The 133710-nt window shown below is 57.2% G+C and overlaps 8 protein-coding genes across 24 annotated transcripts in view; 6 read left to right on the top strand and 2 right to left on the bottom strand.

Moving 5' to 3' along the window:
• Positions 1-18810, bottom strand: part of DGKK (diacylglycerol kinase kappa) — a 30004-nt gene extending 11194 nt beyond the window's left edge. For 3 of the 5 annotated variants that reach the window (XM_064518016.1, XM_064518018.1, XM_064518020.1), the window contains exons 1-9: positions 18721-18809; positions 17337-17581; positions 4762-4872; positions 4092-4172; positions 3678-3782; positions 3079-3211; positions 2720-2826; positions 2157-2282; positions 1606-1708 (exon numbers count right to left, since the gene is read on the bottom strand). In XM_064518016.1, the coding sequence (XP_064374086.1) occupies positions 1606-1708; positions 2157-2282; positions 2720-2826; positions 3079-3211; positions 3678-3782; positions 4092-4172; positions 4762-4872; positions 17337-17534 (964 nt within the window). In that variant the 5' untranslated portion in view covers positions 17535-17581; positions 18721-18809. Of the gene's footprint in view, positions 1-1605; positions 1709-2156; positions 2283-2719; positions 2827-3078; positions 3212-3677; positions 3783-4091; positions 4173-4761; positions 4873-17336; positions 17582-18561; positions 18645-18720 lie in introns of those variants that run through there. The other 2 variants (XM_064518019.1, XM_064518017.1) reach the window with 2 other exon arrangements.
• Positions 18811-20405: 1595 nt separating this feature from the next.
• SHROOM4 (shroom family member 4) lies at positions 20406-32459 on the bottom strand. 3 transcript variants are annotated; one of them, XM_064518015.1, is made up of 11 exons: positions 32226-32459; positions 28746-28897; positions 26886-27017; positions 24503-26543; positions 24290-24351; positions 23549-24142; positions 23317-23432; positions 22979-23231; positions 22662-22842; positions 22218-22490; positions 20406-22113 (listed from the first exon to the last, which is right to left on the bottom strand). In XM_064518015.1, exons 1-11 carry the CDS (start codon positions 32349-32351, stop codon positions 21844-21846), a joined length of 4200 nt encoding a protein of 1399 aa, XP_064374085.1. In that variant the 5' UTR covers positions 32352-32459; the 3' UTR covers positions 20406-21843. The 3 variants fall into 3 exon arrangements, with proteins under 3 accessions (XP_064374085.1, XP_064374083.1, XP_064374084.1); XM_064518013.1 differs by having other exon boundaries at positions 24503-26588; positions 32226-32458; XM_064518014.1 differs by having other exon boundaries at positions 24503-26585; positions 32226-32458.
• Positions 32460-34636: 2177 nt separating this feature from the next.
• BMP15 (bone morphogenetic protein 15) lies at positions 34637-36804 on the top strand. The gene is made up of 2 exons (XM_026107780.2): positions 34637-34943; positions 35026-36804. Exons 1-2 carry the CDS (start codon positions 34637-34639, stop codon positions 35778-35780), a joined length of 1062 nt encoding a protein of 353 aa, XP_025963565.2. The 3' UTR covers positions 35781-36804.
• Positions 36805-38815: 2011 nt separating this feature from the next.
• LOC112987750 (liver-expressed antimicrobial peptide 2-like) lies at positions 38816-40593 on the top strand. Its single transcript, XM_026107779.2, has 3 exons — positions 38816-39012; positions 39160-39323; positions 40256-40593. The coding sequence occupies exons 1-3, from the start codon at positions 38896-38898 to the stop codon at positions 40290-40292; spliced, it is 318 nt and encodes a 105-aa protein (XP_025963564.1). The 5' UTR covers positions 38816-38895; the 3' UTR covers positions 40293-40593.
• Positions 40594-41399: 806 nt separating this feature from the next.
• Positions 41400-66927, top strand: PHKA1 (phosphorylase kinase regulatory subunit alpha 1). Of its 6 annotated transcripts, XR_010390962.1 has the most exons (34): positions 41401-41560; positions 42414-42572; positions 43115-43162; positions 43754-43922; positions 44416-44498; positions 44833-44913; positions 45458-45556; positions 46006-46152; positions 46535-46588; positions 48232-48354; positions 48471-48566; positions 49300-49407; positions 49640-49718; positions 50290-50424; positions 51551-51660; positions 52587-52731; positions 53707-53785; positions 54265-54440; positions 56908-57084; positions 58532-58626; positions 58857-58996; positions 59394-59550; positions 59761-59840; positions 60111-60189; positions 60289-60418; positions 60810-60911; positions 61369-61484; positions 61823-61861; positions 62952-62996; positions 63560-63730; positions 64337-64390; positions 64525-64725; positions 65006-66187; positions 66233-66927. XR_010390962.1 is itself a non-coding variant. In XM_064518010.1 (33 exons), exons 1-33 carry the CDS (start codon positions 41483-41485, stop codon positions 65177-65179), a joined length of 3633 nt encoding a protein of 1210 aa, XP_064374080.1. In that variant the 5' UTR covers positions 41401-41482; the 3' UTR covers positions 65180-66927. The 6 variants fall into 6 exon arrangements, 5 of the variants coding, with proteins under 5 accessions (XP_064374081.1, XP_064374082.1, XP_064374080.1 ...); XM_064518010.1 differs by having other exon boundaries at positions 54265-54344; positions 65006-66927; XM_064518007.1 differs by having other exon boundaries at positions 65006-66927.
• A 320-nt stretch (positions 66928-67247) lies between these two features.
• On the top strand, positions 67248-120526 carry HDAC8 (histone deacetylase 8). Of its 6 annotated transcripts, none has more exons than XM_064518001.1 (12): positions 67248-67436; positions 68200-68252; positions 69641-69771; positions 71402-71502; positions 72670-72725; positions 80833-80945; positions 82037-82114; positions 82978-83086; positions 92332-92504; positions 94151-94245; positions 111603-111708; positions 113051-113990. In XM_064518001.1, the coding sequence occupies exons 1-12, from the start codon at positions 67353-67355 to the stop codon at positions 113098-113100; spliced, it is 1149 nt and encodes a 382-aa protein (XP_064374071.1). In that variant the 5' UTR covers positions 67248-67352; the 3' UTR covers positions 113101-113990. The 6 variants fall into 6 exon arrangements, with proteins under 6 accessions (XP_064374071.1, XP_064374074.1, XP_064374073.1 ...); XM_064518004.1 differs by lacking the exon at positions 113051-113990 and adding an exon at positions 112192-113041; XM_064518003.1 differs by lacking the exon at positions 113051-113990 and adding an exon at positions 119940-120526 and having other exon boundaries at positions 67249-67436.
• A 3455-nt stretch (positions 120527-123981) lies between these two features.
• Positions 123982-125123, top strand: CITED1 (Cbp/p300 interacting transactivator with Glu/Asp rich carboxy-terminal domain 1). Its single transcript, XM_064517930.1, has 2 exons — positions 123982-124133; positions 124282-125123. Exon 2 carries the CDS (start codon positions 124291-124293, stop codon positions 124777-124779), a length of 489 nt encoding a protein of 162 aa, XP_064374000.1. The 5' UTR covers positions 123982-124133; positions 124282-124290; the 3' UTR covers positions 124780-125123.
• Positions 125124-126601: 1478 nt separating this feature from the next.
• Positions 126602-132100, top strand: RPS4X (ribosomal protein S4 X-linked). Its single transcript, XM_064518000.1, has 7 exons — positions 126602-126738; positions 126959-127036; positions 127663-127843; positions 128517-128614; positions 130477-130648; positions 131145-131302; positions 131937-132100. Exons 1-7 carry the CDS (start codon positions 126736-126738, stop codon positions 132036-132038), a joined length of 792 nt encoding a protein of 263 aa, XP_064374070.1. The 5' UTR covers positions 126602-126735; the 3' UTR covers positions 132039-132100.
• Positions 132101-133710: the final 1610 nt, after the last annotated feature.

Here is a 133710-nt window from a genome sequence, read left to right as displayed (position 1 = left end):
GGCGCCTTCAGCAGGACGTCGCAGTCCTGCTGCACTGAAACCCCCTCGCTGCCACCATCGCACGCGGACCACCCGGGAGCGCCCAGCGAGGGGTGGTTGGAAGACCCGGTGCTTGCAGGAGCCCCGGTGCAGCCACCCCACCGCGAGCCGGGAGGCTTTCCGGGGCGGCCGAGGGAGCTCCCGGTAGGAGCGGGCGCGTGCGGAGCGGCATCGCCGTGGTCCAGCTGGTGCCTCCGCCGGGCCCAGGCATCACTCGGTATCTGCTGCCGCCCGGGAACAACCGGAGCGGATCTGAGAACCAAAACACCGGGGGCTGCTGAGTCAGTGTGTGGGCTGGGAGCGGAAGAGCCGGCTGCCGATCGCACATGTACAGCGGGGGAGAAATCACGGCGGGGAGGAGGAGGGGGAGCGCCGCAGCCCCGCAGGGCTATCCGCCACCGCGGGAGAGCCGGCCGGGGTCCGCCAGCAACTGCCCGCCGGAGATGGGCTGCGGCCCCAGGGGCTCGGCTGCTGCAGCCACTGCCGGCCCCACGTAGCCGGGCTGCCGCGGGAGGCACAGAGCAGCGATGCTAATAGGGGCCCAGCCACAAGGAGCCATGGCTCTTACGGCTGAAAAGAAGCCGCGTGATGGTTACCCTGACAGCATCCTGATGAGTAACGAGAAGCAGATGAGCCACCGGCTGAGGGAAGCGGCGAAAATCATTAAAGAACAAGGAAAGAAATATCTGGAGGAGAAGAACAGATTTTGCTCAGTGGAGGCCAGCTGGACCCCTCCGGAGAGGGGGAGGGAGAAGGGGGAGGGAGTCTCCCTGGCCAGGTATCGCTTCTCCCCATCGCCGTGAGGCTGGGGCATGGAGAGCACTTCTCCCGACATCTCACAGCCACCCAGACCCACCGGGGAGGCTGTGCTCTGTGTTACAGAAAAGCCAGCAAAGGTTCAGAAATAGAGAAATAACCCAGGCAAGGCTCCTGCTTTGCTCTGCAAGGAGATGAACAGCTGAGCAGCCATCGATCTGGGGCAACCACCACGATTAGAGATGGGGCTTGGGGCAGGCACCTGGAGCTGCATCGTCGACCACGGCCCGGGGATAAGCCAGGCCATGGAGCGCAAAGGCACCCGCACCCCTGTGGAGCCCGTGGCGAAGGAGACAGGCAAAGACACCCATCTAGACAACTATCCCGGGGGGAAGGGGTGGGAAACCGCATAGATAAGCCTGGAGGATAGAGAGGACTGAGCAAGGGTGGGCATGGACCATGACCAGGGCCACCGCGAGAGACAGGCCTGGCAGAAGCCACTAAAGCAACACCTGGGGAAGAAGTGTCACCCCAAAGCATGGCACTGCTGCAGCCCTGGGTCAGAGCATATTGCAACAAGCAGAGTTCAGCCGAGGGTGCTGCAGGGAGGGACATTGACTCTGGAACCTACTGACCATGGTGCTGCTGGTACCACACAGGAAAGCAGGCACAGTGCCACGATAGCCCAGTCAAAGTCTGCTGAGGAGGAGCTGGAGCTCACGGGACTCAAGAGACCTTGTCCCAAACAGCCCAAGAGAGGTGCCTGTCCTCCACATCCACAGACCAGCCATTCCCCCCTCCAGGACTCACCGTCTGAATCGATGCTGTTCAAAGCGGTTGGTGGGATGATGGAAACTTTGTACTGTCCCAGGGGGCATCTCTTCCCAAAGAGCTCCTTGCAGGCGCTGTGAACCTGGGGGTAGGGGGACATGTGCTGAGCTGTGGCAGAAGCAAGGGGACCCAGCACCAACCCTGGCTTTGTTGATCATTTCCCACCAAGCCTCAGTTTCCCCAGGGATGCAGCCAGAAGGAGCATTAATTTCTTAGCAGCTGATTTTTTAGTGACTGATGAGCGCTGTGGCTGGGAGGAGAAGGCCAGACCCAATCTCAACCCCAGCTCTTTGGGTGCCTGACACACAGCTCGCATTGGGGCCATCCTTCCCAAAGCCCTGCCAAGTGCTTGCTCAGCCAACAGCCCATGAGAGGTCCAGTGGCCTCAGACAGGGACCCCAACCAGCCTGCAGCCCGCAACTGTGCCTGGGATTGCCATGGGCCAGGGTGCACAAAGCTGCACAAGGCAGAGAAGCAACAGGGGCAGATCTGCTACCAGGGTGCGAGGCACTGGTGGGGTACGTCCTTACGATGGCCTTGCACCAGAGACACCGCCAGTCCTGCAGCCTCCGGACGCTCCCGCAGGTTCGGTCACACACGGCACAGCGCGCACTGACGGGCAGGTTCCCCTCCAGCCACTGGTGGGGCATGGCCACCTGTGAAGAAAGGCAGTCGGCCACCAATGACCCATGCCAGTTCCTTGTGTGCTCAAGGAACAGAGAGCATGGGTGACCCCCTTCCCCCAGGCACTGGGGAGAGGAGGGCAGGGAATGCCCCAAACCAGTACTGGAAGGCCTCGTGCCTCCTCTCACCCTTTGCTACCTAGCCCCTGCAGATGCCAGTGCCTGAGGCAGAGCAAGAGAGTCACCGGCAAACATTTGGAGATGGTTCTCCTTGGAAAATGGTGTCCCCTCCATAGTGCCCTGGGCCATGTCTCCCCAGTGCCAGGCCCAGAGGCCACGGAGGGCAGGGGCTATCCCTGCTCCTCATTCGGGCAGTAAAAGGCCACTTCTGCCAGGTGCTCCAACACTGGCTGTTCTGTCCTGCCGGGATTCACTGCAGTGGCGTGCCTGCACGGAGCGGAGGTGCTTACCCCGTCCTCATCCTCGATGATTTCTGTACCGATGGAGGCCAGGGTGGTCCACTTGCAGTTGTTGGTGGCTCTCACTGCACAGCGCTTGTGGGCCTTGAACTTGCAGACTGGGATGAAGAGTGGGTGAGGAGCAGGGATGGTCCCCCAGGGGATGTGCACCCCTGGGCCCCAAGCCCCTGAGGCTGGAAACAGCTCCATCCCAGCAAATCTGGCCATGGACATCACCCTGCATCACTCCCGGTCCAAGCGAGCCTCCAGCCCCCTGCGCTGCCCACTAGCTGGAGAGGGCCAGCCCCGCACTAGTCCCAGCCCACCCCACAGCGGGCCCCGACTCCCACCAGCCGGCTGGTGGTGCCTACCTTCACAGGAGAGGCCGTGGGAGGTGACCCCTGAGAGGGCTTCGCGGCACACATTGCAGAAGGTGGGCCGGGCGTGGGAGCAGGCGTACCAGTTGTGCATGCCCGAGAAGTGCTCCATGTTGAACTGGGTGGCCTGCCGGGGCAGAGCTCTGGCCCATCAGTCCTGGGCCCATGGCTGCGGCACAGGGCGGGTGCTGCAGGACCCCCAGCCAGCCCCATGCGGGCACCCTTTCCATTCTTGCCCCCTGGCTCAAAGACCTCCCTAAGGACTGGCCAGAAATGAGTGGGCTTAGCCCTGTCCCAACTCCCCTGAATGTTCCCAGTCCGACTCCCATCTCTTCTCCCTGCAGGTCTGGGCCTGAGGGCAGGATGTCCAAGCCCCAGGAGGGGAGCAGACAGAGCCCAGGAGGCCAGAGAGTTGGACATGCTGGTGGAGCCCACCCTGATCTGGTGCATCAGTTCCTTGGGGCTATTTGCCTGGGCACCCTGGCCACATGGCTTGGTCCTGTCTATCCAGGTAACCCTGCATCCCTTGAGCAGCTTCCTGCCCCATGGACCACCACTGATACAGCCACCCATGTGCTCGCAGCCTCCTTCACCTCATGGATTTCCCACTTCTGGACAGACTTCAGGGCACCGATCCAGTCTTCCATCTCCTTGCGGTTCTCTGCACATAAGATGAGCTTCCGGAAAGGCGTGATCACCTAGAAAAGCCAGGCCCCTGTGTCCCCTTGCAAAGCCACCACACAATGAGTCGGGCCCCCACACAGCCCCCCAGCAAAGCCCATGGGTGTAGCACTGTCATGCACCAGCATCCCATGGCTCATGCTACCTCCAGCTTCACTGCCCCTCCAGTAGCACAGGAGATGAGGGCCATGCCACCACACTGGAGGGCTGCCCCACAGGCCATGGCTCTACGCCTGGAGCTGCAGAGCCTCTCCGTGGGCCAGGTGCTGCAGCCGAGGTGGAGCGGCACGGCAGGCAGTGGGACGGGTGCCCTGCGCCACCCTCACCGTGAAGCTGTTGTTGATGTTCTTGGTGCTGGTCTCCGCCACACTGGCATCAGATAGGTCCACCTCATCGAAGATCAGAGACTGCAGGGGAGAAATCAGAGCCCTGCTCTCAGCCTCAGAGACAGTGGCAGGTCCCAGAGTCCAAAATTATGGGCAGCAAAGCTTCCTTTCCCACAGCACTGGGGCAGAGATGGGCACCAGAGCTGTCCGTAGGGAGACATGCCTGGGCAGAGGGGCTACAACCAGATCACCTGGCTGCCCAGGGACAGCCGCAGCCTCCTCACTGGCCACATTCTTGCTCTCCCGACACGGGCATCCAGCCACTGCCACCAGTGCAGCCCAACACCTTGTTCTCGCACCCCTACCATGTGTGGGAGGTCAGAGATCAGGGATATGAGCTCTTTTCCTCTCTCTCACCAGCTGCATCACTGCGCAACTGCTTGCGTGGGGACACTCACACTGGGAGAAGTGCTCGTTCATCCTGGACCTCTGCTCTGCAAGCTGGGATTTTCAAGGCCATCCCTGGACCTTCAGGGTCAAGCCCTCCTGCTCAGCATCCTGGAAGTGTGAGGCTCAGTGCCCCTCCCGGTGGCTGCTGCACCATCCCCAACCCCCAGGGATGAGCCCTGGCAGCGTCCAGTGCTCAGCACACAGAGGGCGGCCAGCCTACCTTGGAGTCCTTGGCATAATACAGCGTCCTGCCCCGCAGCTTGAAGTATCGCCTCTTCCACCTCTGGAAGGAGCTCGTCTGCTTCAGCAACAGCCCCTCCTTCACGCTTTTCTGCACAGAGACCACAGAAACACGTGAGCTCCTGCAGCGCAGCCCGTCCCTGAGCCCCAGGGAGCCCCCAGCCCTGGCAAAGACCCTCCAGCGACGCTGTCCCCTACAGTCCCGTGCCCAGGAGTAAAGCACTGCCCAGAGCATAGGTGGGACATTTGGGGGATCTGTCCAGGGATGCTGAATTTGGCATCATGCCCAGCATGTGGCACACAGAAGGGCCATAAATCCAGCATAGCCTCCACATAGGGGGCTGCCCAGGACCCCTAGCCTTCACCCCCTCGCTTGACAGCAGTGCCCATCTCCCAGCTTCCCTGCAGCATGTTTGGCCAGCTGCATGCCCACGCACAGACTTTCCCTCTGCAGCCTGTGTGGGTGCAGAAGTGCTGTCCACAACTTCTGCCTGGGCAGGCGCATCCGGAGCCCCGGCACCTCTGGCACTGGCTCAAGTGCTCAGAACCGGGGCTGCCCCGTGTCCAGATGGGTCTCACCAGTGCCAAACAGTGACAGCAATGATGTCCCTTGCCTGTTGGCTGCACCGTGGGCACTGGCTATTTTTTGCATCACCCCAGGAGAGTCCAACCCTAGGACAGCCCTGCTTCCCTCCCGGATGCTATGAAGATGATGCCTCTTGCTCCCTGGAGGGGGCTCCCCAGCCCCACTCCTCTTGCATTAAGAGCAGCCCCACAGAGGGAGCACGAATGAACCCTGGAAGAGTTGGCAGGAGCCAAACAAAGTCCCGTTTAGTGGCACGCTGGAAGGACAGGCCCTGGGGAGGTGGTGCATTGGGCACCTCACCAGGCAGGGCCAGGGAGGGAGGAGAGCCCACTCTGCTCAAACAGTCCTCCAGGACTGACCAGAGCCAGGGCCCATAAGAGTCTGGACACCGGACATGTGCAACAATTGCACATGGGTCATACTTTCAAACCTGTCCCTGTAATTAGTCCCTCTGTCATGGGACTCCACGAGCTGGTGCTTTGAGGGGACACTGCCAGACATTACAGGAACTGGTGATGGGAGGTTTCCAGCAATGCAAAACCACCACTTCTTGCCACCTCTGCCAGACTTCCTCTTCCTGGTGCCCAGGAGCAGCACCCAGGGGAGCCTCGACCCGCTGCAGCTCCCTAGGCATGGAGGGGAGAGCAGGGCAGAGCATGGAGCTGGAGGCCAGAAGAGCTCCCCGGGAGGGGACAGCAGTGCCCCAGAGCCACCGGGACCAGCAGGACTGCTTGTTAGTGCTGGCATTACCCTGGAACAGCAGTTCCGTCCCCTTTGCACTTGGGCTGCCTCAACTCCAGACCACACCATCCCCTCCTCCTCAGCAGAGGCTGTCTGCCACTCTGCAGTTTCTGCATGACACAGATGATGGACAAACCCAGGGTCGTGCCATCAAGCTGCCTGCCCTGGTGAGCAGAGGGCAGCCATGTCCCTGCCTGTCCTGCAACTCCCCTCCGCAGATGGCTGGCACTGCTGGGGAGCAGGGATGTCCCCACGGCCACCCATCCTCACCCGGAGCAATAAGCTGACCTGCCCTCTCTCACAAAGCAAGAAGCCAAAGAGAGCTGCCAGGGTTCAACAGGCAGGCATGAAGATGGTCTCACCATCAAGACCAGCACTAGCATCCCTAAGGACAACCATGCAATGGGGACCAGCAGCAATGGGCAGAGCAAGGGGGCCCCTGTAGCAGGATGCACCCCGTGCCACCCTGGTAGTTTCGGCTCCACAGCCCGGCCTTCAATCCCAGCATTGCTCTTCCCTCCCAGAACAGCACCTGCCAATATTTACCCTCCTCACAGCAGTGTTTACAAGGCTCAATTAATTAGTGTTTGCAATGCAGCCATGAGCCTTCACTGAGTGGGGTGGCAGAGATGCTCTGGCACTGCCTAATCTTTGATTGTATCTTCTTTAAACATCGCCGGCAGCCCTATTCAGATGCTCCTCTGCAATTAGCCGGAACAGCGGTTGTATCAGATCCCAGCACACAATTAAATGTGCATTTAACGGTGAACTACCACCGGGCACCAAGGGCATCATAAGAGAACTGTGGCCTCGAGGCGCCACATTATGAACCCTTATGCCACCAGCGCATTCCCCAGCTTGCGTCCTGCAAGAGATGGTACCACAGTCCCGACCAGCCTGCGATTGCATCCTCACTGCTGAGAGACCCCTCCACCCTGGGAATTTGCATCCCTCATGAGCAACTCACTCGCTTTCTGTGCGGTCCGCGATGCTCCAGCCATGCACCACAGTGCCAACAGGGCCTCCGGATGTGGCCATGCTGCAAGGTACGCAGCAACCTTTCGTCGGAGGGGCCCTCGGCACTGGAGATCTGGGCACGCTGTCTGGTCTCAGCAGACCGCAGGACTCGCACAACAGCCCTTACGGCTGGGAGGAAGCTGCATTTCACCGGCCCGGTGATTGAGCCGACGCGGAGGAACTGCGTGCCCCTCACACCTTCCCTCGCCCAAACGCAGCCAGGCTCGCCTAGTGCCCTGGCGCCTGGGTTTCCTGGTGCTGGGATGTCCCAGACTATCTTCCGAGAAGCCACTGCCAACCCCATGCGAGCCGGGGCATGCCCAGCCCCAGCAGGAAGAGCAGGAGAGGGAAGCGAAAGGGAGCAGCAGCACGAGCATTTGAGAACCAGGAAACAGAAAGTTCCCTGAAACGCTCTCAATTCGTCACCCGCCCACACCAGGGCTGTGGAGGCTCTGGCTCCACTTGGGGAGGGTCGTTGCGAGCCCCCATCACCCCCTGCCATGGCTTTTCCTCCCCGGGACAGGCACAGGGCTGGGCTGCGGTCGGCCCCAAGGCACTCGAGGCTGCCGGGCAGGATTCAAACAGCCCTTGTGCTCCCGGGCGCCGGACTCTGCGCACCCACTAGGGCACCCTACCCGGCTTCTTGGCTGGCAGAGCTGCAGTGGGTCTCCCCATGGGTGCAAGAGCACACAGAGGAGGTGGTGAGCCTGAAACAGCCTTGAGCCCAGATCCAGCACAGCCACCAAGGGACGCACAGCTCTCCAGGGAGTCCCAAGTCCGTGCACAGGCGCCTCTGCAAGGCCAGCATCCCCCCCAGCCCCATGGCAGAGCAGGACAGGGCAGTGTCTGGCTACGGTAGTCTGGGATCCAACTGCAAATGCCACTTCCACAAAATCCATTTTCCCGCAGTGGACACAGGCACAAACTCCATTTTTGCAATCTTTTTTGCAATCATTTTTGCAACTCCATTTGTTGCAATCACTGGTTTGTGCCACTAAGGACAAACAGCATGTGTGGGTGAGGCGTGAGGGAATGCAGAGGGCCCATGACGGAGGGGAGCAGAGGGATGCGGAGGGTTCATGGCAGCGGCTCTGGGCTAGCACAGCAGGGTCTGGAGCCAGCGCTGCAGCGGGGCTTGGCGCAGGCGCTCAGCTCCTGCCTGGCTCCAGGACCACGCGGCTGGCAGGATACTGGCTGGCAGGCTCCAGCTCCGCAGCCTGGCATCTTGCGCTGCGCCCTCATCTAACTCAGAGGGCGCTCAGCTGCACGGGAGCAGAAGGCGCCCCGCAAGCCGGCGTCCTCTCGCTGTGAGGGGGCCGAGGGATGCAGCGTTCCCAGGGCGCAGCTGCGGCCGTGACAGTGACTCTCCTGGCAGCCAGCGGCGATGAAGCAAGCAGGCATTGCCCGGACCCTGGCAGCATGCCACAGCGCACTGTGCTCTCCTGGCACAGCCCTGTCCCCGTGTCATTCAGCCCTGGCAGCCTCAGGGACAGCGATGTGGACACCAGCACTGCACCAGCCCTGGGCTGGACGCAGCTTCACTGCGGGATTTGGTTCAGAGCAGCAGGGCCACGGAGCAGGCTGCGAGCAGGCCAAGGGACAGAGCCTGCAAAGGCAAAGCCCATTCCAAGATCCACCACGAGACCGGGAAGATTTTGGCTGCCTGCACAAACATGTCCGGCGCAAGGGCATCCCCATGCCGGGAATGTGGATGTGCTCAGTATCCTCCCAAGCCCATGTGGAAACTCTTGTACCCGTTTCCTTGGACATTACAGAGGCGGGTAGCAAATTTCAGTGGCTGTGCGATGCTGGCTATGCAGGGCACAGCCAGACGTGGGCTAAATCCTTCGGGTACACAGAGTCCCAGAGCTTCAGGGCTGCAGAAATCATGTAGGAGCAGTTTTCTCTTTGCACCCAAAAGGACCTTGCTAACCCCAGCCCTGATCGCAGCTCCCAACCTCCACACTGCTGCGTGTGCCGCAAGGAGCCACAGCACTCCTCCTTGGGAGACCCCCTGCTCCACATCCCGTTCAGCGCACAGCGACTCCGGGGTGACGTTTTAGCAGTTTCAGTTCCAAGCAGTGCCGGGAAAGTTTCGAACACTCCCGTGACACAAGTGACACATTTCACACAAAGCACTTGGAGCTGGCATTTTTTTTTTCCACCTTAAAATTCATTTTGCCAGGAAATATAAAACCAAAAAGAAAAATAAAGGCGCATGTTTCCCCCCGCCCCCCGCTGCATAGGCCTGGCCTAGGGAATGGGGCCTACTCTGAGGAGGCATCTGCAGGTTCCCTAATCACCCAGAAGGCACCAGGTCCCTCCAACTGCATGACAAGTCCTTGCACATGAGCTTGGGTGGCATCAGCTCTTCCCTGCTCCGGGTGCCATGAGAGCCAGCTGCAGGGACGTTTGCCAGCGACTGCTCTACCACCAGCGACAACCCTGTACCCACCACGGAGCCTGACACGAGGACTAGGGCAGACCCCAGATCAGGGCAGGAGGCCCTGAAATACCCAGGCTGAGGCTCCCGGCAGGGTCCCTGCCACCGGCTACCCACGCCCAAGGTGGTCCCGCAGGTGAGACGGGCTGCACTCGGTGGGCACTTCGCCCACGGTGCCAGTGCTGCTGCTGGAGGGGGGCCCCGGCACACCAAAAGGTCCTGACCCGGCCGGGATCCCAGCCCACTGTCCTGGCACCATCACACATGTCACCCTGACACATCAGGGGTTTGTGGCTTTATTGCAATCAACGTCCTCCCCAGGCCGGGCAGGTGCCAGCGCTGGGGACAAGCCAAGCTGAGCTGAGCTGCCACTGCGCTCCTGGGCACAAAGCGTCCCTCATCCAGGAGGCCTGAGCGTCCCAGGCACGGTAGCAATGGGCATCTCCCTGCTCGCCTTGCTCCCAGAAACCTGTGGCCTTCTCCGCTCCCTCCCCGGCCCCACCAGTGTTTCCCTTCTCCTGGGGCTGCGGGGAGCGGTTGCGCTGTGCTCCCAGGAGCTTTGCAGGCGCCAGCAGCAACCCAGCAAACCCCAGAACCTGCGACTGCGAGTTCATTAGCAGCACGAGTTCATTAGCACGTTGTTTTCCCATTTCCCTACCGGCACCGCCGTAATGCCCTTCCAGCAGCACGGCGAGGCCAGGCTCGGCGTCTGCTTCGCCGGGTGCTTTAGCTTCGGGCCGTGGGAGCAGCTGGGTGGTGCGGAGCCGGGCTGCCCGTGCAGCAGGTGAGCTGTGCTGTCTCGACACAGCCCCCCACACGGCCCCCATCCCTGTCCCCACATCTATCCAAAAGACGCCGCCTCCGTCCCGCAGGACACAGTCCTGGGCCAGCCCCAAGGCGAGCGGTGACTTTGGGGCCCTGTTTGGGACGCCAGCGGCAGCAGGGGCGGCCCGGGTGGCACCGCTCCTGCCCAGAGCGCAGCACGCTGCAGCCCCCAAGCAGGGCCGCGTGGCCCCGCAGGCAGCTCTGCCCGCGCGGGGCCACCAGGCAGCACAGCACGGCGGGGAGAGGGGGCGACGCGGGAGGGCACCACGCGGCACCCCCCTCCCACGGCCCGCTGCAGCACAGCCGCACGATGGGAAGTTGCGCCGCAGCGGGCAGAAGCGAACAAGCCCGCCGTTTCCCCTCTGCACACAGGAAAGGGGTGGGGAGGGCGAGCGCCCCGGCTCCGGGTGAGCGGTGGGGCAGCGAGCACCCAGGGGCATTGCCCACACGTGGCACAAGCCAACCCGGCCCCCCGCCGCCTGCCCCACGGCACCAGTGGCGGCTCTGGGCTCACCGCGGGAAGCCTTGGGAACAAGGTTCTGCCTAGAAAGCAGCTATTATTTACCCTCCAGCTCGTGGGTCACTCCCGCCCCTCCATGTCGAACACCTCCCTTTTTAAGCGGGGTTAGTTTCAAGCCGGATCAGCAATGTGAGCAGGCTCAGGGCTGGGAGATGCCGGCCCAGCCCGGCACGCCGTGCCATGAACCACACTGCCTAGAGATGCTCACCAACGGGTCTGGCCTGGCCACCCCAGCGCTGCCGGGGCAAAGCGCTAGCTCTGGCTGCATGCACTGGGCCAACGCAGCCATACTCCTCCTCCTGCTCGCCATCGGGCCCTCCCTGCCTGCTGCTCCCCTGAGACAGGGGTGCAAATCCCCAGCTAAGATCACGCCTGGCACCCCTGGCGTCGCAGCAAGTGCCACGTGAGGAGGCACCTATGGGACACAGGGACAATGTGCACCAGCACCCTTCTTCCTCCTCCTCCTCCATAGCCCTCCACACACACGGCCATGGGGCTGCAGAGATGCTTAGGTCAGGCGCCACTTCAGCCCACCCCCGCCAGCGCTCGAGTCATCAGTGCTGCTCCTTCGAGCTCCTTCGAGCTCCGCAGCCCCCTGGCTCTGCAGCCTCCTCCGCGCGCTGCGGCACGGCTTGAGGGCTCTCCAGTCACCCCCAGCAAATGCTTGCCAGCACAAAAGCACCCAGCATCGCTGCACCGGTGGCGAACGCCCCGTCCCGCAGTGCCGCGTCCGCAGCTGGCACCCAGGTCCCGCAGGCGAAGCTGCAGAGCCGGCCGCTGCCACGCAGCAGCTCCCATCCCTCCGCCGCAGGAGCGATGCCCACGCCGGGAGCTGGTGGCCGGCACTCCAGCCCTGGCGGGCACGCGCCAGCGGAGGCCTTGCCCGGCACACGCCGGCTGCGCGGCGGTTGCTCGCCTGCCCTGCTTTCTATAAATAGCTCGCCTTCCCGGAGCGCGGCCCCGAGCGCGGGGGCGGTGAACCTCTGTCTCACCGCGTCCCCGGCAAGGGACGCTCCGCTCGCCGCCACCGCGGAGGGCTCGCACGCCCACCCACGGGGCCGCATCCGCCCTGCGGGGAGTTTGCTGCGACCCCACTTCTCCCGGTGCAATGCTGTTCTCCCTGGTGCACTGACCTCCGGGGGGGGGGGTAAATCCAGCCCTTCACCACCACTGGGGCTGAGCTCTGTGGCGACAGGCAGGGCAGCCTCGACGGGCGCGGGGTGGTCCCAGCTGGGCGCAAAGCAGGGGTCTCAGGAGCCACGCGTGGTCTTTGCAGCCCGGGGGGCTCGGCGGGGCCGCTCGGCCTCCTGCACGGCGGGGGACGCACTGGGCGCTGAGCAGCCCTGGGGATGGAGGGCGCTGGGGTGAAGTCAAGAACAAAACTATCTGGGATCTGATGAGAAACTGCCGCTTCTGACTCACCCACAGTCAGCACAGGCGAAGAGCGAGCAGCACCAGCGCTGTGGAGGGGATGCAGCTAAAAATAGCGCCAGGCGGTCGGCCGGCCACCACCAGCACATCCCGCTCGGCTGCGCGGGGCTGGGCCGGTCCCCGGTGCCCCCGGCCGTCGTGCCCATGGGTCGGCCGTGTGCCCCCGGCTGCACCCTGCGAGATGCTCCCATCCCTCCAGGGCTGCATCCCAGCTGGGGGCCTCTTCCAGGTGAGGGTGCCAACCCCAAGTTCAGCTCTTCTGGCCCCAAGGCAGAGCCCCAAGATGCCAGTTCAAATCCCCCACTCCCCCAGCTCCGCTGCCTGCACGCCCTGGGGAAGGGCCCCTCGCGCAACAACTTGTAAGGCCGGGCTTACAACTAGGACGGCAAGGCTTTTCCACGGGGTGCTGGCTTGCAAGAAAAGGAGCTGCTGGAGAAGGCCAAGTTCTTGGGGAATGCCAGCATGGACAGCTCACGGGCACCGTGCTGGGTCACAGCCCGGTTACACTTCTGCAAGGCTCTGCCCAGCCCCACGCTGACACAATGCCTTGCCCAAGGAGGAGAAGAGGAGCCCAAACACTGGTCAACGCACTAACCTGCATCACATGAGCACCATCCCTGCCTCAGTCCTTGCAGTCACCCCGCTCTGAATCCGCCAGCCCGCTGGACGCAGCGGGCACACGCTGGACACGCGCCAGGATTTGGTCAGGTCATAACCGCTGCCCCCCTGCCAACCGCACGGGTCCCCAGACGTCCGCTGAGAGCGCTGCCTCCAGGACAGTGGGATAAGCACTCGCAGCCATGCAACCAGCCCAGCTGCAGCGGGGCCACTGCACATGCTGGGCGCCCGCGGGCTGGAGTCATTTGGAAACCTTATCGTGCCTGTGGTACAACAGAGCTCTTCCGGGACCCAGGCGTCCGGGAGGCACAGAGTCCCCAGGCAGTGACAGCCCGGCAGGCTCAAATGCACCGGTGCTGTCCTCCTGCGAAGCACTGGGGGCAGGGGGAGAGCTCAAAAGGCTGCAGTTCCAGGGACTCCGCTCCCTTTCCTCGGTGGTTGGAGGAGCCCTAAACCTGGAGGTTTAGATGCCCCCACAAAACACTCGTCCTGACACGTGCCATTAAGCAGTGGAACTGCCTGCCACGTGATATCCCCCAGGCCAGAGGTTTGAAAGGCACCAAAATGGGCTAAGCAATTAACAGGGATGCCAAGGATGAGGGAAGCGGTGGCTTTGCTCCCAGGAAAATCCCCCCAGCTTTCTAGGAACGAGCTTGCGTTTCCCAGGCTGGGCCTGGATCTGCCCCGAGCCCCTTCCAGGGGATGTCCTGGAGCAGGCGGGCAGCACCACCACGCACACACGCGTGCAGGGGCACACGCTGAGCGCTCCTGCCCTGCCCAGCTATTCACAGTTGAGGCAGTTGTGCTTGCATAATGGAAAATGTGAGCGGCGAGAGGGCAGCGCGTTTGAGAAACCTCACAAACATCCGGCTGGTGTCACCGTGGCTATCTTTACACCCCAGACACGAGCTCGGCAAGCCCTGATTAACAAGAGTGAGCTCGGCCTCCCCTGCTGTGCCTGGGAGCACGTCTGGGGCCAGGGATGCTTCACCGCCGGGAGCCGACGGCCCGGCTCGCTGGTCCTTGGCAGGCCACATGCCGCGGGGCCGGGAGCGCCGGCAGGAGGACAGCAGCGCCGCCAGGCACGTAGATGGGTGCCGAGGGCCAGCTGGCCGCTGCGCTCCCTGACACCATGCACAGTAGATCGCTGCTGCGCCGTTGGCTCACTGGGTCGGCACCACTGGGGTCCCCCCGCTATTTACTGCCAACCCCGCGGTGGCAGAGGTGTCCTATGCACTGGCTGCCGCTCGGTCCCCATGGTGCTGCCCTCTGTCCCACCTTGTGTCCCGGCTGTGCCAAAGGGGTACGCGCTGCCCCAAAACTCAAGGCTTGCCCCGTAGAGCCCTTCCCTGGCCCAAGCGAATGCCCCGAGGGAGCTGGGAACATACAGCGTCATGGCACAGAGCCCCCCGGCCAAGGCTGCCTTCTCCTAGGCAGGGGATCCCAAAGCACATCAGTAAGCCTAAAGCACGCAGGGGACCCCCAAAGCACGCAGGGGACCCCAAAGCGTGCATGCAATCCCAAAGTGCACAGGGGATCCCAAAGCATGCAGGGGACCCCCAAAGCATGCAGGGGCTCTGGCAGGACTGTCACTGCAACACTGCATTCAACCCTGCAGGATCAGGGACTCGCAGCTGGCCACACGTGGGGCTGCCCACTGCAGAGCTGCCAGGCAGCATCCACCACCCCCGGGGAAAAGGCCCCCTCCTCGGTCCCGGGCACGTCCCCGGGCCACACGTGAGGGCTGCAGCACCTGGCCCGGGTGAGAGCTGGCAGGAGCAGGCAGCTGCCAGAAGCTGCCAGAACCAAGCGGCCTCCTGCAGCCTGGCTTTCAGGCGGCGACACTTCAGTTCTCATCTCAGTGCAGTCCCCGCAGCAGCGAGGAACTGGGCGCCTCCGCATCGCCGAGGCTACCCCGCAGGAAGCCCTGCCGTGGGCGACGGCCCCAATGCGGCTCTGCAGGCAGCCGGGGGCTGCAAATGGAGCTGCCGCCCTCCGCCGGCCCTCCACACCTGCCCGCCGGGTCCCTGGCAGACAAGCACGTGCCGCCTTCCCGCTTTAGGAAGGAGGTTTCCAGGCCTGGCCCCGCGGGTGCTGCCTTGCTTTCTTTTTCCCTTGGCCGGGATCCAGCCCTTCCCCACCGCAGCCGTGGAAAGGGACCCCGGCCCCGCGGAAGCACAGTGGCTCGCCCAAGAGTGGACGGGGGCTGAGCCAGCGCCCAGCCCGCGCAGGAAGGTTGCGCTCCCCGGCCAGGAGATAGCCAGTCTTGGAGCCAGGCAGCTGCCCCATCCTCCTAAAAAGCAGGAGGGAATGGGGGAGTCTCCCTTGCATCCCTGCGAGCCCCACGCTGTCCCCCTGTGCCCCATCTCCACTGCCGGCCTGGGGCATCACAGCCTGGCATGTCTCCAAGGCCAACTCCATCCCTGCTCCGAGTGGTCCAGGGTGGCCGAGTGCCCGGATGCAGCAGAGCATCCCCCCCCCCCCCGCACTGCCCCCCCCCCAAATGCGGCGCATCAGGAGCCCAAGACACCCCCCCACCGGCACAAGGCCACAGCAGCCCCCAGCCAGCGGCGAGCAGGAGGGGGTGGCAGGCAGCCCCCCTCCACCGCGGGGCCGTTCAGCCCTGCGGGGGCCGTCGGCATGGAGCACAACGTCCCCGCCGCCTCCGCGCAAAACGCCCCGTGAGGCGCCCCGGCAATTACAGCCTGGAGAAAGCAAAGCCAGAGGTGGGAAGAGACAGCAGGAGCGATGCTTGACGGCGAGATCCAGGGAGGACGGCATGGGCCAGCTGGAGCCACCTGCGCGGGGCGGGGGGGGGGACAGGGTGACATGCCCGGCACGTGGGGCAGCGCCGGGTCAGGGCAGCAGCGATGGGGCAGGATTCAGCAAAGACCGGCACATCTTGCTCTCGGGGTGCCACAACAGCCCCCTCCAGCATCCCGCATCCCACGGCGCTGCCCGAACCCCCCCACAGCCCCGCGGCAGCCCCGCTTGGGGCTCGCCTCCGCCTTGTCCCCGCGGTTCCTCTCTGCCAGCTCCGCGGGCCATTAACCCAGCGGCGTCCTTTCTGCCCGCCCATCCATCACGCCGCCTGCCTCCCCCGGCCCGCCGCGCGGCATCGCCTCCTGCATGGCTAATCGTCGGCACCGGGCGGGCAGCCGTGGGGCGATTGACGGGCCGGCGAGCCCAGCTGCCGGGCTGGGGCACCGGAGCATCCTCGCGCGCCCCACGGGCCCACCGCCCCGCTGCAGCATCGCTCCTGCCGCTGCACCTGCAGGCAAGGCCAGCTCAGCCCCCGGAGCGGAGGGAGCAGGGGGCGGCGGGCCGGCCCGGGGGTGTCACAGCGGAAATATCCTCTGCCTGCTTTTCTCGCTCACCGCTTTGGAGAAAATCCCCCCCTCCATGCGATTCCCTATGCGCCGCGGCACGGCAAAGCCCCGGCGCGGCGAACCTGCGGCACAGCAAAGCCGCGGCCCGACCAGCCAGGCACAGCACAGTCAGGGCACCGCAGGCCCCCCCTTGCTTCACCCCCTCCGCCAACACCTGCCCAAGCGGGGAGGCCGTCCTCACCCACAGACGCAACCTCTCCCTGCCTGACTCCTTCTCTATTTCCCTTATTTAGCTTATTTAACTCGCGCTGACTACCTGGGGGAGGCGGAGGAGATGCCCGCCCTGCTGCAGAGGTGGGGAAACCGAGGCACAGTCCTCGTGCAGCCACAGGGACCCCGGCATCCAGGGGGACTCGGCAAGAGCCCCCGCCACCACCTTCCCCACAAACAGCTCCTGCCGAGCAGGGAAACCCCACGGCGCCGGGCGGGAGCGTGCCACCCCCACGCGCCACCCCACGCGGGGCACACAGGCCCACCTGTTTCTGCTTGCGCAGTGGGGCTGGCACCCCACATTTTTGTAGGTCCTACCAAATCAGCTTCCTCCTTACGAGCTGCCACCGGGCCTCGCAACGTGTGGCGCCTGCCGCCGGGGAGCCGATCCCAGGGGCCCACGGCGCCGCAACGACCCATGGAGCGCCGCCGTCCTGCCGGCATGCGGGTCTCCCTCCCCGCAGTGCCCTGTCCCGCCCGGCCGAGCCATGGAGCCTAAATTTCATGCTGGGACTGTCTCGGGGGGGGGCAGAGCCTTCCTGGAAACCCCGCTTTGCCCAGGCAGGGATGAAGCGCAGCCCATTGCTAAGCCAAATATCGCAACGCCAGGGAGCCCTCAGAGGGGGGGACCCAGGCGAGGTAGAGGGGGGGCCTGGGAGAGCCCCCGTTCCCTAAAACTGGGGTCGCTGGGGTTGCAAGCAGCGCGCAGGCAGCGCCTGCCCTCGGCGGAGCCCGCGGCCCCCCCACATCAGCTGGAGCCCGCCGCGGCCCTGACCTTGCTCCTCATCTGCCCGGAGGTGGACACCTTGCGGATGAGCTTGTGGGAGCTGTCCTCCTGCTCCCCGTCGCTGTCGGACGACTCCTCTCCCCCCGCCTCCGGCGAGAGGGGCGCCAGCTTGTCCGAGTCCAGCGACGACACCGACTCCCGGGTCTTCCTCAGGAACAGGTCTCCGGCGACCAGTTTCTCAGCCATCTTGGCCACCGGCTCAGCTCAGGGCTCCACTGTGTCCTGCGACGGCCCTGGGGGAGCCAGGCAGAGCCCCAAAATGGGGGATGCGGCCTCCCACCCGCAGCACTGCTGCGGCGGGGCCGGCTGGAAACCGGGGGGGGGAGACAGCTCTTCCTCACCCCGGAAAGTCACTCGGGGAGGGTTGGGGGTCCCTCACCAACTTTTTCTTCCTTTCCTAATTTTCGGTGCCCGAACTCTTTCCCTTGGCTCCCCCTGCCCTCCCCGCGCAGCGGGTGCCGCCGTGAGCCTCGCTCTGTGCTGCGGGCAGCAGCCACCCCTCGCCCTGGCGTTGGAGCATCCCCCCCGCCCCCCCCAGCCCAGCGCCAGCCCCCACCCCTGGGTGCCCTGCAGGGAGCGTGTGGCGGGGGGGGGAGGGGGGTGAGGAAGGGGGGAGGTTTCTCCGTGAAAAGCAGCAGCAGCCGCCTGCTGCGCCGCATCTCGCTCGGGCGGCCAGGAAGCGACGGGAGCAGCTCTGCAGCGGAGCGGGCAGCGGCCCGGCGGCGGGGGGGCCCCAACAGGTGGCTGCGGGAAGGGGGGGCGGCGGGGGCGGCAGGGCTGGGGGGCGAGGGGGGGCGGCACGCTGGGGAGCCGCAGCCCCAAAGCGCAGCGCGGCGCCCCCCCAAGCGGGGGTGGGGGGCACTCACCTGCGTGGGGGGGGCTGCGCCGGGGGGGGGGGGGGCTGCGCGGCCGCCTCCGCCCGCCGCGGCCGCTCGCCGGGCTCCCGCAGCGCGCGTGTGCGCCGCTGCCCGCCGCGGGGCTGCGCGGCGCCGGGGGGGGGGCGCCCCCAGCCCTATCCCCCCGCCCCCCTCCTCGGCATCCCGGGCAGCCCCGGCCGCCGCGCTGCCCTCTCCCCGCGCAGCAACAAGCGGCTTTTTTTTTTTTTTTTTTCCCCTCTGGGGAAAGCGAGCGCCGCAGCGCTGCCTGCTCATCCCCCGCTCGGGTCGGCGCCCCCCACGTCCCCCCGCCCCCGCCCATCACCGCCACCTCCAACCTTTGGGATCGGTCGCTCCGCGAGCTGCATCGCCGCCGCGCATCTTAAAGTGAGAGGAGCGAGGCGAAGGGAGGGCGGAGGAGCAGGGCCCCCCCCGCCGCCGCCTCCCCCGCACACACACACACACACACACACACACACACACACACACACACACACCTTGCAGCACGGAGCCGCTGCCGCCGCCTGTGCACGGAGGCTCTTCCTTCCCGGCCGGGCCCGGCGGCCGCCGCCGCCCCGAGCCCTCCCGGCGCGGCAGCGGCAGCGAGGCTCGGCGGGCTGCGCCGCTGCGGGCGGCCGCGGCCCTGCCCCTGCGCGCCGCAAGCCCCAGCCTGCTCCGGCGGGGCCGCCGCGCCGCCCGCCCGGGCACGCACGAGGGGCCGCGCGCCCACGCGCCCCCGCCCGCCCGCCCGCCCGGCGGCCCCCGCCAGCCCCCCGGGGCCACGGCCGCACCTCGCTCGCTGCTTTGCCGTTCAGGCTGCAAAAAGCTGGGGAGGGCGGGAGTGGGTTCGGCCCTGGCTGGGGAGTTTTGGGGCTCCACGTTTTCCCAGGGTGTTGGTCCTCGCTGGAGCATCGTGACCCGCCTCGTACCACCCCACCGCCCTGCTGAGTCCTGGTGTCCTCAAGACCAGGGGACGAGGAGGAGATGGAGGTCTGTAAGGTGGTGAGATTGTGGTGACAGGGAGACACCAGGGCCAGAGGCGGCTGTAGCGTGTCCCACCTCTGCCTGCACTTGTGGGAGCCCAGGAGATCTGGGCACGCAGGTGGTGAGACCAGTCTGCGGGGCTGCAGCTCCCCCTGCAGGGATCCCCCACCCCGGGCCCAAACGCAACCGCGCAGGCTAATGTGGCCCCATCCAGCCCAGGCGCCGAGGGCCAGGGTGCCCGGCAGCGTGGTGGTGCCGCCCTGGGGTCTGTGATCCCACCTGGCAGCCGCAAGGACACCACGGAGGGGCAAGCAGGTCCCAGACTCGCCATGGGGCCCAGCCCCACACGTGTGTATGTGCTCACCCACGTATACCTGTGCTCACTGGTATGCGCATGCTCATGCAGACGTGCGCGTCCACACGCTCACATGTGCACCCGCACGTGCGGGAGTTCACCCGTGCGCATCTTGAGATCTTCACCCAGGTCTTCACGTCTTCACTGAGGTCAACGTGTGCTTGCTTGTGTGCGTACATTCACCCATGTGGCCACGCGCTCACACGCGTGCGTGCTTCCAAGCCACGCATGCACCTGCACACATGCGTGTGCACATGCTCACGGGGGCGTGCGCCCACGCACTCTTGCATGCATCCAGCCAGGTGTGGGCACGTGCATGCACGCCCCCGGGCGCCCGTGCCAGCTCGCACGGGCCACGTGTGCATTGCGCGTACCTGCAGCCACCCACGGGCCCACCCACCTGTGCGTGTGCTCACAAGCATGTGCACACATCCCCCCACGTGTGCGTGCGCACACCCCCTGCGTGTGCTCACCTGGGCGCATGTGCTCACACGCGTGTGCTGGTGCCATCCAGCGGCCAGCAGCCACCTTGCACCGCGGCTCCCTGGTGGCTCTGGCGGCGTCATGCATGTGCCACCGCACCGTGCGGCCCGTGGGTCGCGGGGGCACCCCCTCGCCGGTGCCACCCCAAACTTGGCCTAAGGCTCCCGGCTGGTATCGGTACCCGGTGCAGCCACGCACCCCGGCTTAACACACCCCCCGGGTGTCGCGGGAGCCAGCGATGCCACGGCGCCGCTGTGCGGGACGTCCCCTCTGGGTGCACCCGGCACGGGCCCAGGCACCGTCCCCCGCCCCAAACCAGCCTGGCGACACGCAGCGACAAACCACACGACACGGCTCGGCTGGCTGCGCAGCAACCACTGCTCCTTTTTTAGTGTGCGAGAAGCGCGGCGGCACGCGGCACGAGCTGGCAAGCAGCACCGGCCCCGGCGCTGGCACCGGCACGCTCCCTTCCGGCGAGCACCCCTGCTGCTCGGTGCCCGGCGGCAGCGCCGCGCAGCCCTCCTGCGCACCTGGACCCTGCTGGGTGCTCGTCGGGGGGGGGTCCACCCATGTGTGGGCACTCTTTGGTCCTAGCACCGGTGCTGTGCGGGCACGGGTGGCAGCGGAGATGAGGGACACAGGGGTGGGAGCAGCTCCTGCCAGGCAGCACACAACAGCCAGAGCTGGGCAGGCATCGGGGGCAGCGTCCGACGGGCCGGAGGGGAGCTGGGGGGCTCAGCACCCTCTCCCCCCGCAGGTGCCGGTTCTGGGTCACAAGTGAGGCCCAGGGTGAGGTTTAAGTGCTATTTTTGGATGCCAGGGCAGGAAGGGGCATGGGGAGAGAAGGGGGGGCATGAGCCCTCTTTGGTCTTCGCAGGGGGGTGTTGCTGTCGGGCCGGGAGGACCCCGTGCCAACACCGCCCGTGGCAGCGCTGCCCACAGCCCCACGCCGTGGCAGGGCACAGCGTCCCCCCAGGGGCACCCATCGCTGCGTCCTCTCTGGAGGGGACGGGGGCTGCCATGCCCCAGATACCTCAGTTGGGCCAACCCCCCCCAGCGAGCCCTGGGCACTGTGCCCGCCGCGGGCCGGCGGCGAGCGGGTTAAGCGCCCACTGGCCAGAGCCATTGTTCCTGACACAATGGAGAGGAAGAGGACGCTGGGGGCCGAGGGGCTGGGGCAGGTCCCCAGCACATTCCTCCCGCTCCGGCCGGGCAGATGGACAGAGCCAGAGCTGGACAGACTGACCGGACAGAGGGAGAGGACGGTTTAACCCTTGCAGGCACTGCGTGGTGACACCCCGCAGCATCACTGGGTTTTAAGGCACATAGTGTGGCACCAGGTGGAAAAGGAGGGGGGGATGCAGCCAGGGAGGGGGGCAGAGGCAAACCAGGGTGCAGGATCTGTCCCTTCAGCATCTGGGCCGACAGATGCTCCTTGCGCGGGACTGCTCCGGGGCACCAAGTCCCCTCCCCTGCCGGTGCCCACAGCTGGGCTTAAGTCCCGGTGCCCCCTCCCCTGCTTGGCAAAGTAGAAAAATAAATAATCTGCAGGGGATGGACAGACAGACAGACACAGAGAGAGCCAGCAAGGGGCTGGATCCACTTTGGTAGGGCAGCTCCCCGTGCCGCGGCCCCGGGAACCCTCTGGCTCTACTGGGGCTGGCCCGGCTGCCAGCCAGGCACAACCCCCGTTTGGGGGGCAGAGAGGTGCCCGCGGGGGCTCCTCGCCGCTACGAGGTGCTGGTGAGCCGGGAGCGCTGCCCGGGGCACAGGGAGGCTGGGCGGCCTGGGCACGGGGCTAACAGCCCACGGGGGCCTGGCCCAGACTCTCCCGGAGGCAGCGGAGCTGCTCCTGGCCCAGTTTGATCTTCTCCTCCAGCTCCCTCTGCTCGGTGATGAGGGCCGACTTCATCTTGACGAAGTGCTGGTAGTCCTGGAGGTGCTCGTCGCGCAGGTACCGTGCCACCATGGCGCCAACTGCTTTCTCCCGCCGCCCCACGTGCTCCTTCAGCTCCTTGGCGTCCTCCAGCTGCGCCGCCAGCTGCCGCTTCTTCTCCCGCAGGGCCAGCTGCGGGCGAGACGGGTGGTGTTGGAGGCCTGGCACCGGCCCCCTGGGCCACCCCAATGCCCACCCGTCCCCCCGGGTGCTCCCCAGCCCCGGCGCACGCCCACCTTGTCCTCGGCGGAGGCGCGCGGCCCCAGGCTGTTGAGGGCGTTCTCCACGCGGGCCAGGCGCCCCGAGAGGGACAGCAGCAGGTTCACCACCTTGTCCAGGTCGCCCACAAAGAGGCGGTACTTGTCGAACTCGCCGGGCGTGCAGAGGGCCTGCAGGCGGGCCGCCACGTCCTCCCCCAGCGCCCCGTTGGCACTGATGTCCTCCTGCAGCCCCCGCTGCGCCTCCTGCAGCACCGACAGCTTCCGGCTCAGGCTCTCCATCAGCTGCATCTGCGGGAGCAAAGGGGTCAGGAGGCCCCCCGGACGCCTGGGCCCATCCCCACGCCGGGAAGGTGCAGGGAGCAAGGAGCAAGGTGCACAGAGGAGCGAGGGCGGCCGGGTGCTGTGCCCCCCCACCCCAAGTCTTATCTTGTATCCCAAGTCCAGCAGCGCCCGCTTTACCTTCTTCTCCACCAGCTCATGATCCACCTCGTCGTCCTCCGAGCTGCCCTCCGCCACCTCCGGCAGCTCCTTCATCTTGTTGAGCAGCTCGGCTTTGCCCGCCGATGTGTTGTAATAGGCGGAGTAGGAGGGGGGGCTGGTGGCCCCGCCGGGGGGCGGCGAGGAGGGCTCCAGCTCCGGCCTGCGGGGAGGACAGCCTGGCTGGTGGAGCGCGGGGGCGGCGCGGTGCAAAGCGGGGCCGCGCGCTCCCGACGCTGCCGGGCCTCTGCCCGCCCCGGCGGCCCGCGGCGGGGGGCCGAGCGCCGCGCCAGCCCTACCTCTCCTGCGTGGCGGCCTCCAGGCGCCAGTCCTGCTGGAAGCGCTCCTTCCAGGCCTGCCGCTCGCCGCCAGCGAACAGCTCGCCCATGAGCTCGGCGGCGGTGACCAGGCCGGCCGGCGGCACGAGGACGCCGGCGAGGGAGCGGTCCCTGCCCGCCACGTCCCACATCAGCTCCTCCGAGTCCGTGCGGCGGGGCTGGGGCCGGCCCGCTCCCTCCGGCGCCTCTGGGCTCGCCTCCGGCACCTCGGGGGCTACGGAGAGAGAAGAAAGGCCTGATGTGGGGGGTGGCCCCGGCCAGCGCGGCCCCGGGGCTCTGGGCAGGCGGGTGACACTCACCCGCACCATGGGGGCTGGCCCAGCCCCGCTCCTGGCTCTGGCCGATCCCTTGGGGCTGCTCCTCCTTCTCCCAGGGGACTCTCGCCTTCGCCCGCTCTCCGCCAGCCTCATCGGACCTGCGGACCCAAGCCCAGCAGGGCGGCCACGTCAGGGGTGCTGGCGGGTCCCCGTGGCTCCCCCACCGGTGCCCGGCGCCGTGGCCTCGCTCCGCCCCGCGGTTGGCGCGACTTGCCTGCAAAACTCGGGCTCCGGCGTCCTCCGGAGCGCGCTGGGGCCGCAGGGGCGGGCGCCGGGGTGCTCAGGCGGGGGCCAGGCGTCGGCGGCCTGCCCACGGGGCCGGCCCGCCTGCTCGGCAGGGAGGCTCCGGGAGCGCTCCCACACCGCCTCGGCGATGCTGCGCGATGGTGCCCGCGGCTGCTCCAGCGCCGCCGCCGCCCCGCGCCCGGGGCTATCCGTCTGGAAAACCTGGTGGTGGGATGCCCGGCGTGGCCTGTACTTCTCCCAGTTGGGGGGCGGAGGCCGGGGCGGCGGCGGGCCCTTCTTCTTGGGCGGGCCGGCGGGCTCTGGCTTGGCGCGGGGAAGCTCCCGGCCATCCCTGCCCCGGGGGCTAGGGGGCTGCAGGTTGAGGTGGCTCTCGGAGAAGGCTCTGCCCCGCAGCGGGCGCTGCGGGGGCTCCGGGGGGCTCTCGGGGGAGCGGGCAGGCCGGTCGCCGTCCCACGAGAGGTCGTGCGTGGAGGCAGCCCTGTAGCACGGCGGCCACTCCTGCTCGGCGGTCTCTAAGCAGGGGCCGAACGGCAGGAAGCTCGGCGCATAGCGGGAGAGCTCGCTGCGGAGGCAAGGGGACGCACGGCGCCCCGGCGCCATCACCGACCGTGGCCACCAGATCCGTCCCGCTCCCCTCGGTGCGGTGCCCGGGAGGCCTCCCGCCGGGCGGCACGTGCCCCCCCGGCAGCCCCCCCGCGCCGGCGCTTACCTCGCGGCCTGGCTGGTTTTCCTGTTTATGGCCGGGGGCTCCCACTCGTCCAGAGGAAATTCCTAGGCGGGGGGAATCAAAAGGGAGCGTGAGCGGCCGGATCTGCCCTCCCTCCAGCGTCCGGCCCGGCTGGTCGGGGGCAGGAGACCGCCGGTGCGGCAGCCCAGAGGGAGGGCGCCCACGGGGCCCGCGCCGGGGCGATGGCTCACTCACCGGCGCGAAGGCTTGCCGGGGCGGCCAGGCGTCGCCGCGGGCCGCCGGGCAGCAGCAGTCGGAGCAGCGCGCCCAGGCGGGTGGTGGGCAGCGGTAGCCGCGGGGCAGCAGTGCGGGGCACAGCTCGCCGGGGCAGCAGCGGCAGGGCTCGCGCAGCACGGGGCCCGGGCCCCCGCAGCCATAGGGGAAGGCCCGCAGGTACTCGAACGCCCCGTGCCGCACCAGCGGCTTGTAGTAGGCGGGCTGCTCGCGGTAGCACTCGGCGTAGGGGCCGGCAGAGCCAGGGCGGGCGGGCGAGGGCGGCCCGTAGGACCGGTCGAGGGAGAGGCGCCGGGGGTCATGGCGCTCGGGGCCCAGGGGCCGGAAGGCCTCGGGCTCGCCCGCCTTGGGCCGGTAGGCGCCGGGCTGGACGTGCCGGGCAGGCAGGGGCCGGCTGCTCTCTTCAAAGAACCGGCGGCGGTCGGCGAAGGGCAGCAGCACGGCCTCATCGGTGGCCCGCGGCGGCGAGCCCGGAGCCTCCCGCCCCTCGCTGTAGCCCTCAGGCTCCTGGGGGCTCGGAGAGCGCTGCGGCCGCAGCTTGCGCTCGGGAGACCAGCGCCAGCGCCCCCCGCCCGCCGGCGCCGCCCGCCGCCTCTCGGGCGACCCCTTGGGCACAGGCGGCGGCTCGGGGGTGGCGGCGGCGGCTCGCTCGCCCACGGGAAGCCTGCCGTCCTCGCCGGGCGCGGGGCTGGGGCGCTGGGCACAGCCGGGGGCGCCAGGCTCGGCGGCCTCGTCCGCTTCCTCCACGGGCTCCTCACCGCGCGGCAGCACCGCCGAGCCCCGGCCCTTCTGCAGCTGGGCTTTCCGGCGCTGGATCTCGTTGCGCAGGTTGGTGGCAAAGCGGTCGCTGCGGCGGCGCATCTGAGCCGAGCGGTGCGGGGGGGCACCCGCTCGCCGGCCCCCCGCCCGGCCCTCCTTGCCCTCCTCCTCCGCCAGCGTCTCCATGCTGCGAGCCGGCGTCAGGCCACCGGCGGCTGGCTCGCTGCCATGCCCGCAGGCCCTCAGCGGCTCTGGGCAGCAGCGGTAGGGCGGCAGGCGACGGTACAGCTCCTGGCAGTGCGGGGGGTCTGCAGCACAGCCCTCGGGGGCCTCGGTGTTGCTGGTGCCCGGCGCGGGGCCGCCCTCCAGCCGGTGCTCCGCGTGCAGCGGCGACAGGGTCCAGCGTTGGGTGTCGCGGGCCGGTGAGGCTGGCGACGCTCGCCCGCTGCTGCCCACGTGCAGGCAGCGCAGCTGCGAGGCCAGCAGCTGCTCTGGGGCGCTGTGCCGGTGCGGCGCGGGGCAGCTCAGGGGAGCCAGCGATGGGCCGTCAGCCGCCATCTCCACAGGGTGCCCGCCGCCGTCCTCGTATGGCCGGTCCCCACACACGTGCTCCACGCTGTCCCCCGGGAGCTGCTCGGTGCTGGCCAGGCCCCGCTCCGGGTGGGAACTCAGCATGTAATACTGCTCGGAGGAGAGACGGTCCTTCGCGGGCCCGGGATACGGCCCCGGCATCTGCCCGCAGGAGCCCTGCAGGTCCTTGTCGCGCTGGCACAGGAAGGTGTCGGAGATCCACCTGCACTTGCTCTGCAGGGAGTCAGCCGGCACGGAGGCCCGGCGCCGCTCCGCGCCGCCACCCGGGGATGCCCGCAGGCTGTCTCTCCTCACGGGCGGCTGGGGCGGCGCGGGTCCCCGCCAGGCTCCCGCCGGGCTGCCGTCACGCGGGCACGGCTCAGGCTGCCGGCCGGCGCGGCCCGGCGACTCGGCGCCCGTCTGGAGGTAGCGCCCGTCTGGGTGCTTGCAGGGGGCCAGGCCCTGGAGGATGGAGTCGGTGGAGGACGTCTCCTCGGGACGGAGGGAGAGGGCACAGTCGGAGGTGTTGGAGCTGGCGGAGAAGGAGCTGTAGGCCGAGTCCCGCTTGTTGTGGTAGAGGCCCTGGTCAACGGGCGAGGGGTTCCCTTCGTAGTAGGCCTGGCTGGGTTGGTCCAGGCTCTCCATGCTCCCGATGGAGCTGCTCTTGTCCGTGCTGCAGTGCCGCGACAGCGGGTTCCACTGCAGCGACAGCTCGCTGCTGGCCGCGGGGCGCCAGCGTTAGCGGGGCCGTGGCCCCCGCACCAACCCCCCACCCCACGCCAGGCCCGTCGGGCATCGCCGCCTTCGCACCCTGGCCTGCTCCCCACGACGCAGCCAGGCACAGCAACATACCAGGGCAATGCCCACCAGCGGCGTGGGGCACCGGCAAGGAGCGAGCAAGCAAAGGACCTCAGTGCAAACCACCCCCTCTGCCCCACGCTCCCCACCCCACCGCAACAGGCCGAGTGGGCACCCCCTCGCCTTCCCATGGCCTGCAGCCGCCCCACGGGCTCACCTGACATCACATCCCGAGGGCCAGGAGAGGCTGAAGGTGTCGGCGGGGCAGTGCATGGCAGGGGCGTCGGGACGCGGCTCGGAGAGCTTGGCCACGTGCCAGGAATGGGGCCGGAGAACGGGCACGTTCCTCCTGCCAAGAGCAACAACGGGAGAGGACAAGAATGGGGAGGAAGCCGGGCCGAGGAACCGGGGCTGAAGTCACTTCCTACAGGGCTTCCTGTCCCCCCCAGGCCAGCACCCGCCCGAGGGGCGATGGCGGGGAAGAGGAGGGTCTCGCTCCAAGAGTGCCCGGCTCCGGGGGGGAGGCGGGGGCGCCCCGCCGGCCCGCTCCAGCGCTTGCCCCACTCCGCCGGGGCTCCCCGCCTGCTCCCAGCCGCGCTGGCATCCCCTGGCCCAGGCGAGGGGACGGCGCGGCACCGCCTGGGCGCCAGGAGAACCGTGGGAAGGGGAGGCCTGAGCCTCTTCCTAAAGCGTCCTCGGTGCCAGCTTCAACAAGGGACCAGGCTAAACATAGCCCCGGCTCAGCCCCAGGGGGACAACCTTCGCCCGGGCGGTGACACAGCGGGCAGGGGGCCACGGGGCATAGCGTGCCGGGCCATACAAGGAGCCCTACTGGCCACTACCTCCACTCGCTTCTCCTGCGGCCCAGCACAAACTCGAGCCCCCCCCAGAGCTCCAGCTGCTGGAGCCATGGGATGCGACCGCATCCACGGGCACCGCCAGCTTCTTGCACCTGGGAGCACGGCACAACGGGGCAAGCGGGCAGCAGGGTTGGTCTCCAGCACGGCATTACATGCTGGGGGTCCTGCAGGGCTTTGTGGTCTCCTCTCCCAGCTCCGCGTGCCCGCACCATTCCCCCGCGGCCACACCTTTGGTGGCATCACTCCAGAGGGCGACCCAGCCCGGCAAGGGTGGCCTCGGAGCAGAGAAGCCCTCCAACGGCACCTTGGAGACACCTCCACGTCCCCACCACAGGCTCGACCCAGCTCCTCATGCCTCGGCGGGCAGACGCAGGGGGGCCTTTGGTGCACATGGGGACTAGGGACCAGGTGGTCCATCCGGGGGCTCCTTCTGCCTGGGGGCTAAAAAGCCCAGAGCCCACCAGGCAGCCCCCAGGCTCGTGGGACCCTCGTCCCCCCACGCGCCCAGGCAGTGGCGTCCAGCCCCGAACGCGTGGGCAAATGCCGCCCCCCCGAATCTGAAGCGGCGCCATCCCCAGCCTCGGCATCTGCCAAGCAGGGGCGGAGGATGCCAGGGAGGAGATGCCAGGTCCTTGCGGGGCAGGAAGAACAGGCACAGCTTGGGGGGGGGCCTGGGGGCGCAGCGGTTCCTCCCTGCCCTGGGGCCCCCAAACTCACCATGGATGAGGCCGAATCCGGCCAGCCACCAGTGGCGCGAGCCCCTCTGCCGCCCCGAACTGCCCCAGCCCCTCTGTGCCCCGGCAGCGGCTGCCCGGGCACGGGAGCCGGTGATCAGCCCCGCGGTGGCCGCAGGAGTGAAGCCGGGCAGCTGGGACGGCGGCGGGGGGGGCCGCGGAGAGCAGCCCTGCCTCCCCTTCCTTCCCGGAGCGGCCGGCGCAGGGGCGGGCGCCGGGAGGCGGCAGGAAGGGAGAGGAGCAAACGAGCCCGGAGATAACGCCCCAGCGTCGCGAGGGGGACGGGCCCGTGGGCAGCCCCCCGACACGGCTCCGGCTTGGGGGGGGACGGGCAGCCGGTTGCAAACGGCCCCTGGCCACGGTGCCTAGGGCACCTCCAAGCCGGAGACGGGCACGGCGGGCACCTCGACGCAGCTCGCGCCAGCCGTGCCCGTGCTGGGCGATGCCCCCCCTGGCACCCCCACGGCCCCGGGCGCTGCCGACCTGCGGACGATCATCTTCAGGGTGCGGTAGGAGCCCTTGATGAGGATGAGGGCCTCCTGGCGCGAGCCGTACAGCGGGGTGCCGCTGATGTTCACCAGCTCGTCGCCCGGCTGCAGCTTGCCGGACAGGGCCGCCTTGCCGCCATCCTCCACCTGGGTGACGGAGACGGGCGTCAGCGGGGGGGGCACAGCCTCGGGGAGGGCACCCCCAGGGTGGGAAACGTCCCCCACCGCCGCCCCCAGCATGTTGGCACGCTTGCTGGCGTGGTGCCCCCATCCTGGCCCCCCCAAAACACCCTGTTACCCCAACGCTTTTCCCATCGCGGCAGCAGGAGCTGAGGTCCCGCGTGCCCCAGAGCCTGTGCAACACCCAAAAGCCCCCCTGCGCCGAGGTGCCCCCGCGGGCCGGCTCACCCCGCTCCGGCAGGCTGGCTGCTAGCTGCCGCGCTGCGCCGCGCCGGGCTCCCCTCCCCAGCCCGGTCACATGAATTTCTGAGCAACTACAGGACATTGGGGGAAGAAGAAAAATGTCCCTTCCCAGCAGATTCCCCCGCCGGCGCGGGCAGCACAAGGGCCCTTTGTCAGGCGCGGGTGCCAGCCCCCGGGCGGCACGCCGAGCCCCCCCGGGCACCGCCGGCACAGCCCCGGGTGCGCAGCACGGGCGAGCGGGCGTTGCGAGCGCCGGCTCAGCAGGGCGGCGAGGAGGCCGCCACGCCACACGCCCGGGGCCCTCCGCGGCCCGGCAGAGGCTGCCAGGTAGGTGCAGCCGCCGGCGGCCCTGGCACGGGGGCCGCCCCAGGGAGGGAGCGTGGGAGGACAGGCAGCCTGTTCCTGGGGCTTGACACGGGCACGCGTGCATCCGGCACCCCGGGGGCTGGCACCACCTGCGGCAGCCCCCAAGGTGTGCGTCCATGGGGGGCAGTGCCCAGGACCCCCAGGCCCCGACGTGCCAATCCAGCCGGGACCTGTGCCAGGACTCCTGCAATCGCCTCGCCTTTAGGCTACCCCGGTGCTGGCCGCCCAGTGGAGAAACGAGCTCTGCCCGCAGCGCCCGTGGCGCCCGGCACGCACCCGCCTCTCCCGGCACGGGCAGGGACAGCAGTATCCCGCGCCAGCCCCCCAAACCTCCCAGCAGTGCCGTGGCGACCGTGGGGGCGCAGAGCCTGGCGTGCCCGCCGGCACGGGCCGGGTGCCCTGCGCGGCCGGAGCCGCATGCCGCATGCCCAGGGACGGGGAGCCGCGTCCTGCCCAGGGGCGCCAGGGCCGGCTGGAGCGCTCGACTTTAACCCCCGCCATGCCAGGCCAGCTCACTGCCGAGCCACCGGCCCCAATATCCCCCGGCACGGTACCGGGGCCAAGTCGACGCGGTGTGCGGCGGCAGGGCGCAACCGGGGCCGCTGCCACGTCTGGGACGCTGCGCGCGCTGCGACAGGCGGGCAGAGCGCAGCGCTGGCATCTCCGGCCAGGAACTAAATCTGGCACAAACAGCTCCTTGTTCTGCCTCCGCCACCGATGAACTCAGCCCTGGCAGTCAAGCCTCGCTGCCTGCTGGGCCTCGCCTGGCTAGCCCTGCTCTGGGGCCTTGCCCCCAACGCCGCCCCTCGGCGTTCACACTGGGCCCTATTGGTGGTACTGCCATACCCCTTTCCGTGGGATTCCCATAGGCATCTGGCCAAGCCACATATCATGCTGCCGGGGCACAGGGGGAGCAGAACAACGGGACTCAACCTCAGCTACTGCCCTATCTCTGTCCTTTCCCCCCCCGATCCGTGGCAGTGCCAAGGGCAGGGCTGAGCACACGTGGCTGCCAGCGGGCACACCAGCCTCCTGCTCCAGGCACCAGCAGCGGGCAGAGCGGGCATCGGCAGGCCAGCAGGACTAGCTGCCTGCGCAGGGGGGGTCTTCCATGGAGGGGACGGGACAGCTTCGCCGGCGCTCGAGCCGTGCCCACCCCGCTGTGGGGCAAAGCTCCCCCCCGTGCCGCGCCAGGCCCCGGGGAGCACGCCGAGGCGCCTGCCCCGCCATGGGGCTCCGCTTGGAGGATGGCGCCCCGCTTGGAGGATGGCGCCGCAGCCGAAGCAAAGCCGAGCTCGCTCTCCGAGTGTCGGGACGCCCCCCCCCAACGTCTTTCCGGCGCAGGGCCCGGCGCTTCCCCCCCGGCCCGGCTGCGGGCGAGGGGCTGCCCCCTCCCCACGCGTGCCAGCACGCACGCCCCTGCGCGGGGCCGCCCGCCCCGGGGGGACTGTGCCCCGGCTGCACCGAGCGCTCGAACAAACCCCCTTTGTCTGCGCAGGCACACGCGGCCCGAGCGGCCCCGGCGAGGCAGCGCGGGGGGCCCGGCACCCCCCAGCCCGGCGCCCGCCCAGGCTCCGCAAGAATCGCCCCGCCGCCGGGGGGGCCGGCAGCAGCGGGGCCCGGGGGCCGTGGCGGCTGGGGGAGCCCAGGGCAGCGGCTAGCCCAGAGCAGCTTTGGGCTAGCGGGAAGGCAGAGAAATGGTGCCTGGCCCCCGCGAGCCGCCTTCCCCCCGGCCGGGGCGGCCGGGCACCCGGGCACCCCCACCACCGCCCCGACGGGGTCACCGGGGTGGGTCGTCCCAGCCGGTGCTGCCCGACGGGCGTGTGGGGGTCGCCTGGCGGAGGGCACTGCTGTCCCCAGGCACCCGGCCACTGGGCCCCACCCCGGCCCTCGCGGCGGAAGGGACCCAGGCGTCCGGGCCCAGCTCCTCCCTTCGGCCGGCACCGAGACGAACCCAGCTCCCGAGCCCCAAAGGCCCGCGCCTGGCCCGACGGATGCACCGGGGCTGTTTCCTCCTGCCAGCTCCCCGCAGCGAGGCTGCTCCCACGCCGGTGGTGACCAGAGCGGGGCGGCCCGGCAAAGTCGGGGGGCACCGTGTCACCGAGACGCCCAGCACCTCTCGGCCCGTGCCGAGGCCGGCCCCGCCAGGCTGTCAGGTGCCCCTCGCTGGACGGGCAGCCGGACCCCTGCGGCGCCCCGGCGGGCATGCTGCGAGGCGCCGGGGTGCAGGGGGGAGCAGGACCTGCGGCCAGGCACCTCGGCAGCAGCCTCGCTGCCAGAGCCCGCTGGGGGCAAGCTGGGATGGTGGGGGCCACCTTGCCCGCCCCAGGCCCCGCAACGGGCCGAGGGTCCCAGCCTCCGAAACGAGAGGGTCCCCGTGCCGGGGAGGAACCAAGAAGCGTGGGAGGCCGGCGCTGATGCCTCCCAACCCAGGCAACCCCGACGGGGAGGGGGGGCCGGCGCCGATGCCCCCCAACCCAGGCACCCCCGACGGGGAGGGGGTCCAGCGCCGATGCCCCCCAACTCAGGCACCCCCCGACGGGGGGGCCGGCGCCGATGCCCCCCCGGGCCGGCCGCGGCCCCTCCGGCCCCCCCGCCTCGCCGAACAAAGAGGGAGGGCGCCCCGTCGGGGGGGGGGCGGCCCGGCGGAGGGTGCCCCTGCAGGCTGCCCCGGCGGCCGCCCTACCTTGGAGACGATGAGGGGCTCGCCGTGCTCCAGCCCGCCGCGCAGCGTGAAGCCCCAGGGCGCGCCGCCCTGCAGCTCCACGAGCACGTCCCGCCCGGCGCCGGGCCGGCCCGCGGCCCGCTCCATGGCCGCTAGCGCCCCATCGCCGCCGGCCCGGCCGCTCGGCCCCGCGGAGGAAATGACACCCCCCGGCCGGGCGCCGCGGCGGGGCGGGGCGCGGCCGAGCGGGGCGGACCCAGGCCGGCACCGGCGCCGCCCCGGCGCGGCCCGGGGGGCGGCCCGGCCCCGCTCCGCCCGGCTCGGCCCGGCCCGGTTCGCCGAGGCCGGTTCAGTTTGGGGCTCCGGCTCTCACCGGTGGCCGGTCCCCTGCGCCGTGGTGAGGCGACGGCAGCCGGAGCTCCCCGGGGCAGCGGGGTGCCCCGGAGCACCCACACCGGCACCCCGAGCCCTGCTGTCGGGTCCCGTCTGGCCTGCCCCACTGCGGCTCCCACCCCGGTCTGGGGTCCGTGGGGCGGCGGGGAAGCGGCCTGGCCCGGCTCCCGCAGTGCTGTGTCCCCACGTCCCCGTTCCCATCCCCGCAGGGCGGCCTGGTGCCCCGGGACGTGCGGCTTTTCGCCGGCGGCGGGGGCTGCGCCGTGCCCTGCCCGCGGGAACCGCGGCCCTTGGGGATAAGGGAGGCAGGGGAAGGAAGTGGCAGCGAGGAGGAGGAGGAGGAGGATGGTTGCTCCAGGCCAGGCGGGTGAATCAGCGGCTGCTTCCCAAAGAGAGCCCGGGAGCCCTGCTCCACCCCTTCCTGCCTGCGGCCCAGCGCTCTTACTCATCTCCTTCCCAGGCTAAACAGCCGTGCCTGGAAAGCTCCCCTCCGCCCCCCGGCAAACCCCCAGCTGCCCCCCGGCACCCCCAGCTTGGCAGCTGGCTCTGGCCAGGGGCGCAAGCGTCAGCCCCCCAAACGGGGTTTCGGAGGAGCTTCTGGGGATGCTCAGTGCCTGTGCAGGAATGATTCCTGGGCTTTCACTCGGCAGCCCCTGGCCAGCTCTGGTCACAGCCGACGTTGAGGGCTTGTTGCTGCCCATCCCCGTGGCATCAGGGCATGATAGGTCCCGGGTGCAGCTGCGGATGCCAGCACAGCCCATCGTCCCAGCGCATCCCTTGGCCATGACCGCGGCGGGCACAGGCTTGCAAAGGGAGCAGCCTTCGGCCCAAGCCCGGTGCCAATCCTGCACCCACGGCAGCCACAGCAGAGCTCGCGCAGGGCTGAGACGTCCGCCAGGCGCCACGCGGTGACCGCCGGGTGCAGGATGCGCCCTGCTTGCCATGGACGCGGGCGGCGCGGGCACATCCGCTGCCTGCACCGGGCAGCCACCCCGCTGCTCAAGCGCCCGGCCCTGCCACCCCCCTCCCCACGCCGCCGGCTCCTGCCTCCACCTGGACTTTCCCCGCGTTTCGCCCGCTGCCCCGGGCGCCCTTGCCCGAATGAGTAACCAGGGCTGCCCAGCCGGGCGGGAGGGCTCGGGGCCCCGGCGCAGCGCGCGGGGGAGGCTGGGCAACACGCAGGGCAAGCCTGGCACCGCTGCGTCCCCTGGGCACGGCCCCAGCTCGAGGGGGACCTCAGCCTACCTTGTCCCCCCCTATTCCCGGCACTTGGTGCCCAGCCTGCACGTCACTTCCCGGATGGGAAAACTGAGGCACGGGGCAGCCTGGCTGTCACGGAGGCAGCACGGGAGCAGGGGAGGACTGGGGAGGAGGAGGAGGGGGGACAGGTCACCTGTGCTGCCAATGCCCAGGGCCCCCACACTCCTCCTCCAACCTGACCCCTTCCAGAGCCACGGGAGAGTTGGCATTGGGCAGGGAGGAGCTGGATGCAGCTCCCAGCCCAGCACAAGCATCCCATGGGGCTCCAAATCTGGCTTTCCCCAGGGAAGCAAGACGCTCCTGGCCCTTTAAACCCTGATTGGGACCATGCCTTTAAAATAGGCCGGGGAGGCCTGGGCTCCTTTACCCTGCTGGATCAGGCTGGCGAGGAGCAGGTGGGCTGAGCAAGCTGGTCCTCCCCACCCCACCCTCTCCCTGCCCCACAGTGCCTCCCTTCCCTCTCCCCGGTACTTTTAAGGCCCCCTTAGCCAGGCTCCTGTCCAGTTGGCTTTGCCCCTAGCCTGGGGGCTGGGTTTTAGTGCTCAGTTTGCTCCCCTTTTTGCAGAGAGAGGCCCTCCCTTTCCCTTTTTCCTCTTTTTTTGCCAAGCCAAAGGGGTTGGTATGGATGTGGTGGCCTGAGAGCGGCTGGGAGCACCCCGAGACCCCCTTTCGCTGGTGCCCACGACCAGCTCTGCCTCTCTGGGGAGGAGAAGCATGATCACAGGGATCCCCTAGATCCTGCCGCTCGCCAGCCCTCGCTCGCCCCGCTCGCCTCCGCCATGGGCTCGCTCGGCCCCCTCGCCAGCCTCCTCTTCCTCGCCGCCCTGCTTTCCCGGGAGCTGGCGGCCAAGCGGGCGCTGCCAGCGCCCGGCCCCTCGCTGCCGCTGCTGCGAGCCCTGCAGGAGCGGGCACCGGGCGGCCGGGCCCGACGGGTGCTGCCGGCCACCGGGCAGCCCCTGCGCTACATGCTGGACCTGTACCGGCGCGCTGCCGACCGCAACGGGCGGCCCCGGCGCGACCGCGTCCCTGGCGCCAACACCGTGCGCCTGGTGCAGGCGAGCTCCCCCCGGGGGCAGCCCTGGGCAGGTAAGGCGTTTGGGGGGGGTGATGTGGGGTGAGACCCCCCCCCCGGCTCTTTCCTGCCCCGCTGACCACCGCTTCCCCACAGGTCGCCGGTACGCGCAGCCCCTCACCTACCGCCTGGAGGCCCGGCCGGCGGCAGAGCGCCTGCTGCGCGCCGTGGTGGTGTACCCGCGGAGCCCAGCGCCCGGCCTCCTCTGCGCCCTGCAGCCCGCAGCGGCCGCCCGCCCGGCACCCCTGGGCCCCCCGGCCCACCGGGGCTGGGCCCAAGCGGACGTCACGCCGTACCTGGCGGCGGGGAACAGCAGCGAGGCGGTGCTGCGGCTGTGGCACGTGTGCGTCCGGGCGGGCGGCCCCAACGACACCGCTGCGCTGCCCGGCGAGCCCTTCCTCCTGCTCTACCTCAACGACACGCGGGCCGGGCCGCAGCCCGTGGGGGCCGGGCTGCCGCGGAGCCGCCGGGCCCGCGAGGCGCCCAACCTGGCCCAGGACCTGCCCGGCTACCTGCGGGAGCAGGGGGCCGAGAAGAGCGACTGCTCCCTGCGCTCCTTCCCCGTCAGCTTCGCCCAGCTGGGCTGGGACCACTGGATCATCGCGCCGCACCGCTACAACCCGCGGTACTGCAAGGGCGCCTGCCCCCGCCTGCTCCGCTACGACTACCACGCGCCCAACCACGCCGTGGTGCAGAACTTCGTCCACCAGCTGGTGGACGCCAGCGTGCCCCGGCCCTCCTGCGTCCCCTACCGCTACAGCCCCATCAGCGTCCTCATGATCGAGCCCAACGGCGGCATCCTCTACAAGGAGTACGAGAACATGATCGCAGAGTCCTGCACGTGCCGGTAATGCCCGCGGCGGTGCCGGCGTCCGGCTCTCTGCGGCCGCCCTGTCCCTTTGCGCCGACCCCGCGCGCCCGCCGGATCCTGACTTTTAGAGTTTGTCTTGCTTTTTCACGGGCTGGGCTGTCCCCCGCCCCGCGTCAGTACGGCTCTCGGCGGGCAAGTTTTACAGTAGCTTTTTATGTGAATTGTAAGTTTTTAAAGGCAGGAGCCTGCTGGGCCCTGAGCCAGGGCAGTTGCCCCATGGCATCGCCCCTTCCCGGGGCCCCACGGCTGCTGCCTGCTACGGGGAGGGCACCAGCATCGGCCGAGGGTCCCAGCCTGATGCTCTTGGAGAAGAGCTGGGTCCCAGGACCAGAGCGCGAAGCTCTCAGAGGCGGCTGGGCCTCTCCTGATGGAGCTGGAGCAGGGAGGGAGAGTTCTCTAGGTGGGCTGTGCTCTCCCATGTCCCTCCAGCACGTCCCCACGCTTGTCCTCAAGCTGATGCTGGTCATCCCCAGCACTATCTGTCCACAGTCCTTCCTGCCCTGCTGGCCATCGATGCCAGCGGTGCTCCTTCCTAGCTCACCTGTACCCTGAACTGTCTAGTCCTGGCTGCGGCCGGACCTCACTGGGCTGGAGAAGGGGCTGAGGTTGCGGGGGAGTGGGGTGTTAAAGCGCTCTTCTCCCCCGCGGTTCTGCTTTGGGGGCTGCAGAAACTGGAGGGACCTGGTGAAGATGTGACCCGAGCTGCTGGCTCTGCTCCAGGTGCTGGGGACCAGGTGGCTGCCCGTGCTGGGCTCTGCCCTCTGCTTTTTCTGCAGCCCCCTTCCTTCCCCTCTTTGGCTTGCCCTTTGTGGCAGGGCTCGGGGCTGCCCCGGCCGAGGGGCTTGGACCTTCGTCACGGCCTCCTCCTGCCTTCCCACACCTTTGCTGTCCCACGTGGGTCGGGCTCTGCTTGGCTCCAGGGCTGTCCCCATCTCTGGATATGTCTGTTCCACTTCCAGGACTCCTGCAGCCTGGCTTTCCTCTATTTATTGCTGACTTGTGTAAATAAATAAACTGATAGATTTTGCTAAAGACCATCTGGGCCTGCTCTTACTCCGTCCGTGGTGTGCGGTGGGTGCCCCCTGGCCAGACCTGGTGCGGGGCATGGCTGGTGGGGTGCTCCTGGCTGGACCTGGACTTGCCCAGCCATCCTGGGACCATGTCACTGCACAGCCAGTGCCTGCTGGTGGTGGCAGTGAACAGAGAGGCTCCTGGGGGTGTGTGGTAAGTAAATTCCTGTTGATTTTTGGGCAGGAGCATGGGCTGGGAGAAGAGGTCCCACCAGAGCAGAGATGTGCCCTGGAGAGGGGGGACCTGGGGTAGCTTTATCAGCTGCCCTGGTGCTCTTGGGCTGGGTGCAGGAGATGCCCCATGTCCCTGTGTTTTGGGGCAACCTGCTTGGGTTGTTGGGACTGAGCTGGCTCTGCTGTCCTGGAGGACCCAGGAGTCCTGGCTGTGGCCAGGACCCTTCTACATGTCTGCCGCTGAGCTTGGTGCCCATACAGCTGTGGGGATAGATGTGTGGGGCCCAGGAGCTCAGGGGTTGGTGCCAGCTCTGTGGGGGCTGCTTCTCTGCCTGGTGGCTGTGCTGGGTCTCCCTTGGCAAACTGTGGCAAAGGTGTTGACTTGGGCATTCAGCCACCAGTTATTTTGGGAAGGTGTCTGTAGAGCAAACTCATCTGTTTCCAGGCATGATGCCCCATGTTTGGAAACCTGGGGCAAAGTCCCCTTTCCCGGAGGGGGGAAGGTGGCAGCCAGGATCTGCAGGAGAGCCCCGTGCCCGGAGGCAGTCCCACCTCAGCATCCTGGCCGGGCACTGCCAGGGCTTCCAGATCCTCAGCTTATGGCTGTCTCCAGGGTCTCATCTCTTACTTGGCCTCCAGCCTGATCTGTTGTTGCCAGCTCATGCTCCAGAGACGCTTCATCACCTCTTCCCACCTTGCCAGCCCTGAGCCCTATCCAGCCCCCTCCCAGCACCCAACAACCCCAAGCTTTTCTCTCCATCCTGCCAGGTTGGCAGGGGGCTGGTGGGCTGAAAGGTTGTTGGCAGAGCTTCAGGCTCCCCTCTTGCCCCCAGCTAGCCACATCATGGCCAACCTGAGCCACAGGGCTGCAGCGAAGGACATTTCTTGTGGTTTGGTTTTTTTTTTAAAAAAAAAATCCTTGCAGAGCCCTTGGTGGTAAACAGAGCTGACCCACCTGGGAAGATTTCACTGGTCAATCATTAGTCATGTTGCGTTGACTCATCGGGGTGGGAGATGACGAAAGCGAGGCGAGCTGGGTGCGTTCCCAGCCCTGGATGCTGCTGGTCCTCCCCTGCCATGGTGGCTGCGGGAGGGTCACTGCTTGCCGCTGCCCTCCGGAGGGGAATGGGGAGGGTGATGCACCCCCTCCTGCCCTGGGGGGCACACGGGGACAGAGGGGGGCTCTGCACTGTGTATGCACCAGGCTGGTGGGCTCTTGCGCCTGCCAGGCTGCCCCCGCGCCCCAGGGGCAACAAGGCTCATGCTGCCAAAGGCGCGGAGCGAAAGAGCCGCCGTCCCGGGCCGACCCCGGCACCGCGCCAGGGCCGCCAGGCGTGGAGCTGGATGGGGGGGCGCGCGGGGGCCCAGCGCTGCGAGGGTGTGCTGAGCACGTGGGTGCTGCCTCCTCTGCGCCGGCGGGGGGGGGGGGGCAGAGGCCCCCTCCATCCCGGGGACCCCCCCAACTCAAGGATGCCGAACAGCGCGGGGAGGGTGCCTGCCCCACGCGCCCTAGCAGCACCGGGACTCAGGGCACTGTGGCAGGGCCCAATCCTGCCCCGGGGCACCCGGCTGGTGGCCCTTGCTGGGAGCAGACGGTGACGGCCAGGCTGGCGGTGGCAGAGCTGGGGGTGCTGCGGGTGACCCACCGGCGCCCCACGGGCGCCCCACAGGTGCTGGCCCTGCTCAGCACCCGGCCCGGGGGAGGGCACAGTCCCCATGCGGGGGGCAGATAAAAGGCGGTGGCCTGGGGGTGTCCCGCGGGCCAGGACCGCTCAAATATTTGTGCAGGGCCGTGACCGGGGAGGAGCAGCGCCCGGCCAGAGGTGCGGGAGGCCCTGAAGCGGCGGCACCATGACGGCTCCCATCCCCGCGGGCCCGGGCAGAGGCGGCACGGCCGGCCAGCCCCTCCGCGGCCCCCGCCTGGCTCTGCTCTTCTCCATCCTCTTGCTTCTGAGCAGCTCCGTCCAGGTGGGTCCTGGGGTGGCCCCCGGTCCCCAGCAGCGTGGCAGGACCGGGCGCCTCTCCTGCCCCCCGCGGCTCCCCGGCCGGGGGCCGGAGCCGGACGCGGGGGAGCTGGGCACGCTGTTCTCAGGTCTCCCTCTGTGGGCGGCGCAGGGCAGGCAGGAGCTCCGGGCGCTCTCCGAGGAGGCAACGGCACCTGCGGCGGGGCACCCGGCCCGCCGGCTGGCCCGCATGACGCCCTTCTGGAGGACGGTGGGCAGCAAACCGCCGGGCGCCCACTGTCAGCACAGCCTCGAGTGCATCACCAAGGCCTGCAGGTGAGCGGGCACCCGCCGCCAGCCCCCCGGGAGGCTCCCCCTCGCCAGCCTGCCTCCAGCATCCCCAGCCCTGGCACCCCGCACAGACGCCAGTCCTGCTAGCGTCCCCAGCCCGGGCACCCTGCGTGCACCCAGCCCCACCAGTTCTCCAGCCCTGACACCCTATATGCACCCAGCCCCACCAGTGTCCCCAGCCCCGGCATCCTGCATGCACCCAGCCCCACCAGCATCCCCAGGCCTGGCACCCCACATGGACCCCAATCCTCCCAGTGTCCCTAGCCCTGGCACCCTGCACAGACCCCAGTCCTCCCAGTGTCCCCAGCCCCGGCACCCTGCATGCACCCAGCCCCACCAGTGTCCCCAGCCCTGGCACCCTGCATGTACCCAGCCCCACCACTGTCCCTAGGTTGGGATCCCCCCCTCTATCCCACCCCAGTGCCCCCAGCATTCCACATGTAGCCCGACCCCACCAGTGTGCCCAGCTTGGGACCCCTCCATCCCACTCCTGCTGCCCCCAGCTTTGGGACACCTGTGCAGCCCAACCCCACCAGCGTCCCCAGTTAGGGACCCCTCCACCCCACCTCAGTGTCCACAGCTTTGGGATGCCCTGCAACTCGACCCCACCAGTGTCCCTAGTTTGGGATCCCCTATCCCATTCCCAGTGTCTGCAGCTTTGGGATGCCTGTGCAACCCGACCCCACCAGTGTCCCCAGTTTGGGACCCCCCATCCCACCCCTGGTGTCCCCAGCTTTGGGATGCCCATGCAGCCCAACTCCAGTGTCCCCAGCTTTGGGATGTCTGTGCAGCCCGACCCCACCGGCATCCCCAGTTTGGGACCGCCTCGTCCCACTCCACGCTGGTGCCCCCAGCCCAGGGGGTGCCCAGGCCCGGGTGATGCTGGTGCAGGGACTCCCGGCCACTTTGCCCCGCAGGGCCGGGCGCTGTGCCACGCCGCAGTACGAGTGCTGATGGCCACGGACACGTCAGGAACGCCAACCTCTCCCCGGCAGCACGGCGGAAAGCTGGGGCGCACCGAGCCCCTTCTGCAGGGATGAGGACTGCTCTGCAGCCCCCTGCGCCCCACGGCCAGCTGGACTGCGCCTAGAGCCGTGCCAGGCCGCGGGGGGGCCGGGGGGGGAGGGGGCTGGACTTCGGCAGAGCAATGCCGTGGCCGCCGGGGGTGTCCTTGCCCGGGACGTCAGCTGGACGGGACGGCTCGTCCGGCAATAAACCGCCCCGCGCGGCGGCGGCAGCTCTTCCGGGGCCTCTCCTTCCCGCCGGGGCAGCTGGGCGAGGCGCGGGGGCCAGCAGTGCGGGGGCACTGGGGACAACTGCTGCCCTGCCCAAGCTGCTCCCCAAACACGTGCGTCACCCAAATGCACCCCAGCACCCGAACAGGGTGTTTCCCTGCGCCTGGCCTGGGCCCAGGGGCATATGCATGTAAACGTGTGTGTATGTATGTGTATGCACATGTATGTGTATGTGCTTGTGTATCTGTGTGTGCGCTTACACGTGTGTGTGCACATGTATGTCTCTCTGTATGTGCACACGTGTACGAATGTATGTGTGTGCATGTACGCGCATATGCACGTATGCATTTGTACGTGTGTACACGTGTGTGCAGGCGCATGCCTGTGCATGTATGAATGTGTGCGTGTTTGTGTACGTGCACGCATGTGTGCATTCGCCTGCATGTACTCGTGCATGTGCACGCGTGTGCACGTGCAGGTTTGCGCACGCGCATGTGTGCGCACGTGCACGCCTGTGCCTGCGCGTGTGGGGACGCGTGCCCGTGCCTGCGCGTGCACGCGGGCCGGGGCAGCGCTGGCGCGGGCCGGCAGGGGACGCTGCCCGCCGCCCCGCGCCTCCCGGTGCCGCGGGTGCCGCCGCCGCGTCCTGCCAGCTCCGTAATCAGCGGCCGCCCGGGGCGGCGGCGCGGGGCGGCGGCAGAGCCGGGGCGCGGGCGCGGGGCGCGGGGCGGCCTCGAAGGCGGGAGCGGGCTGGGGGGGGCGAGGGGCCGCGCCGGCGGGGGGAGCCGCGGCGGGCGGGCGGGCGGGCGGCGGCGGGGGCGCTGCCAGGACCTGCGGCCGCCTGTCGGGCGGGGCGGGGCGCGCTGTCCCCGGGTCACCCCGGCCGCCGCCGCCGCCGCCGCCATCGCCATGCGCAGCCGGAGCAACTCGGGCGTGCGGCTGGACGGCTACGGCCGCCTGGTGCAGCAGACCATCCTCCGGCACCAGGTGGGCAGCGCCGCCGCGGGGAGCAGCCGGCGCTGGGCACCAGCGGGGCCGGGCGGGCGGGCTCGGTGCCTGCTTGGGGGTTGCCGGCGGCCTGGGGCCCCAGAGAGTCGGTGTGCGCCAGGCGGATGCCCTGGGGCTGGTGGGACTGGCGCCCTTCGCCCCCCACCGCCCGTCTGGAGCGTGCTTGGGCCCCAGTTACATGCGATAGCCGGAAAATAGGGGTCCGCTGCTTTGCACGGGGGTGTCGGAGGGGTTGGAGTCAGGCCTGGGGCTTCTCTTGCCTCCTTGGGGTGCCCGGCTCTTCCCTCCGCTGGAGCGCCCCGAGCCCGGGAATGGCCCCGCGCCGAGAGCCTTGCGCCCAGACAACTCACCCCTCGACCGCGGAAGGGGCTACCGGGGAGGTGAGGGGCTCAGCCCCGGCCTGGCAGCCTCAGCGGTCTCTCGTGCGCTGGCTGTGGCGTGCTGAGGTGCCGCGCTGGGCGCGTGGACTGCGTTGTGAGCTGTCCCGGGGCAAGCGGCTGTTCTCCTGCTTCATCTCCAACACTTCCAGGTGTTGGGCACGCGTCCTGGGCTGCTCCGAGCTGCCAGCCCTTAAGTAGTGTTGACAAGCGGGCAGCCATTCGGATCAGAGAGGCTCTACCAAGGCCCTCAGGGTCAGGCCAGCCCGGGAGAAAGGGTTTGTCCCCGCCGTGGGCACGAACATGACCAGGGCAGGCTGGCACAGACAGAGGAAAGGGGGGTGTGAAGGTCAGTTCAGCAGCCCAGGTGGAGAGCTGATGCCAGGACCAGTGTGGCTGCCAGCGAGGACCAATTCCTGTGCTCCCTGCGGCGGTCTCACCTCCTCCCTCCACAGGACGCGGTGACAGGCTTGCTTCCTGCCAGCGAGGATCACAAAGATGCTTGGGTCCGGGACAACGTCTACAGCATCCTGGCTGTGTGGGGCCTGGGCTTGGCGTACCGCAAGAACGCCGACCGCGATGAGGACAAGGCAAAGGCCTATGAGCTAGAGCAGGTAGGAGGAATCTTGTGGGAGAAGGGACTCGTCCTTGGGGAGCTAGTTGTGAGCTCCTGACTGATTTGGTCTTTGCACAGCCCAGCTCTAGGACTGAAAGACCATGGCAAGCTGCACAGTGAAGACGTGGGGACAGAGCTGCCCCCCAGTACTGGGGAAGCCCTAGCTGCAGTGGCAGTTGGAGAGGATCCCAGAGTCTGCTCTTTGCAGATCGTTCTGGAGCTAGAGCTGAAATCCAACCAGAGATTCAGCTCTGGCTGTGGGGTCGTCTAGGGACTCGGCCTCATCTCCCAGAGACTGAGGAGCTGTGTCCGGCAGGCTTGCCCTCCCTCTCCCAGCACAGCAGCTTGGCCTTGCTGACAGGCCCTAAAAGCTGTTTTTCCCTCTGCCACTTGCCTAGAGAGCAAGGGCTATGGAAATGTGAGCAGGAGCTCTGGTTACAGGCGCTGGAGTCCTGCAAAGGTCAGGGACCAGCTGGTCCTGAGTCAGGGTTTCTCCTTCCTGGACAGGAGTTAACAAGTCTGTTTTCCTTGTTCCTGCAGAGCGTGGTGAAGCTGATGCGGGGACTGCTCCAGTGCATGATGAGACAGGTAGGGATCACCTCTGTGAGTCAAGCGGTCTCCTTGGAGCCCAGTGGAGATCTGTCACCAGGACAGCCAGACCCAGCTATTCCGGGCCTCCCCTACCATCCCTGATGAGAGGAGGAGTGGCCCCTTCCAGGAAGCCTTAAAATAAGCTGACTTGGCATCTGTCCTGCTGCTGAACTCTCTTCCTGGTATGATGGACGGCCTAGTGCTGTGGGCTGGTGTCCAGTAGAGCCAGCTGCTCCCTCCCTTGTGGCCTGGCTGGCCATGGGGCTGTGTAGCTCCTCTCCTTTAGGGAATTTGGGGCCACCCTTTTCTCTCTGCATGCTGCAAATTCAAACGTTTTCTCCATGGCTTGCAGCCGTGCAGCAGCAGTGCCCTGTGGTGAGGGTGGCATATGAGCTCAGACCTGCTGCCTCAGTGCTTCCAGGGCCTCCGACCTGTGGTTCAGCCAGAGAGGCTGTGGGATTCCTGCTTCACCAGCCGTGGCTCCGCATGCTGCGGCTCACGGCATGGGACAGCCCGCAGCTCTGGGGTTGCAGGACCTCCCTGGAGCTTGAGTTTGACTGACCCCTGCGTCTCTTTGCCCTTCTCAAGGTGGACAAGGTGGAGGCATTCAAGTACAGCCAGAGCACCAGGGACTGCCTGCACGCCAAGTACAACACCCGCACCTGTGCCACTGTGGTGGGGGACCATGAGTGGGGTCACCTACAGATGGATGCCACTTCCCTCTACCTGCTCATGTTGGCGCAAATGACGGCCTCAGGTGATGTTGTTGGAGGGATGCCATTTCGAACCCTGTGTCTCAGAGGGGAAAGGCTTTCTGCTGCCTGTGTCTTAGCAGCCCAAACACCCCCAGGGCAGTTGCCATTTGAGCAGGCCACTCCATGGAGGAGGGAGGCAGGCTTGTGTGTGTTGATCTCCAGAGCTCTCCAGGTTCTCAGCTTGTCTGTGTGAAGCTTCCTTGGACGCTGGGCTGCTGGAGTCACCACTCCAACCTCAGTGTTATCTTAAACTCACAACCTCTGAGGCAGATTGGGGTCTTTCAAGGCCCAGCTCCCTAAAAGACACCATTTCTCTGAAACCCCAGAGCTGCTGCACAGGGGTGGGAGTGCTGGGGAAAGGGGGCTGCCAGGACAAGGTTGCCACAGGGCAGGTGTGCAAAGAGGAGGAGAGGAGTCAAGTGTGGGTTACAGCAGGCCCTTCCTAGCGGCTTGTATGCTTAAAGGGACTAAAGTGAATTCTTCCCCCTGCTTCAGGCCTTCACATAATTCACAGCCTGGATGAGGTCAACTTCATCCAGAACCTTGTGTTCTACATCGAAGCAGCCTACAAAACTGCGGTGAGTGGTCTCATGGGCCAGCAGGCTTTGGCTGGGGAAAGAGATTGTGCCTGGCTTCCCCGGGGGTGGACATAGCCAGCTGGTGCCTGGGGCAGCTTATGAGTCTCCCACGAGCTGGATGCGAAGTCCCGCGACGCCTGCGTGGAGCACCGCCGCTGGGTGCTGTCAGCTGCGTGACCGGGCAAGGGGCCGAGGAAAGCTCTCGAGCGGGCTCTGCATCACGGCAGCATGCAGGGCGCCGGCTTCTCCAGGGCCAAGGCTCTGAGATTCAAAGGCTTCCTGTGAGTGTGCCATGAACCACTGCCTGCCCCAACATGCTGCTGTCTCCGTGCAGGACTTTGGGATATGGGAGCGTGGAGACAAGACAAACCAGGGCATCACCGAGTTGAATGCTAGCTCTGTCGGCATGGCCAAGGTGAGCTGGGGAGAGGTGCGGGGAGGCCAAGGAAAAGAGGGTTGTGTGGGGATGGCACTGGTGCCAGAGCTGTGGATAGCTGTGAGTTTGGATGACCAGTGGCCTCTTGCCACTCAGGGGATGTACAGGGGAGGCTGAACTTGTTTATGTGTTGGAGCTGAGGGTGCTGAGCCTGGAGCCCTGCTGTATAGCGATCGGTTTCTGGGCAGGAAGCCCTTTCTACTGGTGCGCTGGGATAAAACCATGCTTCTCTCACCTGAGCTCTGCTTTTGCTGGGAGCAAAGAATGAATTGGGTTGCACAGCAGGAATACCAGTTCCCATCCAGGGTCCTGTTGGTATCTGGCTACCTATGGCTTTGGAGGTGCGATTTGTCTCTGATCAAGAGTGCTCTGTAGCCTCAGCAGGGTGCAGTGGGTATTTGCATCTCTTTCCCTTTTTAAAGTTGGGCAGCATGTTGTGCAGAGGGGCTGGCATGGGCGTGAGCTCTCATGGAAGAGCAGCCTGGCGGAGGACTCACTGCCTTGCGTCTCTCCCTGCTTGCAGGCTGCCCTGGAGGCACTGGATGAGCTGGACCTCTTTGGAGCGAAGGGAGGCCCGCAGTCCGTGATACGGGTACTGTCGGATGAGGTGCAGCACTGCCAGGTGAGTCCTGGCTGCCTCCCACTGCCCTAGACCTCCAGGAGGCAAACACTGCCTGTGCCTGGCTGCTCAGCAGAGCACAGGGTGCCTGAAGCGGATGTGTCCTCAGGGAAGAGCCCCGTGTGGGGCAGTCTAGGATGCCCTGGGACCTCTCCAGGGCTGGCATCAGCCAATTCCGCAAGCTGTGTCAATGCCCCAGCAAACCCCCTGGGGGTGGGTGCTGGTCCTCCGCATGTGTTAGCGATGGTCTCCCGCAAGTATATGGGTGCTCTCTTGCAGCTCAGCCCTCTGTTCCTTGCCAGCACGTGTACCTTGATTCTTTCATGTGGGTAACGTCATCACAGGATTAACTGAGATCTGGTGGGGTTACAGCATGAACAAGCCTGTCACTGGTGTGCACTGGGCCTCCCAGTGCCAGGCAGTCTAAACAACCCTCCTTCCTCTCTGCCCAGTCCATCCTCCATTCAATGCTGCCAAGGGCTTCCACATCCAAGGAGGTGGATGCCAGCGTGCTCTCTGTCATCTCCTACCCGGCGTTTGCTGTGGAGGACAGCAAGCTGGTGGAAATCACCAAGCAAGAGATCATCACGAAGCTGCAGGTGAGCAGCTGTGCCCTTGTCTCACCCTTCCTGGGAAACAACCACAGAACCACAGCCCAAACCCTGTAGTCCTTGCCTCCCCCAAAACACACGCTAGGAAGGGTTGCCAGGGCGTATCCTCTCCCAATCTCTGCACCTGGGGCAGGAGTGTGCAAGGAAATGGTCCTGCTGGGTGGTCCAGGGCTGTGAACATGGTGGCTGAATGCTAGGTGCATGAGTGAGGGGGTGTTTGGCCAGAGGAGACCCCAGACAGGGTGTGAGGCTGGTTCTGGTGTGGCTGTGTCCCCCTCTTTTCTCAGGGAGGGCTTCATGCTGCTGCAATGAAGGTACAAAGTGTTCCACACTATGCCTCCTGCTCAGTACCTCTCTACCTCCCTTCCAGGGACGCTATGGCTGCTGCCGTTTTCTCCGTGATGGATACAGGACCCCCAAAGAGGTAACTGCCCCCAGCCCTGGCACCTACTAGGACAGGCTTTGAGCGTCGAGTAACAACTGCCCTAGGTTGTGTTTGCAGCCCTCCCAGGTGCAACATAAAGGCTGTGGCAGGCAGCACTGTGAAGATCAGAGCCCTGAGTGGCTTTGACACCCTGACAGCCCCCGGGAGTGTCAGGGGCCTGTTTCTGAGATGGTACATCCCACCCGTGCCTGCAGCAGACAGGCGAAGGCTGTCTCTGCTCACGATCTGGGACTCGGAGTTGCTGCATATCTCTCAGGCTTGAGGGGAGATGGGTCTGCTGCCCTGTGTGAGAGCCCTGCAGAGGCTGACCGGGTCTCCCAGGGTGGCACGAGGCCTGAGCAAGGGCCGGAGGCGCATGGAGGGGACTATGCAGGTGCTTCTTTCCAATAGCTTCCAGTTTGCAGCATCCCTGCAATCACAGCTGCATCTGCCTCTGGCAGGATGGTGTGCAGCTCGTGTACTACCATGCTCAACTATGCAGAGTGAGGGGAGACTTCCTAGTTTGGAGAGGAAAAACAGGAAGTTTTTATAAGCAGCAGGCATTTAATAGCCACAGAATCAGGAAATGGTACTTGGAGGCTCTTTATATGTCACCTGCTGTTGGGACTTTATCCTACTGGGGCTCCTGCGGGTGCTTGCCCTGCCTAGACCTCTTCTGTAACATCAGTGCAAGTGCCTCTAAAAGCTTCTCCTCTGCTGTGTCTCTTCAAACCTGGCCATAATAGGCAATACGCATCTCTAAGGCTCTCCAGAGCCTGAGAAGAAGCAGCATCTCCAGTCTCATTTTCCCCAGCACTTGTGAGCTTTGCCAGCGATCCTTCTGAGGAGCTGTGCCTCTTTGAGGTGCGGGGACAGCAGCATCACTTGCCTACAGGAACACCACAACTGCCTGGAGTCAAATGGGATTTTGGGAGCTCATCGCCAGCGTACAGGCACTACAGAAATCCTCTGCTCCCTGAGTCTCTGGGGACTCCTGGCTGTTTGCTAAGGCCAACTCTGCTCCTTCTCTGCTGCATGCAGAGTTAGAACAGTTAGCAGAGGGTCAGGGGTAGGTGGTTGAAGCACTCTATGCTGCACATACTTGGGAGTGGGAGGATTCAGGAGTGGCATCTCTCCATCCCAACCACCTCTCTCTTGTCAGTCTCACAGTCAAACAGGACAGGGGAAGGGACCCCGCTCTCCGGCCATATATGATCAGCAGAGCTCTCTCTCATATAGCTGGCTTTCCAGCTGGGGCCTCCCCGCAATGTCAGAGGCAGGCACTGAGGTGCTGGGGCAGAGCAGGCAAGGCGAAGGAGACGCAGGTGTCACCAGCGGAGTGGAGGATGTTGTGCTGTTGTGCAGGGCTCTGGGGTGCACTTCTGGAGACTGCATAGGCTCCTGCTGCCCAGAAAGAGTGAGTTCCTCCAGCATTTGTGCAGGAGGCCCAGGAGGGGATGGCTGATGGAAAGTATGTGGCTTGGCAGTGAAACTGCTTCTTGACTCTATCGTCAGCTGTCATCCACAGAGGATGGCTGCGGTGGCATTTGAGGCTGGTGTCTCAGGGGGAGCAGGAAACCCATCAGTTTGAGGGGACCCTGTAAGGTGGCTGAGCCTGCCTCACTGCCGTGCCCTCTCTGCAGGACCCCAACCGCCTCTACTACGAGCCTGCTGAGCTGCAGCTCTTTGAGAACATCGAGTGCGAGTGGCCTCTGTTCTGGACATACCTGATCATCGATGGGCTTTTCAGTGGCAACATGGAGCAGGTAATGGAGGCAGCATGTGTAGAGCAGGGGCAGGGAGTCCCTAGCAAGGGAGACATGAGGGGGAAGGATGCAAGGAGCCCTGCCTGGAGGTTGATTCCCCTCTGTTCTCTTCCCAGGTGCAGGAGTACCGGGAAGCCCTCGAGGGGGTCCTCGTCAAGGGGAAGAATGGTGTGCGCCTGCTGCCGGAGCTGTACAGTGTCCCACCGGATAAGGTGAGCTGCCCTGGCCTGCAGTGGGGATCTCCTGTTACAAAATCATGGGGTGGAAACTGTCTCATTACCAGACAATTATGTTTTTTACCAGCTGATTAACCTAAATCAGTAGTTAAACAGCAAGTGTTCTGCATGGAAGTCCCATGTAAAAAGGGATGATTAGATATGGCTTGGAGTCATTAAAACCATCTTAAATATGTTGGATGGATAAACTATATTTTTCTCCAAAGTATGTCTTGCCATCTTAGAAGGGAGTGCTTTGGTGACCCAGTCTGTTGTTCTGGAGTCCTCTGAGACCTCTGGACAAGCAAACCTGCGCTGAGGAGATTTCCTACTAAACTCCCATTCAATGCCAAGGGAGTGTTTGTGTGTGCCTGGGCTGAAAGCATTGGTCTCCTGTTCCCCAGGTGGTACAAGAGCACTGCTCTCCTGGGCAGCATCCGAGAGCATTGCCTCGGTGTTCCTGGAACATGTCAGTCGTTCCTGTGAGATGGGCTGTGCTGGGAACCCAGAGGTCCAGCCAGCTGAGCATGGTGCCTGAAGCGGGTGCTTAGGCGGATTGCAAAAAGAAGGGAGAAATGTAGCCAGGATATTTTCAATCCTCTGTGGCAAATGCTTTTATAGGTTCTTGTTTTAGGCCTGAAATTGCTGGACTCTAAAAAGCAATGATAATATTTCCTTAACCATCCTGTGTCTGTGGGATTCCTTTCTGACCTCCTGGCTTGTCTTCCAGGTGGATGAGGAGTACAGGAACCCCCACACTGTGGACAGGATACCTATGGGCAAGCTACCACTTATGTGGGGCCAGTCCCTCTACATCCTGGGCTGCCTGATGGCTGAGGTATGCTCACCCCTGGCACTGGGAAGCGCTGACTAGGCCAGGCTTTGAGCCCCAAATGGGCAAAGGCAGCCACCCTGAGCCACCTTCCAGGGCATGTGGGCAGAAGGAAGTTGTGCCTCCATCCCCCAGGACTTCTTAGAGATTATTGTGTTTGGATTTTCAGTGGGCATCATCTGCTCTGCTCTGCTCTGCCCATGAGATGTTCGTCTCTTCATACTTGTTCTTTCCCTAGGGGTTTCTAGCTCCCGGCGAAATCGATCCCCTCAACCGCAGGTTTGCGACTGTCCCCAAACCCGACGTGGTGGTCCAAGGTGAGGGGAACAAACTGGTCCCAAACCTCCTCATACAGAGCAGATTTCGGTACCCAGGAGGACTGAGGGCTCTGCCCCTGTTAAATTCATGTGGGTGGCTCTGCTCCCTGGGTAGCCCCAAGGGCAGCCAGATCTCAGCTCTGGCAAGCCAGGGCCCTGCTTTAAAGTATTTTTCTCTCTCTGGCTAACTACAGGCTCGTACACAAAGGTGGTTGCATCTGAAAGGAGACGGGGATGTATTAAATTCCCATGAAGTCCTTTGGGGTTTGGAGGATGCAAGGGGGGATAAGATGGGATGTAAATCCTTCTTGCGGACCCCAGTTGTCCCAGGGACAGGTTGAAAACTATCCTGTCCTCTAGCTGCTCAGTAGGGAGGCTTGGGTTTAGTAACTTGTTGGAAGAGGGAGCAAAGCAGGCCTTCTCAGTAGTGTGAACATGTCCCTGAGGGGCTGCTGGACCCCAGACAGCTCTCTCTACGAGAGGTGGCACCTTGTGTCCCCAAGGTGCTGGGGCTGCACTGTCACACCCTTGTGCTCCTGCCTGCGCTGAGCCTGCTCTACTCACTCCACAGTGTGCATCCTGGCAGAGACAGAGGAGATCAAAGCCATCCTGAGGAAGGAGGGCATCCATGTGCAGACTGTGGCTGACGTGTACCCCATCAGAGTCCAACCTGCCCGCATCCTCAGCCACATCTATGCTCGTCTGGGTAAGCTGGGCTGTGGGCTTCTGAAGCAAAGGGGGAATGGAAGGGTCTGTCCCATCCCCTGGTGCTCCTCCTTATAGATGGCTGCTGTCCTGCCCTGTTGCTCCCTGGCTGGCTGATGAGGACTCTTCCATAGATTCCTGGGTCTGGAAACACTGCTTCTGCCAGAAGGGGAACAAGGGTGGCAGCCAGTGCTGTTTAGGGGGATTCTGGAGGGGATGAAGCTCGGGCGCTGCAGTTTCAGAATTGCGCCAGGCATAGGCAGAGGCTCTGAGCAGTGGCCTTTGTGACAGACCTAGTATGGGCAGGAGCCAGATCTTGTTCCTGCACCCCAATCACAATGTTGGGGGCAAGTCAGACACCAGGAAAGGGTCCCCTGGCAGTCTCCGGCAGAAGAGAGTCCGTAGCCTTGTTGGGATGTTGTTGAAACGGTAGGCAATAAGAGCATGGGGGGATGGATGCACTGAGAACTTTCCACACTTATTCCCTGATGCCGCAACTCCTTAGGCATGGAGCTTGTTTTGCAGGAGCTGGAGATCCGGCCTGGGCCAAAGGAGAAACCCAATCTGTGACAGGCTGCAAGCGCTGGCTAATTTAAGCCACCAAAAGGCCAAGTGTGACATTGGCAAAGGGGGCAGGGGAGCAGGAGGATCTCTGTGCAGAGATGGAGGCGAATGCTGCCTGGCAGCTGCCTGAGTGTCTCTCCATGGACTTGACATGGCCAAGAGGCGGTGTTCCTGCACTGTCCTGGGCTCTGGGAGCCATCCAGGAGCCTGGGGATGCTGATACAGGTATCAGCTTTAGGGTGGCAGGCAGCTTCTCAGTGTCAGACAGCCCCAGCCCTGCCCCAGTATCTGACATCCGCAAAGACCTGGAATTGTGGCATATTGTCGAGGTCAGGACTGGCTCTATGTCCCTGCTCCATCAGGAGTCCCTGGGGAGGGCTTGGGGGGCCAGGACATTATTGTCCTTTAGAGCTATGCCGGTGAGATGCTGGGCCTTGGGATACCCCAGCCGCAAACCAGGCTTTTCTTGCTGGCCGGTAGCATAGTGTCCTGTCTGATACTTACTACTGCGTGCCCTTTTGGGAGGAGGCTTGGGGGAAACGTTTTAAAATTTTTCCCCGCAGGCCGCAACATGCAGATGTGCCTCACAGGACGCCCCTTCCGGCGCATGGGCGTCCTTGGGACCTCCAAGCTCTATAACATCAGGAAGAACATCTTTACCTTTACCCCGCAGGTGGGTGGCCCTGCAGGGCAGACAGGGCTTGTTCCTGGTTGTCACACGATCTGGAATCAGGCTGAGCTGGGCAAGGGTGCTCAGGATGCAGAGTGCTTTCTCTGTTCTGCTGAAGCGGGGCTGCTGTGTGGTACCTCTCCTAACCTGCCAAGCTGATACTTTGGGAATAGCTGCCATCTCAGTGCTTGTGTGTGTGCCAGAGAAAGGAAGCATTTATTCTGTGCTTCCAGAGGATGGGACAGTGGAGATGGAGTTGAGTCATGTTGGCCTGGAGATTTCTCCCCTGAACTACTGGCCAAGCTCTTGAGTTACTCACTGGGGTGGCCGGATGCTCCCTGAACTGCCTGAGTTCCTGGGAGAGTGAAGCAGCCCCAGCTCCATTGCTGTACTGCCTGCCTGCTGCTCAAAGCAACAGAGTTGATGCCCTTGGCTGTATATGTGCTGGGAGGAAATGGTTTTATTGCCTTTTGAGGTTCAGTTGTTGGGAGAGAGGGGAAAATGCCTTTGTTTTGTCTGGCAAGGACAGGCTTATGGCAAGACAGGGATTCCTCCATTTTCTGGGTCCAGCCTAGCGTGGTGACGAGGCAGGTGTGTGGCTGGTGCTGTGGGAAGTGCATGTTCTCTTGGGACAGACACAGCACAGACTGCGTGCGTGCAGCCTGGGAGATGCTGGTGCTGACCTGCTGTGCTACACCCTCATAGCTGTTAGCGTTAGTGGCCAGCAGCTGTACTGGGGCAGGCACCTGTTGAGAGGTTCCCTTGCTGGACTGTACTGGCACCTCCCAGGTAATGTGGAATGACCTGTCCGTGCCAATGGTGTCTCGCACAGGGCTGTGCTGGTCTGGCTGAGTGCCTATCAGAAAATGTGTGTGCCAGCAAAGGGTGGTTGTAGAAAGGGCTGCTCATGTCTCCTGCTCTCCTTGCAGTTCATAGACCAGCAGCAGTTCTACCTGGCTCTCGACAACACCATGATCGTGGAGATGCTGCGGACAGACCTCTCGTACCTCTGCAGCCGCTGGAGGATGACCGGGCAGCCAACCATCACCTTCCCCATCTCTCAAACCATGCTTGGTACAGATCCTCTGGCCTCACAGGGTGTTTGGCTAAAACAGCCCCAGAAAGCAGCCTCTGCAGGAGGAAGGGTGGATGGATGCAGGACCATCTAGGTGATAGGGACATGGCAGGCATGGACCAGCCAGCAGCATCCTGTAAAGAGCTCACTACTGAACGGAATCACGCTGAGACGGCAGCTGTCCTGGTAGCTATCAGGGCTGCCTGCCAAGCATTAGTATGCGCAGCTCAAAGGATGTTCCCTGGCACAGTGGTGTTTGGTCTCCAAGCAGCTAGGCCTTTTTGGAAGTCTTACGGGAGCAAGGCAGAGATTTTTAGGCCAAGAAAATAATCCCCCTGTGAAAGTGTTCTTGGGGCTGTTCCTGCATCCTGCTTTGACTCTTCACCAAGATTGTCTGTTAAAGGCTTTTTCTAGAGGACAAGGAGGAGAAAACAGCAAACCGGGAGGAACGGAAAGCTTGGCAATGGCTCAGAGCAAAACTGGCTTCCCTGGAATAGCTCTCTCCATTCCCAGCAAGCCCTGTGCAGTGAAGGGACTCCCTTCTGCTTTCAGGCCATTTCAGTTCTCCTCATGTACTTGAAACCCCCTCAAATGTCTTGAATGTGCTCTTAGCTGTGGTCCCTCCACTGCTCCCCCACCCCCCATCAGCTCCCCATCTGCTGAAGCATAGAAACCTAGGGGGGGAGCGAGAGGCTGTTTGGGTCCTGCAGTGTGATGCTGCAGGCTTCACCTCAGGGTGAAATCCCAGGGCCTGGGAGTGTGTTTTGTCTTGGCTTTGCTGGGAATCTAGACAGAGTGCTGAGTTTCCATCTTTGGGTGATGCTGTTGGTGCCACAGCCTGGCCAGGCAACCCAGAGCAAGGCTCTGGCCCACACTGTGGTGCTGTGTGTGTCTGAATGCCTATGTGGTCTGTGCGTTACGGGGAGCCTGTCTGAGCAAGAGGGCCTGATTGCCTGTTTCTCTGTCCCCAACAGATGAAGCTGGTAACAGTGTGCACCCCACAGTTCTGGCGACGCTGCGGAAGCTGCAGGACGGGTATTTTGCTGGTGCAAGGTGAGCGCAGCTTCACAGGGTGCCAGAGAGGAGAAGGCTGGTGTCCTCTGAGAGCCTGGTGGGATGGGTGCCAGCCGGGCCTGAGCACCGGAGCCGAGCAGCAGTTGTTCTGGGGCAAGCTGTGGAGGCGGGGCAGGATGTGCTGGGCTGCGCTGTGCCGTGGGTGCACCCCGGGGCTACAGTCCCGACAGAGGAGGTGCAAGAGAGGAGGAATCTCTTCATGCGGTTAAATCCATGGGTGTAGGATTCCCCTTCTGCTTTGGGCAGCCCTTTCAGTGCCCCACACCTTGTGCTCTCCAATACCTACATCTGACTGGGGACACTGCAAACAGTTGGAGCAGGCCCTGGGATGGTTGCGCGCACTCCCTGGCAAGCGTGTCTGTCCCCGCTGAAGGGACCTGCCCTGAATCTAGGAGGTGAGCCCAAGGGTGCACTGCCTCCCAATTCCTCTTTCTGTGACTTCCCCTCCTCTCGCCCAGGATCCAGACGGGTAAGTTGTCTGAGTTCCTGACAACGTCATGCCGAACACACCTCAGCTTCATGGACCCCGGGTCGGAGGGTAAGGTCTTTGCCAACGATTACGAGCTCAGCATTGACAGCTTTGAGGAGCTAGACCCTGAGGAATGGCTGCATGGCTTGCAGTTAGCAGATGATGGTAAGGAGGAACAGACAAGTTGCTTCTGTGACCTGGAAAATGCTAAACTCATCAGTAAATCCCTAACTCCAAGCCTCCCCACTAGGGCCTGCCATGATGTTCTTAATACACTTGGGTTTCCACCATGTGTTTGTTTCCATCTGACCCTCCATCAATTAACCTTGTCTGTGTGACATTTACAGTGACATTAGCAGGGTGGAGGAGCTGAGTGATTTGGTGTGGCTGTTGTAGCCCCGTTGCCAGAGGCATTTCCCAGCCAGATGTTGCTGAGATGGGTAGACATGACTGTGGAGAGCACAGGCGGTGCTCTTGAATGAGCCTCCCAAACCTTTGTAGACTGTTTTATAGGGAGAAGAAGAAGCCTCAGCGTGCCAGATCTGCTTTGGTGGTTTGCCTCAAGATTTTGATGTGGTCGCTACAAGTGTAGCACAGAAAGTGATGTTGGCACAGAAGACACAGAAAGTGCCTGAGATGGCAGGGAAGAGCCAACAGTTTTCACATCCCTGAGCAGTCTCTGGGTGTCATTTTCACAAGGCTTTTAGCCCTTCCTGGGCAGAGCTGCTGGGCAGCTGCTCCAGTGTATGCCAAATGAAGGCCTTGCTGTCACAGACGGACTGCCCGCTGGGGACCTGGTCTGTACCTGTGCTGTGGTAGGCTGATCTTGCCCTGAGGGGTACTGTGGAGGGGTGCAGGTTATGCTGCTCCCCTTGCAAGCAGGTCTGGATGCATCCTACTCTTGTGCAACTTGACGATGGTTCTCTTCCCAGCCTTCCCATCCATCTGCTCTGCCCAGCTCCTTCAGTAGCTGTAGCTAACATTTCTATCACTGAGACTCTGAATACTGAGCTTACTTCTCTCGCCTAACTGTTCTCTCACTGTGTCTATGCTCTTGGGCTATGCCGCAGCCTCTAGGCCTTTTGCGGGCCCTAGCCAGGCTTGTCCAAGGTGTCTGCATCTCCAGCCTCAGTGGAAGACAGGGCTAATGTGCCCACCTTTGCCTCTCTGCAGCAGCTAAGACGCTCAATTTTAAGTTTTTCCTATGGTCAGATGCTACATCCAGACAGCCGAATGGGAAGATATTCTCAAGCTCGATGTCTTGGGGGACTTCTCCAGCATGTCAGCCTTGGCAGAGTTCCCTGCACAGTATGCCTGAGTGGCTGCTCTGCCTGACAGAGCCTCCAAGCGCTGGCACAGAGCATCCCCACCAGATGCCGAAGGGGGATGCTGTGCTAAGTTGACCTCGGAGACCATCCGCAGTTCACCTGCTGGAGCGTAAATGCCTTAGAGTTTGTCCGCTATCTGAAGAGGCAATGCCAAGTCTGCATGGAAGGTTGCAACCTATCCTGTGTCCTAGTATGGCTGTGCCTTGGCTCTCTGAACCAGGCAGCCCAGGTCCCTGGAGTAGGGCAGCAATGATCCACACAGTGTTTGGGGGAATCTTGCAACAAGACTGGCATGCCCCTGGCCCGCTGGCTGGACGCGTACACTGACAGCTCACCATTGTGTTGCATTGTCTGACAGCTCATGTGCTACTAACGGCCTGTGCAGGGGCATCTCCTGCCCCGGGCCATCCCCTTCGCTGTTGTGCAGTACTGTGTGTTCTCCTGGGTGAGTGGAGATGTGGCTTCTGAACATCATCTTCCATGCTGCATGTAGCGGCTCTGGCACTCCTGTTCCACCTGTATGTTGGAAGCAACGGGAGCTGTTAGAGGCAGAGCAGAGAGCAAGACAGGAGCCAGTGGCTAATGAAGGAGAACAGGCTTCCCTCCTGTGAGGTGGAGTTGTCTAATTGCTGTTAATTTCTAATTAGAAATAATTGTTGCAAATCAAACTCTGTTTTGCTCCTATGCTTGGATGAAGCCTCTTCTGTGCTGGTGTGCTCCCAGGTGGTCTCTTCTTGGATGGGCTCTCCCCAGCAACTTGCCTTCCTGTTCATCCCTGGAGGGACTGGGTACAAGCGTTTAACTGGGGAGTTCAAGCAAACCGTGATGTCTTTGTGCAGGCTGGAGCATGTGCACAGAGCCGTCACTTTGAGGGGCAGGGACCTGATGGCACTGCCAGAGGTGCAGAGCTGAGTCAACCCTTCAGTCTCCAGCAGGAGCCCAGACAGTTAGCTTAGAGGAGACACGTTCTTCAGCTGGGTGACTTCCCTGGTCCAGGTCTGAAGGCCGGGTCTCCAGGCAGGACTCAGAGGGAGCCCAAGCTTGGCTGGAGCTGTAGCTGGTGTGCCAGGAAGCAGAGGCAGTGTAGGAACAGGGGTGTCACAGCTGCTGTGCTTCGTGAGTCCTACTGCCAACACTGTCCCTCTGTCCATCCAGCTGCTGGCGCTAGCTCTGTGCTGTTGCTTTGTGCAGCAAGCAGAGCTTTGCCTATGCTGGGGTGCATCTGGGGAGCTCTGCCCTAGATTTGGGGGGAGAATGCCAAGGTCCAGAGTGACTAAAGCCTTCTCTTCTTCCTGCTCTTCCAGCTGACACATACGACGAAATTGCTCAGTACTTAGACCACCTGCTGCAGCGCACGGCTCCCCAGTCCAACCTCCCTCCCACCGCCCAGCGGGGAGGACTGAATCGCTTCCGAGCTGCCATACACAGCACCCGTGACCTCATGTCCTTGGTGTCCAAGGCTAAAGACCTTCATGTCCAGAGTGAGTAACAGCCCCCTCCATCCTTCCAGGCTCGGTGTCCTTGGCACCCTCCAGATCCGAGTTCAAGCCAGGCTGTGGTGCTGTGACAGGCTGAGGTGCCTTTGAGAGTTTTCCTAGGAACCCAGGACCCAGCGTGATGCTCTGGGAGCTGTGAGGATTTGCTGCTGGCTTTGGTGGTGATGGGCTCTTGTGTGTGGTGCACAGCAAAGGTGGCTGGGCAGGCTTGGGGCAACAGGAGGGACCAAGGTGTTCCTCATGCCTCATCTCCTGTAGCTTTATCAATCTGTCACTGGGGCTGTTTCTGGCACAAGGCAACATCACAAAGCAGCCCAGCCCGGGGCCTCACGGGTCTCGTGCCTCTGTGCTAGCGTCCAGGGTCCAGCATGTTTGTGTCGCCCTCCCTGCTATCCTGGGACAGGGCCTGTTTTGTCTCCATAGCTGTTGTGTTACTAACACGGGCAGCTGCTTATTGGGGTGTCTCTTGTGCTCAGACCCCCGTCCTGCCTGTGTTTCTTATTCCACCTGTTCACGTGCTGTCAGGAGGGCCGGCTGCCACTGCAGCATGGAGCATGCCAGCAGCAACCATGTCATAGCCCTGAGGAGCTGGAGTTTCGTGGGGCTGACGTGGTTGTGGAACCCTCTCTGCCCCAGCCCAAGCCAGTTCTGGGACCAAACTGGTCCCTCAGGCTGTGAGTGCCTCCAGCTCTGCTCCAGCCACTGTCTTGTTCTGCCTGGCTCTGTCTGTGCAGACTTGGTTGCTTCCCTGGCTCTAATCCCAGGCAATTGCCAAAGGCTGGGTGTGATGAAGTGGCCCGGGCTGTGCCAGCTGTCTGCTTGGGCTCCAGGAAGTGGGGACAACACCTTGTGGCATAGGCAGCTGCACCTCTGTCAGCAGATGACAGTCCCACAAGAACGTAGCGCTGCTCTGAGCTGTGTGAGGCAGCTCAGCAGGGTTGTATCCATCTTCCCTGAGCATGCCTCGGTTCTGTTCCCAGCATGGCTGCATCTGCAGAGGGGAGAAAGCTGCTGAAAACAGCAGACTAGTGTTTTGGTGAAAATCAAAGTCACGTTCAAAGGGCAGACTATTAACCTCTTAGCTTCTTCCTCTGCGACGTGAGCCTGTAGGACTATCTGGAGACTGCAGAGCAGCCCAGCCTTTGCCTGAGGAAAAACCACTTTAAAGCTCCTGTTGTTAGCTCTGGCCACAGAATATCTCAGAGTCGGTGTCTGCCCAGTCCTCATGGAAACTCCTGAGCAAGAATGGGTCATGAGCTGCCAGCTCCCCATGCCATTCCTCTGTGGTTTTGTGGACAGGGGCTACCACTGCTGACTCCTCCACAGGGGTTTCTGGGGAAGCAGAATGTTAGACCTCCTCTGAGCTGCTTTGTCAGGTGGTGACAGGAGTTGGGATTGAGAGGTGTCCACACCAACCCTCGGTTTCTTTCAGATGTTGGGATGTACATCCCCAGCAAGATCTTCCAGACTTCCCAGCAGTCTGTCAACCTGCTGAGCTCTCCTCTCCAACATGACGTGGATGGCAAGGTAAACATGTCCCCCATCTGCATGGGAGGGCAAGTCCTGCGCAGGGCCTGGCTGAGGAGTGCCATCCCTTTGTCTGGAGCAGGAGGATCCTTGCGGGGCTGCTTTGGGCAAGCTTGACATTTTGGGGGGGGATGTCTATGGATGAGCAGCCTTGGCTCTGCAACCTGACTGCACTCTGAGTGCAGGGTGCTAGGAGTGCTAACCAGGACCGTGGTTCTCCCTTCCCTCAGAGCTACGTACTCAATGCAGAGATGAACCTACCCAGAGATGAGGTTGGCAACGTGGACTGCCAGGCACTGGTGGATCAGCTACGCGTCTGCCCCACGCTGCAGGAGCAAGCGGACATCCTTTACATGCTCCACATCCTCAAGTACGAGCGCTGAGTCCCACTGCTCTGTCCCTTGCATTGCCACCTGTGTCTTGATCACACTTCTCTGGGCAGCCTATCTGCTGAGGGGACCACGGTTCCCCCACTCCAGCCCTTGGACCTGAGCTTGAGCATCCAGCGGTCAGCCCTGGGCTTACAGTCCATCCCGTGGCTCAGAGCAGATCAGCTCTCCCTAAAGCATCCCAGCTCGTGGCAGGTCTGCTCAAACCTCTCTCCACAGCAATGTGTGGCCAGATAACCGAGATCCCATTCGCTGAGTGGAGCCACCCTTGAGAACCAGGGCTGCCAAGCATGTGTCGCGACCTCCAGCACCCATGTGGTGCTGGGAGCTGCCCTGGGGTGAGTTTGTGGCTATAACCTGGCATCTCCTTTATCGCAGGGGACCCGATTGGTACACTGGGCTTGAGAGCCAGCCCGGGCCCACCGTCAAGGAGCTCCTCACCGAGCTGTACGTGCGGGTGGGCGCCACGCGCCAATGGGCCCTGATCCGTTACATCTCCAGCATCCTCAAGAAGAAGGTGGAAGCTCTGGATGAGGTAAAACCCTGCTGCCAAGCTCCAGGGAGTGGGAGTGAGATCTGTAGGGGAAGATGCAGCAAAGAGGGCAGGTGAACCTTGGTCACATCGGCTCATGGGATGTCTCCCAGACTGTGACTCATGCTAACACCCCAGAATCTGTGCAGTATGTGTCTTTTCCTGCGGCTTAGCTGGAGGGGTAATGTCTGAGGTGACCGTTTCTCTCCCCAGGCCTGCACTGACCTCTTGTCTCACCAGAAGCATTTGACGGTGGGGTTACCCCCAGAGCCACGTGAGAAGACCATCTCTGCGTGAGTGTGGCACTTCTCTCTCCCCATGTGTGCTGGGCTGGGGCCAGATGTGAGCCCCTTGCTCTGTCTGCTCTGGGATCCGTGGGCATGGGTGGTTCTGGATGGCTGTCTGTAGCCTGCGTCCTTCTTGTCTGGGCTGTGTGGCATGAGCTTTCCAGTATCGCAGGGATGGGGCACTCTGTCCCTCAGTTGAACAGACTGGGAGAAACGTGGGTCTCTCTCTGCTCCTGAGGCTGCAGCGTCTTACCTGTCCTGTCATCACATCCCTAGCCCGATCCCCTATGAGGAGCTTGTTCGCCTCATTGAGGAAGCCAGTGAGAAGAACCTCAGTGTGTCCATCCTGACCCAGGTAAGGGGGCTGGCAGCAGGGAAGCCCCATTGCTGGGGCTGGAGGCTGGCTGTCCGCTCTGGCGAGCAGCTGTGGGGTAACCTGCCTCTTCCCTTCCAGGAGATCATGGTGTACTTGGCCATGTACATGCGCACCCAGCCCTTGCTCTTCGCTGAGATGTTCCGCATCCGCATTGGGCTCATTATCCAGGTGATGGCAACAGAGCTGGCACACTCCCTGCACTGCTCAGGTACGTGCAGCGAGACTGGTATCCCGGCTGGGTAAGGATGTTGCTACCACAGTGCTTGGGGTTCTGTCAGCCAGGGAAGAGAACTGCCATTAAAAATGGTCAGCTCTCAGCACCAGGCCAGGACCTTGCATGAAAGTGCCAGGGTCTTCAGCTGGGACTGTTCTCTGGCAGCACAGGCGGGCAGTTTCACTGCTCTCTCTGTTCCGGCATACTGGGCTGGCATGGGAAAGAGTTCCTGTTATAGGCAACACCTGGAGTTAATGTGTGTCTGTGGAGACACCTCCTGTACCAGTACTTCCTCTGCTAGCAAAGAGGCTGGTGTGTAGGCTAGAAATCGCCCAGTGGGGCTGTGGAGGGGGGACAGTATCCCAACTCTCTTTGTTCTCTCTAGCTGGAGAAGCCACCGAGAACCTGATGAATCTCAGTCCGTCAGATATGAAGAATCTTCTCTTCCACATTCTCTCTGGAAAGGAGTTTGGGGTGGAAAAGAGTGGTGAGTCTCTCTACAGATCTTTGAGAACATTTCTGGACAAAACTGAACCTTGGTGAGGAGCATGGCCAACTCCAGGCTTTCCCACCTCTGGCCTATGGGATACACCCCTGTCCTCCTGCATGTTCAGCACACAGGCTTGACCAGCTTGTTCTGCACTGCAGTGGTCCAGCAAGAAGCCATGCTCTTCAGCGGGGAGATGCTGAGCAGATTTTCTGGGATTGAGTCTGTCTCCTGTGGGACTGGCTATCCGGGCTTTCCTTAGCTCAGCACTTTTGTCTGAGCCAGGCCTGAATTGAGGCAGCTCTGTGCTCATGGGTCTCTTCGTGGTGCTGGTTGGAATAGAGGGCAAGGCTGGGTGCAGGCTTCAGCACGAGGCCTAAAGGTACCAGCATCCAAGCAGCAATGAGAGACAGCCTCTGAGCTGCGGGACTGACTTCAAACCTCTCCTCTCCTCCAGTGCGATCGGTCGACTCATCAGTCACCACTGCTATCTCCATCCGCGAGGTGGGGGCTGTTGGGGCCACCAAGCCCGAGCGTGCCGGCATCATCCGGCTAAAAAGCGAGATCAAACTGGTAAGTGCAGGCAGTGCCAGCTGCTCCCTTGGAAATATGTGGGAGACAAGCGGTTCCAGGACAGACATGGTTGATGAGAGAGGAGGAGGGAGTAAAGTCCTGGGCTTCAGTTGCCTCAAGGACCTCCTTCCATTTCCAGCCCTGCACCAGGGGGTCTGTGGTGTAAATCTGGTGGTGGTGGTGGTGGTGATTGTGGTGGTCTGGCAGTGCAGTAAGGGGGGAGCACAGGGTGCTTGAGAAAGTGCAGGGGTGGGAAGGACCTCAGTGTCCCAGGTTTGGATGGTATGCTGGTGGGCCTCTTCCAGCAGCAGAAACTTCATTTCCTTCTTCTCTTTCAGCAACGGGATAAACGTAGGCAGTCTCTGACTGGGAGTAAGGTGAACCCACCCTGGTCCCCCTACGGCCTCGGCTTTTATGCCTAACACCACACACCAGGGCAGCTTCCATGCACGTGTGAACTAACAAGCTTTCCTAAATGACCCTGCTGAGCAAGCTGCTGCAGCAGTGAGCTGGCTTCCCCTCTTGGCAGGCTCTGGGCTCAGAGGTGCCCTGTTCAGCACCGGGAAGGAGGCTGGCTTCCTGGGAAGAGGCCAGCGTGGCGAAGCGTGTTGGGGAAATGCGGGGCCAGCACCACCCCTTTTGGGGAGCTCCCCTTTCAGAATGGCACCTGTCATGTTTGGGCCAGATGGGAGCTGTGCTCTGCAGCTGCTGCAGCTGGACAGATCTCATTATACCCACAAAAAAATGTGCTGAGCAGGATGGCATGAAGTCCCCAGTGCCATGACCAACTGTGGCCCTGCTGAGAACTTCACTGGCAAACGTATTACCTTTGGAGCCTGCCTGTAGCCTCCCCAGGCTGTTTCCTTGCAGGGAAAAGAGGCTCGTGCCCAGCTACAGACGATGAGGGACTACCTCTTGTGCCTGGCCTGTGTCTAGGAGGGGTCCTGAGGTCTGTGGGGTGGGGGGAAGTCCTCTCCCCATAGCAACAAGGCCTGTGGGGCCCAACAGGCCTCCCTGTGTATGGTCAAACTGCTGCAGTGTGGAGCCAAGCACCACAGAGAAACAATCCACGTGGCAAGAAGGATCAACTATGTGCAGCAACCTGCTGCAGGCCCTCAAATCTGGCTGAGACTAAGTCCCCTTTGCCTGTGCCAGCTGCCACTGGAGCAGTAGCAGCCCTGCCGCTGTGTGCCAGCCTGCAGGAGCGTGCCGCTGCCCCGGCACTGGCACGTGGGGGCCCTGTAGCTGCTCCATGCCCTGGTGCATTCCTTCCCCCTCTGACACTAGTGTGAGACTTTCCGCAGCTCAACTTCCAAAACTGCCTCTCAATCTCCAGCTAATCACAACCCCTGGGATAAGCACCCTGTGATCTGAGCTTGGTCTGTGCTGCTGCTGCTGCTCTGCTCACCACAGTACCGCTCTGTGCTGTCAAGGTTTGATTTCTCTCTCTCTCACTTTCTCCTTCAGGCCATCAGTGTGCAGTCCGGGGAGGCGGATCTGAAGTCCTCTCTGGTAATGTGCGTTTGTTGGCTACATGTGTGGTGTCTGTCCTGTTTGTGGCTGCAGAAGGCAGCTGTGGTCAGAGGAGGGGTGTTGCCCTCTGTGCTGTCTGGGAGGGAAGAGTGCTCCCTGTCACAGGGAGCCACAGACTGCAAGGCCAGTGCTAGCAGTGGAGAGTTGGCCGTGGAGCATGGCCTGATGTCCCCACATGGGCATTTTCAGGGGGCTTTAGCCACCCTTGCGGTGACAAACAGCAGTGCAGTGTGCCGAGGGCCTGCACAGGGCTCCTGGGGATGTGGTCTTTGAGTCAGATGCTGGCTCCCATCCACAACAGACACTGTTTGTTGGCCTCTTGTCCAAGCAGTGGCCCAGCCTGCTCCTTCCTGCATGGCTAGCAGAAGTAAAGCATGGGTTGAGGAGGGCAGGGGAACAGAGCGGTGTGTCCCTCCGCTTGGGGCCAGAGTCAATGGTCCTTTGCCTTGGGCAAGCACAAGCCCTCGTGCAGCTGCGGGATGCACTCTTGTGGGGCGTTTAATTCTGCAGTGGTCTCTGTGGTCCTTGTTTTGTCTGCTCAGCCTACTGGGCAGTCGGAGCCGCTGGGCAAGGGCTCTGTCACAAGCTTGCTGGAAGGCCAGGGTGCTAAGGACAGCCGCCAGGGCCAGTGGAAGCGGAGACGGCGGCTGGATGGGGCCCTCAACCGTGTCCCTGTGGGCTTCTACCAGAAGGTCTGGAAGATCCTGCAGAAGGTGAGCTGGAAGTCTGGCTGGCTCCTCTCCATGCATGTGAGCCTGTGGTCCCAGGCACTGGCCTTCACAAGGGGACTTGGGCACCTAGGGGTGGTTGCCAAAGTTGTGTAGATGCATGCTTCATAGCTGAGGCCTGCCGCTGGCCCTGGAAAGCTGGGGAAAAGCTGGATGGCTCTCCAGCTGGAGCTGCCTTGGAGACATGCAGGACCTACTTCATCATCCAGTACCCTTGCAGATGGGGCTGGGTCTGCTCAGGTGCTTCACACATTAGCCAGGTAGGGCCAGGAGCAGAACTGTAAGCTGTTGGAGCCCAGTGCTGGAGACACAACTGAAGCAGCTCCAAGGTGCTGCCTGCCCACTGTAAGCCAGGGAGCAGAGCCCTATGCTCTGTAGGAGGACTCCAGCCAACACCTCTGGAGCACAGATGATAGGAAAAAGAATGACATGCTGATCTGAGTGCTGTAAGGAAAGTCACGAGGTGTAGCTGGGGTGCGTGGGCAGCACACACAGCCTTTCAGATGGGAATGATTGGGTACATTGAACCTGCACATCTCAACACAGCGCTTCTCAAATATGTAACCATGGTTGCTCTGTCTTATTCTGCAGTGCCATGGCCTCTCTGTGGAGGGCTTTGTTCTCCCCTCTTCAACAACCAGAGAGGTAAGAGGTTTACGTGGGGGAAACAGGGTGGGTGGGTTGGCGCTGGCTGCAGGGCTGCACTGGGAAAATGGCCATCATGGCGTGTACTGGTGATACTGTGCTGTAGGCATGTTTCTTCCTCTCCCTCCCTGCAGATGACCCCAGGGGAAATGAAGTTTGCTGTGCATGTGGAGTCAGTTCTCAACCGTGTGCCCCAGCCGGAGTACAGGCAGCTGCTTGTGGAAGCTATCTTGGTGCTCACCATGTTGGTGGACATGGAGGTCAACACTATTGGTGGCATCATTGCTGTGGAAAAGATCTTGCACATTGCCAACGACCTGTTCTACGAGGAGCAGGTATGGGGCCAGTCCTTACATAGGGTGGGTGCAGCTTGCACCCTGGGCAGCTGGCAGTGTTTCTGAAAGCTATGCAGGGTTCACCCAGCTGGAGGGTCCAGTCTGCTCCTCCCCATTCTGTTTGTGGGGCACAGCAAAGATATAGTGCCCTCCTCTCCCTGCTGCCATCGATGCGTCACTCTGCAGGTGCAACAGAAGATGCTTGGGGGACTGGTGGAGGCTGGCAGGGTGCTGCCCCTGTTCCTAACGCTACCTTTCTCCTTCCATGCCCAAAATGCAGAAGGCCCTGGGTGCTGATGATCACATGCTGGAGAAGGATCCCACCACCGGCATTTGCAACCTCCTGTACGACAGTGCACCCAGCGGTAGGTTCGGCACCATGACCTACCTGTCCAAATCGGTGGCGATATACGTGCACGACTTCCTGCCCAGTGAAGGTTGCTCCATGCAGTAGTTCCTGGAGCTCCTCTCCCCAGTTTGCAGACTACTTGTGAGGGTTGTTCCATACAGCTTTTCAAGTCAGGCCTTAGGCTAGTTTGCAAGCAGCCTGCATAGTTCTCTCTGCTCCCAGCCGTGGCTTTGCTGCTGCTCTCGGTGGGAGAGTGGTGCTCCAGAGGGGCTCTGCAGGAGGTGTGTGTGTCCATGCTGACCTGTGTCAGTGCAGACTGCAGAGCAGGAGCTGGCCTGGAAAGGCTAGACTTTGAAGTCTGCTTGTGTTAGGAGTGTCTGTTTGCATGGCTTCTTGGGCTGTCACCCCCTGGGCAGGGTGGTGTTCAAGGGAGACCGCAAGAGGACACCCCTGACCTGGCGTGTGCGGTCTGCACTGCAGCATTCCCCGTCCAGCTGATGCTCCCTCCACCTCCAGCAGATTTGAGGGTTTTTTTACCTGTTCTGTGCTGCTTTTTGCTCCAAATTTGCAGGGTTTATAATAAGGTAACCCAGAGCCCTTACTCCTCTGCTGTTGGTGGAAAACTTGGACTTGCACTATGAAGCAGCTCTAAGTGGGCTGCTTGGCTTGGTGTTAGCTGCACACACCAGCAGGCATGTAGTGGGCTCGTACTGGCATGTACTCAGCTCTTGCCTGTGCTCCCATCCTCGGCTCTCACAGCCTAGGACAGGAGGATGGCAGTGACTTGACTGGATCAGTGCCCTGCTCTATCTCACAGGTGCTCACAGCTGGAAACCCACATAGGCTATTGCTGTTAGACTGATGGAGGTCAGATACACCATGGATTCCCACAGCAGCTCCTCCCTGCATCCCTTTTCCCCCAGCAGCATGCTGGCCAGTCGGGATGGTGGGTTTCATGTGTGTTGTCTGATCTCCAGCTTTATTTGGCCTTAGAGTGGGCCGAGAGTATTTCTTGGGTTGCTTTCAGGAGAGTTTCCTGACTGTAGCAGTTACGCTGTTATCAATGGGCACCAATCCTCCAAACCCATTTTCTTTAACTTCCCTTTCTGCCAAGTGTTGCTACTCATGCAACACCTCTCGCCCCACTGGGCATTTGAGGTGTTGCTGGCAACCTAAGGAGGTGTGAAGTGAAAGAGGGGGGACTCAGGAGTAGCTCAAGTGCTAGATAGCTCCTCCTGTGGGCTTCATCCACGTGCGATAACCCTTGCCATGGATCTGAGACAGGGAGGAGGAGGCCGGAAGAGACCTTATGCCACTGCTGGGTTGCTCTCATGGTCTTGAGAAGATCAGGCACTAGGACTGGAGCCACCAGGGCTCTTCCACAAGCCTGGGGCAGGGTGTTTGGTGCCGGACAACAGGGTCCTCCTCAGCTGCACAGCGTCTGCCTGTGGGGGTTGTTCTGGCTGCTCTGGGGAAAGGAAAATGGGGAACTGTGTGTACGTGGCCCTAGGCCTGTGAATTTTTTTAATACCTTTCTGAAAAGTGCTGAATCTTTCTCCTTGGTGGGAGGGAGTGGGGGGCTCGGGGCCTGTCTGCCGATGGGGGGCAGCGCCAGTGGGGCATGCGCTGGGCCTCAGCAGGGCCCCACCGCCCTGTTTGCCCTCAGCGCCTCGAGCAATTGCACGGCTGCGGTTTTAAAAGGGAGACGACCCCTGGAAGTAGTTTTATGCATGTTAGACGATGCATGCAGGCATTTTTTTTTTCTTTTGTAATAAAAATAATATTTAAAAAAAAAATCCACCCCGGTTTTTGACGGTGGTGGGAGCCTGCAATAAAATGGTTCATCACAAGTGTACGGCGTGCTCCTGCGTTGTGGCAGTGTCGGGGAGGCCCCGCGGGCTGATGCGACAGGGCGGGCGCGGAGCGGGTATGGCGCCGGGGTGCGGTGCCTGCGGCCTACCCGTCCCGGCATGCCCCGCGGGGGGGGGGGGGTGGACTGCCCGTCCCGGCATGCTCCGCGCGGGGGGGGGGAATGGACTGCCCGTCCCGGCATGCTCCGCGCGGGGGGGGGGAATGGACTGCCCGTCCCGGCATGCTCCGCGCGGGGGGGGGGAATGGACTGCCCGTCCCGGCATGCTCCGCGCGGGGGGGGGGGAGTGCGGAACTACCGTCCCGGCGTGCTCCGCGCGGGGGGGGAGTGCGGAACTACCCGTCCCGGCATGCTGCGGGGCGCGGCGGGCGGCCGGCGGCGCTCGGTGTCGCGGCGCTCGCGGGCCTCATGGCGGCGCCGCCGCCGCCGGTCTATGTGTACAGCGCCGAGTACGTGGCCCTCTGCGACTCCCTCTGCAAAGTGCCCAAGCGGGTCAGCGGCGCGCCGGGGGGCCCCGGGGGGCTGCGAGGCGGTGCCGGGGGAGCAGGCCTGGTGGGGCGCGGGCGCTCGGCGGGCCCTGGGTGGCCCTCGGGAAAGGGGGGGGGTGGATCTGGCGAGGCTGCGAGCACCTTGGCCCGGGGAGGGTGTCGTCGGGGCGCGGAGAACTTTAGGGAAGGAGGGCTCGTTCCGGAGGGGCTGCCGTGCCGGGGTACCCGTGGCCCCGGGGGGCAGGAGCGTGCTCGCACGCACGGGCTGGGAGCGGGGGTGGTGGGAGCGTGGTCTTCCCACCCAAGACTTTGTGGGAAGCGGCCGAGCGCTGGGTTGTGTGCAGTGGGGTTGGCCGTGGCACACGAACAGCCGTACTGGCTCAGACCGCGAGTCTGCCTCTCCCCTGTTGTCGCCTCTGGTGGGTCGGGAGCAGGTGGCTGGGAAACAAGTGGTACTTCCAGGCACAGGGTCGCGGGACCCTCCGCAGCCCCCCGCCAAAAGGCTGCGCTGTTCTCTGCCGTTTCCTGTAGCACCGGGAAGTCCTTCCCCAGCGCAGGGCCCTGTGGTGCCACATGCTGCACGCACTCAGTGAGGCCCTGTCCAGGGATCCTACACGCAGTCATTGTTGTGGGTTGACTTTGGTGCCAGTTTAGCTATGCTGCTTGGAGAAGTCAAAATTGCCACCTACGCTGCAAGTAATTTAGCTCCTAGTAGCTGTTCTTCTGTTGTCTTCTATGTCAGAGCTGCTCTTACCTTCTTTTTTTAGGCCAGTATGGTGCATTCATTGATTGAAGCATATTCCTTACTCGACCAGATGAAGTAAGTGTCTCCATTTTCTGTGAGGAGAATATGATCTTCTCTGCTGAGGTTTGGAAGGTGCTGAGTAATTGCTAGTCTTGTGCTGTCCCCGCTGGTGACATGCTTATAGAAGCGTACACATCGTGTATTTCTAGGATCTAAGAAGAGTCTGCTTGTTCCGCTAAATGGACAGGATTATGGTAATGAAGGCAAATGCGGTATATGATTACCCTTCCTAGTCTGATGGCGTGCTTGTGCTTTCTCAGTACAGCACTCTGCCACCAGCATCTCCCACAGCTCTGAGCAGAATTGATGGCGTAGAAACCATCCCTGTTGGTGCTGCTCTGAATCCACTGGACCGTGCTGAAACTGAGAGAGATCATGTTGTTTTGCTGTATTGCAATTTGGGAGACTTTTGGTGAGCTCTTGAGGCTGTTCAAGAGAGATAACATTGAAACTGAAGTTTGAGATAGAAGAGTAAGAACTCTTCAGTCTTCCAATAAGCTCTTGAGATTAGGAGTGGGAAGGGAAAAAAAGGCCTATCTTAGTTTCTCTTGCATAATATCTCATAACATCTTAAAAAATCCCAGACTGCTGTTCAGTAGGGCCAGATAGTCCCTATGGACTTTTTTCTTTTTTTAATTCTGGTCATTTTGGCAGAGTCTGTTTGGGAAATGGTTATGTGTACAGTTACGGAGGCAGATCTGGGGAGCTGTTGTCCCCAGGAGTGGGGAGAGATGGTCCCAGCAGCTGAGGCTGGCTTGGAGCTGCTAACTTCTTGCATTCTTCCAGCAGCAATGGAGCTGTACTCTCTGTGTGCCCCAAGAGGCTGGGGGGCTGGAGAGGGCTTCAACATGTTTCAGCATTTAAGTGGACAGATTGCAAAACACCCAAGCCCAGGAAAGATGTGTGCAAGTTCCTGAGGACAGAAATTGTCTCTGCTTCAAGTACAGGCAGAGTTGAGAGCGTGGGAGAATTGCTTTTTGGAGCTTGCCCCAGTGGATTAGTGTCCTGCAAGAGCACTGGGCTTGGCCTTAAGGTTTTGACTCTAATTTCTTCTAAGTGTAATCAAGATGTTGGATCTGCTGGTAATGGCCTAAACTGGGAGAACAGACAGAAAGAGAAAAAACTCTAAGCAAGGTGGGAAGGTTAATGCAGGTAGCACCTGTAAATGTTCCTCAGCCAGGGCAGGCACAACAGACAGGGCCGCGCTTGGGGGAAAAGGCATGCTCCAGCTCAACAGAGCAGCTTTCTCAATCAAAATGACAGCGTACTGTGGTAGGGCAAGTTGTTTTTCAACAGTAATTACTGAAAAAAGGATTTCTAGCCTGAGGAGATTAAAGTTGGGCATCCCAGCAGTACCCTGGTGCCTCTTGTACTGACTCCCTCCCTTCCCCCTCTCTGGCTAGGATAGTCAAGCCAAAGGTGGCTTCCATGGAGGAGATGGCAAGCTTCCACACAGACGCGTACCTGCAGCACCTACAGAAGGTCAGTGAGGAGGGAGATGATGACCATCCAGAGTCCGTGGAGTATGGACTTGGTAAGGAGCCTTTGGGGATGGAGGAATGGAAAATGCGCAGTTCATTTCCAGCCTGAAGCTTTGTGTGTTGGCCAGAGAGAGCAATCTTTCTTCTTTTCATTTTTTTTTATTTAGTTTAGTGCATTTTTGCTTTGAGAACTGTTTGCTGTTTTCTTCCAGTGTGTGTTAATTGCCTAAAACCACTCCTCCTGAGCCTGCAGAGCCAGTGCAGCTCTCTGGATAGGCAGCTGAATTCTGTTTGGCCTCATGTATCTTCAGCGGGAGATCAGCTGAGTATCAGGTCCAAGGTTTTTCTTGCTGGAGCTGATGTGAGGCAGGGAGTGAGCTCAAGTTGGCTATTGGGTTATGTGGGTGAGACTGCAGGGTTAGTGTCTAGGAGAAGGACGTGGTTTCACTCATGAACTGAATACGCTGAGAGAACGCAAGGGTCCAGAATGGGCAGATGAAAAGTTCGCATTTCCTGGCTGAATTGAATTTAGATGGCTCTGTTTAAACAAATTTGACATGGGGTTTTTCTGGCTTTTCAGAAGTATCTGCTAGAGAGCTACAGGCTTAAAACTGTAAGGACTTGGTTGTTTCCCAAAGAGGATCAGCCTGATCCAAGCCCGATACGGTGTTGCCAGGCCCCCTGCCTCCGTCAGTGAGCAGTCACCTGTCAAGTTCTCTTTTTTGGTGTGGCCAGCAGAGGGTACTCTCATCCTCACAGTGCTGCTCGGTGCAACTCTGCAGCGCCCATAGCTGCCAGGAGCCAGAGCCTTTCGCTGCTACTTGGGTGCCGCTTTGGGCATATTGAGCAGAACACAAGGCCCTGACGTGCTGCCCTTGGAAAATAGCTGAGGACTGGCTGCCTGAGCCAGCAAGGCTGCCGTAGCAGAGGACACTTAAGAAGAACAGCCTGGAGCTGGCTTGTGTGGACAGCCAGGAGCCAGAAAGGCTGCTGCTTGCCTGGTGGGTGGCTTTGCCCATGTCTCAAGCAGTGGGTTCTTGCCTGCCTGAACTTGATAAAATTTGAGCAGTGTGGTAGTAGTTAAAGCAAATAAGGTAACTGTGGGTACTGCCTTTGTCTCAGTCTGCCCTTTGAATTTCTGAAGCCGCTCTGAGCAGCGGCCCTGGGCTTGAGCTGAGCTGGGGAATGGCTCCAAGGAGGCTGCCGTAGGGATGAGAGAAGATCGTATTCTATGGAGTACCTATGGAGTATCTAGGCTTGTCTTCCTTGTGGACACCTCAGTTTCTAGAGGGGCAAGGTACCTTAGTCGCTGTGTCAGGGCTTTCCTGGTGGACTGGCCAAAGAACTGAGAGTGTTTCTGCAAGGTTGGTATTGGGGACCAGGAGGCCAAGCAGGCCAGGCACACGTTTTGTAAGTTGGCTCAAGACCTTTCTGTGAGTGATTTGAATGCAAGAAAGCATGTTCATTGTTGACATTTATTTTTACTACCTATGGCACCTAGATCTGCTGTGTGTGTCCAAATGTGATGCCTGCTGTGGGGATCTTGTGCCCTTTTTTTTTTTTGGACTGCTCAGAACAGAAAGTTAGAGCTGTGCTTGAAGGCCAATAGCTCAGAGCAAAGAGGATGTGCTTCTCCCAGAGGGAATTGCCTTCCGTGTCTGATGCTCTGGTTCTTGTCTGCAGGTTATGACTGTCCAGCTACGGAAGGGATCTTTGACTATGCGGCAGCTGTGGGAGGAGCCACCATCACTGCAGCCCAGTGTCTGCTGGACGGCAAGTGCAAGGTAGCAATTAACTGGCCTGGAGGGTGGCATCATGCAAAGAAGTAAGAAAACAATCTCTTCCCTTGTATTTTTTCATCTGGTGTCTGAATCTAGCCTCCTAGCTCCCAGCTTCCCTGTGAACCCTCAGGATGAGAAGATCCAGTAGTGGCTAGAAGAGACAGTAAGGTGTGAGAGTAGACTAGGGAAGAGAGGAGGTAGATGGCAACGGTCCGAGTATAGGGCGGAGGCCTGAGAGCAGGCTGGTTTCTGCCCAGTCCTGATCCTATCATGGACTGCAACGTGGGTCTCGGGTGGTTGTATTCAAAGGTTCCTTGAGCCTTCCATCCAGTGATACCTGTGTATCGCCTGGGGGCCAAGTGAGAATTGATTTTGCAAAGCACACTGGGGTCCCTAGAGGAGGGCTGTGGAAAGGCAAGTGATTGGTATTGCTTCAAACTCCGAAGAGAATGGGAATGTGGCAATACATTGTCCAAATTGTCTTTTGTGGCTTTTTTTGATTTCTTAATAAGAGGAGGAGTGAAATAGTGCAGTACTGACCTCTGTTTTTTTCCACGCTCTGAGAGTGGCTGTTTGCTCTGGACTCTACTGTCAATAGTAGTCCTCCAGAACAGCAGGAGAGGAAGTAGAAACTTTGTCCCTGAGTCCTGTGGTTCTTCAGTGCTAAAATCACTTGCTTCTGTGGCCTGTGGGGTATATGTTTTATTTTAACTTGAATGCCTCCATCCTCCAAACCATGAGGCCTGTCTGCAAGTACAGATAAAGTATCCAACCCTGTCCCCAAGTAACAGAATTTTCCATGCCAGAGTGGATTGACTACTCATCTTTTCCATGCCGTGTGCTAGTAACCTCCCCCGTGTGCAGGCCTGTCACTTTGCTGGCTCTGTGTTTGAAGGCAGGTATGGTTTCTTCTTGGCCTTTGCAGTGCCACCCTGTTTCCCTGAGGAGCCCCAGCAGTTAGTGCGAGTCACAGGCATAACCTGGCTCTTTCTACATGAGTGTGCAGATTTCCCTTCTTGCAGCAGTGGCTTTTCTGGCCCGGCAGAGAAACTCTGTGGAACTATAATAATGCTGTACAAACTCTAGCGAATGGTCTCAGTCTGTGGTGCTGCTCTGCTGGGAACCTGCTGCTTAGGCATTTCTTCCACTGATTTATTTAATCGCTTCTAGATCCCATGTGAAATTGTTGCACCCATGACGTCTTGTGGCAGAGTCCTGTGGTGTCAGTAAGCATTGTATTACCTTTCGTTTCTTTTCAACCTGTCAGCTGCTAGCTTAATTGCATGCCTCCTACTTCTCATATGATGAGACAGAATGTATAATTGTTCCCTATGTGCCTTCTCTGTACTGTTTATGATTTTTCAGACCTTTGTTATATCCATCATGAGTCATCTCTTTTCTAGGTTGAAGAGTCTTATGCCTTGTTTAGGAGCTGTTTGAAGCATGCTGTGAACTATTTTTATTCATACCAAAGTTCCCCAGAGTTTGCATTTATTGGCAAAGCCTTTCAAAAGTCTTGCCTGGCACAGAGAAGAGTCTGTTTTGTCCTGGGCGAGATTCCCTCTGTGCTTAGGATGGGATGGGCCAAGAAGTTATAGGCTTTATTTCCCAGTGATTTCTCAAGGGATGCAAACTTGCTGTGCTTTGATTTCTTACCTAGCTAGGCTGTGTACAAAAGCCTGTTTATAACGCAGGGTAATGCCAACATTACACATTAGCTCACACTGAGAAACTTTTAATACTTCCTTCTCACCCACACCCAGACGGGTTGCACTGTGCTTCTGTGCTCTCCTGGGCTGGTTGTGCCACCGCGGGCCTTCCTGGTGAACGCAGGGAGGCTTGGGGCTGAGTGTTTGTTTTCCGCCCCGTTCTCCTCTTGGGTTTGGGAACAAATGGCCTGTCCTTGCAGCTGCCTTTGTAGTAGGAAGCGTTGGCATAAGCCCGTGGTGCAGATGTGGTTTGTCCCTTCTGTGGGTCATGCTGGTGTTGTTCAGCAAGGCTGCCAGCAGAAGGCAGCTTTTACCGGTTGCAAGCGTGAATAGCGTGAACCTGGACTTGGGTATAAGCACTTCACTTGATGGCTCTTTCTCTGCGGCGTCGTTCAGCCTACAGTGCAGTGTTGCAAGACAGCTGTCAATCATTTTTTTGCTAGTCACCAATACCCAGGAGAAAGCGTAGGTGTGTGGGAGCCAGTTAGGCCTCAGGGTAGGTTTCAGTGGGTGAACATGGTGTGCTGCACACAGATCTCTCTCTGTGGTGGCAGGTTTCTGCCCAAAGGAGCCCAGGATCAAACCTTGAGGTTGGGGCAGGAATGAGAGTTGTGCCTAGTCCTGTGTCTGATACTGCTGGAACTGTAAGTCACGCCAAACTGATTGCACAGGGAAGAGGTGAGCAAAGCCATTTGTCAGTTTTCAGTCTGTTTCCCGTATGTGGGTGTTTTCTCACTTGCTGAAATGACTTTTATAAACAGTGAGGGAGCAAAAAAAAAAAAAAAAAAAAAAAAAAGGCTGATGTGCTTCAGAGAAGGAAATCTAACAGGACAGTCCTCGGGTCACACTGTTGATCAGGTGCCTCACCAGAAATGAGAGGGGTTTTTCAAACAAACTCCAACAAATTCAAGTCGTGCCCTTTTAGCTTTATTTTTAAGGTCCCATGGAGTATTTGGTGACCGACTGCCCCCAGACTTGTGTACATCCCTGTAGATGGGAGAAGACTCCCCTGTGAGATGCAGCCCAGCTCAGCATTAGCAAGGCCTAGTTTGCCCTGCTGTGGTCTGTGAGTGGAGCTGAGTCTGAGAAGAGAGTGGAGGTTAGCTGTGCTTGTCAGATTTTTCCATCATCAAAGTTAAAAGCTTTATGATTGTATTTTTTTGATATTTCTGGTTTTTTATGGTTTGGGAGTTTAGCTTTTATGATTAGCTTTTATGATAGATATTGTGGTATCATTCATAGTTTCTCCTATCCTCATAGTTTTTTTTGTCTTCTTAGACAAAACCAACCCAGCAAGACGCAGTAGTCCAAATTCCTGCAGGTGTCATATTCAGCCCGTATCTGTTGTCTGTACTCGTTAGCTTTTGATCTAACCAAAAGTGTCAAACCCTTTCAGAGAATGTGGATTTTAACAAAAGTGGGCTGTCTCCCTTTATCAAGAGCAGAGTGAGCTGGGGAGCATCTCCATTCAGATGTAGATAAGGAGCTGTGAAATTCATAAGTTAAATGATTCCAAATTTCTCACCCTTCCCGCTTTTTAATAGTGACAATAATGTTGCTATAAAAAGGTAGGAGCCCTCTTCTTTAAAAGTCACTGAACAGATCTTGCAAGATCCCTTTTTTGCATTGGACTCTCAGGGCACTGGGCAAACAGCTCTGAACAGTGGTGATAAGGGAGGAAGCAGCAGAGAAGACACAAGTACAGAAATTTGTCTTTTCTGAAAGTAGAACTAGGTTTTTCGGGGAAAAGTTAATTTCGCTGGCCTGTTTTCAGGTTCCCAGTTGTAGTGTTAAACAGCTTCACACCTTGGCCTGTTGCTTGTTGTTATCCTCCTCTCCCTCAAGTCATGGCATTTGTTGGAAAGCGAGAAATCAACCTGCTCTTTGAAGAGAGAGACTTGGATAAAACGCATCTTATTCAAAAAGACCTGCCCAAGTGAGCTGCTTCTCACTTGCGGAGCGGGGGGAAAACCTTCTCCAGAAGTTACTGGTGAGCTCTGTAGAGTCTTGCCTAGCTACGCCAGGGTAACACCAGGCCATTTTTGTGCATCAGTATCCTGGATTACGTTCTGTGCAAAAGCACCTACACAGGTGGAGTGAATTGCCAGTGTGGTGGTGTTTAGGGAAGGGTTCTTGATTCTTTGATCCCAGACCTAATTTGCAGGATCAAGCTTAAAAAAATTTAGCTATTTACTACAAGCACATTCTTCAAAATTCACTGAGAAACACTCCTTGGGTTTCTTGCTTAAAGTTGTATTCCCAAGTAGGACTGTATTCAGAGGAGATTTCTTTAGCCATTTTCGTAATGTCTTGCTAGCAGTGTAAGTGTTTCACTAAAGCTTTTGAGCTGCTTCTGAGGTGCTCTGTGATTACAGCATGCTTCCATTTCCCCATTGCCATTCAGCCTCTCCTCCAAAGGCTGTGAGGTTTAATTTGTTCCTTAGGAGAGAGCTCTCAGATTCTGCAGTGGAAGATCTCGAAGAAGAGCAAAGAGTTGCTGTCTCAAACTCAGCCTGAAGCTTCCTTGTCCCAGCCTGTCCTTATGTTGTCTGTCAATAGCTCAAGTGGCTATTTAGATACATGCAGGCCTCTAGAAAGTTTATAGGTTGAAGCTTCCAGCTCTTTTGGTATGTATTATAACATTTGAGTGGGAATGGGAAAGTCCCAAGGCAGGGGCTGGGCACCTGGGTTCCTGTTTCCAAGCAGCTAAGGTGATGAGGCTGCTCAGGCTCTTAGGAAACTTCACTGGCTGCCAGAGATCTGCAGTCTTAGTTTCCGCAAGCATCACCTGGAGTTTTTATAGCTTGATGCATCCCAGAAATCTGGAGCTTTTGGAAGGGGGGTGGGACCTCTACTGAATTTTCATAAAACCTGTCTTCCAGGACCTTGGGTATTTGGGGGGACTAGAGTTGTGGGTTGGTCTTTTTTTATTTTCTTCTGCCCCTCCCCACCCAACAGAACAGCAGGTACAAACATTTCCAGTGCTGGCCACAAAAGAGAACCAGGGTGAAGAATAATAGACGAAGCTGCTTCTGGTCTTGTCCTTGGGGAGCCTGGCCCTGTGCTGCTGCTATCCTGGGCAGCGTACATGGAGAAGGAAGTGCAGTGGCCCAATGCATGCAAATAACGGAAAGAAAATGGAGGCTGGCTTAAAATAGAGTGTTAGTGCTGAAAGGTCCTTTTTCTGATCAGTCGCACTCAACTTTCCTGTCCCGGTTCCCTGGGTCCCTACCCTGACAAATCCTATGTGGTGGGGCTGCTAAAGAAGAATCACCTTCTCAACACTCCAGCCTACTCCCTTTTCCTTTCCTGAGTTGTTTGACTTTGTCTGGAAGGTTTTGGAGCCCAGCTGCTGAATAAATGCTGTTCTGGATGAGTTGGGCCCAAGATCTGAAGTCATTTCTAGTTTGCGCCTAAGGGCTTAGCTGTCAGGAGGCATCTTCTCAGCTGTGGGCTCTGTAACCCTTGCTTCCAAAACATCTCAGGCTCCCTTTACTCCCTGAGCAGCTGTGAGCTCCAGTTCTCAATCTCCATGCTGCAACACAGAACGCATAAATACAGTGTTTAAGTATGAAGTTTAACATGAGGTTGTAAAGCCTGATTCGGTGGTATTAAAGCATGTCCCAGTTGTTGGCAGGTGAAGACTTGTGAAAACGTAGAAGCCGGAGTGGATCTGACCCATTCCCAGCTCAAAGGGATGGCTTATTGCAGGACCTGTTTAAGCATCTTAGCCAACCTAGTACCACAGCTGAGGTTTCAACCCTTTCCACAGTCAGCTCTGCTCTCCAACAGCGATGTGATACTGATGTCCACATTACTTACCACTTTTCTTAATTTCACCTCATAGTGACCCCAATCTAACAAGCTGCTCCTTCTTTCCTTGCCATCTTGGAGTTACCACCTTTGATTCCTCCTCTCCTCCTTATGTTGTTGTGTCCTAGCCAAGTCATGTAGTCTGCTTTTGTAAACCAGCCGTCCCTGAATGTTGTGACTGATTGTCTCTGAACTCCTTTCCAATCTGTCCAACAATTTTTGGACCATATCGGATGAAAAGTTCTGTAGGTAACTGCATTCAGAAGGACTGTAAGCATCTGCCTCTGAGGTGTGATGACCCATTCTCAGTCCCTTTGCCATTTATGTCTGATGTGTTATATCTGTTTTCCCATCTCGGTGGCGCTCAACAGCACTGCTTTGGGCTTTTCTCTTGCCATCGACTCTGTGGGAATATTTCCCACCTGATTTTTTTGTTTTTTAAATTTCAGGCAGAATTGAACTTTCCTGCCCTTGTTTCCTCTTCTATGTTTTGCAAGTTTCATGTTTGCAGTGCTTTTCAGTTCAGGCTTATTTGTAACTTCCATCAATTTTCTGTTACTTCCCTATCTGGCCAGTTAATAAAGCTAGGAGTAATTGTAGCAGGTCCTTGTCAGCAGCCTCTTTGCGTCTTCTCCCTGCTTCCTTCCTGCCCACTGAGAAGTGCAGTTATTGCCCCTTGGTTTCTATTTTTTGTTGGCTCTCAGATGACATCTCTGTCTAAATCTGTGCGACTTCTTAAACTACTGAAACACTGTATCTTACAGGCTGGCTAAAATCTAATTGTTCCCAAAGCACATTTTTTTTTAATAAAATTATCAGGTTTGTCTGAATTTTCTGAAGGCTAAATCATTGCACTGCTTAATGCTTCTGGCTCCAGTAGCCACTAATCTCACAGTAATTCCCCTCTTCCTGGTGTTTGAATTCAAGTTGGCTGCATGGCTGTTCGGAGGGACGCTCTTTCCTCTTTTTCTTTCAGCATTGGTATTGCATTCATTCCTCGAGTTGCTGTGTTTGGTACCTCCTCGTTTCCCTCAAAGAGCATCAGCAGTCTGGGAAGCTCACGGAAGTCTGCCAAACTGAAAGTGTGTCTTTGTCTTGTGTTTGGCCCCAGCAATTTGAGACCCAGCAACAAGCAGCTGATTGACCAGGCTATAATCTTTCTGTGGGAGAGACGAAAAGAGAGACCGCTTATCTAGCAGGTGCACGTTGTCGGGAGACATGCAGTTAGCTGATTGCAATCGGGTGCACGGCTGCTAAAGGCAGTAAGCTGCTCTGTTGTTTTGAGAAAGAGTGAGTGTCTGTTGTCACTAAGTGGCTTTTTGTAAGTTGCTTCTCTTTCTGCAGCTTGAGGGTGAGCATTTATGCAATATGAACTTACTCAAGACCCGGAGTTGGTATGTACATGTCCTTTTGTCAACAAAGAGCTGCCGTTGGTGGAAGGGAGAGCAGGCTTAATTACTTCCCAAGGCCATAAAGATGGAAATGGCAACCATTGCCACCTTGGGTTTTTGAAATTCCCAGTTTATTAGGATGCTTTTGTGGCAGAGGCTGAGATGATGAGTTGATGCCCATTATTGCCAGCAGGGAGGGCAGTGCCAGATCAGTGATGCTCGAAGCTTGTCCCTGCCATGAACCTAGGAGCAGAAATTCCAAGCGCTGGCCCGAAGCCGCAGCTCTGAAGCTGGCCAGCCTCTGTCCAGGCAGGTGTCCTCGTCTGTTTGGCCTTGAGGCTGAAAGAGGTCACACGTAACAGTGTGGGGAGAGTGTCACAGGGACCCACAGTGCTTTGCTTAGGTGTGGGCAGGAACTCCTCAGCTTTCCTTTCCCCAAGCAAAAACCTCTGGAAACCTCACTCCAAAAGGATGTGTGCAGTGCCTCCCTGCCTTGTTTTGCATGCCAAAAGCAGATGTTTCCTGGATGCTGTCCCTACTTTTTGCAAAGCTGCATCTCTTTGGCCTGGTTTGCGCTAGCTTTGTCTCCCAGAAGCTTCCGCTCTTGGCCCCGGTTGCAGCAAGTGCTGGCTTAGATGAGAGGTTCGGGTTACAGAGGTGTCAGTGGGAGTTAAACCCCTCAATCTCTTGAGATGGGGCCTAGATTTTTGGCAGCCACTATCATCTTGACCAATGTGTCACCTGGCTGGGAGAGACCCTCCTGGGACTCAAAGTCTAGCAGCTGGAGCTCTGCCAGTGCTCCCACCTGCAGTGGACTTGCCGTGATCTGTATCAGAGGGCGAACTGGCCTCCAGGGCAGGATGAATGTCAGCAGCTAACATGAACCTGAGGCAGTGCAGGTTGGGCCAGGGGCAGGTGAAGCTGTTGGGAAAGGACTGTCTGCTCACAGTCTATAGGCAGGGCATTGCTCACTGCAGGGGACCAGAACACGAAATAGTTCACCTTGCTTGTTTGTGGGGTAGGGAGGAATATAGAGTGTAATGACACTTAAATAAGATTCTCAGGATACCTGTTAACATCCTCATTTTCAGCATCACTATGGATGAACAGAGCCAGAGCATCCCTGAAAAGAATCCATGCTCACAGAGATTTGCAGCGAGTATCAGAAAGTGCAGTTCTGCTGCCCTATGCTTGCTCCTCGCTTTCTCCAGCTGTTTTATGGGCATGGGAGCATCAGGAGAATTGTGCAGAGTACTGTAGCCGAAAGCCAAGAACCATTTCTAAGAGGCACATCTTGGGCTGTGGAGTGATTTGAGCATGGGGAAGAGGAGCTTGGGCCCTCCTGTTATAAACTAAAAGGCTTTGGCTTAAATCAGCTGTCTGGGGTTGGCCAAAGAATGCAAACGGAGCTTGGCTTTGGGGCGGCAGCTTGCAAAGCTGTGATGAGTAGGTGTCTTTTCACTGTGTGCCTGAACCCAGTTTATGGTCTGATGGCAAGTGGTGACCAGGGACTTGACTTAGAAGCAAGTCCAGAGTAAGGATCAATAAATTTTCTTGTTCCTTTGGTGCCAGGAATATGATGCATCCTCCGCGATGCATGTCAAGGATAACAGTTTCCGTGCAATGTTTGGTCCTCTGTTTAGCTGCTGGGGGCTCTCCTCTGGCTGAGCCCAAGATCAGTATTATGAGGGGCTTCACATGGGGCCTTCATGTGTTTCCATTTTCTTGGGAAGGAAGGAGAATGTTGTTTTGGGAGAGGCTGAAACTTCACACGCCCTGGAAGGGAGTAGGAGAGTATCACCGTTTCCTCCCACTGCCTTGAACCTGCTTCTCACTCACAAGAGCTTCTCAGGAGCTGTGACTCAGACAGAGCAGTGATGGGGTGGCTAGTGGACTGGACGGGGATGCCTGCTGGTGCCTGTCCAGGACTCAAAGAAAAATGATCAGCTGGGACTCTACAGGGGTCTGTCTTCTTGCCACAGTGGGACTGAAATAGAGGGGTGAGGAAAGTACAGTAGGCAGCAGGCTTGACTTCTTTTCCAGTGGCTCTGAATTGCTTTAAAATACTTCAGCTGCAGAAAGCTGAAGTTTTATTTGTGCAACAGTGAAATGGGTAGAGATACTTTGCCAAGCCCTCTGTGGTCAGAGGCTGTCCTCAGCAGAGTGGGCTGATGCTTTAGCCAGCTGATGGCAAGCCCAGGCCTTAGAAGTGATCAGTGTAAACAGTCATGTTTTCTGTGCTTCCCAGCCCTGATTTCTGCTGCTCCTGACCCATCTCTTGACGGCTGCTGGGCCTTGGCTGGGTTGTGCATCCTTCTCTCTATCCCTGCAAGGAGGAGCCTTGCAAAGTGCAGGTGGGAAAGGCGAGACCAGCGGTGGTCGCAGTGATGATGTTCAGCCTCATGGCCGTTTTTTTGCAGAGACGAAGCTTCTGGCTTCTGCTACCTGAACGATGCTGTCTTGGGGATCCTGCGGCTGCGCCAGAAGTTTGACCGCATCCTTTATATTGACTTGGATTTGCATCATGGGGATGGTAAGGCCCAGTGCAGGCTGCAAACAGCACAGCAGCACAGACCGTGAGGGAGCAGTGGCAGAGGTGAAGGCCTGTTGGTGCAGTAGAGTTTATCTGCTGCAACAGCAGTGGCTTTATCTCCTTTCAGTACAATCAAATTGCCTCAATCCACTTCTGCCTTTTTCTGGTTTATAGATTTGCATCATGCTACTCATCAGCTTGATGTTACAAAGTATACTGCCGTCTCATGAAGTTCTTCTGGGCAGCGGTCTTGTATCTAAAGTGACAAACTGCATTAACGATGTGTCCTAATCCCCTCTGTCAGAGGCTTTCCAGCAGGAGGACCTCCCCAAGCCCCTTGTCTCCCATCCTAGAAGAACAGCCAGTGATGATTTTTAATTGTTTAATGTCACCAGTGCAGGATTGCAAGAGGGAAGCAGTCAGTAATAAATGATGCTTTTAAAAGAAGGCTCGACACTATAAAACTAAAGCCAGAGCGGGCCTTGCTGAAGCTGCTCTTTGCTTCAGGGACATTATTTCAACACCATTTAACATTTCCTGCTTTCCTAACTTTTATGGTGTGTTTCATTTTGCTCCATTTTTCCCCCACATTTGGTTTCTGTTAAGTTCTCCTGTTATTTCTTTTCCTCTCTTCACCCCCGCTATTTTAATATGTCTTTTAGAAAAAAAAATGGTGTGTTGAATTGCAGCAGTGCTGAGAATGAGCAAGAGAGCCCAGTAGCTCTGGTTCTAATCAGAGCCAAGCCCTGGCCAAGACATCCTTCCTCAGCTCCCTCCCCCAGCCTTCCAGGCCAAGCAGTGCCGCCCAGTGATGCTAACATGGACACTGGCCTGAGGTATTGCGATCCATTCAGTAATGATTAGCATGAGACCAGCCAAATTCATTTCAGTTGTGACCTTTGCTGCGTCTGAATGCAGGTCTCTGTTTATTAAGGATAGATTTATTGAGCCACATCTGGTTTTCTGTTTCATTAGTTCTGTTCCTGCTCCACTCACTGCCCCTTGTTTGTTGAGTGGCTCATTTGTGTGTTTGGGCTCTGCCACTTACGTGAAAGATCCATGAAACTTTTTTCTCTTCCCTCTTTTGATAGGTGTTGAAGATGCCTTCAGTTTCACCTCAAAAGTCATGACTGTTTCTCTGCACAAGTTTTCACCAGGATTTTTTCCAGGCAAGTTGAACTTGTGAGGTTTGTGTTAATTCAGTTCACATGTTACTGACAGGGCCCCAGCAAAGGCAGCTCTCATCCCCTCAGTTCAGCAGAGGTTTCTCACTGCCTCCCTGTCTAAGTGCCTCTCCTACTGACCCAGGAGAAAGAAAGAAGGGAGGAACTGCATGTTTGGGCTAGTCTCTGGCAGAGCCACTGCTGGGCTGCCACCTTCCCTTGAACACGTGTAATGTCAAGTAGCTGAGGTGAGAGACCGGCATTGGTTTTACATCGGTTCTCCCAGGATACTGTGGGAGAGTACATCTGCCCTGGGGTGCAGCAAGAGGCTGGACTACACTGACAAAGCGAGAGGGGAAGGTGTGTTCCCTCTTTTACTGAGGGGAGCTAAGATTAAGTGACTTGTCCAAGGAGATCAGGCAGAGGTAGGGCCCAAACCTTGAGTCCTGATCTATCCCTTAACCTTAGGACCATCTTTGGTCTTAAAGAATGATGGTCTCTGAACTCTCCCAGCTGGATGGTTCATGCCCAGAAGTCCAAGAGTCCCTTCTGGGGTGCCTTCTGCTTCCCCACAGGTGCCGTGATCCATTTCCTGTGGCAGCCTTTCTGTGACTGATATAGTTTCTGCCATCAGTCAGGGGTTCCCGTGAAAATGAGAGCCTGCAGGACTTGAAAGCATCATTATAGCATAGGGCAGACAACTAGAACCAGGTGCCTAAAAACCCTTCTTTATTGGAGATGGTAAGCGGACTTCTCCACAGGCATGCCAGGCCCTGGCTATCTGTTCTCATGTGAGACATCCCAAACCTTTTTCTCCTGTTGCTGATCCCCTTTCCGTCTAAACTAACTTGGGCATTTCTGTTGTTCAGGCACTGGTGACGTGACAGATGTTGGCCTGGGGAAAGGTCGCTATTACAGCGTGAATGTGCCTATTCAAGATGGCATTCAGGATGAGAAATATTACCAGATCTGTGAAACGTAAGCCCTCTTGCTCTGATACAGTTTGTTTTCAAGGGATTTTTAGGGAACAGAGACAGCACAGATTTATTTATTTATTTACTGTTTTTAATTAAAATCTTTCCTGTAGATTAAGGTTTGTCCTTTCCCCTGTTACAGTTTTTGATTACAATGAACACAGATAATCTTCAGACATCTCAGAGGTCTTGTCCAAATCCTTGGGCAGACTGAATATACAGAGGCCTTTGTCGTGGGTGGGAGGGTCTCTCTGCCATGGGTCAGCCTTATTTGTTCAAAGAGGGAGTGAAAAGGGAAATGTACTCTTCAGCTGGACTCTTGGCTGTACACTTTTGTACTCTTGGCTGGACACTTTTTCTTCAAATAAATGCTCTGAACTCCTAAACATCCATGAGACATATGCTTGGGGCCGAGCTACAAGTGTTTTCAAAGCACCTTTTGTCTACCCCAGAAGAGTGAAAGACTGAAGCTGTTTCTGTTGGTGATAGAACTGCCTCCTGGCAGACCCCTCCATCACTTGGCGGTGACGTACCTCATAAGCTGTTGTCTATGCTGAAGCTGAACTGCTAGGCTTGTTCTTTTCTAGGGGAGACTAACCTTAGCTCAGGGCTGCAGGACATGGTAGCACATTCACCTCTTAGCTGTAACACCAGAGGGCTAACACCACTCAGGATTTATAGCCTGGTAGGGCAGTCACACTGTGGTCATGTCTCCTACCATCTTGTTGATCGCCACTGCTGGTGGTATGGTAGCCCTCTTCCTGCTGAGGGTTGCCTTACCTGTTGCGTATGTTCCCAGCTGAAGGACATCAAAACCTACCACAGGTTTCAAGCTGCATGTCAACAAAGCATCTAAAAAGAAATTCTGAGATCTCATGGGCAAACAGGTAGAGTTCTGTCCTGGCCAGGAGATAGTCATGTACGTGATCATGGGTATCTCATCCAGCTGATGTCAGAGGATGATCACAGGCTCAAATTGCCTATGCTTTCCAAAGCTGGACTGAGATTGGAGCTGGTGACCTCCTCTGACATGGATTTCTGTAGGTTGATTACACCCTGCGCAGAGCATTTCCTCATATTCTTCTCCTCAGTGTCCCCTGCTGGTGAGAGAAGACCTGCTCCTTGGCAGGCCTTTCCTCTTTGCGGAGGTGTTGCCAGCTCAGGCATTCCCAGAACAAAAAGCCAGGGAAACGTTCTGCAAAACCATCTCATCTCCCTGTGTCTTGGGGACAACTGCTTCCCTTGTCTCTATGGAGACTTATCCACTGCAGCACAATGATATAAATAAATAAGGAGGAAGTTTGCTTTTGGAGTCTTTCAGCATGTGCACTTTGAACTTGCCTCTCCATAAATTACACTGCTTGCTTACACTGTGTTTGATTGCTTTTCTTGTAGTAGATAAACTCTTATCCTGCTTCTGGGTGGTATGGCACAGGGATAATTGCCTATTGTTTCTGGAAATTGAATGACTTGGGCTCCAGTTAAAATACGTTGTTAATAATAGCTACTGTGTGGAAGAGGGGCAAAGGGTGACATTTATTTATTTTTTTTCTGGAAAGTCTGACGTGTCTTTAAAAGTTTGAAGACAAAGGCAGCCAGAGATGCAAAGCTTCTGAGCTATAGTGAGATTGACAGCACCAGCGCTGGATGCCGAGCTGCTGCAGTATGCGACAGTTGTAACTTGTGCAGAGATGTATCCAAGGCATGTTTCCGCTCACAGCCCTCTGGGAACCTCGCTGCTCACATAGCCTCTCCGTCAAAAGAAAAGTTATGATGAGTCTGGCTAATCATAAGAGCATCCAGAATAGCTCACTCATTTGATCACCTTCCACAAATGCCCAAATTAATAAATCAAATCAATTCTGATAGTATGTCAGTACATTTACCTAGAATCTAAATATTAATCTTTTGCAGCTCAAAAGATGCAGCATGTGAGAAACATAAGTGCAGAAAACTATACTAAGAAATAATCCAGAGACATTTAAAGACATATATATTCAAAAGACGAGGAGAAATCTGAGATATTTTAAATTGCTGTAGCTCTTTATACTACAAACTCGCATGTAATTATACCAGGAAGAGATATTTAATCATCTATTTCTCTTCTAGTACTATCCATAATGTTTAAAAAAGAAAAAAAACTGAATGGTGTTTGCTTGTGTTGTTAAGAATGATGCACGCCCACTGTGTTAACACTGTGCATAGGCATGGATGTAGCAGGGATTCTGCATTAGCTAGGGCAGGCTGAGCTGTGTGACAAAGATCTGCTTATCTGAAGGTTTTGTCGTGTCCATTATTTCAGTGGAGAAACGAGATAGTAATATAAGTCACTTCCAAAGAAAGCAGGCAAAACCTTTATAGCAGCAATACTATGGCATGCCTTGCATGCGATCAAGAAAGAAGATATTATTTCTGTATTTACAGTGTATTATTAATAGTTACACAGTGAAGAAAGAATGGTTGGGATGGGACGTGTTGTTTCACAGCAGTCAGAGGCCAGCTGTCTTGGCTCCCTTGGACTCTGTTTCTGAAGGTGGTCTGCCTTTCACTGGGATACCTGCTGACCTCCTGGTGGCAAGACCATGGAATGGGCATCTCGTCCTGTTGCCTGCGGTGAGGCTGGTTGCTCTCAGAGGCACAATATGGGACAAGCAGGGCCAGTTCCTCCTTATCTGATCTGATGTGCTGTTTCCTGTTCAGCAGGCTTTTGGTGAGAGGGAAAAGTAATACTTCCTTTTAAGTTCTTTCAGGAGCTAAGCAAGGGCTTCCCACCTCTGTCAGTATGTGGGCATCTGCACTGTCCTAGTGGCAACGTGGATCTCTGTAGATCCGATTTCAGTCTCCTGAAAGGTGGCTGGCTTTCTTTCAGTGCCTCTTGTGAATCCTGTAGATGAGCCCCAGACTGGAAATCCCAGGCTTGGCTCTTTTTTTTTTGAAGCACGGGTTTCCCACTTGCAGGAATAGGGCTAGAATAAGGGAAACTGCAGTACCCCTTTCACAGTACCCCTAGCTGCCTGGTACTAGCCGTGATGGGTCAAGGGTGCCTACTGACTTGTCCTTCCACACATTTCAGTGTTAAGGAGGATGTCAGCAGAGAGGCAAGTAACCTCTTCCCAGCGGAGCGCCTGTCTAACGCAGTCAGCGGCAGGGGGAGGTGGGGTCAGAGGCTCAAGTGCAGGTGAAGCATGTGAAATGCAGGAGAAAATGCAATTATTGTGTGCCTGTGTCATGTATCTAGTGGGGCTCTTTAACACAGTACAGGTATATAAATGAAGCCTCCTGAGGAGAGACTGCTCCCTCTAGGCATAGAGTGCAGAAGGCTTAAAAAGCACTTTGTGGCTTCCAAAACAGGGCTTGCATGTCTCAGAGGTAGCACTAGCCAACAGCCTTGTGAAAAGCCGCCTTTCCCTTGTCCCCCTCCAGCTTGCTTTCCCCACTAGCCTTGCACTGGCCGGGCCTGTTTTATTTTTCCCATTCCCAGTTCTCTTAAGTTTTGGAGCACTGGAAATCTCTGAGTACAGGTGGCAAGAGCAAAACCTGGGCCCTGTGGGTTGGTAGGCAGCCAGCAGCAATGTGCTGGGTGTGTTCCCTGGCATGTGCATAAAACAGCAAAAAGGGGAAGCTGGAGGCCATTCAGAGACTAAAACTGTAGATCAGTTTTTGAGGGAATAATGTTGGGAACAGGCCAGAGCTGTCCCCGCTGCTTCTATGGAGAAGAACATTCAGGGGAAGATTCAGCCTGGCTGCTTCACACATACCGTGGCATCCAGATGAATGCTTGGCCTGTTTTAAATGCTGAGCATGTTAATTTTTCCAATAATTGACCTTAGACTATGACCAGCAATAACTCTGGACTGATATCATTGGTGCCTATGGGATGGGAATGGAAATGCTATAATTATATGAGATCAGTTCTGGATCTGGCCATTGGGTTTAGGCACTGAGCAGTACAGATCCCAGAATGACTGTGTTATTTGGAGGCTGTGGGGATTAGGAACATGGCTTGACAACGGGGTTTAGGGTCTGCTTGGGCATGTTAGGATCTTCAACTTCCTATCCTGTAAAGGCTGAATGCAGCAAGAGACCTAGCCCACCATCTGGACTTCATTGGCTTGATCTGGTTTTCATCACGGAGTAGAGCTTAGATCCTAAATGCACTTCCAGACTCTGGAAGTTTAAAATAGATATAGTCCCACAAACAACTGTTGCAGAAAGTTCACATTCTGAGCTTTTCAAGGTTTGGGGTGAAATTTTGAAGCTTAGGCGGAGAATCCAGATCAAGGCTTTCTTTGGAACAACTCCCAAGCCTAAGCCTTGTGAAAAGGTCCTGTTTAACCCAGTGGATCATGCTTTTTTCTCCGTATCTGTGCTAGTAGGCTGCATGCATATGGTGGGGTCAGGCACAACCAGCAGCTCAAATCTGCATTCCAGGTGTGGAAATGAGGCTGGCTGGTTTCTTTAGCTTATAGACAAGGCTGATATTGTTCCCCACTGCAGCTGTCACATGTGCTTTAATGTATCCTGGATCTCACTAGGACACGTACAAAGCAGAGGCAGTTCGCAGCAGCGTGGCAGGCTCGTGGGAACCAGGAGGTGAGCCGGCATGGAGAGAACTCGGTGGCACTTTGAGAGCAGCAGGTCCCTGGGCCATTGGGAAGCTCTGGTTCTTGTCTGCTTGCGGAGAGGGAGAAAAGAGGAGCAGCCGGGGCCATGTGTCAGTGTTAAGGAGACAGTGGATATAGCTTGATGGCTTGGTGGGGATTGGATGCAGCGTCTTGGAGGTCAAAGGAGTACGTCACAATCACAGAATCACAGAATGGTTGAAGTTGGAAGAGACCTTTAGAGATCACCTGGTCCAAACCCTCTGCTCAAGCAGGGTCACCTAGAGCAGGCTGCCCAGGACCATGTCCAGATGGCTTTTGAATATCTGCAAAGATGGAAAGCCCACAACCTCTCTGGACAACCTATGCCAGTGCTCAGTCACCCTATCTATCCAAGTAGGTTAAAGACCCCTGGTTTGGGGAGCTCTTTCCCATTCTTGCAGACTGACAACCATCTCTTGACACTGAGAGGAAACATTGAGCAGCACTGGTCCTCTTCCAGTGGCAGTCCTGCTAAGGCACTGACATTTTCCCTGCCATTCCGGGTTTGCTTGAGAAATTGCAGAAGCCTGTTTTCTTCCATCCTCCCCATCAGCCGTTGAGTCTTTCAGCTGTTCTTCTGACCTCTCTGTGGGTAACAAAAGGCTACTTCTCTGTCAGATGCTTCCTGTTTTCTTTGGGGGCTCCAGGGGAGGGGGAGTGAATTGGATGCTGGTGAAAGACAAGTCTTGGAGAGGTCTGGAAACTGGCAGCATCTGTTCATCTCCACTACAAGGACAGGCAATGCAGCCTTGCCTTTGCTCACTGCCCTGGTTGGGCCAGGAGGGAACTGCTGGGGTCACCTACATGGCTCATGAGACTTCCCTGAATTAACTCCTGTTAGAGCAGGGGCAGAACATCCCCTTTGCAGGTGTGTCAACTGAATACACTTTGTTGTGATCTGAACCAACTGGTTACAGTACAGTGTTACGCTGCCTGACCTGGTGGTTTAAACATGGCTGTGAGCAAACCCCATTCTGGTGTGTAGAGCAGCTGAAGTCACTGGACTTCCTAAAAGAGCAAATGTTTATGTAATGGGCCTGGGGTGTGCAGGAGTCCAGGCTGCATGGTTCTTTTCTGGCTGTGCAGTTCCCTGGCGGCAGTGACGGAGGGGAGCGAGCAGGGGACGTACCATCCCGCCGGAGGTAGCTGTCACAGGTCAGAGGTTACTGCACCCACAGCTGAGAAACCATGAGAGATCTCTGCCACACTCCTGATGCATTTTGATGCAAAGTCAGTTGTTCTAGCTGGGTTTAGAGTCTTACCTTTGCCTGGAGGTATATCAGGAGTTTCTGTTCAGTTCTTTCTGATGTCTTAGTTTTTAGGGACAACGGCACACAGCTAAGCTTGCCCATGCTGAACCAGCAACAGCTGGACCCGGAGGGACTCATTTAACTGCACCCTGAGGCTGACTACATGTCTTTCTTCAGATGCTTGAGCATGTTTTCCCAGACAGGCATGGAGCTCTGACAGCATGACTGAGTTGACCTTATTGAGGGATGCTGACAGAAGGGGGGAAGAGTCCCATTCCTTCCTCCTTGCACTTGGCTGCCCAGTCCTTTCCCCTTTTTCCCCTGGGCTGACCTTGCAATGAACCAGTTCAGGGAGTCAACCCAGCAGAAAACTAACCCTGGTGAGCAACTTTCTATTAGTGCACTTCTCTGAAGTTGCTGACTGTGGGATCAGAGCAGCTCAAGCATAAGCAAAAGAAAGGGGATGGGTGGAAGGGACTGCCCTGCTGGTGCGCCGTCAGTTTAGCTTTATTGTCTGCTCAAGCTTGTAGCCTGCATGCATATGAGTGTCTGTAAAAATTTGGAAGGAGCTGAGACTTCAGAAAAGCCCTTCTGCTGACTTCCCAAAACACCAGAAAGAGTTACTCTCTGCCTGAGCACAGTGCAGAGTGAGAAGGGGGCTAAACTATCTTCATGCATTAATGGAGATCCCAGGAGTTACAGGCCAGTGCTGTCATGTCAGGGAGATATTTATCCTTTAGGTAATATCTGCAATGTGCTTTGAAGATAAAAAGCCCTGGGAGACAGTGAACTTTATTCAAAACTCCTCATGCAGCCAACAAAAACCTGCAGGGATGTGCTGAAAGACTCTTCTCTCTCCTTGCTGGGAGATCTTGCTGAGAAATAGTAGGAAGTCTTGGCTCAAGGCTTAGTTCAGAGTGGCTTGAAACAATTTGTTTATGTCCGGGTGAGTTTCTTTTGGGGAATAATTGTAGGACTCATGTGGTAGCAATTGCATTTTGGTGGAAGTGGCTGTCCTTGCGCAATAAGGCAACAGCCACATCAATGAGGGGGCTGTACGAGCATTTGCTTTGCTGCTGAGAGGCGAACATTTCACTGTCCATGTTGTTTCATGTGCCTCTGCCCTTTTCTGGTTGATCTTTGAGAAATGCAGAGCATCTCGAGGAAAGAACAAACGGTTTGAGTTGGGCACTGTCTGATGCCTGTCTAGCAAAAGTGGGTAATTGTGTCAGAGGGAGATGGGGAAAGAGGGTCCCAAAGACGGCCCAGGGGAGCTAGCTGTGCTTGCAGAGGTCTGGTTGCAGGCTATGAAAGCCCTCAGCAGCAGCAGGAAGTGCCAAGAAGCCCTTGAAGGAAGGCAGTTCAGTCCTCCTTACTCCCAGAAGGAGTAGTACGATCTGCGCCTTGGAGTGGGAGGGCTATGTGAGCAGAGGGGGAAACCCAACACACACCCCTTGCCTGCGTGCAGACGCTGGCATCAACTTCCTAGTGGGGATTTATCTGTTTTCACAACCCTACGCTATCTTTTGTTGGTAGGTCATCGTGTGGTTATATTTATTTCTTCTCCAGCTGCTAATGATTCTTGTGGTTCCTTACAGTTGCCATAAATGAAGCCTATACAGTGTAGCATGGCCTTCTGCTCCTAAATGCGGGTTGAGTTTTTTTCCAGAGGTGCCTGTATGTCAGTGTTTAGGGCAGCCCTTAATCTGTGGTGCTTGTAGAGCTGATGGCCTTAACCTTGCAGTCATCTACCTTCACAGATTGCATTATGCTCAGTGGGGTTCCTTGTCTCAGTGAAGTGACTTGAGAAGTTGCCTGGGGTGAATGCTGTGTAAATGTAAGCTCATAGTCATGGGGAAGCAGCTCTCTGGTTTGACACCAGACTGGTTTATAATTGCACATCAAATAAGATCTGGAGATACTTAGATTCTCTGTTTTCCTCACTTAGCCAAGGCAGAAGCATTTATTCCAGGGATCACATCTGTTTCTACTTTAGGAAAATAAAAACACTATTGAGAAAGGAACATGTTTTTCTCCCTTATTTGCCTTGTGTTTTGTGCTAGGGAGCACAGCATTGGGAACAGTATTATTCCCTTTGTGTTCCTCTTAATACCAAAAATCTCCTGAAGTAAAGCCAAATGCATGACATGCCCAACTGCCTTCTCCAAGAGAGAATGTTTCTAATAACAAATGATCAACAGGATGCCATCCTTGTCACACTCTAGCATGTGCTAGGTCCTCAGGGAAATGTGTTTCTGCCTGAAGAGCCATAAGGGAGAGGGTAGAGTGAGAACCAGGACAGAGTCCTCCTCTATTTGTCCTATCTTGTCTTTGTGAGAGACGTTTGACAGTTTAGGAGTGTTTTTTCACCAGACACCGCTCCTCCTTCTGACTTTTCCAGGGAGGAATGCCCCTGGGTTCCAGCCCTTCTGCTCAGAGTGGGTGATGTTGTAAAATGTGTGGTATGATGCTACAGCTGAGCTGATGAGCCCTTTCAGAGGGCTAAACTCGGTGGTAGAGAGTGATGGAAGGGGAGGGTAACTGGGAGCAGAGGGAGCATGGCTGGTATGTGAAGGGCATGGGAAAGCATAGCCAAGGGTGGGGAGCAAAGGCAGCACTCTGTCAGGGCAACTTAGATTTGCTTAAACCCTTGTGCAGCCTCAGGTGAGTTTCCCCTGGGAGCTCTGAAGAATGTCAAACACACAGTTAAGTGAGGATCTGGAAAAAGGCAGTTTGGTTTGGTAGTTCGGGTGAAGGCAAACTCTCTGGGGGATTTGGTTTGACGTGAGAAGTCTGAAGTAGAAAATGCTGACGCTCAGGAAATCTTGAGAGGCATCAAATGACTTTCAGGGAGTAGGTCTGTGGAGGGAAAGGACCAGGCTTCCCTAGCCCAACTCTGATCCCACAGCATCTGATTAAAGCCTTGGTCCCTAGCTCTGTGTAGTGCGAGAAACCCAGCTCTTTGAGATCTTGTCTCAGGAAGTCACAGGGTCTTTTTTTAGAGTATTATTTTCACTTTACTTTTGGGAGTTGTTAAAGTAACTGCTGGCAAGGAGGCAGTGAAGTCTTTTTTGTGGGCCAGTTAGGGTTTGGGGATATGTGGGAAGGCCCTGGCTTGGACTCAGTGCTTCTGTACGGCTTTTAAAGCTGCCGATGTGCAGTACATGTGAAATGTTCAGCTGTGTGACACCCAGAACAACCTTTGTCCTGGCATTTTAGGAGGTGGGCAGGTTCTGTCCATCTCAGAACTGAACGCGCCAGCACCCGGAAAGGCAGAATGCTGCAGTGCTGCTGTCTACAACAGCGTCCCTTCGAAACATGTGTTTGTGGTAAACCCCACCACTTCTTTTCCGCAGGGTGTTGAAGGAGGTGTATGCTGCGTTCAATCCAGATGCAGTTGTGCTGCAGCTGGGGGCAGACACAATAGCCGGAGATCCCATGTGCTCTTTTAACATGACGCCTGACGGAGTGGGCAAGTGCCTGAAATACGTTCTGCAGTGGCAACTGGCAACTCTCATCCTGGGAGGAGGTGAGTACGCACATGTGTCATGCTGTTCATAGAATAACAGGTTTGTCCTCTCGTGACCATTTCTGAGAAGCATGCCCTTTGGGCTTGAAACCCACCTGAATTTAGGAGGGTGGCTCGTATGGTTATCATGAGGAAGGCTCTGTATAGCTGGTAGAGTGCTGTTTTTACACAGACATGAAATCCTTGGTATCAGCAGGTCCAAGTCTCAATCCTGACCCCAGCATCCTGAGTTAAAGGTTACTTGGCTCCTCTTGAGGAGAGCAAAGTCCTTTAACCGCAATGAACTCTGACCCTGGCTTCTCAATGCCATCTTTGAGTCCGAGCTCTGCTGATCAGCCCTGCAGGGCTTCTCTTTAAAAGTGAGCGCTGTGTTCCCAAACCTGCTTTGGGCATCTGGCAATGAATGATCTCTTTTGGATTCAAGCAGGGGCTTGAGAAAAGGACTGGCTGCCTGCATGGTATAGCAGGACTCTTGATGCCCAGTGAAAGCTAAGTTTGAGTTGCCTCTGCCATGCTGTGTTACCAGCTGCTTGTCCAGTGGGGAGAGCACAGTACAGGCCTCTTGCAACAGAGCATTTCAGAACAATCAAAAGCACTCTGTGTTAGGGAGAGCCTCCCAGCTCTGTGCTTGAAGCCTCATCAATTCTAGCTGTTGTTCTTTTCAGGAAGGGGGAAGATCAGATATAGTATGTTCAGCCTAAACTTTAATGTGCCTGGTGCAGGCTATTTTGGAAAAGTTCCGGATGTTCAGTCCTGCTGTGACTGTGTGCGTGTGTTGCGGAAGATACTTTTCAAACAAAAAGAAACCCCAACACTTTTGCCAAGAAATGAGAGAAAACTATTTCTCGTGGTGAAAACAACAAAGGAGCATCCCACCACCGCAGCTTGCAGAGGCATTCGAAGTTGCAGGATGGAGTCAATGCTTGCTGAAAAGCAAAGGGAGGTGAAAGTTGAAAAATATGATCACGCTCTCCTTTCAGTCTTCACTGCTGGGAAAAACTCTGGAGAGTCTCTCACAGGATTGCTTTAAGCTAGGGTTCCTCCTTGGGAGGACATGCCCAGTTTTGACCATTACCACATTCACTGTGAGACCTCATTTACTGGTGAAGCAGTCACAAGTTGAACTAATTAGCTTCATATTTGTCCTCTCACACACGGTAGTGTTGGAGAGCGCACCAACAAATGATTGAGCTTGTGCATCACTCTTCATGGGACAAAGACTGACATTAAAACAGTAATCCCTAGTCTCCACTGCTGTCTTTGCACTGCTTTCCTCCATGTGAACACTCCTCCTCATCACCAGGAGAGAGCCCAGTGCACAGAGCTGAGGGCTCGAGCCAGGTCTGAAGAGGTGACTGGAAGAGGCTGTCTGCTGGCCTGTGCTGTAACTGGAATGACCTGTGGTTCGGTTCTGGAGATGTGCCCCTTTTGTACAGGACCATTTGGATTTGTTCTTGTGTAGCCAACAAGAGCAAAATACAGTGATTGTGCATGGCTTGAGTGGGTGAAAAAGGCTTTATTCATGTGAACTGCTAGTTTTACCCCCACAGTTTGTTCCTTCTAGTAAAATCTCTCCCTCTCTCATTCCTCTCTTCCCTTTCCCCCATCTTTCCCCTTCCAAAAATCTCAATTCTTGCTGGAGACAGGAGGCTACAACCTTGCCAACACAGCTCGTTGCTGGACATACTTGACTGGGGTCATCCTTGGGAGAACGCTGTCCTCTGAGATCCCCGATCATGAGGTAAGGCTTTGACAAACCCTGCCTTCTCCTTGCGAGAGAGCTGAGTCATTCCACCTAATCTGAACTGCATCCTCGCCGCTCAATACAGTTTTGTTGAGAGACACTCCTGTAACAATAACACACTGTCCCAGCAGCATAGTGGGTGCTTGTTTCCAAAACTCGAGACTGTCTGCATCTTTTTGCAAGGCATCTCAGAAGCCAATCAACTTCAGAGTCTCAGATAATTACGGGGGGGATGGGGGGGTCACCTGTTTGCTCAAAGAGCTCTTTAGGATGTGCACATACTTTCGCAAGGAGAGAGCCAGACTTTTCTCAAAGCTTTAAATTTTAGCCCTGCTTTCATCAACTTACAGAAAGTACCAGCTGCAGCTTCCAAACTTTACTGACCAGTAGTCCTCCAAAGGGCCATGGGGCAAAGTGCTGTTCACATTCACATATGAGTTATCTATCTCAAAAGGCTCGCTCCCAATATTGATGTTCTTACAGTTTTGAGAGCTGGATGACCAGTTGGAAGGACACAATCTAGGCTGAATTTGGTTGGGATAACTATAGTTTCATAACTGTTTCTCCCCAAGGGCTTGTTAGTGCTCTTTGCTTCCCAAATTACAGGTCCGTGTTATTGACCCTACAAAAGCAAACCTGCACATGCAAAGCAGTTCAAACTTATAGTGACTGCAGAGGAGAATAATATTTTGCCTTTGTTTGAGGATCTCATAGATCAGTATGCATGAGGAATTAAACTGTGTATGTGGATTAAAACTGGAAATGCATCATTATAAAAATTAGCAATTACAGATGCAAGGCACTTTTTGAGAGGTGTCCTGCTTAAATATAATCCTTTAACCAGACATCAACAGAAACAGGATCCAAACTGGAATCAGAGAATCTTTTGTATATGTGGGAAGTCCAAAGGGTGGGTCCCTCTCTAGGAATTAACTGCTGGAGATGTTTAGACTTGCCCTTTGTGTTGTTGATTTAACAGTATATGTATCATATTAGTGATCCCTGCACAGAGAGCCCTGAAGGATAAGAGCAGTGTGGAAATGAATTGGTTGCAGGATGTCACAGGGTGCACACTGGGGTTCTGTGCGCTCTGCCTGCCGTAGCCCCTTCCACGAAGGCCAGCAGTTAGCCTGCAGAGCTGAACTGGCGGTGAGTTCTGACGCTGATGGTGGCCACCCTGGCCAGGCTCCCCTTGCAGCAGAGCAGTGCTTGTGATTTTGTTTTAGAAGTTGAGATGAGCTGTTCTGGGTTCACCCTCCTGTAGGAGCATGTTTCCGGAGACCAACTCAGCCTGCCCTGTTGGCTCTGTGGTACAGCCACAGATTTATGGGCAGAGTAAAGTATGGGCTGCGCTGCATGAAGCTGTCTCCAAGGGCTGTTGTTCCTGCTTGAGCATCTGTAGGAGAATTTTTGTAGCAAGCTCAGAAAACCCAGTGCCTGCCAGGAGCAAGTGCATCTTGACTCCAGCATCACAGAAGGGATTTAGTACGAATCATCTCTAGGGTGGTGACATTAGCCAGCAAACCAGCTGGTGAAGATCAGAGGAGGCACAGCATGAAGAGACCTATTTAGAGATAAACAGATGATCAAAACACAGTAAGCCTGCTGGGATGATTGCCTTGATAATATATTTGAAGCATCTTCCTCTGTCTTGAGCCTTAGTCTGCCCCATCTCTCACTTTCTATCTTTATTTCTTGTGCTATCATCTGTCTGAATACCTGCTCTTGGCACCCTGCTGCAAGCGGACTTTTAGCCAACTGTTATGTCACTAGCCCGCTTTTCTTCCCATCTGCTCCTCGGATTGTGAGCTGTTCTAGAACATGACTGCAGCACTTACTGAATGCCAGATAAAGGGGCTGGAGTGACTGTTCAGCACAGCCAGAAAGCTTCTGGGTGAATGGAGTTTGCTGGAGCTGAACCAGAAAAGGTAATTCTTCCCTGCTCTGCTAGAATATACTTTGGGTCCTCAAAGAGTGCATGGAGACATTGGCACGTGGTTAAGTAGTTTGATTATTTTAAAGCCTGTGGCTTTGTCCTTCACCAAAAGTACTAAGGAATGTAACCTTGATGATAAAGTAACCTTGTTAATAAAGAAGTAGCCTTGGTACAAGGATTGAGCTGTTCCGCATCAGATATCAGCTAAAAGATGGTGATACTCATGTCAGTAAGTAAGGAGCAGCAGCTTGCCACGAGGCCCTGTAGTGGGGAATCTCCGCATCTCCCGTGGCTTGGAAAAAGTGGGTAAGCAAAATGCAGTGGGGTTCAGATACCCAAAGATGAGGCCACTCCTTTACCAAACAGGAGCAATGACGTTCTTTTTGAGCAGTACAAGGTAAAGTACCCCAAAACATGACCTGAGGTGTCGCAGGGGTTGTTGGCCTTTGGGGCGCACTAGCATACTCCTCTGACCGGTTCTGTGGCAATGGCCATGTGAACAGAGCTCCCAAAGGCCTCTGTGGAAACCTGTGCTCTGCTGTCACTTGGGAGCACAGGTTTAGTCTTAGACTCTTCCATCCCAGGAAGATACAGCTGCAGGCTTTGGGTGATCTTCCACATAAAGAGGGAGAAAAAAATGGGGTGAAGACAGAGGCACATGATGAGAAATGTCTCAGAGCGTAGTGCATTTATTGTTCTTAGGCAGTCACAGTAATGAACCTGCTGTTACAACTCTGCCTCAGCTCCTTATGTAGTAGAACAAATGGATATACACTCCCTGGCTTTGAGGCATTGATGAGTTGCTAATTAAAAGGCACTGGGAAGAGTGTTCCTTGTGGACGGGTATGTTCCATTATTATCTGCTACCGAGCCTCCCGGGAGTTGGTACTGGTTTGCAGCTGAAGGTGAGATTTTGGGCTATAGTACATGTGTGTGGAATACCTTGCAGCTGCCTGTGGCTTGCACAGGTCCTCAGTACTGGAACAAGGCAAGAGCCAGTTACCACACTCATATCTTTGTCTGCAAGCAGCCATTGTGGCCTTGCTTCACAGTAAGGAAGGTATGTATCCTAGGATGGGTGTGAAATTTTTGTCTTCGCCAGCTGGTCATTGGCTCATGTTCTCTGGCAGGAGACCGAGAACCTCATTTCTAGCCTCACTGACAGCTCTGGATGCTATTTTTCATATAAATGTATAATCCTGTTTTGAAATGTATTAAGCAGTTTGTATCAACAAGTATCCTGAAGCCCAGAGCCACAGGCCAAGGCTTATAGTTTTTCAAAGGATTTCTTTTATCAGTTTTAAATCTGTTTTCTCGCCTCTTCCCATCAGAGATGGTCTGTGTTTTAGCCCTTGAACTAGAACCAAGATCAACAATTTCTGAAATGAACTGTCTTGAGAAGATCATTGAAGGATTGTGTTTGTTTTCTTTAATATAACTCTGATGCAGTTATCTGCCCCCTCTCTCCTCCTAAATTGGATCATTTCATAATGCTGAACATAATATTTACTTAGCCAGGAGTAAAGGTCCCTCTAATGTTTTCATATTGGATGCTGCAAGGTCATTTGCATTGAAACCGAGATATCTGAACTTTGCCCGTTGAAGGGTTATATTGGCAGCTTGCCCTGGGCTTGGGAAGCCTTGCCCGACAGCCATGAGGTAAATCAGCTTGCATTTGCTCTCATGTTACTAAACAAAGCCTGATGATAAACACGGTGCACTGCAGCACGCAGTACTGAGTTGGCATCTGATTGTCTGCTGTCCAAATGCAGATGGAGCACGTATGCTTTGAACGGTTTTACTGATCCACAGTGCTTTTTTGTGATTGTGCTCTGTCGTCTTGGGAGTGGTGGATAAGACAATTGAGGAACCTTTTCTAACATCTCACTCTCCTTGTTTAGTTGCCCCCAAAAAGCTCACAAGCCAGGGATGGTAACATTAATGGACTCCAGCAGGAATGGAGAAAGGAGGTCAGGGAGGGAAGAATCTCAGAGCATGATGCCGATATCCTTGGGCATCTTTGTGGACCTTGATAGTTCATAAGATGCAGGGAGGTAGGACTAGAAACAGCTGCAGAGAGGTATGAATCCACATACTCACACCCACAGAGAAACAGAAGAGGAAAAGTAAAAGTAATAAGTGTTATAGCTGAGGTTGTAAGAATAAACCATAACAAAACCCTTTTAGGAGTGATTCTGGGATCTTTTTGGAAGATTTGGTGTTCTGGGATTTTCCAAATGAGGAAGATCCAGAGAGCTGAGTATCGTTGCTCTGAGGGTGTGCAGTGTAAGCAAGGTGGCCTGATGGGCCGCGGCCTTGTGGCTGATGTGCTACTTCAAACTGTCCTCTTGAAGGTTGTTTACCAGAAAAGAGTTAAAAGTAGCTCCACTTTGCACCCATCTGGGGAGATTTCAGCTCCATGTGATCGTGTGCTCTGGCTGCGTTCACAGCAATCAAATGTTTTGTGTTAGCTACCAACTGCACGTGTCCAGGCAGCAGCAAGCCTGCAGCATGTTCAGTATTTGGGGCCACGAAAGAGTGCTTGCAGGGTGCTTTTCGAGTGTGATGCTTTGGGGGAAGGAAGATGTTAGCATCTAAATGAAAGGGACCACCAGCCAGTGGCCAGCACAGGGGGTGGTGATTATACAAGGCACTGCTGCTGTGGGAGGAGGTCCTGGGGCAAACAGAGTCCCCCTGGGCTAGTTTGTATAGGTCTTCACTCTTGAATTCAATCTTTTTATGCTCTTTTCATGAGCAGAGATCAAAGAGGCAAGCTGTGGCCCTGCTAAGATACCACAAACTGAACACAGTCACGTTCCTGAACTGCCCCTTCTCCAAAGGACCCCAGGAGGGTTAGAAGCAAGAGCAGCAGCGGCTCAGCCCTGTTCGGGGAACAAAAAGCACTTTGTACCTGCTGAATAACCTCCACCCCTCTCCTCGCTCCCCAGAAGTGAGCAAGCAGGAGGCCAGGCCTTTCCAAGAGAATGTGAGGGGCTCCGGGCAGGGTAGAGGATGATTTGCATTTAGGACAAAAAAAAAAGGAAAAAAAAGCACAATCACAAAGCCCTGATTGTAAGTGTAGCCCTCTCGTTCCTGGTCTGTGCGTTGAGATGCGTTCCCCTGGCTGCTCGGCTGCTGGTGAGCTAGGCGTCTGGCCCAGCAGACTGCACTTCTCCAAAAGCACAAGCGCTTCAGCAAAACTGAAGAGAACTGGGAAGTGGAGTGGAGCCCTCTGCGGTGAAGGCCATTTCCCCTTCCCAGCCTGAGTGAGCTTTCTTCCTAAACTGCATCTGCGATTTTTTTGCACGCGCTGCAAGCAGTGGTTGTTGCACACTCAGGTTCACTGCATGCATTTCTCTTGCTCACTGACTTTGCTCACCTGGTTCATTGTGATGCTCTTAAATAGTATGGGAATGTGGTGGGGAGGACTGTGCCTCCTTCGCCATGTCAAGTGAGCAGTACTGTCGAGAAAAGTGTTAGTTTAATCTCCTCTCTGCCACAGTGGCCAATAGCAGACACATAGGGACAAGTATAAACAGCAGCGCAAACAGAGTTTTGCAGGATACTCTTACAGCTTTCACTGATTTATGGCCAAGAAATATCCTACTGTCTCTGTATCTAAAAGCTCTTCCTGGCATTTCTTCTGTGATTCTGTCCAGTTGTTTGTTTGAATGCAGACTTTTAGTAACCACTGTGTCCTTTGGCAAGGCATTCCACAGCTTAACTGTGCACTCGGTGGAGAATCTCCCTGTTTTCTTTGAGCCCACTACTTTACTTCTTAATTTGTTATGAATGCTTATCCCAGGGTTTTCCCTGTCGGCGTTTCCAGGTGTTTCGCAAAACATGGCTTATTCAACAGGAATAGGATATGGCGTTGTCCTCATTTTGCAGATGGGATCTAAGGCACATGGTCACGCATCCATTATCTTTGTTGTCTCATTGGTAATGTGCAGGGCTTGGTTTGTGAGAGGATTCAACGTTATTACAATACTTAGATGTTTAAGCCAGTCCTGGATGCTCAACACTCCTCCAAATCTGTCCTAATCAAGTTAGACCCCAGGCAAAAAGAAATGCAAGGCTAGTGACTGCGTATGCACAGTATGCTTTATGGGACCTGCCTAGCAGACACTGGAATGCCAGGCACAGGCAAGGGGGAAAGTCACACTTCTCCGGGGCAGTATGTTTGAGACTGTCCTTTAGGTGTCTGTAATTCCTTGCTCACCGCCTAGTGCTTCTCAGGGCTGAATTGGCTGAGACCTTGGTGGGGAGCGAGGTGGGGATGCCTGGTTGTATGCCGTGACGTGATCCAGTATGCAACCCGCATGGGGTAGCGCGAAAGGTGGGGGCTTTGATCCCCCCCATTCCTCATTAAAAGTCCATAAACAAAGCCCTGCAAACTACCAGTGGACAACAAAGATAATGGATTCTTTGGATGTTGATGGCTGCATGCCTTAGATCCCTCCTGTGACCTGGGGACAGTGCCGTATCCTATTCCTGTTGGATAAGCCATGTTTTGTGAAACACATGGAAACTCTGATGGTGAAAACAGTAGATGAAGTGGGGCATTACACAGGACCGCTCTTTGCCACATCACCTTGAGCTACCTGGAGCAGGCTGATCCACCCCAATGAATGAGGATGACCGGTCCAATGGAATAATAGTGTCTGCAGCACTGAGATTTCAGGTGATGAAGATAACTGTACCAATGTTATGAATGGATTTTACATACATGCAGCAGTGTCAGCCTGCATCTTCTGAGCTTTCTGCCTGCTGAATACAATTCAACATTGAGGAACTCGTTATTTCTGCCAGTTCTATCCATCCTGTGTATTACAGCATGTAAGCTTTACTGCATTGAGAAAAAATATATTTTGTGGAGGGATTGCTTAAAGATACCCGTAATGATATGTGTTGGGTGGGTAACAGTTACCAGGACTTCTATTTTAAAAATAAATGAATTAAAAAAAATACCAGGCTCATGAAAACTAGACATGGAAAAAATAATTGCTTAAAGATACCAAAGCTCCCCCTCTAAAGTAGACTGGCACCCAATGCTGAACATTCCCTTTTGTTTATGCTCTAGGGCTTTATCTGGGTTTAGATAATGGAAGCAGTTGGGCTTCCACCACTTCCTTTAGGAAAATTCCACTTTCAAAAATATTTCCATAACAGGAAGTGCTCAGATTTTTTGGTTAGTTCCCTCAGTTTGGTTTTGTCCCAGTATTCCCAGTGCCATCAGATCAGATTGCACCTACCTAGCACTCAGGACTCAGGTCTTGCAGTTTGAGACTCCAGCAGCTCCTTTTGCAGTGTATGCATTTGGTTCTTGCCATCCTTTCTCCTCTAGTAAAACCTTTCTGGCCCTCTCTCATTTTAGTTGGAAACTGCATCTTCGAGTTTATAGCTTAATTTGTTTTCATACTTTTGAGTAAAATGGGAAGCAGTGCAGCTGTGCAGCAAGACCATGAGTAATTTCTCCAGCTGATTCACACTCAATTGCTTGACAGTGGGTTAGGTCTGTGCCTGAATTTCTGTTAGGAGAAGGGCTGCATCACAGAAGTGTGCTGGTGATGTCCACGCTGGGGTTGCTGTTATCTCCACTCTGAAGTAGAGACAGATGCAACCGTTTCTGGTTATTCGGTCCTGGGTTTGGCTGAGGGTGTCTGGCAGAAAGATTACAGCAGCAATAAACACCTTCTTTGATGTGGCTTCCAAAGACCACCCCATATCCTGGAAGGCTGGAGAAGAGAGCAATTGTGTTTTCCAAGAATGGAAAGCTCTGTAGAAGCTCAGCTACAATATCCCCTCTTGATTCAGTCTAAGTTTAGGTACTTAAGTAGTGGAAGTTCCTTTTAAACACTGAGACACTGCCATGGGCAGGGAGGCAGGAACCTTGGTACAGTCTGACAGCTGCAGGCAATCTGCAGCTAAGCTGACATCCTTCTTACTGTTTGTCCAGTTTTCTGCAAGATCAGAAGCCGCAGTTTATCCCTAGCAGTCAGTAGTCTTCGCTGCCGTTAACATTGCCTTTTAATTTGGATGCTGTCCCCAAGCTGGCTCTTCTCCACACAGACCGGACTTCCTGATCACGCTCTTTTGGGTTTTCAGCTTGAACTAGCTGGATCAACTGAAGCTGCAGCCTGGTGGCTGCTTTACTCAAGCCAATAACTCTTGTTGCCAGGGTCCTCCAAGGTCTTCTCACAATTCCCTCTGTTTGCCTAGAGACAATTTCTTCTACTGCTCACTAGGAAAGCCTAGCTTAGCCAAGGTCCTGGGATGTGCCCCCAAAGCTTTCAGGACTAGGAAGAGCAAGTGCAGTCTGCGAGCAAACAGTCACATCTGATCACATCCTCATGCTAAGTGGTGGAGGTGCTCAACCTTGAGTGTTGATCCAAATGAGTGAATTCAGCCATAATGATGGCTCTTGAGTTACTTGAGAGCTCCGATGGAGCCTGTCACCCTAACGTGAGCCTTTCTGCCCTGTTCTGTGCACTACTGTAGAAATGAGGAGACGGTTCAAGTGCTCTGGCCTGAAAGGCTTCTCTTTGAGTCAAGGTAGAAGACTTGCCTTTAATCAGGTTGGAGGGGCGGGGGGGGGGGAACTGTCTCTTTGAGACAAACCCAGACTCATTATAAGAAATATATGTAGATTTAGGTTTGTCCGCATGGATTTGTATGGACTGGTTCAAACTGACATAACATTAGATTGGCCAACTTTGGGGCCTAAATTGTGTTTGAGCAATTGTTGTATATACTGTGACCTGAAAATACCATGAAAAGAAAGATACTGTTTCCATCTGCATGGCAGGCTTGAGGAGAGGGACTAGAGCTTGGGTGTGGAGTGGCTTTGCCAGCCAGCCTTGTGCACTGGTGATGGGAGTGTTGCCAGCCCTTGGTGGTGCTTCTGGGCATCACTGTGCTTTCTCAAGAAATAGAAGACTCCCTAGGGTATCGAAGATGCTGCTAATTCCAGGCTTAGCCAAGTGCCAAAACTTTTATTTCCAGCTATCTAATAAATGTCAGGAAACATCATCCCCAGCCTGCAAAGGGCAAATTCTTTCCTTCTCCTTCAGCTTTGGGAAGACGAGCAGTGCAGTAAATTACCCTGTGATGGAGGTGGCCCTACAGCACAGCGACACAGTGCCTCTTGTGCCTGTGGCAGCTTCAGCCTTTCACAGATAGTCTTAAAAATGCTGATCCTCTTCTAAGATGCTCCAGATTCCACCATCTTCAAACACAAACCCATGTGGAGCAGTGGGAGTGAAGATTCTTCTGGAGGTTTTACGTTTCTTGTGCCTTAAAGTGCATCATCCTGAAGGCCCAGCAGTCAGAGAGCTGCACGCTGCCTGCTTTGCAGGCCAACACAAACACGCTGTCAGGCAGCTGCTTTGTTTGCCTCCTCAGAGCCTAAAGTTTATGATAGGAAACAGCTCCGCATTATTTCCCAGTCATTGTTTTGCAGCCTCTCAGCTAATGCAGGAACCAATGCATCCGCCTGTCATTCATGGAGGAAGAACAGTCAACTGCAAACCTTGCCAACTGGAGCTGTTTACCTGTCAGCGGGAAATTAATAGCTGAGGCTGATAAATGAGTGAAGCTGTGAAAAGGCTGGTCTTTGTGTTGGATGTGACGGTTAGAGCCTGGGACCAGTAGGGGCCAGCTGAGAAAATGCTGTTGCTTGCTCATTTGCAGAAGGCATGTACAGCCTGAGCAGTTAAGGGAGGACAGTTTTTCTTGGTCAGGCTTCAAAATCAGCTTGCACACCTCTCCATTGCAGCTGGCAAGGAAAGGTCCCTTTCTGTCCCTTAAGCTCAGAGGATGCGAGGGTCAGTGTGTCTGTCCTTACCAACTCCAGTCTTAGCAACTTTGGTCTTCACCTCTGTGGTATTCCTACCTTTGGATATATTAATCTATGTGAGTAGTGTCTTCATGCCAAAGGAAGCAAGTGTAGGGGTAGTGGAGGCCAAGAAATGCCCCTGATCATTTTGGCACTTGCACCCATGGTGTGAGGAAGTTCACTTGTGTTACACCTGCCTCCTCTCCTTCATTGTGACTGCTCTGCCTTTTATGTTTCCTGGTTCCAGGCAGTGATGAAGGTGTGGGAAGTGTCCCAGCCTGTCCTTGCCTCCTTCCCAGCCTCATCAACCCTGCCGTGGAAATCCCTGCTGGTTGATGGAACTCATGGGAGAGTCCCTGCCACCTGTGGGTACCCCACCTCAGGGCTTCTTGGGGTTTGACTGTTCAGCACATTGCTCAGTCTTCTGGCAAGGGGGTTGCACAGGTCCTGCCATACATCAGAGCACAAGTTCAAGATCTACTAGCCACTCACTGTTGGGTGCGTGTGCAAGACCTGTGCTGGGGCCAGTGTGAGACAGCTTGTATTGATGCTATTTGTGCTGTCATTCTCCATCAGAAAAGAGTGTTCCTCCACGACTGGGGACTTCTTGCTTCCCAGGAGCACTGAAACGAGAAAGCAGCATGGTCTGGTTTCTGATGGAAGCTGGAAAGTACGTACTGGTGCTAATCTCTCCTGGAAGCATGCTACTGAACCCTGTCTTTTGGGACACAGCTTGGTCAGAAATGTTGACATGCAACAGCACACACACATGTCCTTAGGAGAGGGAGATTCCCCTATAATAAGGCACCTACAAGAAGCACTGATGCAGGTGCACAGGTCTGGTGATCAGGTTATTCTGACAGGGAGGGGAGTTCCCTTTGCAGATGCTAATGGGAAGAAAAGCTCAGGCCTGGCTTCTTGAGACCTCTATGCTGTTTAAGGGCAGAATAACATAGCCACAGCCTGGTTTGTTGCGTCAGTGTTTTCCTGCCCCTTCACAATGAAGAGCTGCGTGGCAGCATGTGACCCCACACGCTTGATTTCCAGATGAGAAGTTTGGAGGTTTGGTTTGGATCTTTTAACTCTGAGATGCCATGGGAATGCCTGTCCAGGTGTTCGGTGGGTTGCTGTTTGGAGCAGGTGGACTCCATCCAGCAACTCGATGCCCAAGATGCAGGTGTCCTCCCCTTTCCCGCAAGGGTTTCTGCACATTATGCAGTGTGGCCAGGGCCCTCATTCCGCCAGGCTGCATTTCAGCTTGGGTGGGGGGCATGGCTGTGTGCTCTCTGTTTGACCTCATTTGAAGCATGGAGAGAGGTACTTCAAGACTTGGCTCACATGTGCATAAGACTGCCAAGCATTTTGTCCCACTCTCTTCCCAGCACGTGCCTGTATGATGCTGCCTGAATTCAGGCTGCGCAGCTGCTGCTGCTCCACAGGAAAGCACGTGTGCCTTGAATGAGAATCTGACTGATTCTGAATTTCAAAGCCGCCCCTGCTCGTCCCAGGCCAAAGAAGGTTGCCCAGCTCTGTTGTGAATAAGCACATTTTATGACAGGGTGCTTTGGAGAAGTGCCTCTAACCTGAATGGTGTTTAGGTGCCCTATTCTAAAGTACTGTGTTCAATCACTGTTTAAAAAGCCACAGCATGAGCCAGGAAGGCCAAGTGAAAACAAAGGCATGCTTTATCCCACTCTGCATCTGCAAGATGGCCCTTGACTTGTGGAGGGCTGGGACAAAGTTAGGATGAAGCTCCCATTCTCTATTTTTGTCCCGGGAAGAGGTTCCAAGCAATTGGACAGGTTTGCTGATGGATGGGGTGGAAATGGGTGGCCAGTATAGTAGGATTTCTCTGCCAGATGCTTCATGTACAGATGTGAATGCACACTGCCATCCCTCTGAGCCCTCAGGGAAGTAACTTGCAGGTCTTCTGCGCCTCCACTTCTTGCAAGGGGACCTGAGCTTGTTGTTAAAGTCAAATCACCCCTTGGAAGGGGATGAGCCAGCTTGGGAATTGACAGCTAAAATAATGTAGGAATTTTGCACTCTTGCTTCTCTTCATGGCTCTGCATTACAACAAGGCTATCTGGGAGACTGTTTTTTGCTGATCACAGTTGTCATAGAAGTAAATAAAGAGCAGTAAGATGGGTGATCACAAATGTATGCTTTTGAGGATGAAGAGTTTGGAGTAATGCTTGTACATCATCCTTGGGAGCCCTAGCCCATCTTGTTCTGCCATTTACTTGATTTAAAATGCACTTCATCTTTTTCTAGATTCGTCTTGCCTCAGAGCATGATAGAGGGGAGTCAGGAACTAGGCAGTGCTTTGCCATTGCCTTATTGCAGTGCCTGGATGAGACACTTTCCAACGTGATATTCCCCTCAGCTTTTTTGTCTGCATTAAGTAGTTAGTTTAGACCTCATAGACCTTAGGTCTCTGAGGGAAGACTATGTCTTACTATGTATTTGTTTAACTCTAGCAAGTGCGGCCCTTCACTCTGATGGAAACCCTTCTCTTCCCTTCTGTCCCTCCTTGGCTTACTGTACTCAGAGCAGGCTTTTTTTTCTTTTTTTCTTAGAAGATACTAGCTGAAGATAATGTAGTTCCTCACCTTACAGTTAGTGCAAGTTCCACACTAGCGCTTTGAGGGGCTGCCTGTTTCTTGCTGTTCTGCAATTGAGAATAAGGGGTTATCATCTTGCATGAATCTGGCAGAGCTTCCAGAGAGAAAATCCCAGAGTAGCTACAGCTGACTGGTTTTGCATGTTTTGGGAGTCCTGAGCTGTACATTTTTGCCCTCTGTTATCTTTCTCTGAGATAATCCAGGCTGCCTGCATTGTGCTGTAGGGGCAGGTTAGCATATATAGGGTAAACTGGTGGAAGCTGATTTGAAAAAAAATAAGTCATGATGGTGGGAAATTGGCTGGGAGTCTAATGGGCATGTCAGATGAAATATTTACACAGCTATGAGATAACCTGAAGGGAAACAGTATGTACTTTCTGTGTGTATATGTACGTATGTGTTTGTGTGCACACAGAGCTGATGTCCATTTGTCAGATTCCCAGGTTTATTCTGCTGCTTCTGGCAAGGAACCACTAATGATTTAATAGCTTGTCAACACCTATGCACAGAAACAAAGGTTGGTACTTCCTGATTTCTTATTTTCCTTGCTTTAAATAGGAATTCCTATTCTGATTAACATGAAACCTGGAAATTGAGCTGTCAGACTGGGCAGCTTTTTGCATTCGGCACCAAGTTCCTGAATGTGGTCAGCTTGAACGCAATCCAGGCACCGCTTTCCTGCTATACAAACCCAGAGCTCGGCTGGCCTTTCGAAGGAAGCTGTTTCGAGTTCATGGCCTGGAACAGAGCACTGCTGAAGCACATTGCCGTGAAGTAGTGAGGTTGTTTTGCTCTCAGTGTATTTCTCTCCCCGTCAGCCAGGTTTAGCATGTCTTTTCAGTGACAAGAGGCCAAATTCCACATGGTTATATTCAGCACTTTGCTATTCTTGCAGCATTGAGAAGTTTGGGGATTTTTTTTTTTAACAAGTCCAGATCCTGGAATTAAGTTACTATGAGAGAAAGTCAATATTCAGGAATGGGAAACTTGAGGGGTTTGAGGTGGTTCCTTTTTAATTCATGATTTTGTGGAGAAGGGCTTGGAAACAGGACAACTGTGGTCTGGAGATCCGGAAAGCATTTGACTGAGCAGCAGTATAATGGTGTTTAAATACTCTTACAGTATCTGGAAGGACCAATGCAGAATTTCTTTGAACATCCAGTGCTGACAGTGCAGTGGGTCATAGTCCAACTGTAGCAGCATCCAACTGACACCAGTGAGCTGTTGGTACTAAAATCAGGGAGATAATTTAGACTTTTATATGATAGCTAATTTTTTTTTGCTATTGGCATAGTTGTCAGATCTGGCATTATTCACAAGAAAATACCCTTCCCCTTTAAAAACATTACTTCTACCCTTTTTCTGTTTCTTCTCTTTGCCTTTTCTTTCCTCTGTTTCTCACTCTTTTCCTGGCCTCTATGCCTACTTGTTTCTTCCTTCAACACTTTTTTCCCTGCAGTCACTCCACATTTCCATCTCTTGAACCATTACTCCCACCCTCTTTTGGACCATCAAAGCAATCAGCAGTCTTGCAGCTACACTGGACATTGCTCCTTTCTCCGGGACACCCCGCTGGTGGGAGGGAAGACATCTGCAGTCCCAGGGATGCATCCCACTAGTTTAAACTTCAGGTCCATCGGGTCTGTTCAGGGCTTTAGAACTGTACATCAGATGCTTCTGATTCTCTAGTTTGCTGTGTAAGTTTTAGAAGGGAGAAGTTGTGAGTTTCCAGGTGAGCTGCTGATTCAGGCAGGGATTTTTAACTTTCCTTTTCAGTCTTGGCTCTCAGCACTGGTTTTTCATCTCTGAAAATCAACATTTTCTCAGCAATGAAAATAATATATTCTCTCCTGCGACAAGTACATGGTTGGGTAAGAAGTACAGGCAGCTGGTTTTGTCATTGCAGAAGTGTGAGCTTTTCTGTTTGTAATATCCTCTTTGTTCTACCAAATGAAGAAATAAAATGAGTCTTTTCTGGAGCACTGAAAACCACCTCTTGAATCCCCTTCAGGCTGCAAGGGAGTGGATCCAAGGTGCTTGTACCTCTTTTGCAGTAGCTTCAGAAATATTAAGGCTTAAGCCTCCCACCTCGAAGAGAATCAAAGTTACTGGTTTGATTTGGTGGATTTTCCACTCTTGAGTCCTTATGACTGATCAAAACAAGTGAAATCCAAGGTGCTGCTTGTTGCTTTTCTCCACTGATGCATGGCCAAGAGGATTACTTTTCTTGGTGCTTTCTCAGAAGCAAGCAGCACCTCTGGCTGCAGCTGTCAGAGGTGGTCCTGTCCTCAGCTGCCTGCCTGTCCCGTGGGCAGAGCTTCTTCCACCAGAGCAAGGCAGCAGAAGTGGGCAGGGGCTCCTGCCTGTGTGTCTGTGCCCTGCAGGCTTGTGTCTCAACCCGATTCTCAGCGCACTTGAGCTTGTGCTTGGTCTGTGACCTGGGTGATTGGGCACGTATCTTCTCCTGCCATGCGGACAATAGTCTCAGGCAGAGAGGCAGGAGCATGTTAAGCAGCTGCAACTGTTTGCTTCAGAGCATGTGCATCAAAGCCCTGGGATAAGTCATTTCAAGATTGCCCAAACTTCCCCTGCTGACCTGCTTTGCGGTGAATGGCGTAAAACCCAGTCAGCTTCCCAAGCTCTTCTGCGTGACCGCACCCTTCAATCCATGCTGGGTAGCTCAGCACAAGTAGCTGCTCTACAGGATATTAGTTATTTGATACCAAAAGCTTCTCAATTGCAATAAACCACATCAATGTAAAAGCTGTATAGCCCCAGGTACTTTTTTCCTTTTAATGTAGATCTTGGAAGCCAATTGCTTGAAGCTGTATTTGTATTCTGTTTAACTCGATGCCACTGAAATCACAGGGAGATGCAAAACGATGCCTTCCAAATCCAAATTAACTATGCCTCATTATTGCCTAGGTTGGAAGTATTAGACCGATGGCACAAAGTCTGCTGTGCCACTGCCTGTCTAACCAGCAGCTTGTGCAGCTGAGACCAGTTACCGTTAGATCTGGAACTTTTGCATTTTAAGCGTGCTGTCTCACGAAAGCTGCAGTCAAGATTTTGTGTGTATTTCCTTTTTTCTTTCGAATAAGACAGCTTATTTGGTTTGTAGAGTCTGTGCGCTTTGCCAGCAGAGCCTGTATGCTCTTGGAGTAGCTGTCGCCTGCACACACTACATAGGCAAACTGAAAGCAGACTAGGGCTCTACTTCTCAGTGAGGACTTCCCCAAAAACATGTTGGCTCCTTCTGCTGTAGCCATTTTCAGTCTTTTTAAGTTGAAAAATGTTCAGTGTTCTCCTCTGATGTCAGTATTTCAGCAAGCGTTTCCCAAAGCGATTTATGGGCAGAAATGAAGAAAGGAAAATGTGTGGCTATTTTAAGAAAACTGTGACAACAGTCTGCTTGAGAAATATGTCAGTCCCTGGGCTGCCTGTGGAGAAGCTTGGAAGAAAGTAAGTTAGTCCGCTAATTAGCTAAGTGGGCGCTCCCGTGCTGTGTGATACAGCCGGGTAAGCCTCCCATTCAGAGTAGCCCTGGGTCCGTCTCTGATTTGAATAGTCTCTGTAATTCTTTAATCAGCAAAGAGCAATCAAAATGTAATGCAGCTTCCTGCTGCCTCACATGGGTTTGGGAGATGGACAGAATCTCATTCTGATAGTATTGAAAGCATAGATCAAATTAATGACTCACTAAAAAGGCCATACTGCACATTTCTTTAATCAGCTGGCTGGGTTAATGTGACCAAACATTGTGCAAATGAACCTGTGCACCTGTCAAAAATCTGCCTTTTGCTGCTTTTTCAACAGGGTATTAGGTTGTCCCACAGAAAAGTCTGGCAGGCAGAGGGGCAGGCAGCAATTTTCGTGGCCTGGCCTTGCTGCCTTGCCCACTCTGCACAAAGAGCCGGTCCGCTTACAGAGCACCTCCTTAACACTGATTCACAGCCTGGTAAAGCCAGCATGATTTCAGGTTTGCTTTAAAATGTTGGATTGTAACCTGTAGCATTCAGGAGCCATTTCATTTCCTTGGCAGTGCTGGCACAGTATGAGATCCACTTGGAGAGGCTTTCATCACCTCTGCCAGCGCAGAGATGTCAGTCTTGTGTTGCCATATCTGCCACCTTCAACGTCACCTTTAAAGAAAACCCCAACCCTGTGCATCACTGGATCACCTTGGGGGACTACAATGCCTTGAGTTTTCCTTCCTTTGATAAATTAAATCTGGACTAGCTCTCCAAGGGATGGAATTACTGAACGGAATACATAGGATTCCCTTTTACCTCTAAGTGTGGGGCAGCAGGTCTGAATGCAATTTTACAGCTGAATATTTAACCCTGGCATGTCCGCTTCTTTGCTCAGTGCTGTGTGCTTGTGAAATAAGACTGGTAGCAATAATTTATAGGATTCTACATGATCATGCAAAGGTGTCGTGGATCTTCTAGTTCAGACTTAGCTGCACAATTCTAGCAGTCAGCCAGGAGAGACACATTATTAATGTTGAAGTGCACTGATTTTACATCTTCCAGGTGCTGAAAGGCAGAGTCGTACCAACACAGTGCTTGGACTATGCAAGGTGGTGTGGGGAACCAAGAAGAAGGCTATCTGATAGGCAGCATTTCAGTTTTGTTTGTAAAAAGATCAGATTTGCAGGTGACCATGTGTATAATAGGTGTCAGTGGCTTTCCCAGCCAAGACAGGATGACAGTCATGATGTTGCTCATGGCTGCAGCACTGAGCTCTGCTTCCCAGGCGCTTGAATCAGTAGCAGTTGCTAACTTCAGGTAGGCAGAGGCACTGCAGAAGCACATCTTTGATGTAGTTGAACTATATGTCCCCCTCAGAAGGAGAAAATATGTTTTACCTTTTACAAACAGGTACCTGTGGGGAGCCATCCTCCAGCCTCAGCCAGCCAGAGACCTCTCTTGACTCTCCTCTCCTCTTTCTGCAGTTTTTCACAGAGTATGGTCCTGATTACGTGTTGGAGATCACACCAAGCTGCAGACCAGACCGCAATGAGCCACAGAGAATTCAAGATATCCTCAATTCCATCAAAGGTGAGTTGTCCACCCCAAGCCAGCTCTGCTGGTTCAGGGGAAGGCTGATGGCTTCCTGCTCCTTTCAGAGAGGACTTTAGAAAAGTTCATTGCAGTCTTTCTTGCTGACTGGAAAGCTGAACCTCATTTGCTTGACCACTCATGTCTCCTGCTTAACCTGGGATTCTCAGTGCTGTGGGTCTCTTTTAGCAAAAGCTGACATTGCCTTTCCTCTGTTAGGGCAGTCCATGGGCAGGGAAGGAACATGGGGCCTGGTGCTTATTAACTTCTCAGTGTTTAGTAAAAATGTCAGTGGACACAAGTGTGGCTACTAAAGTCAGAGGGGTACCTACCTCACCATAGCAAGGTAGTCTAAGTAAGTGTATCTGTGAATGCACAGTAAAGGTGTCTGTCAATCTACATTTCTAACAGAAACAAAACATCTGATTTGGGGAAAAAGCAGAGGACAGATTTACATATCCTTTGCCTGGTATCTTTACCCAGCAGGTTTTGGAGCTTCCTAAGCCAGAGAGAGGTGTTGGATGCATGTTGGAGATCCACCAAGGAACCTGTCCTCCATTAATTCCTCTGTTTCTGTTCCAGACTCATTTATACTTTGGGTGCTCACACACTGTGTAGCAGCAAGTGTTGTGCCTGGAGTGTACAAAAGTATTTTCTTTTGTGTAAAACTTGGTGCTGGGTAATTTCACTGGGTGTCATCTTGTTCTTGTGTAGTGAGATATAGGAAGTAACTAGTTCCTATTCACCTTCCCAGTACCAGTCTGTGATTTCCTAGACCCATGCCACACTTCCACCACCATCTCCTTTCCAAGCTGAAGGATCTCAGTCTGTTCTATCTCTATAAGCAGCACATCTTCATCTTGGACTAACTGGGCCCAGCAGCTGTTAATTAAACCTGCATTGCTTGCTGCAGTTCCCAAAGATACAGGACTATCCCATGATCCTAACTGAAACAATTTGGGCCATATCTATTCCTTTCTTTGCCCAGGGGTATAAGAAAACCTTGTTGTTGATTTTGATGGCTGTCCAAGTCCTAAAGGATGTTGCTGTTTAGAGGAAGTATGGAAATTAGAAAGAGGTCCCAGCTCCTTGCAGGAGAAAAATAGGAGTTTCTATTTCATTATTTTTTAAGTGCAAAAGTGCCTAGCTTATAATAGTATTACACCAAGTACCATGTACCTTCTCAGGACAGGCTGGAAGTGTATAAGCTCCATGTGTCACATGCTTACCAAGACTTTCACATCCACTGACTTTGAGAAAGGAAACAAAGAACAAAGGGGCTAAAAGTCAGTTGAAGTTGATTAGATTTTTACAGGGGATCTATTTTCACTGTCTCGCACAGAGTTTGCAAGAGGTGGTGGAACAGGCTGGCCCAATGGCAGTATCCAGTGAACATGTATTTGTACAAAGCACTGGGGACACATCTGCACTGTGCCTTGAGGAAAGGCTTCAGGGCTCACTGTCTCAGGAGGGTTGAGAGCATTTCGTGAGAAAGGGGCTTCCAAAAAGTCAAAAAGATATTGCTGCCAGCTCAGCAGATCATCATCCTGGGGACAGCCACTGCTCTAGAAATCCATTGTGCTGGAGAAAAAGAGGAACCGGGAGGCTGATCGTGACACCAGCTTGAGGAGTAGATGATCATCCCCTCTTCCTGTCACTATGCAGCACTCAAAATTAGGAACGTCTTGGAGTTCTGGGATCTCCCGGTTTGTGGCTTGTGGTCAGTGCTTTGGAATTAAAACTGCTCGGAGACAGCCGAGGGGAAGGAAGAGGACTTTGAGCTGCTCTGGCAATTTTGTTCATCTGTTCTGCCAGCACCAGCTCATGAAGCCTGTCAAGGAAGGCAGGGAGTTACAGAAAAGATGGCCAGTAAGAACAAGCAGATACCTGGAAGCCCCCACCCTCTGCCTGGCCGTATCTAGGTGGCTCTTGGGAAAGCAACAGGCAGCGAGTGGGACTCAGATCAAATGGACTGTTCTGCCAAGTCTGGTCTGCTCTGTATGCCACGCTTTGTACTGCACAGGACGAGTCCTTGGGAATGGACCAGTTTAATAGGAGCCATATGCCCAAACTCTTTTAAGACCTTGTCTCACAGACAGCCTAAATTAAAGCCAGTTTTTATTGAAATCTTCCCAGCACAAGGACTGCTGCCCACAGTATGTCTGGTAGTGACTTGGGTTATGCTTCTGTTGCTCGTTAAGAAGATGGGTTTTTTTAAAGTAAAATGTGGTTTGTAAATAAATGGCATCACTGCAAATAAACGGCATCACTGCAAATAAACAGCTGCGATGCAAGATGAATCATTTGATGAATGTGATTGCAGGTGTCATCAGCCTCAGACACATGTGCCCGCACAGGGAGTTCCTACAGAGTGGGGCAGCTAGTCACATCCAAACAGAAAAAGCCGTATATGTGCGCACCTAGAGCAAGTTTCAGCCTGGTTGCAGGGGAGGTAGAGCTGGGAGTTAAAGTCTAGATGCAGGAGGACCTTGAGGCTGTGCAGTGCTGAATGAAAAGCAGATGCTTTGGGGGGAAAGTGTTCCAGCTGCTTCCTGTGCATGTTTTTCATTCCTTTCTGGCACCACAGTTGCCTGAGTTCAGGAGAGGAGAGTTCAGGATGTTTAGCCCCTCCCCTGCACCCTGTCTAGCTTTCTGGGAGAAACTCTTCTCTGTTCCCCAGCCTAGTTTTGCCTTCCAGATGCACTTCCCAGTTGCAGACAGTCATGTTACCACAGCTTGGTGGTATTCACTTGTCAGCTGAACCGCAGTAACCATATGTATGTTCCTTACCTTTTTCAAGCCTGACATAGAGCGCTTTACCTTCCTCCACCTCCTTGGTCTCAATCATCCCTTGTTTTCATCAGGAAGTCCAAATTCTGCATGTTAATGCCATAAGCTCGCATCCTCCTCCTACATCCAAGTTCAGCTGGAGCTTCTCAGTTAGACAGTACTTCTGTCCACATCACAGTGAACCCTGCAAAGCAAAAACATCCCTGGCACATGCTGTCAACCGTGGCACAGGTCTTTTCTTGGAAACAGTGCTTTGCCCTGGAGCAAAGTTCCCATCCTTTGATGCCAAGAGAGCATGGGGTGCTCTTAATTAGATCAAAGCAAGTCAAAAAACAGCCATGTCTTCTCATATCTTACAGACGGAAGAATAAAAGGCAGGTGGTTAGCCTCCATGCTTGCTGAAATGGGCTTGTAACAAGGAACACCACCAACCTCACCTGGCTCATGTTCAGCCAATCGTGCACTGTCCCCAAGCCTGTGTGATGCACTACTGCCTAGGGATGAATCCCAAATCATCAGGACTGGTTTGTGCTCATCCTTTGGAGATAGGTGGCTTTGATGTGGATCTGCTGAAGTCCACCCTGTGAGCACAACCGCTCTGCACTGATAAGCTGCGCTGTTTGTTATTTACAGTTCCCCCAATCCTTTTGCTTCCTACAAATGATGATTTTTTGCTTCCTCCTGGTCTTGTCACAAAAGATCAGTCCTTCTTCCTTACTGTCATCTGCCAAACTGCTACTTGGAGCACAAGATGCTCGTTTATAAGCCCTGTTCCCTACTGCTTGGCCTGTGGGCTGTTAAGGGAATTGCAGTTTAACTAGAACCCCTCCCTCCTGCTGTCTGATCTCAGAAGAGCTGCTTATCAGACCATCTCAAAAGCAGGAAGGTGAAGAGGCTGATGAAGACATGAGGAATATAACCTGCCTAGAACCAAGATTCTTGGAGATCATGCCCTCCCTGCTCAGTGTTGCTTCTTCAGCATCAGATCCGGGAAAAGGACCAGGGCCCCTGATCATTGGAAGCAGGGATGGGAGAGGGAGCAGGGCACTTGAGGGTATGCTCTGCCCGGATGGTACCTCTCTGCATCCTCAGTGAAACATCTCCAGCCCAGCTCACAGCTGGTTCCCCTGGGAACCGAGTGCATTCCTGAAAATGCTGCAGCAGTATGGCCACTGCAAGTGTCGGATCTGATGGGATATGTGTTTTGTGCCCAGGAAGGAGGCTTTAGTGGCTGTGGATTTGTGGGGAGGGAGGCAGACAGGTGAATCCCCGGCATCTGTCTTCCCTGCTCGCACCTTTCTGAGGCGCCAGATGTGTGCTTAGCTGGAGCAAGTGTGTTCTGGGCCCCCTCCTGTCTGTCCTGTTGGTGAGGGCTCCTCCTGCCCCATCACCTTCTGACTGTGTGAGCATCTGTGGAGGTCCCCTCTGGCTTACAGCTCCTATGACCGAAGGCTGCCTTCTCTCTCATCAATGCCAAAATCACAGGGATGTGGTTGACCTTTCTAGACAGCAGCCTGGTCCATGTAATATTCCTGGTTCTTTTGAAGTCCTTTTCAGTAGGGCTTCTTTTCCCTCATGCCCTGTTCCTTTTGGCCCTGGGTGCGCAGCGTGTTTCAGAATGGCTCAGAGGGCTGGCTGCGGATCCAGCACTTCACAAACTGTCGTTTCCACAGTCAACATTGGTGCCACAGGTCGACGCACGATTGGAGGACTGCAGCAAAGCAGTTTAGAGTTGGGTGTGTGTCTTGGGCATCTTCCTCCGCAAGTCCCAGCCCTGTGCTAGATGACGACAGCCGTGGCTGGCACCACACCTTTAACGCCCTCCCCTGTTAACAGAGATCAAGAAGGCATGAGATGCCTTTGGCCTCCGCACAGCTCCCCTTCAGCCTGATGTCAGAGGACTCCTCTCTGGAAAAGAAGTTTCTGTCCAGTCTTTTGAAAGCCCTGCAGCCCCTGGGCGGGAATGAGCCGTGTGCCTGCCGGTTGGCCCAGCACGCTCGCGGTGCTCAGAGGCTGGCTGGCTGAAACGCGTGCAGGGCAAGCAGCGGTGATCCGATGTGCCTGACAAGGTTGACCGGCTGCCCAAAGAACAGCAAATAAAACAGATCCTCAGCAGTGCTAAACCACACAGTAAATGGGAGCAGAGGCCTAGCCCCCAAAACCATCAAGCTGGGGAAACATGGCGCTGCAACAGAGACCAAAGTATCCCACTTCCCAGTCCTTGTTTGTTTTTCTTTCTTCTTTCCTTATAGCTTATGTTTGAATTATTTAATGAATAAAATCAGCTGGTGAAGACAGAGGAAGCTTAGCAGAGCCAAACTGGTTGTCTGCTTGGGAAGGGGTCTGAGACTGAGTCCTGGTCCACACAAGGAGTTGGCCAAGAGCAGCCCTCATCAGTGCTTGGCTAGTCCTATTTCAGAGGCGCTGTCTGCCCCAGGCCTTGCCGTGTTTTCCTCTGTGGTGGCTGGGCCCCTGGAAGCCTTCCTAGCAAAGCCAGATCTCTTGGATAGTCTGTGCCTGTTGGTCAGGACCCAAAGGCTTCCCAGCTGGTGCTGCACACGGCTGAAACAGAGCAGGAGGCTGCAGGTGGTAGAGTCTGGGATTCCCTCCGTTGTGCAACCCGGTGAGAAAACCCACGACTGTGGCAGAGAGGAGAGCAGGGAAGCTCCTTTGCTCACTCCCCAGCCCCCAGGAAGAGGCTCAAGAGGATGCGGTTGCCCTACTGCGCTGCTGGTTGTTTCAGTCGGCAGGAGCCTGGGCTGCTGTCGAGGCTGGCAGGGCGGCTCTCCCCCATCCCCAAGCTCTCTTCCTCGGCTCCCTCGCCTGCAAAAATGGCCTTGCCGCTGCGCAGAGCGCCAGATCAGGGGGCTGAGCTGGCGGAGAGCTTAGTCCCTCCAAGGACCTTTCCCCCTGCAGCAGGCTGCCTTTCCACTGCGCTTGCAGCGGCAGTACCGAGGGCAGCAGGAGCGAGTGGGGCAAGGGAGAACCAGCCCCCGCAGCCCTGAAACAGTGACGGGTGAAGGTGGCATTGCCACCACTTGGAGAAGGAGCCCCCTGGGCCCCCAGGCTAACAGGAGCAGAGCCACGGCTCCCACCCTCTCCAAGACTGCTGTTAATTCTCAGCATTGCTTTGCTGCCTGCTTGGCTGTGCTGGGCTGTCTGTCCCGAACTGCTCCAGCAGTCACCACCCCAACTGCTGTGCAGAGCAGTTAATGTGAGTGCGGTGCATTCAGTCCCCCGGCATGCAGTAAAAGCCTTTATGATCTGCTTGGGATGGAAAACAGCATGGCTAAAGGGAAATTGTTAATGGTGAGGCAGTTGGGGGGAAGATGGGGACTGCCAGCCCAAGCCTGTAGGCTTTCTTTAGCAAGCTTAGCTGTTACATAGTTGAAGGTAACTGAGTGTGGACTGCCAGATGCTTTGCCCAGGGTCCCTCAAAGCCCCAGCTACTCTTTCTTCTTGCAAGCCTGAAGAGAGACCCTGGGCTGTGGTTGGCAGAAGCGTATGTAGTGTCCCTGGGGTCAGCTCCCACTGCACTGGTGTCCCTCCATCGGCCCTTGGGGCAGAGCCAGAGATGCCTTGCTCTCCTCAGAGCCGCGTGCAGGCTAGGACTTGCCTGGAGGCAAAGGGAGGTGGTTTCCGGGACATGCTAGCGCAGAGCTAGGGGTGGCTGAAGGTTAGGGGAGGGGAGCTCCAGCCTTTGCTTCAGCTCCTCCATGACTCCGAGCAAGATAGCAGAGCAATGTTTGTCCGGGCATTTAAGCCCCTGCCCTGGCCCCCTACCCCCAATGCTGTGGGTTACAATGGGATTTTGGCACCAGGTCAGCTTTTCAAAAAATAGCCGTTGTTCTCTCTATCCTTTATCTAACCGTGCTGCCTCTGCCGCTCTCTGGATAAGGAGAGGGGACAGGGGCATCTCATGCTGCGTGAAAGTCACGGTTAAATGTGAGCCAGGCAGTGCCAGTGGGCTGTGGACTGCAGCAGTGATGCGGCCTGATGCTTCCTAGAGGGGAGGCACTGGCCACCCCTCAGCAGGATTCTCTGTGTCAGCTGTGCTGGAGGAGACAAGGCTTAAAAAAAAAAAAAAAAAAAAAAAACTTCTGTAGATGTCATCAGGAGTTGGGACTGTCCTCCAGCCCTGCTGGAGAGAGCAAGCCTGAAAGCTTTTGGAGCCCAGGGCTGGTAGCTGTGTGAGCCCTGCAAGCTCTTGTGTCTTTGTGTGGTGCCCGTTCCCATCTGTCTTCTCCCTGCCCAGGAGGAGCCAGGGGCAGGAACACATGGGCTCTGCAGCAATTTTTCACTCTAGGTGCAAGTTGTGATGTGTCAGAGTAGGAGGAGGCGTGTTGGGAGATGCTATGGCTCTGGGTGCCCACGGACATTTGTTCTCAACGACAAGCCAGGCCCAGGGAGGATGTGTCTCCCCTGCTGATAGGCAGCTCTCTTGTGTCCGGTAGGGAAGGAGGAAGGACAGAGCTGCCCATCCTCTCTGCAGACTGTCAGAAACCTTGGGGAGAAGGGTTAGACCTTTGGGCTCCACTTGCTCTTGTGTGCGAAGGTGCAGTCCTGGGAGGAGATGGAAGGGTGCTGCTCTCGTCGAGGGGTGCCTGGCTGCATCTCTGCGCAGTCCTGGGCAGGGTGTCTGAGCACTGCCAACTCTCTGTGTCCCTTCAGGGCCATGCCTGCCAATACCGACCAGCCTTGGTGACCTGGAGCTGGTGCAATCTGCCACTGTTTGGCTTCTTGGTTGCAAGGCTCGGATCCATCCCTTGTGTGCCTCCAAATTGAGGGCCTCTCCCTGTCCTTCACAGTGGGGTGATATTCCCGGGGAGGATTGATAGGATATGCATGGACATATCTCACTTATCCTCCATGCCATGCTGCAGCATCATTTCTAAGCTGGAAGGGTTGGATCTAGTTTGTACAGTGCTGGCAGCATATCTGTCCCAGGGGAGGTGGACAAGGCAGCAGGAAATGAATGTTCCCATCTGCTGCTGACCAAAAACTTCCAAACCGGTGACTAGTCTGCAGGGAAAACTCTTAGTGGAAATGGTGGCGGAGTCTCCCTTTGGCAGGTCCCCAAGTATAGCTTGAAAGAGGGTGACAGCCTCTGCGAAGGGAGCAAGATTGCTGGCTGGCCAGCCAGGAATTGGGTCGGTGCGGAGGTCGGGTTTCCTGTATCGCTTCCCAGTTTGTCAGGCCTGACAGTGGAGAGGGAGCAGGCAGAGTCCCCCTTGCAGAGGTAGCAGCGTTCGGCGCTGCAGGAATACGAGCCCTCCTGGGGTACCATTGGGGAGGGAGAGGGGGGAGGTACTGGGAGAAGAAACCCACTGCAAAGAGGCCTCTACAGCCAGCAAAAACCTCGCCTACCCCAGGTTGAGCTAATCCATCAGGTTCAAGTCAGTCTCAGTGGAAACATCTTTTCTGCCTCCTTTTGTTTGCAGGGAACCTGAAGCATGTTGTTTAGCGGAGCAGGAAAGCTCGAGCATCCACGAGAGTGTTTCCTGTGTTGAAGACAGCATGTTGATGTGAGCGGGCTGGTGGAAAGTGTGGCTGCAGGGGAAATTCGGCAGAAATTACTTTTGATTGGTTGGTTGGTTGATTTGTTTCGCTTTAAAAAAGAAAAGTTGCTGAGCGTCACGAGCGCCGCGGCCCTCCCTGGGCAGGAGCGCGTGGGCCTCGCGGCTCCAGCCTTCCCGTGCCGACAGAGCCTCGCTTGCTCCCTCCTGTTCCCTTTTTTAACAACACAGAGTTTATTCTCACAGCTGGTTTTAATGTTTTTTAAGAGAGGGGCTGCTCAGAGCTGTGAACCCTCCACAACTGGGTGCCGGCACCAGCACCAGCTTTTACCACATTGCCTTCCTGGCAGGACAACGGCCTTCGCGTGCAGCCTCTGAGATGCCCACCCAGACAGAGGTGCTGAGGGCCAGCCAGGACCCAGGACACTGGCTGTGCCTGTTACCCACAGAAAGTCACAGCCATTGGGTTTTTAAACTATTAGGCATTTTATAAATAAAGTACTTGAAATACTCCTGCGCTTTCTTTTCTTCTTGTGTCCACTCCGCCTTCCAGGGAGCCAGTGCTGTCCTGTACAGCACCTAGCATGGAGCATTCTGTCAAGGTCCCACAACCTCTCTGGAAATGGGGTGGATGTGGCGGACAACCCAATGAGGGGAGGCAGGGGAGAGCTAGAGGAGCCCTTTCCTTGCCTGCAGCCCCGTTAAGGTGCCACAGCCAGCTTGGTTAACGGGCTGTGAGCTGCCTGCTCCGGCAGCACATGGAGGTGGGAATGCCTGCCCTGCTCTGCAGCGGGTTGCGGTCGTCTTCCTCAGACCGCAGTGACAGCCCGAGGAACACAAGCAGTCCACGTCCCACCTTGGATGATGCTGCCTTGGATGATGACTCGCCAGGTGTGAGTGTCCGTGCCACGCTCTAGCTCCCCTCCTCCCCCGGCCCGGTCCAGCTTGTCTCATGGCCGCACACCAGTTGCAGGCCTCTCATGGAGCCGTGCCTATGGGGCTTTAGGTAAAAGCTGAACTATTAGCAACCCAGGCAACAGGTTTTTTCTGTTGTTCTAAGTCAGGAAATTTCCCCTTCTCCACTGGACAGTTAATTTATCATCACCAAGAGCTGGAGCAGGGGTCTCCCAGTAACGTGTCCTTGCAGCAGCCCCTGGTTGCATGTAAGCTCACAGCGCTGAGGCCGCTGGGGAGCCAGGCTCACCTCGGGGGAGATGGCAGCACCCCGCACTGGCCTCTGGCTGGGGTTGCCGTGACGAGCCCAGCAAGGTGCCCCTGGCTGCAGACCCTCAAAGCAGGGGAGCTGCGCTTGGATTTGTGACCGTCCCTTCCGGCTCCACCAACGTAAAGCAGCACAGACCACTGGTGGTGACAGGCGGGCTCCCAAAATCCTGCGCACAGGGGCCAGGCCTGAGGGGTGCTGTCGAGGGCGTCAGGAAAAGAGATGCAGGGCAGGGTGGCAGTTGCTGTCCTGGGAGATCTCACATGTGACAGAGGCTTAGGGGAAGCGTTTGACCCTCTGGATGCCCCAGTCCCCCCTTGACAGCTCCACGCAGGGGGCGAGTAGGCTGATGCTGGGGCAGATTCCTCCTGGCACCTGGCCCAGCACCCTGCCCGCAGGGCAGGCCAGGGACCAAGGCCTCTGCTGGCCTTGTCCCCTCATTCACCTGGTCCACAGGGCTTTTATTTGTGTCGTTTCTTTTTAAAGATGTCTAGTCGGTGTGGGAAAGCAAATTTCCTGTTGCTTTAATTAGATTGTGCTGGAATAAATAGCAATATGAAGGGACTCCCAGCCTGGCCTGGCTTTGTTTTGATCTCTTGTTTTTCACTTCTGATGGAAACAACAGGAAATCCAGCATGGATGAAGTTCAGCTGGATGTGGCTCCCACGTCCCTGCGGACTGACCGGTGACCCGCTGCCTCCTTCTGCCTCCCTGCAGGATGCTGACTCTGGGACCGAGCTGGCCTGTCAGTGCTGGAGGTGGCCCACCTCTCCTCTGGGAGATCAGGTCCTTTAATAGAGAGAAAACAGAGCTGGGTGAAAGCGGGGCGCTTCCTAGCCCAGTTTCCCCCTCACTGCTTGGCGGATTGTGCTCAGGGCATGGCAGTGGCTGCAGGAAGCCCCTGTGCATGGGATTATACAGGCACATCAGTGCTGTAATGGAGGGCTGGGCCCCTCCAAGGTCGCCCTGCTGAGGACACAGTTCCTTGCAAGGCCTAGATGTGAATTCAGGGGTGGCGGGTCTTCTGCGGGGCCACCCGCCAGGGTGGAGAGGCTCAGGCTGTGTCCTGCACCCTCATCACTGAGCTCATCACACCCCGTTTCTTCCTGTGTGGGACAAATAGGGCCCAAACTCAGGCAGCAGCCTTCCAGGCCTGCTGCTGTGTCACGGAAGGGTGTGGGTGAAGGAGCTCCACGGGCTGTCCCTCCTCTGCCCCACGCTCATGGATCATGGCTGCTCTGATGCCTCCTGACTTGGAGCCTGGCACTAGGCACAGTGGTGTTTGGAGCCTGTGCTTTCTTTCAGGCAGGGACGGCTCCGAGCCACACGTGCAGACCCACAGGCCCTGAGGGTCTTTCCCAAAACCTTCCCGCACGCAGACCAAGTGAAGCAGCTCTGCCAGAGTCTGCTGGCAGTCCAGGAGGACAGCTCAGGGTGGGAGAGCTCCCTCTCCCTCTGCTGTCTCCCCCCAGGCTCAAAAGCTCAGCAAGGCATAACCGTCACTGCCTGCAGCAGTGGGGAGGGGGAGACTGGGGACCCAGGACACGGGGCTGCGTACATGGGTTGGTGGCAGGAGGGTCATATTGCCATCAGCTCGGCTCGCCTTGCCGAAGGGTCTCCACGCCCAGAGGAGATGTCAGCCCCGGGAGCCATTTAGACAAGAAAAAAGTGGCACGTGAAAGAGCAGGTAAGCTGTCCCTGCCCCTCCTGCACCCGTCTCCGAGCCCTGCGTGCTCTGCTCCAGCGTCAGGCACAAAACTGCTCTGAGAGCTGCGGGAGCCGCTTCGGGGCGAAACAGGGCCTCCAACCCCCGGAAAGAGACTGGTCGAGGTGGGCATGCTTGTGCATCCTGGCAGGAGCAGCCAGCCCGCTGCAATGTGCTCGGCTCCTGGGAAGCGGCCAGGTCGGTCCTGCCCCACAGACCCGGGCAGCCCCCACGCTCCAGCCAGGGCAGGGAGCCCCATGTGCCTCTCACTCTGGCTCAGCCTCTCCTTTCCCAGCTCCTCCCTGAAAAAAAAGGGCCGAGGCTCAGATTTACCAAAAACTGGAAAAACAAACAAAGAGGAAACCCCCTAATGTCGAACAGATGGGGCTTTAAAGAGCATGAGGTGAAGGAGCGCAGAGCGAGCTGTGCTCAGGGGGCCGGACAGAGCCACGTGGGGAGACAGGGCACCCAAATACAACAGGGTCACTGGCCTGGGGGCAGCTGGGGAAACTGAGGCACAGGGCAAGGCAACCCCTCTGCTCTCTGTGTCCCTGTCCCTAGGTGCCAAGGGGCGCTGGGGGCTCAGCTTGGCGGAGGGAGGTGCAAAGGGGCAAGACGAAGGCTGAGGAGGGGGTACCCCAGTCCTCCCCACAGACCTCCCCGGCCCGATGTCCCCCTCCAGCTGGACGGTCAAGGCTCACGTCACCCTCTGCAGCCCCGACACCAACTGCCTCCCCTTTCTGCCCCCAGCCTGCATGGGGGGAGCACGGGGGGGGTCCCAGCGCAGGGCAGGGAGGAAACATGGGGGTTCCCAGATGGGTAGGGGGGTCAGGGAGGGACCCAGGCTGGACGGAGGGCACAGGGGCTGGGAGGCAGGCGGGGCACACAGGGTGTCGCAGCCTGGACGGGGGGGGACATGTGGGGGGGCCAGGCCAGGTCGGGGAGGACACGCAGGGCCCCAGCCCGCCCGGGGGCCCCGCAGAGGCCGGAGGGGCAGGCGCTGCCGGCGCCGCCCCGGGGGCCGTGCCGTGCCGTCCCTGCCAGCCCTCCGCGGGCCGTCCCGTCCGTCCCGTCCCGTCCGTCGGCCGGCCCCGCTCCGCCTCGCGTTTCCCCGCGGCCCGGCGCGCTATAAAGCCGGGCGACGGCGGCGGCGCGGGCGGGGAGCGGAGGCGAGCGCAGCGCCGCCGCCCAGGTAAGCGCGGCCGCGGCCTCCTCCGCGGGGCCGCCGCGACGGGGGGGGCGGCCGCCGCCTGCGGCGAGCGCGGCTTCCCCGACGCCGGCTCGGGGCCCCGGGCGCGGGGGCCGCCGGGCCCCGCTGAGCGCTGCCGTGTCCCTCGCAGGCGCCGGCGATGAGCTCCCTGCTGGCTCTGAAGGACCGCAAGGTCGTGACCATCGTGCACTACCCCGGCGGGGGCACCAACGCCAGCAAGGCCGGCGGCGGGCAGCACCTCGCCGGCGCGGCGGCGATGCCGGCCTCCGCGGCCCCCGCGCCCGCCAAGGCGTCCTCCTTCGCCCTGCAGCCGGGCCCCCATCTCCTGGCCAGCAGGCACCTCCAGAAACTCAACAGCCAGTACCACGCCATGGCGGGGCCGGGGCCCCCGGCCGAGTCCGGCTCGCGGCCCGGCTGGGGCTTCGGGGCGCAGCCCCTGGGCCCCGGGGCGCTGGCCCCCGCGGCTGGCACCCACAGCCCCGGCATCATCGACTCGGACCCCGTGGACGAGGAGGTCCTCATGTCCTTGGTGGTGGAGCTGGGCCTCGACAGGGCCAACGAGCTGCCGGAGCTGTGGCTCGGGCAGAACGAGTTTGACTTCGCCGCGGACTTCCCGGCTGGCTGCTGAGGTCGGGAGGCGACTGGGAGCGCAAGGGCCCCGTTGCCGCGGGATGTGCTCGGCTTGCCGGCCGCCCGGCTGGGTCGCTGCGGGCAGCTTCGTGCTGCTGAGATGTGCTGGGCGCGGACGTGCCCGGCTGCCGGGGCTGCCCCGACCTGAGGGCAGGGCAAGGGACGGGGCCGGAGGCAGGGAGGGGGCCCTGGGTGTGCGTGGAGCTGGACCGGTGCGAGAGGAGGGTGGGAAGGGGCTGCCCTGGGGGCTGGATGGCGGTTTGGGCAGTGGAGGGGCTGGTTTGCTGTGGCCAGCCCAGTGGAGGTCTCAAGCAGCTGTTTAATAAAATCCTGAAGGACTCATCCTGCCTGGCAGTGCCCCTCTCCCTGCCGTGCTGAGCACCGAGCCTTGGGGGGTGGCGGGTCCTTGTCCTGTTCTCTGCGTGGGGAGAGCTCTGGGGGGGGGGGGGGCAGGGGCTCCATCCCACTCCCTGCCGGGGCGTTCTGGGGGGTGGCAGGTCTTTGGGAACAAGCGTGGGGTGGGAGGAGGGTCTGCAGGCACAGCCCGTGTCCTGCCCGGGGCTCTCGCGGGCCGGGCTGCGGCTAGCGTGGGGGAAGTTCCCCGCTTGCCCTACCCATCGTGCCGCCTGCGCTGCCTGCGAGGACGAGACCGCTTCCCTGTCTTGTCCTGCTGCCTCCCTGCGGGGGGGAGATGCTGCAGGGACCCGCCAAGGCCTCGCAGCCGGGAACACCGGGCCCCGGGGCTGCAGCCCCCCGTGACAGGGTGCCCGGTTCCGGCCAGCTCCGCGGAGGGGCTGCTCTGCTCAGCCCCCTTCCCGGCACGGGGTATCGCTGCGGCACTGCTGCCTGCGCCGAGAGCCCCGTTGCACCGAGGGGGGGACGCTGGCCTCCCCAGGGAGGTCGGATGGGCTGTGGGGGACCGCTGGGCCCCGCAAGCGGCTTCCCCGGTCCCGAGCCAGGTCTGAGTCAGGAGTCGAGCGAGGCCTGTGGGATCTCAGCTCCATCCTGTGGCTGCAGCTGAAACGCGGGGACGGAGGCAGCGGCTGCAGCGCTGGAGGGGCTGTGAGAGCCCCCTGCGGAGCGGCGGGCAGCGGAGAGGGGAGGGCGGTGGTCCCGCGCTCGCGTAGCGGCTCGGACGGGCCTGGTGCGGGCAAGGCCGTGCTGCTCAGCGGCCCCCGGGGCAGCGCCGCGCTCAGTGAGCCCCACGCGGCCGCCGGGCTGCCCAAGCTGAGACCCGCCACGCGGCCGCGGGCGTTTAGGAGAACTGGGAGCCTCCAAGGCCCCCGGCACCTCCGTCGGGGCGGCGTCGGACCCCCTGGCGCCCCGGTCCCAACCGACGGGTGCCCCGGAGGCAGGGCTGGGGGCTGCCCCCCGGTCGCAGGGGGAGGGGAGGGCTCGGGTCTCGCCGCCGTGGGCCCACGGAGCCCCTCGCCCTGCCTGTCCCCACGTCCCATCGAGGACAGGGGTGCTGCCCCCCCCCCCCGCACCCCTCGGAAGCCCCCCGGGGGCGTCACGGGAAGCGGCGCCGTGGGGTCGGCAGCACACGAGGGGGGTGGGGGGGCAGGACACCCCTGGTGTCTGGGAAAAGCTCAGATCGGAGGGAAAAGACGATCCGGAGGCCCAAGAGGACGAAACCACCCCGGCGGCGCCGAGCTGCGGCCTGGGGACGGCCGGGCGCCTGGTTTCCCCGCGGACGCTGCTTCGGGGTTCGCGCAGAGAGGCAGCTGGGGCGGGCAGTAACCCCCCCCCCCCCCGCCGTTAATTGCGGTGCCCTAATTAAAAGGGGGGGGGGGGGGCTGCTGCTGCGGGAGGCGGCACTGCAGCCCGCCGGCCGGCAGGGGCAGCCGCCCGCCCGCCCCGCGTTGGCCCCGCGCGGCCGCCGTCGCTGTCGCCGTGCGAGCGGATATCCGCGGCGCGCCGGAAGCAGCGGCCCTTTCGCCGAGGGAGCGCAGCCATGGTGAGGCCGCCGCGCCGCCGCTGCCGCGCTGCCATCCGCCGCCATCCGCCCCGCGCGGCGGCGGGGCCTCTCGGGGGGCAGCGGGAGGGCGGGAGCCCGCCGGGGGAGGGCCCCGGGGGGCAGGGGGCCGGGGCTGGGGCTGGGGCTGGGGCTGGGGCTGGGGCCGGGGCCGGGGCCCGGGCCCGGCGGCGGCCGGTCCGTAACGTGTGCCCTCCTCTAGGCCCGCGGCCCGAAGAAGCACCTCAAGCGGGTGGCGGCGCCGAAGCACTGGATGCTGGACAAGCTGACGGGCGTCTTCGTAAGTGCGGGGGGCGCCGGGAGGCCTGCGAGCCCCGGGGGAGGCCTCGGTGTGCGAGGCGGCGGCTGGGGCCGCCCCGGGGGGTGGGAGCGGCCCTGCTGGGAGTAGGCAGTTTGCTTTTCTGTGTGGGTTTCTGCAGAGGAGCTTCTTGCCGTCTGCTGGGTGACGGTCAGGAGAGGAGCTCCATCTGAAGCATTCTGTGAGAAGGGCAGAAGGCATCTGTGTTTCTGTCTCAGGTTTTGCTGAGCTTCCCTGTAGCTTTCCCCTGCACCACTCCCCAGTCCAAAAGGGTGGGTGGGCCCTGCTTTGGGTGAGGGTTTTGGGAGACAGTCGGGAAACGTCCCATGTGTTTGCTCAAATGTGCATTTAGAGTGATGGTGGTGACCTGAGGCAGTTTGCTAGTGTAACGGGGAAGGAAATACCTGCCATCAGGTATTCTGTGAATAGCTTTTATGTTTCCCCTTGCTCATAAGGGGTAAAGCAGTTAGGTAGTAAGGCCTGGGCTCCCTACATCAGTTCTCAGATGTCCTGAGAGGTGCTAGAATGCTTTTATTCCTTTGGAAAGCAGCAGCTGATAGCTGCTGGTACGTCTGAGCAACCAGAGTAAGACTTTTCTCTGTTTGCAGGCACCCCGTCCATCCACAGGCCCTCACAAGCTGAGGGAGTGCCTTCCACTCATCATCTTCCTGAGGAACAGACTGAAGTATGCCTTGACAGGAGATGAAGTCAAGAAGATCTGCATGCAGAGGTTCATCAAGATAGATGGCAAAGTCCGCACAGACATCACCTACCCTGCTGGCTTCATGGGTTAGTGAAGAGGGTTGGGGCAGATACTAAATTTGGTGAGCAGTTGTGGAGGATCCACGCCGGAGCAGGTACACCCCCGAAGGGACTGCGACCTGTGGAGGAACCCACGCTGGGTTTTTGTCCCCAAAGTCAGCATTTTTATTTACTATATTAGAAGTTTCTCAAGGACATGTGCAAGGCATCTGCTCTGCAAAAGGGATGCTGATGTTTTCTAAGTTGTCTGACTGCCACGATCTCTTCTAAGGAGACTGTTAACAGTTTTGTTTCCAGTTTTTTGACTGGATCACCAGTGGGGAGAGTGCTTCTACAAACACATCCTAGTTTTAGAACTTATTGGGCAAATTGCATAAAGCTGCTGCTTCAGATTCTCTTGGCATGACAAGTGACTTTAGCTACTAGCTTTTCTCTCTTGACTTGTTTATTGCTGTGTTTTTACTTTATTGGAGTAGATTGGTAAACTACAGATATCTCACAGGGCTGTTCTGGTACACTGGGGGAAATATTTTGCGAGGCTGGCAAGATTTGGAGGAGAGGTGCTTTCTAAGTTCTGCTGAAAAAGCAACTGCATAAGCAGTTGTTACAGTTTCATTTATGGTTGTGTGCTGCTATGAATATCAACTGTATGTATGAATACTGAAGTGTTAACTTATTTTATTTCTATCTCTGAAATCAGATGTCATCAGCATTGAGAAGACAGGTGAGCATTTCCGCTTGGTGTATGATACCAAGGGTCGTTTTGCTGTTCACCGCATCACAGCTGAAGAGGCCAAGGTAAGGGGCTTGATCTTGGTGTAAGTGTGGACCAAGCTGGGTTTTGGTGGGGTAGTGTCTCATGTCTGGTATGTCCTGAATGGGAGCTGTTTTCTCTCTTCCCTGAGAGCTCAGTCAGTGACACGTTTTCAGGACATTGGGGACATCACCTTTCTTGGTTAGGGTGTGCAGTCTTCAAGGGGGAAGGTCTGTAGGTGATGTGAGGGCAATTTACAGCCCTCTGTGTAGGGGTGCTTGGTGCTTGAGTGATCCCTGTTGGCATAGGTTGGAGTCTCTTTGCAGGCAGCTTTCTCCAAGCCCTTTCAGGTTGATGGGCATGGCTTTACTGTGGTTTAGCAAGCCTTCATGTAGAATAGCACAAGGTAACAGTGATCAGAAACTGTGCAAACCTCGTTGCTGCTGTACTGCCTGTGGTGCAGAAGCCAGACCCTCTTAATTGAGGTTTTGCCTTGCGGGCCCCCGAGATTCTGGTGATAATGGAACAGCGGGGGCCTTTGTGTCACACCTGCATGTATGTTACTGCTTTAGTACTCTTGTAAGCGAAGAGTTAGATCTTGCATGTGCCGAATGCTTGCTGTAGTTGAACGGACAAAAGCATTTGGATCCTAGGACCACTTTGATACAATGCAAAGCAAAGCTGCTGCTTGTGTGTCTTTCAGTTGAGCAGCTGGAAGTGGAGTATCCAGCACAAAAGGCTCCGCAGGCATGAGCAGAGACAAAATGAGGCGATTCTGGAAACAAGCTTGCTCCCAGGCAGGAGCTGGTTTCCAGAGGCAGTTACTCGATGCCTGGAGTCTTGTTGATCAAGCAGTAACAACAAGATTTGTATGCTTAGGGTTTTGGTTGAAGCTCTGAGGGGCTGCATGTGCGCACACAGCTTGTCCCCTTTATGGTCATCCAGAGGCAGAAAGGGCCTTAAGTTGAAGGGAACAGGTTGAAGCAGTACTAGTTGTGAGGGCTTTGCTTTGGCAGTGCTTTTCAAAGCTTGCTTGGGAACTTCTGGGCCAGCTGAGATGTTGAAAAGGGTTTTTAAACTCTTCTAGAGCACACACAAGAAGGTATTTATAGAATTGCCCTCTAGCCCTCTATGTCTGCAAGTGACTCTTGTGTACAGTTCCTCAGCCCAAGCGCTCTGGTTCCTGTGCCCCAGATGGAAGGCTGTGCAGGCACACAGCGATGCTGAGGGAGAGCTGTCTGGTGGGTTGCTGTGCTCTCCCTGGCTGTGCTGGGGGTGGCTCTGGCATGTGTTTGTGGCCCTGGGTTTGTTTTTTATCTCTGGCTACCGATCGGTGTTGCAGCATGAGTCCCAGTGTGGATGTGAAGGAGTTCAGGTTAAAGGCTGCAGGGAAAGCAGAGTGCCTTTGAGAAGGGGTACAGATGTCTTGTAGGCCCTGTGGAAAGGCAGCCTCTGCCTTTGCTTTCAAGGCAAAGTAAGGAGACTCCACCTTTGCATATGCTTTCCTGGGAAAATGCATCCAGTGTTTGTAGGGAGACTTGAGGCCTGAGTGGGAGGCTTCAGAAGGCTCGGCATTTGTTTGCAGTATCAGGTCGTGTGCTGGTACGGTTCCTGGGTAGCTACAAAAAGCTGTTCCCAAAACACAGGTATCTTCTGGTGGGACTGTGGCATAACTGCATGGCAGCCTTGTGAGAGGAATTACTGGGGCTGTGAGCTGAGCAGCAGTGAGTTGCTGTCTGGTCTCCTCTGGGGCTCCAAGTCCTGAAATGTGTCTGAATGCTTTGCTTGGGGACTGAGGTCTGGTGTGACTGGCAGGCTCTGAGGGGGGGGCATGTGTGTGCGAGAGTGCCCAGGGCTGCGGTGCAGCTCTCTGCCTCAGCTGAGCAGAGTTGGCTTTTGTTTGCAGTACAAGTTGTGCAAGGTGAGGAAGATCTTTGTGGGCACCAAAGGAATCCCTCATCTGGTCACCCACGATGCCCGCACCATCCGCTATCCAGACCCCCTCATCAAGGTGAATGATACTATCCAGATTGACCTGGAGACAGGCAAGATCACAGACTTCATCAAGTTTGACACAGGTAGGTCTCACCTCCTCTGTAAGATACTGTGTTCTCCAGAGGCATTACTGGTGGAGAAGAGCAATGAGGAAGCTAACTGCAGCTGCTGGGCACCTTCCCTTTGAAGCAGAGATGGCAATGGTGGCAGCCTTGTGAATGGCTGTGTTGTTTCTGTGAGGCATCTCCAGCTATAACTGCAGCTGGGATTCCTGTTGGAATGAGGATCTGTCAGGCTACTTGCCAGTAGTAAAAAAGGCCTTATCTTGGCACTTATGCAAGCGATCAAGTGATAAGGAATGTTTTTTTATAGGCCTTGGGGCTTTGTTGGGGCGTGCCAAAGTTTCTGCAGGATATAGGCATTAAAAGTTGTGCCCTGGTGTTCTGGCAGCTGCTCTATGTCCCTGCGCTGCTCTGCCTGTGCTGTTCTTCAGCAATGCTCCTGAAGGACCTGTGTGGATGTGGTTCCTCTTGGTACCTTGTGCAAACTCTTGTCTCACCAGCTTTTCCTTTGCCTTAGGTAACCTGTGCATGGTGACTGGTGGTGCCAACTTGGGCCGTATTGGTGTGATCACCAACCGGGAGAGACATCCTGGCTCATTTGATGTGGTTCATGTGAAGGACGCCAATGGCAATAGCTTTGCCACCAGACTCTCCAACATCTTTGTTATTGGCAAAGTAAGTGTATGCAAACAAAAGGAGGATTGGTCCCTTCCTGTTTTGGGGGCTGCTGGCTGAAGATAGGAGTTGTTCCTGTCTTCTCTAGGCAAATGCCTTCCCACCCTTGCTGCCTGTAGAGTGAAGCTCTAGTTGTGGCATCAGCCCTGGCTCTGTTGCCTGTGGCTCTGTCTTCTGCAGGCTGATGGGTCTGGGAAGGGGAAGTTGCTGTAAATGTGGAAGGGGTGGTGATGTTTTCAAGAAAAAGCTGTGTGGCTTTTTAAAGCACGTTAAAGTTTGGAACTGTGCCTTTCAGGTGGTGATGCTGTCTTGGCAATGACTCGGCCTGAGAGTCCCAAGAGGCCTTTTCCTAAGACTTGTTCTGTTGCCACCCTTTGTGGCCTCTTTTGTTCAGGCTCTGAAAGGGCTGTTTTGGTTTTAGCTAAAATGCCTTCCTCAGGGATGTAAATAAAGTGATAGTAGGCTTTTACACTGCAGCTCCCCACCAAGCTTCTGTTGGACAAATGATGTGGCTATCTCTGTTTGGCCAAGCTCCAGGAGGATCAGGATTTTGCTCCTTTTTCTCTCTGGGAGGGTAGGCTCAGTTCCTCTCTGGGTTTCTTGGTGTGATGTGTCGTCGTCTTCCTTGCTTCAGGGCAACAAGCCATGGATCTCCCTGCCCCGTGGAAAGGGGATCCGCCTGACCATTGCTGAAGAGAGAGACAAGAGACTGGCAGCCAAACAGAGCAGTGGGTAACTCCAGCTTTGGAGCAACAGCAGACCTTTCAGTTTGTCAATTAAACTGTTTACCAAACTGAAGTTTGTAGGTGTTGTCCTTCCTCTGCACTGAGTCTTGTTCAGTCTAGGTCTGAGAACTGAGTACTCTGCTGGCCTCCAGGGATAGACCCTCTCCGTCTGGTTTCATCCTGGAGGCTTGTGATCCATCAGCTATAGTCCCAAACATGGATGCTGTCTGGAAAGACATCTTGGCAATGCTATGACTCTTTGCAGGTCTGTCTCTTCCAGACAAAAAAGATTTATTTGGGAATGACTGGCTGCTTCTGCATGGGTCCTGGGCCCCAGTGGGGAAAAAACCATCAGGAGATGTAAGCCAGCTGGCTCAGGTGGTGGCAGAAACCCTGTTTGCCCTGCTGTTGCATTGCTGCCTCTGCCTGTGGGCAGAACCAAGGCGCTAAAGCTATGGAAGAGGCTCAGACCTCACATGGCAGCAGAAGCAAGGTGGGGGTGCGGGGCACACACTCAAGTATTGCAAGTCCAAAGGGACAAAGCACCTGATGTGTTTTTGTCCATTGTTGATGGGATGGGCGGCTCCTTCCTGCTGTGGGCTGTCAATAACATTGAACTAGACTGGTCCTGAGCTTTTCTGGGGGATTTCTTAGCTTGCAGCTTACCTGGAGAGGGATGGAAATCCAGAAGTGCTGGGAGGGAGCCTGTGAGAAGTAAGCAGCAAGACAGAGTGCAGACTTGCAGGCCTTGATGGCTGAAGAGCAGAATTTGGCTCTGGAGGGCCAAGCGGCCCAGGACTCTGATCTCCAAGGAGCACTTCCTCAGGCCTGTGGGCAGTGAGGCATCAGCCCTGGTAGAGGAAGATCAAGGTGAGAAATACTGCAACTGGAGGGACATGAGTCTGAGAGCAGGTGGGATGCAGCTGAAGGTGCATGGGGAGCTGGCTGATGTCATTGCAAGGCCACTTTGTGTGATCTCTGAAAGGTCCTGGTGATTGGAGGAGGTTCTTCAGGGCTGGAGAAAGGCAAATGTCACAGACATCTAGAAGGGCAAGGAGGAGGATGGGAGGAACTAGAACCTGCTCAGTCTGACATCAGTCCCTGAGAAGGTGATGGAGCAAATCCTCCTGGGAGCTGTCTCCAGAGAAATGATGGCCAAGAACAGGCTTGGGAAGAGCCGGCAGGGATTTACCAGGGGCAAGTGGTGCCAGGCAGACCCTAAGGCCTTCTCTGATCACCATCTGTGCTGTGGGGATGAGAGAAAAGTGGTAGATGTTTCATACCTGGTCTTTTGCAAGCTTTCCAGCCCAGTCCCCTGCAGTCTCCAGGTCATTAATGAAGATGTTAGAACAGTTTTGGCCCCAGTATCAACCATGGAGGGAGACCATTAGAGCCAGTCATCACAGTGTGTCAAAAGCCTTCTTAAAGTCAGGATAAACAACATCTACTGTTGTCCCTTCCACCAAGCCACTCATTTCATTGTAGAAGGCTATCAGATTGGTTAAGCATGATTTGCCCTCCATATATCTATGCTGACTAGGCCCAATAACCTTTCTGTCCTTCACATGCCTGGAAGTAGTAGCCAGGATTTCTTGCTCCATAACCTTCCCAGGGATGGAGCTGAGGCTGACAGGCCTGCAGTTTCCCGGATCCTCCTCCTTCCCCTTAGAGCCCAAACAAGTG

This window comes from Dromaius novaehollandiae, chromosome 11 (assembly GCF_036370855.1).
Source record: "Dromaius novaehollandiae isolate bDroNov1 chromosome 11, bDroNov1.hap1, whole genome shotgun sequence".
Classification (NCBI taxonomy): Eukaryota; Metazoa; Chordata; class Aves; order Casuariiformes; family Dromaiidae; genus Dromaius; species Dromaius novaehollandiae.
Note: the sequence above shows the minus strand (reverse complement) of the source record. Positions and strands in the feature narration are given on the sequence as shown.

Coding starts and splice junctions, on each gene's coding strand:
- SHROOM4 (XM_064518013.1), bottom strand. CDS start 32,351: ATGGAGCGGGCCGCGGGCCGGCCCGGCGCCGGGCGGGACGTGCTCGTG. Junction 22,491..22,661: donor ATGAGCTGGTGGAGAAGAAG/GTAAAGCGGGCG, acceptor TTGCTCCCGCAG/ATGCAGCTGATGGAGAGCCT. Junction 22,114..22,217: donor GCGCCTCCGCCGAGGACAAG/GTGGGCGTGCGC, acceptor TCTCGCCCGCAG/CTGGCCCTGCGGGAGAAGAA.
- BMP15 (XM_026107780.2), top strand. CDS start 34,637: ATGGGCTCGCTCGGCCCCCTCGCCAGCCTCCTCTTCCTCGCCGCCCTG. Junction 34,944..35,025: donor CCGGGGGCAGCCCTGGGCAG/GTAAGGCGTTTG, acceptor GCTTCCCCACAG/GTCGCCGGTACGCGCAGCCC.
- LOC112987750 (XM_026107779.2), top strand. CDS start 38,896: ATGACGGCTCCCATCCCCGCGGGCCCGGGCAGAGGCGGCACGGCCGGC. Junction 39,013..39,159: donor TTCTGAGCAGCTCCGTCCAG/GTGGGTCCTGGG, acceptor TGGGCGGCGCAG/GGCAGGCAGGAGCTCCGGGC. Junction 39,324..40,255: donor TGCATCACCAAGGCCTGCAG/GTGAGCGGGCAC, acceptor TTTGCCCCGCAG/GGCCGGGCGCTGTGCCACGC.
- PHKA1 (XM_064518007.1), top strand. CDS start 41,483: ATGCGCAGCCGGAGCAACTCGGGCGTGCGGCTGGACGGCTACGGCCGC. Junction 44,499..44,832: donor AAGCAGCCTACAAAACTGCG/GTGAGTGGTCTC, acceptor GTCTCCGTGCAG/GACTTTGGGATATGGGAGCG. Junction 60,912..61,368: donor GTTTGGGGTGGAAAAGAGTG/GTGAGTCTCTCT, acceptor CCTCTCCTCCAG/TGCGATCGGTCGACTCATCA.
- HDAC8 (XM_064518001.1), top strand. CDS start 67,353: ATGGCGGCGCCGCCGCCGCCGGTCTATGTGTACAGCGCCGAGTACGTG. Junction 68,253..69,640: donor TCCTTACTCGACCAGATGAA/GTAAGTGTCTCC, acceptor CTCTCTGGCTAG/GATAGTCAAGCCAAAGGTGG. Junction 94,246..111,602: donor CTGAGATCCCCGATCATGAG/GTAAGGCTTTGA, acceptor CTCTTTCTGCAG/TTTTTCACAGAGTATGGTCC.
- CITED1 (XM_064517930.1), top strand. CDS start 124,291: ATGAGCTCCCTGCTGGCTCTGAAGGACCGCAAGGTCGTGACCATCGTG.
- RPS4X (XM_064518000.1), top strand. Junction 127,037..127,662: donor ACAAGCTGACGGGCGTCTTC/GTAAGTGCGGGG, acceptor CTCTGTTTGCAG/GCACCCCGTCCATCCACAGG. Junction 130,649..131,144: donor CTTCATCAAGTTTGACACAG/GTAGGTCTCACC, acceptor CCTTTGCCTTAG/GTAACCTGTGCATGGTGACT.